Raw genomic sequence first — 144,179 nt, forward strand, 5'->3', positions numbered from 1 at the left:
AGAAATTACTTCACTCAAAGGATTGTGAATCTGTGGAATTCTCTACTCTAGAGGGTTGTGGATGCTCCATCGTTGAGTACATTTAAGGCTGGGAAGGCCAGATATTTGGTGTCTCAGGGAATCGAGGGGTATGGTGAGCAGGCGGGAAAGTGGAGTGGAGTCTTAAAATCAGCCATGATCGTTTTGAATGACGGAGCAGACTCGATGGGCCAGATGGTCTACTTCTGCTCCTGTTTCTTATGTTCTTGTATGTAAACCCATTCTACTCAACTGCTCATTCCTGAAACTAAACTAGTGAATCTTCATTGCTTCCTTTCTGAGGCAATATATCCTTCCTTTAGGTAAGAAGACCAAAATGCACTCAGTTTTCCAGGTGTGGTCGCAGCAAAGCCCTACACAAATGCAGCAAGACTTGCTTATTCTAATACTCCAACCCCTTTGTAATAAGAGCTAACATACCACTTGCCTTCCTAATTGCTTGCTGTACCTTTTCTGTGATTCATGTACAAGGATACCCAAACCCCTCTGCAGAGCAACATTTACTAGTCTCTCACCTTTTAAAAAAAATTCTGCTTTCTATTCTTCCTATCAAAGTAGATAATAACCAAGCTGGAAAGACTGAAGCCATTGTCTTTGGTCCCCACCACAAACTTCATTACTAGACACTGCCTCTGTCCCTCTCCCTGGCAACCGTCTGAGGCTGAACCAGACTGTTCACAACTTTGGTGTCATATTTGACCTGAAGATGGGCTTCTGACCACATATTCACTCCATCACCAAGCCCACCTCCTTCTACCTCTGTAACATCATTCAACTTCACCCCTGCCTCAGCTGTTCCACTGAAACCCTCATCCATGCCTTTGTAACCTCTAGACTTGACCATTTCAATGCACTCCTGGCTGGCCTCCCATGTCCTACCCTCCATAAACTTAAAGTCATCGAAAACTCTATGCCTGTGTCCTAATTCACGCCAATTTACGTTCACCGATCACCCCTGTATTCACTGACCTACATTAGCTCCCAGTTGAGCAATGTCTTGATTTTAAATGCTCATCCGTAATTTCAAATCCCTCCATGGCTCACTCCTCCCTATCTCTGAAATTACCTACAGCCCTTCAAGATATTTGCCCTCCTCCAAGTCTTGAACATCCCTGATTTTTCATCACTCCACCATTGGCAGTCATGCCTTCAGTTGCCAAGGCCCCAAGCTCTCGAATTCCAACCTTAAACCTCTCCACTTCCCTCCCTTAACCTCTCTACTTCTCTCTCCACCTTTAAGTTGCTCCTCTTATATTAAAAAAAAATGACTTTGATGTCCAAGCTTTTGGTCACCTGTCCTAATATTTCCTACATGGCTCAGTGTCAAATTTTGTTTGATTTATGCTCCTGTGAAGCACCTTGGGACATTTTACTATGTCAAAGGCACTATATAAATGCAAGTAGTTAGAGTCATAGTTATACAGCACAGAAACAGGCCCTTCGGCCCATTGTGTCTGTGCTGGCCATCAAGCACCTATCTATTCTAATCCATTTTTCAGCACTTGTATGCTATGGCGTTTCAAATGCTCATCTAAATTCTTCTTCAATATTGTGAGGGTTCCTGCCTCTACCCTCCCCCTTCAGGCAGTGTGTTCCAGATTCCAACCATCCTCTGGGTGAAAAAACCTTTCCTCAAATCCCCTCTAAACCTCCTGTCCCTTACCTTAAATCTATGCCCCCTGGTTATTGATCTCTCCGCTAAGGGAAAAAGTTTCTTCCTATCTATCCTATCAATGCCCCTCATAATTTTGTATACCTCAATCAGGTCCCCCCCTCAGCCTTCTCTGCTCTAAGGATAACAACCCGAGCCTATCCAGTCTCTCTCTTCATAGCTGAAATGCTCGAGCCCAGGCAACATCCTGTTGAATCTCTTCTGCACCCTCTCCAGTGCAGTAACAGCCTTCCTATAGTGTGGTGCCCAGAACTGTATGCAGTACTCCAGCTGTGGCTTAACTTGCATTTTATACAGCTCCATCATAACCTCCCTGCTCTTATATTTTATGCCTCGGCTAATAACGGCAAGTATCCCATATGCCTTCCTAACCACCTTATCTACCTGTGCTGCTGCATTCAGTGATCTATGGAGAAGTACACCAAGGTCCCTCTGTACTTCCTAGGGTCCTACCATCCATTGTATATTCCCTTGCCTTGATAGTCCTCCCATAATGCATCACCTCACATTTCTCAGGATTGAATTCCATTTGCCACTGCTCTGCCCATCTTACCAGCCCATCTATATTGTCCTGTAATCTAAGGCTTTCCTCCTCACTATTTATGACGCCACCAATTTTCATGTCATCTGCAAACTTCCTGATCATACCTCCTATATTCATGTCTAAATCATTAATGTACACTACCAACAGCAAGGGCCCCAACACCAGTCCCTGCCGTACACCACTGGTTACAGGCTCCCAATCGCAAAAACAACCCTCGACTATCACCCTCTGCCTCCTGCCACTAAGCCAATTTTGGATCCAATTTGCCAAATTGCCCTGGATCGCATGGGCCCTTACTCTCGACCAATCTCCCATGCGGGACCTTATCAAAAGCCTTACCGAAGTCCATGTAGACGACATTTACACACCGTGTCACTCCTCGAAAAATTCAATCAAGTTTGTTAGACATGATCTCCCCCTGACAAAACCATGCTGACTATCCTTGATTAATACCTGCCTCTCTAAGTGGAGATTAATCCTGTCCCTCAGAATTTTTTCCAATAGTTTCCCTACCACTAATGTTAGACTCACTGGCCTGTAATTACCTGGTTTATCCCTGCTACCCTTCTTGAATAATGGTACCACATTCGCTGTCCTCCATTCCTCTGGTACCTCTCCTGTGGCCAGAGAGGATTTGAAAATTTGTGTCAGACCCCCTGCAATCTCCTCCCTTGCCTCCCCTAACAGCCTGGGATACATCTCATCGGAGCCTGGGGATTTATCCACTTTTAAGCCCACTAATACTTCCTCCCTTTCAGTGCTGATTTGTTCAAGTATATCACAATCCCCCTCCCTGATCTCTACACCTACATCATCCTTCTCCATAGTGAACACAGATGAAAAGTAATCATTTAAAACCTCACCTATGTCCTCCGGCTCCACACACACATTGCCACTTTGGTCGCTAATGGGCCCTACTCTTTCCCTGGTTATCCTCTTGCCCTTAATATACTTATAAATTTTCTTTTATCTTGCCCGCCAGTGTTTTTTTATGTCCTCTCTTCGCTCTACTAATTTTTTTTTTAAGTACCACCCTACACTTTCTATACTCCTCTAGGGCCTCCGCTGTTTTCAGCGCTCTGAATCTGCCATAAGCCTCCTTTTTTTTCACATTCAATCCTCTATATCCTTTGACATCCAGGATTCCCTGGACTTGATGGTCCTACCCTTCACCTTTATGGGACCATGTTGGCCTTGAACTCTCACTATTTTGTTTTTGAATGACTCCCACTGGTCTGATGTAGACTTTCCTATAAGCAGCTGCTGCCAGTCCACTTTGGCCAGATCCTGTTTTATCATATTGAACTTGGCCTTCTCCCAATTCAGTACCTTTATTTCTGGTCCATCTTTCTCCTTTTCCATAACTACCTTAAATCTTACAGCGTTATGGTCACTATCCCCGAAATGCTCCCCTACTGACACTTCTACCACATGTCTGGCTTCATTCCCTAGGATTAGGTCCAGTACTGCCCCTTCTCTTGTCGGACTTTCTACATGCTGGCTCAAAAAACTCTCCTGTATGCACTTGAAGAATTCTGCCCCCTTTAAGACTTTTGCACTGACTATCCCAGTTGATATTGGGGAAGTTGAAATCCCTTACTATTATTACCCTATTATTTTTACACCTCTCTGAGATTTGCCTACATATCTGTTCCTCCATCTCTCCCTGACTATCTGGAGGCCTGTAGTACACTCCCAGCTAAGTGATTGTCCCTTTTTTGTTTTTACGTTCTACCCATATGGCCTCATTTGAGGAACCTTCTAAGATATCATCCCTCCTTACTGCAGTAATTGACTCCTTGATCAACAGTGCAATGCCACCTCCTCTTTTAACCCCTCCCCTGTCACGCCTGAAGATTCTGTACACTGGAATATTGAGCTGTCAGTCCTGCCCTTCCCTCAACCATGTCTCTGTGATAGCAATAATATCATATTCCCATGTGTTAATCAATGCCCTCAACTCATCTGCCTTACTAGTAAGACTCCTTGCATTTAAATAGATGCAATCCAGCCTTGCATTATTCACTTGTGCCTTAACTGGCCTATATTTGCTCTGCCTTCCAGACTGACTCAGTTTCTCTTCTATATTTGACTGTGCATCACCCCCTACTGTACCTCCACTCCGTATCTCATTCCCCTGTCAAATTAGTTTAAACCACCCCCCACCCCCACCAACAGCACTAGCAAACCTCCCAGCAAGGATGTTGGTCCCATTCTGGTTCAGGTGCAACCCGTCCAACTTGTATAGGTCCCACCTTCGCCAGAAACAGACCCAGTGATCCAGGAAACTAAAGCCCTCCCTCCTGCACCATCTCCTCAATCACGCATTCATCTGCTGTATTCTCCTATTCCTCTACTCACAAGCACGTGGCACCGGGAGTAATCCAGAGATTACAACCTTTGAGGTCCTGGTTTTTAATCTGCCACTTAGCTCCCTAAATTATTCTTGTTGCTGTATTACTATTCCTTACATGAAGTGGGGTCAGGAAGGGTTGAAACTATCACTCAGAATGTAGGTTGAGGATGGAGGGATGGGGTGGGCTGGGCTGTGGTGGTGAAGCTGTATCTGACGCTCCAATATCCTGCTTTAGATCGGGATATGCCTCCCACTGCAGAGGTGCACATCTGGCTAAAGGAAGCACGGAATCTCATTCCAATCCGATCCAAGGGCATCAACCCCTTTGTTAAATGGTAATGTAGTCTTTCATTTCATGGAATTGTGGAACTGATGGCCATCTTGATAAGGAGCAGGGAAAATGAAGGAAAGGAATTAGAATCTGGTGCACCTGTTCCCACCTGGGCTGGATTCCTGAGGCACCAGGGGAGATGAGGCTATGCATTCCACTGGAATCACAGTCTGAGCGATGGACAAGCTGTGGCAGCCTGTCCCACAACATTCCAGCTCCCCAGACTGTCCCACGGCCTTCTGAGGATATCCATGGGCTTTCCCTAAATCATGACAAATATTCTGCTGAAAGGTCCAGAAGTACAAATACCTGGAGGAAGCAGATTTTGATACTGTCCCAATGCACGGCACCCCAACATGCACTGCCCCTGGGTTGGTACCCCAATATGCGGTGCAGCTGGGTCATGTGGCAACACGCAGTATGACTGGACCAGTGTGCAACGGACAGCATGCCAATATGCAGTGTGACTGGGCCAGTGCTACCAGTACCATTTTTTGGATGTGACTGACTCCTGTATCATTATATTGTTATCAGTTATATTCTCCCAGATGTCACCAAGTCCAGCCGACAGAAGACCAGAGTGATAAAGAAGGATTTGAACCCTGTTTATAACCACACGATGGTATATGATGGCTTTCAGACAGAAGATATGAGTGAGACCTGTGCCGAGATCACCATCTGGGATCATGATACCTTTTCCAGCCAGCTCCTGGGAGGACTGAGGCTCAGTCTGGGAACAGGTAACAAAGTCACTCCTCTTGGCCCTACATAATAAAAGTTAAAAATGCCTTGGTATATTTGGGACCTGTCTCCAAGGACCACCGTCTCAGAGGCTGAATTACAAATATGTAAGTTTTGGTCGCTTGCTGTTGGGATCCTACGTAGATCATAAGACTCTGACTTACACATTAAGAGTGGCCTTGCAGTTAGAATAGGCGGGTGTACCATCCAAGGTGGCGGCAACTGGAGTGTCACGTAAACAGGATGGTAAGTGACCTGACAGCATACAGATGACCTACAGCTTCATCAAAGAATTATGCTTTAAGGAGTGTCTTAAGGGAGAGAAGAGGAATAGAGAGACAAAGAGGGTTAGGGAGGGAATTCCAAAGCATAGGGCCTTGGTAGCTGAAAGCATGGCTACCAACAGTGGGGTGATCAAAAATGGGGATGAGATTTTAAAATGGAGGCGTTGCTTATTCAAGAGACAATGTAAGTAAGTTAGCAAGCGCAGGGATGATGGGTGAACAGAACTTGGTGCAAGTTAGGATATGGGCAGTCGGGTTTTTGATGATCTCAATTTTACAGAGGGTGGAAGATGGGAGGCCGGCCAGGAGTGTGTTGGAATAGTTAAATCTAGAGTTGGGTGTTGATGCGGAGGAGAAAATAGGCAGTCTTACTGATGGGGCAGACTGCAATCAGGTGCACTAATGGTGGAGGGAGTGCATGTTTAAGTTGGATGGGCTGCCAATTAAGCGAGTTGGTTTGTTCTGGATGATGTCAAGCTTTATGAATGTTCTTGAAGTTGCACCCATCCAGGCAAGTGGAGAATATTGCATTACACTGCTGACTTGTGCCTTGTAGAAGGTGGAGAGAATTCAGAGATTCAGAAGGCAAGCCACTCGCCACAAAATACTCAACCTCTGACCTGCTATAGTAGCCACAACAATTACGTGGCTGTTGCAATTGAGTTTCTGGTCAATGGTGACCCCCCAGGGTATTGACGATGGGGAAATTGTTGGTAGTAATACTACTGAATATCAAGTGGAGGTGGTTGGACTGTTTTGTTGGAGATTGGCATTGACTGGCACTTATATAGAATGAATGTTAATTGTCGAACTGAGCATCAGGAAATGGGTTATTGGTGAGTAAGTGTCGCTTGATAGCAATGTTGACAACTCCTTCCATTACTTTGCAGATGATTGAGAGTAGGCTGATCAGGCAGTGCTGGGTGGGTTCTACTTTTTGTGGACCAAACAGGTCTGGGTAATTTTCCACATTGTCAATTAGATGCATGTGTTGCAGCTGTGCTGGAACAGCTTGACTAAGGTGCGGCTAGTTCTGCAGCACAATCTTCAGCACTACAGCCGGGATATGATTGACAATAATGTTAGTACAATAGGCAGTGAAGCAAAATGCCATGACCATGCTCTCCCATTTCCCCAAGTCCAGCACCCTCTATGATCTCCCTCCCCAGGATCTGAAAGGCTTCCTCATAGTGGATGAGAAAATTTGGCTTTTTGGGCTAGCTTTTTGTCTAATCCCTTGCTGTTATGGCCCATAAAATGCAAGAATTGCTTTTTGTCCCTATGACATAAAGTAAAGTCCAGGTGTCAACATGCAGCTTACAATAGGTGTGGTGACATGTACATAGGAAGACAGAAACAGGAAGATAGAATAGGAGGAGACCATTTAGCCCCTCGAGTCAGTCCCACCATTCAGTTTGATCATGGCTGATCTGTACTTCAGTTCCATATAAATGTAAGAAACAGTTACATTCCATGAGAGACTTCTGCAGCATGAAGTTGTGTAAATCTATGAGGAGAGGAACATTTCCAGGTGAAGGCTAAGGGTGTCATGAACTCATGTCCTTCACGGTTAGCAATTTAGCACAGTGTAAAGGTGTGATCATTTAGACATGACTGACTCTTCTCACTCTGTCTGACTGAAAGTCGTTTTCCGGCACTGAGTGGCCATGAGGGAGTGGTTATGTTTGCACTCACTGCCCTGACCACCTCCTTCCACTGGTGCTGACCAGGTCTGCTTGGAGTCCACTGTCTGTCCATTACAGAGATGGCCTTACTCCTGTAGCAGGTCTGCAACACCAAAAATCAAGGAATTTGGTGGTGGTGGTGGAGTGGAGGGAGGGCCTTGTGCCATACAATAGGCCTTGCCAGCATTTCAGCAACAATTAATTGACCAACACAATGATGATGATGCCTGGCCCTTTAAATGCTGCAGCAGTTCGGGCCAAGCATCATCATCAAAGGTTGCAGTTCCAAACAGAGGCTGTTCCAATGCCAAAAACTTAAATGAGCATAACTCCAGAAATGATGGTGAGCTTGAAGCTTGTAAGACTGGACAAGCAGTTTCCTGCCCTGGGAATCGCACTTCACTGGAAAATCCCCACTGTTAACACCAGGCGTGGCAGCCTGCTCCGGGGGTTCTGAGGCACATTAAAGATCCTGACATATAAGCTAAAGCTATCAATACATTTCAAAGCCATTGATTGTATGTCAGATGTTTTGACACAATTCTAAAAGATATAGTTACAATATCAATGTACTTGTCTACATTTTCTATGTTAAAAGTGCTTTATAAATGCAAATTGTTTTGTGTTGTAGATCAGGTGCTGATAAGGAAGCAATTCTAGATTTTATGTAATTTTTATACAAGTTCCTCTCTGCGGTGAGTCTTAATGTAGACAAAGGTTGAGTCCAGCTGCTCACACACAATCTCTGCCCCTATTCTAGGTCTCAGCTATGGCCAACCTGCCAGCTGGATGGATTCAAATGAGGAAGAGATTTCTGCATGGCGGAGAATGCTTTCTGGACCCGGGCAATGGGTGGACTCTGTAATACCACTCAGACCCAACATAAATCCGATGGAATAATCACAGAACAAAGCACTATTTCTGAAAAATAATCAGTAGTCTGTGTGACCTAGCCTGTCCTTCAGAGATATTCCGCATGGGTCATCGGCCCCAAGATAGGGAGCCAAATTTATTTGTAAGGATATGGGGCTGCATAGGGGAGATGAATGTCTGAGAATTGGGGTTTTGGGTGTAGGAGTTAGGCCCTGTCGCAGAGACCCTACTAATATAGCAGTATCAATATGTTACTAGATGGATACAGTCCAAATTTCTACCTTTCCAGCTTTAATCCTGAAACTTGTGTTCTTCACAAAAACCCCAATTGATAGGTCCCTGTTTATTGGGGTTTTTGTGAAGAACATGAGTTTCAGGGTTAAAGCTGGAAAGGTAGAAATTTGGACTGTATCCATCTAGTAACATATTGATACTGCTATATTAGTAGGGTCTCTGTGACAGGGCCTAGGTTAGATGGAGCTTTGTGGTAGGGCCAAGGTTAGGGTGTTGGGGGTAGGCCCATGCAGGCTCCGCCGATCTTGTTTCCGCCCAGCCCTGTAATCCATCAGCAATTGCTATGTGAAAGCTTGTCCAATCAGGCAAAATCTTTCTCTCTCTCACCGTCTCCCCATCAGCATCTCCCCAAAGGAAACTTTTACTGGAAATTATTTCTTTAGTTATGTTTGGTAAATTAGCAACAACCTGTCCCATGTTTATTAATCAGATATCTTCATGTTGCAAGTTTTTTTTTAAAAATGATCATCTTTTTAACATTGAATATGTAATAATTTCTATAAAATCCATCCTTTCCTGGACCCATCCAGTTAGGATAGGGAAGCCTACAGTTTTCAAACAAGCTGAATGTTAGAAGCTAGTTGATTCTGAGGAGATCTTGGAAATTATCCCATTAAAATCAGTGTCAATTCACCAAATGCAACATCAAAGCTTCTCCTGGTTACTGTCACTTTTAACGTTTTATTTATATATATATATATATATATATATACCTTCTCCAGCTCAGCAACCCTCCAAGATCTCTATGTTCCTCCAATTCTCCCCTTTTGAGCATCCCTGAATTTCCTTGCCTCACCATTGGCGGCCCTATCTTCAGTTGTCCTGGCCCTAAGTTCTGGAATTCCATCCCTAAACCTTTCCTCCTTTAAGTCGCTTCTTAAAAGATAACTATTTGACCAAGATTTTGTCCTAATATCTCTTCCTTTGGCTCGATGCTAATTTATGTTTGATCTACACTCCTGTGAAGCACCTTGGGAGGTTTTGCTATGTTTTTGTACTATACATCCTCCCGTTCACACAGCTGCAGAACAGATTCCTGCAGTTTGTTGTCATCATTGGTTGGGATCTTCATTGATTTTGTATAACCACAGACCCCTGTTCAAGTGCCTTGATCCTATTTTGTGTGATTTGATAAGACAGTGCGCATCTCACTTTAGACACTTCTCTGGAAAGTTACAGATCTCCCAGACTCAGTACAATGCCTCCCTCCCAGAGAGAACCACATCTTCAGCCTGGAGAAACCTGGAGACCCCCAACCCCACCTTGCTCCCAGCCTGTTTGCTGTTGCGGTGACTCCGTCCTTATATTCAATGTTGCAATATTTATCTGTGGAATTAATGGTTTATTATTAGTTTAACCCCTTTAACTTTCTGGTTTGGCATTTGCCACAAGCATTTTTGAATGAGAAATAAATGAAGTATTAGCGATCTGGGTGAAGTTATTTGTTGATGCTGTAAGAATTGATCCTATTTCTCTTTCCCTGTCTCCCCAATCATCCTCCAGAAAATTCATCCTTTTCCAACAGATCTGACCTGTTTTCAATCACTTAACCACTGAGAATTGATTATCATTTTTACAGTGAGGTCCATCTATCATGTGGCCTTTTGACTGAACATCCCAAATCAATCCAAAATATTCAGTTAGTCACCTTTACTCTGTTATTATAATGCATTAGTGAACGTATAGTGACCATCCACAGTACATCATAGAGTTATACAGCACAGAAACAGGCCCTTCAAGCCTATCTATTCTAATCCCATTTTCCAGCACTTGGCCCCTAGCTTTGTATGCTATGGCATTTCAAGTGCTCATCTAAATACTTCTTAAATGTTGAGAGGGTTCCTGTCTCTACCTCCCCTTCAGGCAGTGTGTTCCAGAGGGTGGTTGGAATCTGGGTGAAAAAACTTTTCCTCAAATCCCCTCTAAACCTCCTGCCCCTTATATTAAATCTATGCCCCCTGGTTATTGACACCTCCGCTGAGGGAAAATGTTTCTTCCTATCTATGCCCCTCATAATTTTGTATACCTCAATCAGGTTCCTCCTCAGCCTTCTCTGCTCTAGGGAAAACAACCCTAACCTATCCAGTCTTTCTTCATAGCTGAAATGCACCAGCCCAGGCAACATCCTGGTGAATCTCCAGTACAATCATATCCTTCCTATCGTGTGGTGACCAGAACTGTACACAGTACTCCAGCTGTGGCCTAACTTGCGTTCTATTCAGCTCCATCATAAACACCCTGCTCTTGCCTTTATTAGCCGAGAATTAGAAGGTAAGTATCCCATATGCTTTCTTAACCACCTTATCTACCTGTGCTGCTGCCTTCAGTGATCTATGGACAATTACAACAAGGTCCCTCTGACCCTCTGTACTTCCTATGGTCCGACACTCATTGTATATTTCCTTGCCTTAATAGTCCTCCCAAAATGCATCACCTCACTTCTCAGGATTAAATTCCATTTGCCACTGCTCTGCCCATCTTACCAGCCCATCTATATCGTCCTGTAATTTAAGGCTTTCCTCCTTACTATTTACGACGCCACCAATTTTCGTGTCATCTGCCAAGTTACTGATCATACCTCCTATATTCACATCTAAATCATTAATGTACATTACAAACAGCAGGGGTCCTAGCACCAATCCCTACGATACACCACTAGTCACAGGCTTCCAGCTGCAAAAATAACCCTCGAACATCACCCTCTGCCGCCTGCCACTGAGCCAATTTTGGATCCAATTTGCCAAATTGCCCTGGATCCCATGGGCTCTTACTCTCAACTAATCTCCCATGCGGGACCTTATCAAAAGCCTAACTGAAGTCCATGTAGACTACATCAACTGCCTTACCCTCATCTACACACCCAGTCACCTCCATGAAAAATTCAATCATATTTGTTCGACATGATCTCCCCTGACAAAGCCATGCTGACTATCCTTGATTAATCCCTGCCTCTCCAAGTGGAGATTAATCCTGTCCCTCAGAAATGTTTCCAATAGTTTCCCTACCACTGATGATAAACTCACTGGCCTGTAATTACCTGGTTTATCCCTACTACCCTTCTTGAATAATGGTACCACATTCGCTGTCCTCCAGTCTTCTGGTACTTCTGTGGCCAGAGAGGATTTGAAAATATGTGTTCGAGCCCCTGCAATCTCCTCCCTTGCCTCACATAGCAGCCTGGGATACATCTCATCTGGGCCTGGGGATTTATCCACTTCTAAGCTCACTAAAACAGCTAATACTTCCTCCCTTTCAATGCTAATTTGTTCAAGTATATCACAATCCCCCTGCCTGATCTCTGTACCTACATCGTCCTTCTCCATCGTGAAGTTCCACAAAGACTTTAATTCATTCTTGCCTCTTTTGAACTCTATGCTCATTTCATTTATTTGATGCTCGCTGATCACAGCTAAAGGTTTATTAATTGAACTGTTGCTGAGTTGAGCTAATGTGCTACTCCCTATCAACAGCAACCTTCCCCTAGGGTAAGCATCCAACTCCCATTACCCGCCTGCCTATTTTTCCAAGGGGGTGGATTGGAATCATGCTGCCAGGGTCTGATCCCTGTGAATAAATTTTATTTACTACTGAGTCTCTTGTCGCCTTGCGCACGGAGAACATGACCAAGTTTAGTTCTCAGAAGGCATTGAGTTAGAGAACATTGCAGCATCTCCTCTAGCAGGAGTTGTTGTTACAATGTGGCAAGTTTACATAGGCAGTTGCCATTACAAATGGGAATTTAGGAATTTACATAGAATTTACAGCACAAGCCATTCATCCAGCAGGTCTATGCCAGTGTTTATGCTCCACACAAGCTTCCTTTCACCCTAACTCATTCAACCCTATCAGCATATTGCTGGTGGAAGCAAGTAGGACATTCACAAGCAACCTGGACCTACTAGAATGCTACTCTGGACCTGGCGCCTCCGACCCAATCCACAGAAGACAGTTGTGTCAGCATTCCATCTGAACAATAATGGCACCAGGAAAGAACCCATTTCCTTCTGCGGAAGGTGACTTGCCCTTGCCCATGACCACCACCCAAAATACCTGGGTGTCACCCTGGACAGGACTGTCACCTATCAGCCTCAATTCATCAACACCAGCCAAAAATTAAAAACCAGGATGAATCTAGTCTGGAAACTTGCTGGAATGTCGTGGAGGAGCCACAGCCAGAACACTTTGCAATGCAACTGTGGCCCTAGTCTACTCTGCTGCAGAATACTGCTCTGCCTCATGGTCCTGCAACCACCACACAAAGATCGTGGTTGTGCAGCTAAACACCACCATGAAGACAGTGTCAAGGTTGTTTAAGTCTACTCCAACTGAGTTTCTCCCAATGTCATCCCACATTGCCCCACCTGCTATTCACTACAACACCATTGTGCTCCATGAGATGGAAAAAGTCATGAGCAACACCAACCTTCCCATTTACAAAGATTTGAAAAACCACCAAGAAAGCACTTAAAATAGCACCAGCCATTCTGGGAAACAGCAGCTAATATTTATGCAACTAGTGTCAACACACTATCTAAAAGGACAGAATCGTGGAACGCATGCAGGATAAAGAATCAACAGCTCATCACTGGCCCAAAAGTAGAGGTGCCTGGCTTTGACTTCTCTCGAAGAATACACAGAACTCAACCGAATCCGCACAGCACATGGACGATGCAGCCACCTGCTCCAGAAGTGAAAGATGAGGGATGACACAAAGTCCGACTGTGGCCATGTGTCCCAAACCATGGAACACATCACATCAACCTGCCCACCAAAATCTGTTGGAGGAAGCACTTCATTTCTCTACTTGCCATCTCGGGAGGCCATCAAATGAATAACTAAATGAGATATCTCATTACAAGCTTTTCCCGGCCTACAAAAGTAGTTGTAGCATATCCTTATATTCCTTTCTCCCTCATGTTTATCTAGCTTCCCCTTAAATACATCTATTCTATTCACCTCTATTTTGATTCTTTCTATATTTTCTGGTTCTCTTTCTAGAATTTCCTTTTTATTTCTTTCTTTGATCCAATAGTTCCTCAATAACAATAATTAGAGTCTAATTTAGCTCAGAAATATATGAACATAGGAACAGGAAAAAACCATTCAGCACCTCGAGACAGTTTTGCCATTCAATTAGATCATGGATGGTCTATATCTTAACTCCATCTACCCATCTTGGTTCCATGTTCCTTAATTACCTTGTCTAACAAAAATCTACCAATCTGAACTTGGAAATTTTCAGTTGATCCCAAGCCTCAACAGCTATTTAGGGAGAGAGTTTCAGATTTCCACCACCCTTTATGTAAAGCAGTGCTTCCCAACATTACCCCTGAACAGTCTAGCTCTAATTTTTAGGTTGTGCCTGTTTGGAAATAGTTTCTCTCTCTATCTACCCTAACTCCTTTAATCATCTTTAACATCTCAATTAGATTATCCCTTAATACAAGGGAATAAAGGCAGTACCCAGGACTGAGCACAGTTTTCCAGATGCAGTCTAACCAAAACTTTATACAACTGTCGCATAACTTCCACCCCTTTGTATTTGTATTAAAAAGTCTGCAGATGATTTGAAAATTGGCCGTGTGGTTGACAGTGAGGAAGAAAGCTGTAGACTGCAGGAAGATATCAATGGACTGGACAGGTGGGCAGAAAAATGGCAAATGGAATTCAATCCAGAGACGTCTGAGGTAAAGTATTTGGGGAGGGCAAACAAGACAACTGAATACACAATAAATGGTGAATACCAATGTGTAGAGGAACAGAGGGACCTTGAACTGCTTGTCATCAGATCCCTGGAGGTAGCAGGACATATAGATAAGATGGTCAAGAAGGCATACTGGATACTTTCCTTTATTGATTCAGGCCTAGAGTATTTCAGCAGGAAGGCTATGCTAGAACTGTATAAAACACAACTCAGGCTGCAGCTAGAGGACTGATTAGATTAGAGATACAGCACTGAAACAGGCCCTTCGGCCCACCGAGTCTGTGCCGAACATCAACCACCCATTTATACTAATCCTACACTAATCCCATATTCCTACCAAACATCCCCACCTGTCCCTATATTTCCCTACCACCTACCTATACTAGTGACAATTTATAATTTACCAATTTACCTATCAACCTGCAAGTCTTTTGGCTTGTGGGAGGAAACTGGAGCACCCGGAGAAAACCCACGCAGACACAGGGAGAACTTGCAAACTCCACACAGGCAGTACCCGGAATCGAACCCGGGTCCCTGGAGCTGTGAGGCTGCGGTGCTAACCACTGCGCCACTGTGCCGCCCTGACTGTGTACAGTTCTCGTCACTGCATTACTGTAGGGTGATTGGTTGGTGAGTAACTGCTGTGAGGGAATATCTGTAAATAGCTGGGTTAGTACACGACTGTAAAGGTGTGTGTGTAAGTAGCTACAAATGAGAAAAACAAATTAAAATTTATGTAACTATCTTATAATTAATTAAGGCAGAAGGGAAAAGCTGGTGAGTCTACTGTTCTTTTTATTTTAAAGCAGTAAGGTTTATTACTGAGGTTATTAATACTGTTGGTGACATTTTAGTATTGGTAGGGTATATTAATAGTGGTAAGGTAGATTAGTTTTGGTAAGTGGACATCACAGGGAAGCAGGTAGGTGACTGGCTGGGTGAGACTTCGGAGCTACAAACAGAGCGAGAGGAGAGAGAGAGAGTGGCAAGGCACAGGGAGCAAGTCGGTGAGTATCTGGTGGGTATTTTCTTACTTATTTTCTTTTTTCTGCTGCTTTTTATTTTTTCTCGAACATTTAAGTCTATCTACTAAGTAGAAGCCAAAATACCAGTAGTCCGTAGGTGGTTACCCGTTTGCTCATTTTATTTATAACCATTTTATTGTGTTCATTTAACTTCCAGTTTTAATGCAGTAAATAAATAATTTGAGGCATGGCAGGCTGCTCGCACCCGTTGACTGCACATCCTGTGCTCTGTAGGGACTCCAGGACCCTGCCCATGTCTTGGACAACTATATGTGCAAAAGTGCCACCAAATGCAAAATTCAATCGCCGAATCTTGGAACTCGAGGAGCAGCTGGAGTCACTGAGGGCATTCGTGAGGATGAGAGATGCGTGGATAACATGTTTCAGGAGGTGGTCACCCTGCAGTTTGAGAGCACAGGCAGAGAGGGAATGGATGGCTGCCAGGCAGACAAGTAGGTAGTGCAGGAGGCCCTGGAGGACATCCCACTTTCTAACCGCTATTCAGTTCTGAGTACCAATGTGACAGAGGGTTCCTCTGAGAGTGCAGCAAGGGTCATGACCAGAGCTCCTTGGGTCGCTCAGCTGTACAGGGAGGAACATAGGAGCAGCAAGAGGCCATTCAGCCCATTGTGCCTACCACACCATTCAATACGATCATGGCTGATCATCCACTTCAATGCCTTTTTCCCACACTATTCCCATATCCCTTTATGTCATTGGTATTTAGAAATCAGTCAATCTCTGCTTTAAACACACTCAGTGACTGGGGTAGAGAATTCCAAGGATTCACAACCCTCTCAGTAAAGAAATTTCTCCTCATCTCTGTCCTAAGTGGTTTCCCACTTATTTTGAAATTGTGTCCCCTGGTTCTAGACTCCCCAACCAGAGGGAGGAGAAAAGACAGGAGAGCAATAGTGGTAGAGGATTCTATAGTTCGGGGAACAGACAAGCATTTCCCTGGTTCCAGGATAGTATGCTGCCTCCCTAATGCAAGGATCATGGATATCGCCGATCGGCTACAGAGCATTCTGGAGGGGACACAGCCAGAGGTCGCGGTCCACATTGGTACCAACAAAATAGGTAGAAAAAGGGATAAGGTCCTGCGGGCTGAGTTTAGGGATTTAGAAGAGATTAGCAAACAGGATCGCAAAGGTAGTAATCTCCAGTTTACTCCCAAGGCCATGTGCTGGTGAGTATAGAAATAGGAGAATACACCAGATGAATGCTTGGCCAGAGAGATAGTGCAGGAGGGAGGGGCTTCAGATTTCTGGGGCGTTGGGACCGGTTCTGGGGATGGTGGGACCTGCACAAGCTGGACGGTCTACATCTGAACAGGTCTGGGATGAATATCCTTTCAGGAAAATTTGCTAGCGCTGTTGGGGATGGTTTAAACCAGATTGGCATGATATCATTGCTATATCAGAAACGAGGCTTAAAGAGGAGCAAAAATGGCAGCTCAACATCCCTGGATACGGAGTTTTCAGGCAGGATAGAGAGGGGGATAAAAAAAGAGGGGGTGTAGCATTATTGGTTAAAGAATCAATTCCACTGTGAAGAGGGATGATATGCTAAATGAATCATCAAATGAGGCCATATGGGCTGAGCTCAGAAGTAAGACAAGGGCCAGCCACACTGCTAGGAGTGTAGTATAGACCCCCAAATAGTGAGAGGGAGATAGAAGAACAAATATGTAGGAAACTTTCTGTGCAAAAACAAGAGGGCAATAATAGGTGGGGATTTCAACTACCCTAATACCCCTCAAATCTAAATCAGGGGACACAATCACTGACCAACGCAAGCAAATGGACCGCTGGGTGGAGCACTACCTAGAACTGTACTCCAGGGAAAATGTTGTCACTGAGACCGCCCTCAATGCAACCCTGTCTCTGCCAGTCATGGATGAGCTGGACGCACAGCCAACAAAATCGGAACTCAGTGATGCCATTGATTCTCTAGCCAGCGGAAAAGCCCCTGGGAAGGACGGCATTACCCCTGAAATCATCAAGAGTGCCAAGCCTGCTATACTTTCAGCTCTGCACGAACTGCTTTGCCTGTGCTGGGACATGGGAGCAGTACCACAGGACATGCGCGATGCCAATATCATCACCCTCTAAAAGAACAAGGGTGACCGCGGTGACTGCAACAACTACCGTGGAATCTCCCTGCTCAGCATAGTGGGGAAAGTCTTCGCTCGTGCCGCTTTAAACAGGCTCCAGAAGCTGGCTGAGCGGGTCTATCCTGAGGCACAGTATGGCTTTCGAGCAGAGAGATCCACCATTGACATGCTGTTCTCCCTTCGCCAGCTACAGGAGAAATGCCATGAACAACAGATGCCCCTCTATGTTGCTTTCATTGATCTCACCAAAGCCTTTGACCTCGTCAGCAGACGTGGTCTCTTCAGACTACTAGAAAAGATTGGATGCCCACCAAAGCTACTAAGTATCATCACCTCATTCCATGACAATTCGAAAGGCACAATTCAGCATAGCGGCGCCTCAACAGACCCCTTTCCAATCCTGAGCGGCGTGAAACAGGGCTCTGTTCTTGCACCTACACTGTTTGGGATCATCTTCTCCTTGCTGCTCTCGCATGCATTTAAGTCCTCAGAAGAAGGAATTTTCCTCCACACAAGATCAGGTGGCAGGTTGTTTAACTTTGCCCGTCTAAAAGCGAAGAACCACTCTGGAAGTGGTTCAAGAGTTCACCTACCTAGGCTCAACTATCACCAGTAACCTGTCTCTCGATGCAGAATTAAACAAGCGCATGGGAAAGGCTTCCTCTGCTATGTCCAGACTGGCCAAGAGAATGTGGGAAAATGGCGCACTGACACAGAACACAAAAGTCCAAGTGTATCAAGCCTGTGTCCTCAGTACCTTGCTCTACGGCAGCAAGGCCTGGACAACGTATGTCAGCCAAGAGCGACATCTCAATTCATTCCATCTTAGCTGCCTCCGGAGAATCCTTGGCATCAGGTGGCAGGACCGTACTACCAACACAGAAGTTCTCGAGGTGGCCAACATCTCCTGCATATACACCCTACTAAGCCAGCGGCGCCTGAGATGGCTTGGCCATGTGAGCCGCATGGAAGATGGCAGGATCCCCAAGGACACATTGTACAGCAAGCTCGTCACTGGTACCAGACCCACCGGCCGTCCATGGCTCCACTTTAAAGACGTCTGCAAACGCGTCCTGTGACATTGATCACAAGTCGTGGGAGTCATTTGTCAGCGATCGCCAGAGCAACCATAAAGGCGGGGCTAAAGCATAGCGAGTTGAAGAGACTTAGCAGTTGGCAGGAAAAAAGACAGAACAGCAAGGAGAGAGCCAACTGTGTAACAGCCCCGACAACCAATTTTATCTGCAGTACCTGTGGAAGAGTCTGTCACTCTAGAATTGGCCTTTACAGCCACTCCAGGCGCTGCTTCACAAACCACTGACCATCTCCAGGCGCTTACCCATTGTCTCTCGAGACAAGGAGGCCAAAGACTCTAATACTAGCTGGGAAACAAACTGTGTGAAGAGCACAGAGGGCAGAAAATTTTTGAACTGCATTCAAGGGGCGGCAGTAGTTAGCACCGCAGCCTCACAGCTCCAGTGACCCGGGTTCAATTCCGGGTACTGCCTGTGTGGAGTTTGCAAGTTCTCCCTGTGTCTGCGTGGGTTTCCTCCGGGTTCTCCAGTTTCCTCCCAGATGCCAAAGATTTGCAGGTTGATAGGTAAATTGGCCATTAGCAATTGCCCCTAGTATAGGTAGGTGGTAGGGAAACATAGGGACAGGTGGGGATGTGGTAGGAATATGGGATTAGTGTAGGATTAGTATAAATGGGTGGTTGATGGTCGGCACAGACTCGGTGGGCCGAAGGGCCTGTTTCAGTGCTGTATCTCTAAACTAAACTAAGCTAAACTAAACAAGAGAACTTCTTTATCCAGTACATAACAAGCCCAACGAGAGAGGTCACAATACTAGATTCAAACTTGGGAAATGAAGTTGGACAAGTGGACGAAATAGCATTGGGTGACCATTTTGGAGATAGTGACCATAATACAGTTAAATTTAGCATTATTATGGAAAAGAGCAAGGATAAAACAGGAGTAAAAGTTCTAAATTGGTGCAAGGCAAATTTTACAAAGCTGAGTGGTGAACTGGCGAAAGTGGACTAGTAGGAAAATCAGTGGCAAAACAGTGGGAGGCATTCACAAGCGAAATTCTACGGGCACTGTGTAGACATGTCCCCACAAAGAAAAAGGGTGGTACTGCCAAATCTAAAGGCCCCTGGTTATCCAGCAGCTTACAGGGCAAGATAAAGCAGAAAAAGAAAGCTTATGACAGTCACAAAAAACTCAATACATTAGAAAGCTTAGAGAAGTATAGAAAGTGCAGGGGTGAAGTAAAAAAGGAAAGTAGGAAAGCAAAGAGAGGACATGAAAAAATATTGGCAGGTAAAATCAAGGAAAACCCAAGGATAGGGTTATACAGCACAGAAACAGGCCCATTGTATCTGTGCTGGGATGTTTTATCAGTACATTGAGAGCAAGAGGATAACTAGGGAAAGGGTAGAGCTTATCAGAGATGTACAAGGTAACTTATGCGTGGATGCAGAAGATGTGTGCAGGATTCTTAATGAGTACTTTGTCGCTGTCTTCACAAAGGAGAGGGATGATGGAGACATTGTAGTTAAAGGGGAGGAGTGTGAAATATTACATTTGATAAGCATAATGAGAGAGGAAATACTGGAGGGTCTGACATCCTTGAAAGTGTATAAATCACCAGGGCTGGATGGTTTCCCAGGCTGTTAAAGGAAACCAGGGAGGAAATAGTGGATGCTCTGAGGGTCATCTTCAAATCCTCACTTGATACAGGTGAGGTACCAGAGGATTGGAGGTCTACAAACATTGTACCATTGTTTAAAAAGGGTGCAAAGGTTAGACTAAATAATTATAAGCCAGTCAGTCTGACCTCGGTGGTGGGCAAATTATTAGAATCAATTCTGAGAGATAGGATAAACTGTCATTAAGTAAGGCATGGATTAATCAGGGATATTCAGCATGGATTTGTTAAGGGAAGGCAGTGTCTTACTAACTTAATCTTTTGAGGAAGTAACAAGGAGGATTGATGAGGGTAGTGGATGTTGTCTACATGGATTTTAGTAAGGCATTTGACACGGTCCCACATGGCAGACTGGTCAGAAAAGTAAAAGCCCATGGGATACAGTGGAATGTGGTGAATTGGATCCAAAATTGGCTCAGTGACAGGAAACAAAGGGTAATGATAGATGGATGTTTTTGTGAATGGAAGGTGGTTTCCAGTGGTGTTCCACAGGGCTCAGTGTTGGGTCCCTTGCTGTTTGTGGTATATATTAATGATTTGGACTTAAATGTGGGAGGCATAATTGGGAAATTTGTAGAAGACAGAAAAATTGGCCGTGTAGTTGATTGTGAAGAGGATAGCCGTAGACTCCAGAATGATATCATTGGTTTGGTTGAGTGGGTGGAAAAGTGGCAAATGGAATTCAATGCAGAGAAGTGTGCGGTAATGCATTTTGGGGGGGCAAACAAAGCGAGGGAATACACAATAAACGGGAAGATATTGAGAGGGATAGAGGAAATGAGAGACCTTGGAGTGCATGTCCACAGGTCCTGAAGGTGGCCGGACAGGAAGGACATAATTGCTCTGGAGAGAATACAGAGGAGATTTACAAGAATGTTGCCATGGCTTGAAAATTGCAGCTATGAGGAAAGATTGGATAGGCTAGGGTTGTTTTCCTTAGAACAGAGGAAGCTGACGGGTGACATAATAGAGGTATACAAAATTATGAGGGGCCTAGATAGACAGGAAGAACCTGTTTCCCCTAGTGGAGAGGTCAATTACCAAGGACACAGATTTAAGGTGATTGATAGAAGGATTAGAGGGGACATGAGGAAAAATCTTTTCACCCAGAGGGTGGTGGGTGTCTGAAATTCACTGCCTGGATCAGTGGTGGAGACAGAAACCCTCAACTCATTTAAAAGGTGCCTGGACCTGCACCTGAAAGTGCTGTAACCTGCAAGGCTACAGACCAGGTGCTGGAAGGTGGGATTCAATTAGGCGGCTAGTTTTTTCAGCCGGCGCAGACACGATGGACTGAGTGGCCTCCTTCTGTGCAGTAATTTTTCTATGATTCTATTACACAAAAGGTGTGATGGCACTAGGGAGGGTACAGAAGATATTAATGGGGATGTTGCCAGGAATGAAGAATTTTTTGCTATGAGGAATGAGTGGAGATTTAATTGAGGTGTATAACATTGAAGGGCCTAGCTGAGTGGATAAAAAGGACCAATTTCCTTAAGTAGATAGATTAATAACCAGGGAACACTTATTTAAAGTTATTGGTAGAAGGATTGGAAGGGAGTTGAGTTTTTTTTCCACTGAGGGTGGTGGGGGTCTGGAACTCACTGTCTGAAAGGGTGAGTAGAGGCAGAAGCCCACATTGCCTGTTATTGAGCGGCAAATCTTTCTATGTTTCTAGCTTTTGTTTCTTTACTTATCCCAATACTACTCCCTTTTGTCTTGCACCATCAACCCTTTTATCATTTAATTTTTCCTGCCTTCCAACCTAACACAAAACTTTCTTTTTGTTATTTTTCCCACCCTGTCTCTGTACTTACTTTAAACCTATTACATGTCTAAACTTTCCCCTTTCTGGTGAAGTTAACTGTTTCTCTTGCCACAGATGCTGAGGATTTCCAGCAATTTCTGTTTTTATTTCAGATTTCCTGCATCTGCAGTATTTTGCATTTGCAAAGCATCTAAGTTCTGTGCAAAGCATCTAAATTCTGGTTTTACGGTCTTCCGGGGCCAATATTGACGGGAACTCCCGAGCTGTTGGTGGCGCAAGAGCCGGTGCTTGCTGGTCCTCAGAGGCAGTAGGCGGTGCTGTGGCCGGCGTTGCTCGGTTCTCCCTGCGGCAGGTGGCGCTGTGACCGGGGTTGCCCGGTCCTCCCGGCTGCAGGTGGCGCTGTGGCCGGGGTTGTTCGGTCCTCCCGGCTGCAGGTGCCGCTGTGGCCGGAGTTGTTCGGTCCTCCCGGCTGCAGGTGGCGCTGTGGCCGGGGTTGCCCGGTCCTCCCGGCTGCAGGTGGCGCTGTGGCCGGGGTTGCCCGGTCCTCCCGGCTGCAGGTGGCGCTGGGGGCGGGGTTTGGTGCACAGCCGCTTGCCTCAGTTGCCGGTTCTGGTACCCGGTGCAAGTTGCTCCTTGTGGTGATGCCGGACCAGGTTCCGATGTATCCCTGCTCCTGGCTTCCGCGCCTGTTGCTCGGATCCCTGGTGCTGCTGAGCCTGAGCTCAGGAGCCGCCTACTCGGTCATGGGAAATAAAGAGCAGGATAAAGAGTCTTCCGTCCTGGGCGGCGCACACAGCCCCACAAACTTTACCAAGGCCTTCCCGGTGGTGACCGTCGACTACGCTCACGTCCAGCCCAAGTTCATAGTAGCGCTCTGGATCCTGTTGGCTTCCATTCTGAAACTGGGTGAGTGACTGCTGGGGATCCCCGGGGGAGGGGGAGGCGGCATGCCCCAGGGGGGGGGGAAGGGGAAGGGGAGGGGGCGTTCCCCAAGGGGAGGGGGAGGTGGCATGCCCCGGGGGGGAGGTGGTAGGGGGAGGTGGCGGTGGCGTGCTCCGGGGGGAAGGGGAGGGGGACTGGTGGTGCCCAAGGGATGGAGGGGTGGGTGTGACTTCTGAGGGCAGGTCCCAGAGCAGGTGTGGCAGAAGAGTGGATGTGAGAGATGTAGGAGTTAGGGGTGATGTTTTCCTGTCTCCTCCATCCTGATGCCTTTCCCCTTGCCCCCTGTAGAAGCACAGAAGCTTACAGCACAGATGGCGGCTATTCGGCCCATTGTCTGTGCCGGCACTTTGAAATAGATATCCAATTAGTCCCATGTCTTGCTCTTTCCCCATTACTTTGCAAGCCCTTCCCCTTCTATATGTGCAGTTCCTTTTAATAGTTCTTATGGAATGTGGTTCCACCAGACACACTCAGTGCGTTCGAGATCATAAACCTCTGTGTGAAAGAAAAATCTTATTTCCTTTTAGTTCTTTCAACCATTCTATACGTCTACTGAACTCCTTCCATTAACCCTCTCTGTTACGTCCTCAAAAAACTCAATTAGTTTAGCCTGATGTGATTTGCCTTTCTCAAATCCATACTGGTTGTCCCTTATTAGCCCATGCTTCTCCAAGTAAAAATTAATTTTGTTTTTGACGGTGGGGTCTCATAGTTTTCCCCATCACTGCTCTCCTTCGACCATCCCGCAACCTCCGCCCTGCCCTGCCCTTATATTTCTGCATCTGCTTCGGTTGTGTCGGCATCACAGGCTAGCATCTGTACTCCACCAACATTATGAATGTGGTTAGTGCTAGTTAGACCAGACGTGACCTGTTGGTCATGTGCTTGTCCTGCCCTCTGGAATTTGGGTGGGGACACATTTACTTGGGTCTTCAAACTGTTAGAACACGCCCAGACTCAGGATGCTAGAGTGGACTTTACAGTAAATGCTGAATTGCTTGGCTGTATGGATGAGATGGGTCATATTCCCCACATCCAGCTTCTCCTGTCGAATGATATTTTACCACAAATGGAGACTGTCTCCAAACAGTGACTAGGAACATAAGTGGAAACCCATATTGTCTCTAATATTTGTACATCAACTACCCACTGATCGACTCTGCTCTGCCTTCTACCTCACTAAATAGCACTCACATCAGTCAGTACTGCTTGTGTTCATTTTGAACAGTGTCCAGTTCCAGCAGACCACCCCTGACAGTCAGGTTATTCAGTTTGAGTGTGGCTCTTGAGTTAATATCGGGGCATGTTATAACCTGCTGTTAATGAGTTTGAGCAGCCATATAAGAAGTTAACTTATGCATGCCAACAACATAATAGTACTAATTGCAAAAACATGTATGAAGTGGAACATGGGCCTGTCAAAACAAATGATTATACTCAGTGCAGAATATGAGTATGTTATACTCTGTGCTTTATCCCATCATGTACAGTGGTTATTAATGATTCCATTGTGTACACGTCTGTCCCATATCTCATGCGTTGATGCTACAGCCCCCGTCTAACACTCTGACCAGTCCCAAAGGAATGTCAGGTCTCAAACTTAGTTCTTCAGTGGGGGTTAGCAGAGCAGGAATGTTGGGAGTTACTGTGAGGCCAAAATCCATGACTGGGACCCTTAGTGAGACTTGTTCCATTAAAGTAAGTGTGAGCAGCACCCAGTGCCAGTTAGCAAAATGCTTTAGTGACTGCCAAATGTACTAAACTTCAGATTAAAGTGCATCTGTGAGAGAGTATTTGGCAATAATATCTTTCATCTAAAGGGGCCTGAGGTTAGGTTGGAGGGACCACTGAACAGGATTTGAAACAGCTGATATAGCAAATTACTGTGAATGCTGGAAATCTGACATAAAAACAAGAAGTGCTGGAAAAATTCAGGTCTGATAGCATCAGTGGAGAGAAAAACAGTTAACCTTTCAGTTCGATGATCTTTCAGTTCTGATGAAAGGTCATCAATCTAAAATGTCAACTCTGGAAACAGTTGTTGCTGGCAGCAACTGGCCAAACAATGTATTTGAGACTCCTTGGGGTGCAACTGTCCCCTGAACCTGCCTCCGCTGAGTGTGTCGTGTATTTCTGTATGCAACGGCACTGAGTTTCAGTCTCTGTCTTCGCCCTTTGTGAGTAGGAGTAATGAGTGGAAAGTGGGTCGGGAGGAGCTGTTATGTTTTGAGTTGGCCGCATCTTGTACTGTCTTGTCCTGATTAAGCTGTTCAGAACCAGACATTGCTCCTTAGATGTTTTTCTCAATAATATACTTTATTCATAAAATTTTGCAAAAGCACATAAGATAATTGTTCAAGTTTGACATTGCATAAAGTGCAATGCAGTTCAATTTATCTCAATACAGTACATGGCAATCAGAGGTGCCTCACTACGCTTAAAAATACAGGTTATGTTTACAATATACATTTCATGTCAGACATTCTGTGGAACATACAATCCAAAGGGTTTTACATGGATTCCAGCCCCTCAGTGTACTATGGCCTTGGACTGTGGCTTTCTCCATTGAGCCTTTGTGGCAGCTGCCCCCAAGCTTTAGTGCATCCCTCAGTAGTCTTAGACCTTTTAAAATTCCAGTCTACAACGCATGGTCTTGGTCAGCTCTTTGCAGTGGAAGACCAACAAGTTTCAGGCAGACCAAAGTACGTCTTTCAACGAGTTGATGGTCCTCCAGCAGCAGTTGATGATTATCTCCGTGTGCGTCCCTGGGAACAGTCCATAGAGCACAGAGTCCTGTGTTGTGGAGCTGCTCAGGATGAAGTTTGACAAAAACCACTGCATCTCTTTCCAGACCTCCTTTGCAAAGTCACATTCCAGAAGGAGGTGGGCGACAGTCTCTTCCCCACTGCAGCCGCCTCGAGGGCAGAGTGCGGAGGTGGTAAGACTCGGGTGTGCATGAAGGATATTACAGGGAGGGCCCTTCTCACCGCCAGCTAAATCTTGCTTGTTTGAAACTTCTGACGATGAGGCATTCTGCTAAATGACTTTGACAGTCTGCTCAGGGATCCATCTTTTTCCGCAGGACCTTGATGTTCCGTGCAGACCACTGCCTGATGGACTTGTGGTCAAAAGTGCTTTTCTGCGCAAACCTTCCATGAGGACAGGTGGTAGGGCATTCCTTGGCAACATGGCCAGACCCATCCTTCACAACACCAGGGACAGATAGAACATCACATAGTGTCACTTGGTGTTTGTGTACTAAGGGTCTACACACAGCGTGATGCAGCTGCGCACAAAGGTAGCCATCAGGATGAGGGTGACATTGGATATATTTTTCTCCCCTTTAGAGGTTTGTCCATGGTGTCCCTGCAGACACGTCCCATTTTCAATCTCCAGATAAAGTGGAAGATGGCTTGGGTGACTGTTGCAGCGCAGGAGCAGGGTATGGGCAGTGGTGCTCCATTTCTCCTTTTCCTTTGTACTCTTAACTGTATTCGGTTCCTGCTTCGGTGCAGTGCAAGGAGCTGTTTGGTGAGTAGCTGGTAAGCTGTGACATGACAGGCAAACAGGTAGGTGATTGGGAAGAAGCTACCTGTTTGGTGAGTATCTGGTAAGTGATTAAGTTCCATTCTAATCCTAACGTTTAAGATAGTAAAGGAACTAGTGGTAAGTCTCATAAAATATATTTTAAAAAAAAGGAAAATAAAATAAATAATTGAATAAAATAATTCAGTAGTTAATTGAAACACATTAAGGATGGCAGGATAGGTGATGTGTCATGGCTGCAGCATGTGGGAGCTCCTGGATGCCAGTGTGATCCAGGGCAAACGCGTCTGAAGTAAGGTTTTGCGGCTCGAAGAACTTCGGCTCAGAGTCACTGAACTGGAATCTGAGCTGCAGACGCTGCGACAGATCAGGGAGGGGGAATGTTGCCTGGACACTTTGTACCTGGAGGCGGTCACACACTTGGGATAGGGTCTTCTGATTTGTTCATGGACAGGAGAGTGCGGCTGCAGCTGAGGCAGGTAAGGGACCCAGAGGGCAGGAGTGCAGGAGCCTCAACCTTTGCGATTGCTAACGGTTTTGAGGTTCTTTCAGCTTGTTTGCATGAGATTGGGGGCTACAGGGTGGATGAGCAACCTGACCATGGTACCATGATACAGGAAGGCATTCAAGTGGAGGGAGACACAAGGAATGTAGTGGTATTTGGGGACAGTTATAGTTAGGGGGATTGACATTGTTGTCTGCAGCAAAGAGCGAGAGTCCAGACGGCTGTGTTGCCTGCCCGGTGCCGGAGTTCGGGACATCTGCTCAGGGCTGGAGAGGAACTTATAGTGGGAGGGGGAGGATCCAGTCATCGTGGTCCATGTAGGTACCAACGACGTAGGCAGGACAAGGAAGGAGGTTCTGCACAGTCAGTATAAGGAACTAGATGCCAAATTAAGAAGCAGAACCTCAAAGCATCTGGATTATTACCTGAGCTATGTGCAAATTGGCATAGGGCAAATAAGATTATAGAAATTGATGCGTGGCTCAAAGACAGGTGTGGTAGAAGTGGGTTCTGGTTCATGGGGCACTGGCACCAGTACTGGGGAAAGTGGTGGCTGTACCACTGGGACAGTCTACACATGAACCATGCTGGGGCCGGTGTTCCAGTGAGCCACATAACTAGGGAGGCAGAGTGGGATTTAAACTGAATAGTGAGGGCAAGGGATCAAATTTGGGAAGATATGGTAAATCAAGGAGTAGAGACGAGGTAAGAGAGAAAAGTATTAATATCGGAAATGATAAACAGACCGTGACAGGAAGGGACAAAGCGTGCAAATCTAAAATTAAACCAACAGATAAGGCTAGAGGTTACAAAAATAATAAAAGGACAAAACTAAAGGCTCTGTATCTGAATGCACATAGCATTCAAAACAAAACAGACGAATTGAGTGCGCAAATAGAAATAAATAAGTATGATCTGATAGCCATTACACAGACATGGCTGCAGGATGACATAGATTGGGCCCTGAATATTGAAGGGTACATGGCATTTAGGAAGGACAGGAAGCTAGGAAAAGTTGGAGGGGTAGCTCTGTTAATTAATGATGGTATTAGCGCAATAGAGAAGGATGACCTAAGTTGAGGAGACCAGGATGTAGAAGCAGTTTGGGTAGAGATGAGAAATCATAAAGGCAAGAAGTCACTTGTGGGAGTGTTGTACAGGCCGCCTAATAACCACACTGTAGGATGAGGTATAAAGAAAGAAATAATGTCAGCTTGTCAGAAAGGTACAGCAACAATTATGAGCGATTGTAATCTAGACTGGAAAAATCAGATGGGTAGAGGTAACCTAGATGAGGAGTACATAGAATTAGATTAGATTAGAGATACAGCACTGAAACAGGCCCTTCGGCCCACCGAGTCTGTGCCGAACATCAACCACCCATTTATACTAATCCTACATTAATCCCATATTCCTACCAAACATCCCCACCTGTCCCTATATTTCCCTACCACCTACCTATACTAGTGACAATTTATAATGGCCAATTTACCTATCAACCTGCAAGTCTTTTGGCTTGTGGGAGGAAACCGGAGCACCCGGAGAAAACCCACGCAGACACAGGGAGAACTTGCAAACTCCACGCAGGCAGTACCCGGAATCGAACCCGGGTCCCTGGAGCTGTGAGGCTGCGGTGCTAACCACTGCGCCACTGTGCCGCGAATGTTTTCGGAATAATTTCTTAGAACAATGTGTTCTGGAGCCAACCGGAGAGCAGGCTATACCAGACTTGGAATTGTACGACGAGATAGGATTAATTAATGACCTCATCATTAAGGCAGCCCGAGATAGTGGGTGGATGTCAAGGCTAATTCTAGAGTGACAGACTCTTCCACAGGTGCTGCAGATAAAATTGGTTGTTGGGGCTGTTACACAGTTGGCTCTCTCCTTGCACTTCTGTCTTTTTTCCTGCTAACTCTCTTCGACTCGCCACTCTTTAGCCCCGCCTTTATGGCTGTCTGCCAGCTCTGACGATCACTGGCAACTGACTCCCATGACTTGTGGTCAATGTCACAGGACTTCATGTCGCATAGTATCAAACTTAAAGCAAAAGCCTATAATTGCGCAAAGATGGGAGGCAGGTCAGAAGATTGGACAGAATATAAAAAACAGCAAAGAATGACTAAAATATTGATAAGGAAGGTCAAATTAGAGTACGAGAGAAAGCTGGCTCGAAATATGAAGACAGATAGTAAGAGTTTCTATAGATATTTTGAAAAGAAAAGAGTTAACAAAGTGAGCGTTGGTCCTATAGAAAGTGAGACTGGGGAATCAATAATGGATAATAAGGAATAAAAACAAGAAATGCTGGAAATACTCAGGTCTGGCAGCATCTGTGGAGAGAGAAGCAGCGTTAACATTTCAGGTCAGTGACCCTTCTTCAGAACTGGCAAATCTTAAAAATGTCAAAGGTTATAAGCAAGTAAAGCGGGGGTGGGGCAAGAGATAACTAAGGAGAAGGTGTAGATAGGACAAGGTCACAGAATAGCTGACCAGAAGGTCATGGAGCAAAGGCAAACAATATGTTAATGGTGTGTTGAAAGACAAAGTGTTAGTACAGATAGGGTGTTAACGAACTGAAAATTGAACAGCAGCAAGTACAAACATGAAAAAAAAACAATGGGTAAGCAAACTGAACAAACTAAGATGAAATAAGGTTCCCCTTGTCCTCACTTTCCTTCCCATCAGCCTCCATATCCAAAGGATCATCCTCCGCCATTTCTGCCACCTCCAGCATGATGCCACTACCAAACGCATCTTCCCCTCCCTTCCCCTGTCAGCATTCCGAAGGGATCGTTCCCTCTGCAACACCCTGGTCTACGCCTCCATTACCCCCACCACCTCGTCCCCTTCCCATGTCACCTACTCCTGTAATTGCAGGAGGTGTAATACCTGCCCAATTACCTCCTCTCTCTTCACTATCCCAGGCCCCAAACACTCCTTTCAGGTAAGGTAGCGATTTACTTGTACTTCTTTCAATGTAGTATACTGTATTCGCTGCTCACAATGTGGTCTCCTCTACATTTCACATCTCTGGCCTGGGCTTGCTGCAGTGTTCCAGTGAACATCAGCGCAAGTTCAAGGAACAGCATCTCATTTACCGATTAGGCACACTACAGCCTGCTGGACTGAACATTGAGTTCAATAATTTCAGAGCATGACGGCCCCCCCCCCCCCCCCCCCATTTTACTTTTATTTTTAGTTATTCTTTTTTTTTGTGTTTATTTTATTTCATCTTAGTTTGTTCAGTTTGCTTACCCATTGTTTTTTTTCATGTTTGTACTTGCTGCTGTGCAATTTTCAGTCCGTTAGCACCCAATCTGTACTAATGCTTTGTCTTTCAACACACCATTAACACATTGTTTGCCTTTGCTCCATGACCTTCTGGTCAGCTATTCTGTGACCTTGTCCTATCTACACCTCCTTTGTTATCTCTTGCCCCACCCCCGCTTTACTTGCTCATAACCTTTGGCATTTCTATTATTTGCCAGTTCTGAAGAAGGGTCACTGACCTGAAACGTTAACTCTGCTTCTCTCTCCACAGATGCTGCCAGACCTGCTGAGTATTTCCAGCATCTGCAGTATTTTGCTTTTATTTTAATTGATAATAAGGAGATGGCAGATGAATTGAACAGATACTTTGCATCGGTCTTCACTATTGAGGATACAAATAACATCCCAGTATTAGCTGTAAGTCGGGAAATGGAACGGAGGGAGGTACGCAACAAATTGTTGGAGCTGCGGGTTGACAACTCCCGCGGTCCTGATTAACGTCATCCTTGGGTGTTAATAGAAGTGGCGAGTGAGGTAGTTGATGCGTTAGTTTCCAATTTACCAAAATTCCCTAGATTTGGGGAATGTTCCGTTACATTGGAAAATAGCAAATGTAACTCCTTTATTCAAAAAGGGAGGGAGACAGAAAGCAGGAAACTACAGGCAAGTTAGCTTAACACCTGTCTTAGGGAAAATGTTAGCTATTATTAAAGATGTTATAGCAGGGCATATAGAAAATTCAAGGTAATCAGGCAGCGTCAACATGGTTTTGTGAAAAGGAAATCTTGTTTAACCAATTGATTGGAGTTCTTTGAGGGAGATACATGTGTTGTGGATGAAGGGTAACTGGTGGATGTATTGTACCTAGATTTCCAGAAGGCATTTGATAAGGTGCCACATCAAAGGTTATTGCAAAAAAATAGAAGCTCATGGTGTAGGGGGTAACATTTTGGCATGGATAGAAGATTGGCTAGCTTACAGGGAACGGAGAGTAGGCATAAATGGGTAATTTTCTGGTTGGCAAGATGTACTGAGTGGTGTGCCACAGGGATCAGTGCTGAAGCTTCAACTTTTTACAATTTATCTAAATGACTTAGGTGAAGGAATCGAAGGTATGGTTGCTAAATTTGCTGATGACACGAAGGAAAGTAACTTGTGAAGAGGACATAAGGCAGCTACAAAGGGATGTGGATAGGTTAAGTAAGTGGGCAAAGACCTGGCAAATGGAGTATAATGTGGGAAAGTGGGAAATTGTCCACTTTAGCAGGAAGTATAAAAAGAAGCATATTATCTAAATGATGAGAGATTGCAGAGCTCTGAGATGCAGGGGGATCTGGGTATCCTAGTGCATGAATTGCAAAGGGTTAGTATGCGGGTACAGCATGTAATTAGGAAAGCTAATAGAACGTTATTGTTTATCGCAAGGGGAATTGAATGCAAAAGTAGGGAGGTTGTGCTTCAGCTATACAGGGCATTGGTGAGACCACATCTGGAGTACTGTGTACAGTACTGGTCTCATTTAAGGAAGGGTATAAATGCATTGGAGGCAGTACAGAGAAGGTTTACTAGACTAATACCTGAATGGGCAGGCTGTCTCACGAGGAAAGATTGGACAGGCTAGGCTTGTATCTGTTGGAATTTAGAAGAGTAAGAGGTGACTTGATTGAAACATACAAGATCCTGAGGGATCTTGACAGGGTGGATGTGGAAAGCATGTTTTCCCCTTTTGGGAGAATCTAGAACTAGGGGTCACTGTTTAAAAATAAGGGGTCGCCCATTTAAGACAGAAATGAGAAATATTTTATCTGAGGGTCGTGAGTCTTTGGAATTCTCTTCCTCAAAAGGCAGTGGAAGGAGAGTCTTTGAATATTTTTAAGGCAGAGGTAGATAGATTCTTGATAAGCAAGGGGGTGAAAGGTTATCGGAGGTAGGTATAAATGTGGAGTAATCACATGAACTTATTGAATGGCGGAGCAGGCTCGAAGGGCCGAGTGACCTACTGCTCCTAATTCGTATGTTTGTATGGGCCAGACCTGTGCCACTTACAGTAACACTGGGAGTGCCTTTGACTTGCTGATAAGGCCCGAAGGTACGAATGTTACTGCTGGTTATGGAGTTTGTGCTGCTGACTCATGCAGCTTTTTTTATTTTCTGTATCTGTTGGGCCAGAAGTTAGTAGGTTTGTTCAAGTGTAGAGTAACTGCGTTACAGAAGGATAAGAGCTTTTGTGTCTTTTTGGGGAAACAACAGTCTGCTCTTTTGCAGCCAGATTTAATCTGGTTTCTGTTTACTGTACTCTGCTGGCTTTGTCTGGGAAACCATAACTACCACTCTGCTCCTTATCAGCAGCATACAAAACTTACCCTCTCTTTCAGTATCTGGGGAATTGTGTGACTGTTTTTCCATTTATTGCACAGATAGCACTGAAGAAAGATTTCCCACCCCCACAGGAACCAACCAGGACTGATTTACTTTGAGATACCAGAAAATGCAGAAGAAATACGTGGGCCCGAGCAAGTGAAGAAAGGTTCAAGTCTCAGCTCGAGATGATTTGTTGGAACTGGTCTATATTTTCTTTTACAGACATTACTCACAAATTTCATGTTTTCTCTAATATTGCACAACCCTCAGTCTTATTGCTGCCCCCATAACTGCCAGGGACTGTTGCTTACAACAACTTTCATTTATTCTTAGTGAGGTGTGGATTATAGAAGAAATACAATAGGAGAAGTCACTGGCACTCTGACTTTGTCAGAAGATCTGCCTGTGTGTGTGTGTGTGTCTGATTTCTTCTCTGCTTCAACCCCCGTGTCTCAGTCCTCCAGGCTCAGTCTTAGAGCAAGCAGTCCTCGCTAGTTCTGTGGGGTCCAGTCCCCCAGATCAGGCAGTACCCTTTCTCACTGACTTAATGCCTCACGAGTTTTCAGGCATTTTTCTGCCTAAACTTTGATCTTGGACGCGGTTAATGAACGACGTTTATTTTTAGTGATTTGAAATGAAGTATGTGTGGAGCAACTGGTTGCATTTTTGTAATCTGTGTCCAATGCTGAGCTTTGGTATAATTGGTAACTAAGAGCTAAAGACAGGCTTAAGATTGTATGTTTTGTGAGAGAGTTGGTTGTGGGGTGGGACTGCAACGAACCAGTAATTTCTCTCATTACATGTTTGCAATGTTTGAAGCAACCCCAAGTATATCTTATTTTCAGTTTAGGAATGAAAACGTTCACTGGCAGGGTTTGAAGTTTGTGCTGATTTTACATATCAGTAATCATTATTTACAAGGTTTCCAATGAATGTTAGTTGTACACATGCGTTAATGGAACAGGCTCACATTTTGGCAGCCATGGCAGAGGGGACATGAGTGAAAGGGTTTTGGATGGTATCACTGATGACTCTTGCATGCATAGTCTGCAGAAAGCACAGTGCTGGTTGAATGTTGTCCCACATTCTTCCCATTGACAGACTGTGCTGATAACGGTGTCCCCTTGGTCTATCCATTGACAGACTGCTGAGAATGGTGTACCCTCAATAAACCCTTGACAGACTGTACTGTGAGTGTTGTCTCCTTGGTCTATCCATTGACAGTTGCACAGATTGGGAGTGTTGGGAGCTTTAGTTTAATTTCTGCTCCTTCGCGCCTTCAGTTGGTAAGGAATTTTCAACTGGTTTGGTTAAAGATGTGAATATTTTGCTGTGTTTTGAGATTTCACTCAAGGGATTTTGCTTAAAAGTCTCTGAAGAGGATTGTGAACTTGGTACCTAGATCAGAGGGTATTGTATTAACATATTGTCCTGAGCAGGATGGATAGGTCTGAATTGCTACAGGGGCTAACGGAACATTGGGGTTGTCTGACTGAATCTACGGCTACTGATTTAGACTCTGCAGTCCTAAAGGCAACAAATAGGAATCTCTCGCACCACTGTCGTATCTCAATGCAATCCTGGTACCACCACTGGTGGTAAAGGTGGGAATGGAAAAGGAAAGAACTTGCATTTATATAGCACCTTTCATGACCTCTTGATATTGCAAATTGCTTTACAGTCAATACTTTTAAAGTGTAGTCACTTGTAATCGAGGAAAATGTGACAATTTGCTTACAGTTCCCACAGCAGCAATGAGATCATGTATTTTAGATCTTAGTTGAGGGATAACTGTTGGCCAGGACATCAAGAGCACAGCTCTTTATCAGCTACCTGAGAGGCCAGACTGGGTCCCAGTTTAATCTCTCCTCCAAAAGGCAGCACCTCCGACCTTCTTCCTGTTCAGAGGGATTCAGTGTGAGACTGAAGCAGTCCTTTGGAATGTATGCATCTGACCCGGGGGTTGGGGGTGTGCGGGGGGGGGGGTGCTGGTGGGGTGGTGGTGGTGGAGTTTGTACAGGAACGCAATGAACAGCTCCCCGCTCCTTCAATAACACTAGAATGGGATAGTTCCTGAAGTGTTCAGAAAGCAAGACTTGCGTGGCGACACTGAAGTGAAATTCTGGACTCAGACCAAGGATGAAGCTGAATAATTTAATTACATGGGGATAAGAGGGGTTCAAAGCACTGCCAAAGTGAGATAAAGTTATGCTTATTAAAGGCAATGAATGTGGTGACAGTGCCGAAATTGGATTTCTCCTGAGTCTTAATTAACTGTGTCACAGCCGCTGTAAGTGCAGCCTCGGAAATAAACAATTCTGTCTTATATATAGTATATATAGAGATACAGCACTGAAACAGGCCCTTCGGCCCACCGAGTCTGTGCCGACCATCAACCACCCATTTATACTAATCCGATACTAATTCCATATTCCTACCACATCCCCACCAGTCCCGATATTTCCCTAACACCTACCTATCCTAGGGGTAATTTATAATAGCCAATTTACCTATCAACCTGCAAGTCTTTTGGCATGTGGGAGGAAACCGGAGCACCTGGAGGAAACCCACGCAGACACAGGGAGAACTTGCAAACTCCACACAGGCAGTACCCAGAATTGAACCCGGGTCGCTGGAGCTGTGAGGCTGCGGTGCTAACCACTGCGCCACTGTGCCGCCCCCTATCCTGTAATACATCGTAATTGCTCCACGTTCCCCACTTGTTTACACTGCCTGTGTTTCGGATGGCGCCCATTTTCCACAGGAGCCTTGCCTGTAAAAGGCATTTGTTGTTGTCTTGATCATTGCATCTTTAAAAATGTATTTTTAGGATGTGAGCATTGCTGGGAAGGCTGGCATGTATTGCCCATCTCTAATTTCCTTTGAGAAAGTGGTAGTGAGCTGCCTTGAACCACTGCAGTCCATGTGCTGTTAGTTTAGTTCCAGGATTTTGACCCAGTGACGATGAAGGAACAGCCTCTATATGTTCAAGTGGTGATGGTGATCCCATGCACCTCCTGCCATTTTCATTCTGGATGGTGGAGGTCAGGGGTTTACATGTGAACTTATGAATTAGGAGCAAGAGTAGGCCATTCGGCCCCTTTGAGCCTGCTCTGCCATTTAATAAAATCATGGCTGATTTGATTATGGCCTCAACTCCACTTTCCCGCCTACCCCTGACACCCTTTGACTCCCTTGTTAGTCAAGTATTTATTTACCACTGCCAGTTATGAAAGTGCCTCTTTGTTTGAAATATATTTTTTGAGGATTCCTTTTTGAAAGATTGAAGAAATGTTAAACGTTGGCGTTTTCAAAGGGGGTCATGTAAAGGCTACTTGACTTTGAAATGTTTTTAAAAAAGGACACCGTGAGGTCTTGTCAGGAAAACAAGCCAGTCTGGGAGTTCCAGCTCAATAAACAACAGAGAACTTTGGACATCTGGAGAAGTGACAGGTCAAGATTCATGGAGGTCAAAAGGTTCACTTCCTATTGTCAGTTTTGTTTTTGAATTGTTTTGAGTTGGTGTTGAACTGTATAAAAAGTAAGAGAACTTCCAAGGAGAGAAGAGAAGGCCACAACCCAGCTTGGCTTTCCAGCCCCTCTCTAAAAGACCCTGAGAAGTCCACTATGTCAACTCATCTTGTCTCCTGAAGAAGAACTTGCTAAATTAATTCTCAACGCAATCTGAAAAGAACTGTTCTAAAAGATCCCAGTGACCCATCTACATGTACTCGGAGGCTATACTGTATGACCGTTTTGGAACACAGCATATCTCATCTATTTCTTCCAGAATGAGCAAGTATTCAGCCCATGTATTTTTTTTGTCTGTTTTAGAACTCAAGACAAAAATCCCTTTTTTTCCAGTTAATGTGTGTGAGGGGCTAAAAAGGGAACTTTAATATTTCAATCTCCGTTTATATTATTTATATACAGATAAAGCACTGAAACAGGCCCTTCGGCCCACCGAGTCTGTGCCGACCAAGACCCTCCCATTTATACTAACCCTACAGTAATCCCATATTCCCGACCACCTACCTACACTAGGGACAATTTACAATGGCCAATTTTACCTATCACCTGCAAGTCTTTGGCGGTGGGAGGAAACCGGAGCACCCGGCGAAAACCCACGCGGTCACAGGGAGAATTTGCAAACTCCGCACGGGCAGTACCCATAATTGAACCCGGGTCCCTGGAGCTGTGAGGCTGCGGTGCTACTTTACTTTATTACTAGTTAAGACTTGTTTTATAATCTGATAATTTTGTTGTTCATTAAAGAAACCTGGTTGGTGTGTTTTATTCTGGGATAAAAGTAGAGTCTGTGATTGACCGTATCGGTAAGTGGGAAAAAATTTAAGTATATGTTGTGACCCCCCACCCATGGCGAAGTGGAACTAGAATAAACAGTCCTCCCGCCTCATTTGTAACAGACTTAAAAATATTCAATGACCCTGCCTCCTCCACTCTGGGGATTAGAGTTCCAAAGACACTCAACCCTCAGAGAAAAAAACTTCTCATCTCTCTCTAAATGGGCGACCCATTATTTTTAACCTGTGTCCCCTAGTTCTAGTCTCTCCTAGAAGGGGAAACATCCTTTCAGCATCCACCCTGTCAAGTCCCCTTGGGATCTTGTATGTTTCAATAAGATCACCCCTCATTCTTCTAAACTCCAATGGATACAGACCCAACCTGTACAACTTTTCTTCATAAGATAACCTCCCCCACACGATCCCAGCTATCAGTCGAGTGAACTTTCTCTGAACTGTCTCTAACGCATTTATATCCTTTTCTTAAATATGGAGACTAGAACTGTACACAGTGCTGCAGATGTGGTCCCACCAGTACCCTATACAACTGTAGCAAAGCATCCCTGCTTTTATATTCCATTCCCCTTGCAATAAGCTACAACATTCCATTCAGTTTGATTTGGGAGATGCTACTGAAGAAGCCTTGGCAAATTGCTACAATCTATCTTCAGATGATGCACACTGCAGCCACAGTACACTTGTGGTGGCAGGAGTGGATGTTTAAAGTTGTAAATAGGGTGCCAAGCAAGTGCAGTGATTTATCCAGTATGCTCTTGAGCTTCTTGAGTGTTATTGCCACTGCATCCATCCAGGCAAGTGGGAAGTATTCCATCACACTCCTGACTTGTGCCTTGTGGGTCATGGAACTTTGTTAGGGGGGCGTTCAGGAAGCAGCACAGTGGCGCAGTGGTTAGCACTGCAGCCTCACAGCTCCAGGGACCCGGGTTCGATTCCGGGTACTGCCTGTGTGGAGTTTGCAAGTTCTCCCTGTGTCTGCGTGGGTTTTCTCCGGGTGCTCCGGTTTCCTCCCACAAGCCAAAAGACTTGCAGGTTGATAGGTAAATTGGCCATTATAAATTGCCCCTAGTATAGGTAGGTGGTAGGGAAATACAGGGACGGGTGGGGATGTTTGGTAGGAATATAGGATTAGTATAAATGGGTGGTTGATGTTCGGCACAGACTCGGTGGGCCGAAGGGCCTGTTTCAGTGCTGTATCTCTAATCTAATCTAAGTCACTTGCTGCCAACTGCCCAGCCTCTGACCTGCTGTAGTAGCCATGGCAATGATGTGGTTGGTTCACTGGAACTACTGGTTGATGCTGATCCTCAGGATTTTCTTTCTAGGGCATTTGGCAATGGTAATGCCATTGAATGTCAAGGTGAGGTGATACCGCTCTCTTGTTGGAGATTTGGATTGGCTGGCACGAATGTTACTTGCCGCTTATCTGCCCAAGCCTGTACAATGGAGGGAAATCATTGAAGTAGCTCAATCGTTGGGCCAAGGACACTGGCTAGTTCTCAATGAACTCGCACACATAGGAAAACCATGTGTAAGTTGTTGCCCACCATTTAAGCACTTAAAATCTCACAAACCAATCGGTGAAACAGCAGCTAACATTTATGCAGCTGGTATCCACCTACTATCCAGATGGATGGAACCATAGGATGCATGCAGCATAAAGAACTAACACCACCTCAGTGACCCAGCAGTACAACCATACGAAGGTTACGGCACAGAAGAGGCCATTCAGCCCATCATGTCTGCACCGGCTGAAAAAACTAGCCGCTCAATCTAATCCCACCTTCCAGCACCTGGTCCATAGCGTTGCAGATTACAGCACTTCAGGTGCATGTCTAGGTACCTTTTAAATGAGTTGAGGGTTTCTGCCTCCACCACCAATCCAGGCAATGAATTCCAGACACCCATCACCCTCGGTGAAAAAGTTTTTCCTCACGTCCCCTCTAATCCTACCAGTCGCCTTAAATCTGTGCTTCCTGGTAACTGACCTTTCCACTAGGGAAAGCAGATCCTTCCTGTCTACTGTATCTAGGCCTTTCATAATTTTATACACCTCAATTAAGTCACCCCTTAGCTTCCTCTGTTCTAAGGAAAACAGCCCTAGCCAATCCAATCTTTCCTCATAACTGCAACATTCTTGCAAACCTGCTCTGTACTGTCTCCAGAGCAATTATGTCATTCCTGTAATGTTGCCAGAACTGTACGCAATACTCCAGCTGTGGCCTAACCAGCGTTTTATACAGTTCCAACATTACTTCCCTGCTTTTGTATTCTATACCTGGGCCAATAAAGGAAAGCATTCCATATGCTGTCTTCACTTTATCTATCTGTCCTGCAACCTTCAGGGGCCTGTGGACATGCACTGCAAAGTCTGTTAGTTCTCTACCTCTCTCAAAATCCTCCCATTTATTGTGTATTCCCTTGCTTTGTTTGCCCTCCCCAAATGCATTACTTCACACTTTTCTGGATTGAATTCCATTTTGCCACTTTTCTGCCCACTCAACCAAACCATTGATATCATTCTGGAGTCAGCTATCCTCATCGCTGTCAACTACACAGCCAATCTTTTGTCATCTGCAAGTTTCCCAATCATGCCTCCCACATTTAAGTCCAAATCATTAATATATACCACAAACAGCAAGGCACCCAACACTGAGCCCTGTGGAACACCACTGGAAACTGCCTTCCATTCACAAAAGCATCCGTCGAACACTACCCTTTGTTTTTTGTCGCTGAGCCAATTCTGGATCCAATTCGCCACATTCCTCTGTATCCCATTGGCTTTTACTTTTCTGACCAGTCTGCCATGTAGCACCTTGTCAAATGCCTTACTAAAATCCATGTAGACAACATCCACTACCCTCATCAATCCTCCTTGTTACTTCCTCAAAAAAATTCATTTAGTAAGACACAACCTTCCCTTAACAAATCCATGCTGACTATCCCTGATTAATCTGTGCTTTTCTAAGTGGCAGTTTATTCTATCTCTCAGAATTGATTCTAATAATTTACCCACTACCGAGGTCAGACTGACTGGCCTATAATTATTTGGCCTATCCCTCACACCCTTTTTAAACAATAGTACAGTGTTCACAGACCTCCAATCCTTTGGTACCTCACCTGTATCCAGTGAAGATTTGAAGATGATCTGCTATTTTCTCCCTGGCTTCCTTTATCAACCTGGGATGTAATCCATCCAGCCCTGGTGATTTATACACTTTCAAGGATGTCAGACTCTCTAGTACTACCTCTCTCATTACGCTGGTCGTATCTAATATTTCACACTCCTCTTTTACTACAATGTCTACATTAAAGGCCGGCTTGGGTCTGCAAATGAAACCCGACCTGAGCCTGACAGAACCACATCCGAGCCTTACCCGGCCTGAGTCCTTTATTTTTTTCCCGTGCCCGACCTGACCATCAGTTAACCTACCTTCCATTTTTCACTTTGTTGCTTATCTGCACAAGCTTAAAATAACTGTAACAAAACCACCTTTCAAGTCCACAAAGTACATTAACATTGGAGCCACTTACTGGAGGTGGTGATGGAGGTGTCCGACCCAACCCGAGCCCGAATGCCGGATCCGGACGTGCGACCCGACCCGAACCCGACGCATGTCGTCGGGTCCTTTCGGGTTGGGTAGCCGCCCGTCAGTCTACGTCAACCCTCCTTTGTGAAGACAGAGACAAAAAACTCATTATGTATCCGCACCCATCTGCATCCACACATAAGTTCCCTTGTACATCTCTGATAGTCCCTACCCTTTCCTTAGTTATCCTCTTGCTCTTAATATATATACTGATAAAACATCTTTGGGTTTTCCTTGATTTTACCTGCCAATAATTTTTCATGTCCTCTCTTTGCTTTCCTAATTTCCTTTTTTACTTCACCCCTGCACTTTCTATACTCCTCTCGGCTTTCTAAAGTATTAAGTTTTTTGTGACTGTCATAAGCTTTCTTTTTCTGCTTTATAAGCGGTAGTAGCATAGCTTCGAACTCCCTCGACGACACTGGACATTGCTTAACCGAATCTGCTCAGGGCATGGACAATGCAGCCACCTGCTCCACAGGTGCAAGATGAGGGACAGCCCAAAGAGCGATTGTGGCTCTGAGTCCCAGATCATGGGAGACATCACATCAACCTACACACTAGGATCTGTTGAGGGGGACACCTCATTTTTCCACTCAGGAGGCCATCCAGTGGATAACCAAACTAGACATCCCATTATAAACTTTTCCAATTATATGGAAATAGTTGTACTGGGACTCTTTGGAGCGACTCTCAGTCGAATGGGTGTCATTTCTCACTGAAGTGTCTCCTATTACAGACCCTGTAGATTTGGTGCACCAGTACAATCAGCATCTTCTGCACTTGATTTTTCCTTGCCTGAATGATTAGTAATGTGGCAAACAATAATGTACAGTTTTGCACAATTAATCTAGTTTGCACAATTATGTAAGTCTTGTGGGTGCTTACTCAATGTTGATGGTGAAATACCAGAATGCGGATAAGCCTCAATATCCAGTTTCAGAAAGAGACACATGCTCTTCAAGAGGCTGAGTGTTGAAACTTAATAAAAGAAAAACACTGCAGATGCTGGAAGTCTGAAATAAAAACAAAGTGCTGGAAATATTCAGCAGGTCTGGCAGCATCTATGGAGAGAGAAACAGATGACTTTTCATTCTGATGAAGAGTGATTGACCTAAAACGTTAACTCTGTTTCTGTCTTTATGATACTGCCAGACGTGCTGAGTATTTACAGCACTTTGTTTTTATTATTGAAACTTCATACTTAGTCTAATAAAGTTAGCATCAATCGTGAGCAATGGCCCACCTTAGAATTGTTTGAAACTACAACACTGAAACAGGTCATTTGTTCCAGCCAGTCTGTGTTGGTGCTTATCCTCTACAGAAGCAGTACCCTAATCCATGTGTCTGCCCTGTTCCTACATCCCTTCATTCCCATTACCTTATACCACTAATCTAAGCTAACCTTTGCATGCTCTCTTATATCTAGGTTTACTCATTCTAGACCATTAATTACTGGAAGCAGTTTCTGTTTCTAACTACCCTGTTCTACCAGTTCATAATTTTAAATAACTTTATCAAATCACCCTGTAGTGCCAATGATAAAAGCCCCACCTCAAGTGGCTCTGTCTGTTTGTATTTTCTCATACACAACAGCTTCCGTTTGAATTTGTATTGCCTCAGCATCCTTCCTATATTGTGGAGCCCAAAATTGTACAGAGTCTTTCAACTCTGGTCTGTGTGAGGTTTTATATAGATTCACCATTATATCTCAACTTTTCTATCCCATACCGTTTGCTGTAAAGCCCAATACCCCTTTAGCTTATTTTAGGGCCTTTTCTGTTTGAGGTGTTGATTTTAATATCCTGTAAACCTGAACTCCAAATCCTCTTCTCTTCATCAGCCAGCGTTTTGTCATAAAAAATTACACTTTTAAACTAAAATATACCACCTCATATTTACTAACATAGGAGCAGTAAACCGTTCAACCCCTTGAGTCTGTTCCATCATTCAGTTAGATCATGGCTGATCTGTATCTTAACTCCATTTATCCACCTTAGGTCAATAGCTCTTAATACCCTTACCTAACTAAAATCTATCAATCTCAGTTTTCACATTTTCAGTTGACCCCCAGCCTCAGCAGCTTTTGAGGAGATAAATTTCCAGATTTCCTCTACCCTTTCTGACATCATCCCTGAACAGCCAAACTCTAATGTTAAGGTTATGCCCTCTTGTTCTGGAATCCCCCACCAGAGGAAACCGTTTCTCTCCGTCTTACAAATTCCTTTGATCCTCTTAAACATCTCAATTAAATCACCCCTTAATCGCCTATACGCAAGGGAAGACAAACCTACTTAATGCAATCTGACCTCTTAATTAACTCTCTCAACCCCAGTATCATTCTGGTGAATCTGCGCTGTACCTTTTTTACTTGTTCAAGGGATGTGGGCATCGCTGGCTAGGCCAGCATTTATTGCCCATCCCTAATTGCCCTTGAGAAGGTGGTGGTGAGCTGCCTTCTTGAACCGTTGCAGTCCATGTGGGGTAGGTACACAGTGCTGTAAGAAAGAGAGCTCCAGGATTTTGACCCAGTGACAGTGAAGGAACGGTGATATAGTTCCAAGTCAAGATGGTGTGTGGCTTGGAGGGGAACTTGCAGGTGGTGGTGATCCCATGTATCTGCTGCCCTTGTCCTTCTAGGTGGTAGAGGGTCGCGGGTTTGGAGGGTGCTGCCTAAGGAGCCTTGGTGCGTTGCTGCAGTGCATCTTATAGATGGTACACACTGCTGCCACTGCGTCAGTGAGAAGGGAGTGAATATTTATGGATGGGGTGCCAATCAAATGGGCTGCTTTGTACTGGATGGTGTCAAGCGTCTTGCGTGTTGTTGGAGCTGCACCCATCCAGGCAAGTGGAGAGTATTCCATCACACTCCCGACTTGTGCCTTGTAGATAGGTGAACAGGCTTTGGGGAGTCAGGAGGTGAGTTACCCATCGCAGGATTCCTAGCCTCTGACCTATTCTTGTAGCCATGGTGTTTATATGGCTACTCCAGTTCAGTTTCTCGTCAATGCTAACCTCTACGATGTTGATAGTGGGGGGATTCAGCGATCATAATGCCATTGAATGTCAAGCGGAGATTGGAGATGGTCATTGCCTGGAACTTGTGTGGCGCGAATGTTACTTGCCACTTATTAGCTCGAGCCTGGATGTTGTCCAGGTCATGTTGCATTTATACACAGACTGCTTCAGTATTTGAGGAGTCACGAATGGTGCTGAGCATTTTTGCAATCATCAGCGAAATCCTCACTTCTGACCTTCTGATAGAGGGAAGGTCATTGATGAAGCAGCTGAAGATGGTTGGGTCGAGAACACTACCCTGAGGAACTCCTGCAATGATGTCCTGGAGCTGAGATGATTGACCTCCAACAACCACAACCATCTTCCTTTGCGCAATGTACAAGTCCAACCAGTGGAGAGTTTTCCCCCTGATTCCCATTGACTCCAGTTTTGCTACGGCTCCTTGATGTCAAGGACAGTCACTCTCACCTCACCTCTGGAGTTCAGCTTTTTTGTCCATGTTTGAACCAAGGCTGTAATGAGGTCAGGAGCTGAGTGGCCCTGGCGGAACCCAAACTGAGCATCACTGAGCAGGTTATTGCTAAGTAAGTGCAGCTTGATAGCACTGTTGACAACACTTTCCATCACTGATGATCGATAGCAGACTGATAGGGCAATAATTGGCTGGATTGGACTTGTCCTGCTTTTTGTGTACAGGGCATAGCTGGGCAATTTTCCACATTGCCGGGTAGATGCCAGTGTCGTAGCTGTACTGGAACAGCTTGGCTAGAGGCGTGTCTAGTTCTGGAGCACAGGTCTGCAGTACTATTGCCGGAATGTTGTCAGAGCCTGTAGCCTTTGCAGTATCCAGTGTCTTCAGTTGTTTCTTGATATCTCAGAGTGAAACAAATTGGCTGAAGGCTGGCATCTGTGATGTTGGGGACTTCAGGAAGAGGCCGAGATGGATCATCCACTCGGCACTTCTGGCTGAAGATTGTTGCAAATGCTTCAGCTTTATCTTTCGCACTGATGGGCATATTTGTGGAGCCACCTCCTCCAGTTAGTTGTTTAATTGTCCACCACCATTCTCAACTGGATGTGGCAGGACTTCAGAGCCTAGTTCTGATCCGTTGGTTGTGGGATCGCTTCGCTCTGTCGATCGCATGCTGTTTGGCATGCAAGAAGTCTTAGGTTGCAGCTTCACCAGGTTGACACCTCATTTTGAGGTATGCCAGGTGCTGCTCCTGGCATGCCCTCCTGCGCTCTTCATTGAACCAGGGTTGATCCCCAGGCTTGATGGTAATGGTAGAGTTGGGTATATGCTGGCCATGAGATTACAGATTATGGTTGAGCACATTTCTGCTGTTGCTGATGGCCCACAGTGCCTCATGGATGCCCAGTTTTGAGTTGCTAGATCTGTTTAAAATATATCCCATTTAGCACAGTGGTAGTACCACACAAAACGAAGAAGGGTATCCTCAATGTGAAGACGGGACTTTGTCTCCACAAGGACTGTGCGGTGGTCACTCCTATCATTATTGTCATGGACAGATGCATTTGTGGCAGGCAGATTGGTGAGGGTGAGGTCAGGTATGTTTTTCCCTCTTGTTGGTTCCCTTACCTGTAGACCCAGTCTAGCAGCTATGTCCTTTAGGGCTCGGCCAGCTCGGTCAGTCATGGTGCTACTGAGCCACTCTTGGTGATGGACATTGAAGACCCCCACCCAGAGTACATCTGCAGCATTGCCACCCTCAGTGCTTCCTCCAAGTGGTGTTCAACATGGAGTACTGATTCATCAGCTGAGGGGGGCGGTAGGTGGTAATCAGCAGGAGGTTTCCTTGCCCATGTTTTACCTGATTTCATGGGGTCCAGAGTCGATGTTGAGGACACACGGGGGACTCCCTTCCTACTGTAAAGCATTCTGCCACCATCTCTGCTGCGTCTGTCCTCCTGTTGGGACAGGACATACCCGGGGATGGTGATTGCGGTGTCTGGGATATTGTAAGGTATGATTCGGTGAGTATGTCTATGTCAAACTGTTGCTTGACTGGTCTGTGGAACAGCTCTCCCAACTTTGGCACAAGCCCCCAGATGTTAGTAAGGAGGACTTTACAGGGTCGACAGGGCTGGGTTTGCCGTTGTCGTTTCCGGCGCTTAGGTCGTTGCCGGGTGGTCCGACTGGTTTCATTCCTTTCATAGAATTGATTGACTTGGTATTTGCTGTGGGTATGGAGTCACATGTAGGCCAGACTAGGTAAGGACAGCAGATTTCCTTCCCCAAAGGACATCAGTGAACTAGATGGGTTTTTACAACAATCAACAATGTTTTCATGGCCATCACTAGCTTTTAATTCCAGATTTATTAATTGAATTCAAATTCCACCTTTTGCCGTGGTGGGAATCAAACCCAGAGCTATACCCTGGGTCTCTGGTTTACTAGTCCAGTGACAATACCACTACGCTACTGCCTCCTGAGATATGGTGTCCAGAACTGAATGCAGTATACTAAATATCGTGGACTCCTAATTGTGCAGTATTCGATAATGCTTGTACTTAAACAGTATGTGAGACTGTTACGGCTGTGGCGGGAGCAATGCACTGTCAACTCAGTCCCGTCACTCCACAGGTCGCAGCATATTATTAACCTTTCACACCCAATCAGAAAACAGCCAAATTAAACACTCTAGTAACCCCATAATGAAACAGACCAAACCAAGTATCTTTAGACAACAACAAATTAACTATTTATTTAAAAAACTAAATCTTAAACACTATTAAGATAAACCTATGTCTAAAGACCTTAAAACTATTTTAATCTAACACCCCCATTCTCACACACACTCAAAACTAACAGTTAACCAGTTTTAAGAGTGGAGCTTTTTAAGAAATTGGCTGTTTCTTAAGAATAAATAAAATAAGGAAGTCTTTGCAGGTTACGTTCCTGATGAATGAGGTCTTCTAATATGGAAATGGTCAAAGGTCACTCGATGTCTTCATCCAGATTTGATGAAAATAGTCCTTCAGAAGATAGGCATTCAACTCTTTGGCTGCAGTAGGCATTAAATAGCAGTACAAATAATTTCTTGAAGAAAAGCTTTTCTTCTTTACTTAGGGAATTAATTTGGCTTGTAGCACCTTGTAGAATTTTTCTGAAAGAATAAGACAGCTCCTTTCTTTAGTTTGCCTTGTTGGATAGTGTCTCGGAACAAACTGGTTTCAGCCTGTTTCTGCCAGTTCCACACAGTCCAGTGGACAATTTACACCATGTGACCTCTCTCTCTCTCCTGCTGTTGCCCATGATAACAAAAAATGCAGCTGTGACACACTGTGTCTCCAGAACGTTCTTCTCCCTTAAAGGTGCACTGTTTTTAACAGAGTTTTAAAGGCACACACTCTTTTTTAATCCAAGGAGAAAAATAATTACAGGTCTGTGACAAGACAGATTAAAATGTTACCTTGATTCTCTAAGTAGTGAGGATTGATGCAAAGTTAAGGAATATAAAAGTGCTACTTGCTCTACATTTGGCAATGACAATAGCTTGAGATCACTAAAGAGAGTTGTAATTCCATAGAAAATAGGTGGAATACACCATTTTAAGTACAAATGTAGTCTGTAGTTAGATAGCTATGCTGTTGATTAAATCTTCTATGAAAAAGGCACAAATGAAACTTGCCATGGAGTATGAAAAGGCAATTATTTTTGGAACATCAGTTGATCTGCAATTTATCCAGTTAGGACATTATTGTATCCCCTTAACAAAACCTGATGTTACTTATCGTAGTGTTCAACAAGTATTAATGGCATCAGATGATGAGAATAAGAGAAAAACGCAAATTGTCTTAAAGTTACATAGAAAATTTGCTCACCATGTCTGTCAACAGTTAAGAATCATACTAAAAGATACAAGTGTAGTTGATGAGTATGCGAGGTTAATGGTGTTTAGTGAGAATTGTGACATTTGTAACAAGTATCGGATGCCATCATGTCCTATTGTAAGCCTTCCATTGGCATGTGATTTTAACGAGGTAATTGCGATCGATCTAAAGCTATGGGACAAAGTCAGAAATATGTTCATGCTATATTTTATTGATCTGGCTACCTGACTTATATTTTTACATTGCATAGTAAGGGCAAGAGAATCATTATAGACAAAATTATGGAGAAATGGATAGGGACTGGACTTGGGACACCAGCAAAGTTTCTGACTGATAATGGAGTTGAATTTGCTAATGATGAGTTCAGAGATGTTTGTGAAAACATGAATGTCATGGTCATGAATACAGCAGCTGAGTGTCCTTTGAACAATGGTCTTTGTGCAAGGAATCATGCTGTAATTGATGAAATGATGTATAAAATTTTAGCTAACGAACCAGACTAAATTGACAACTGCCCGGGCATGGGCAGCTCATGCAAAAAATTCTCTCCAAATGGTTGGAGTATATAGTCCCTATTAATTAGTCTATGGGCAAAATCCCAAATTACCTTTTTATTCTGTGAGGTAGTACTCCTGCTCTAGAAGGTACTACAATTTGTTCCAATTTTTCTGCACATTTGAATGCTTTGTATGCGGGGAGACAGGCTTTTCTCAAGGCTAAGGTCTCAAAATTCCTAGAGTGCTGAGGCATTGTATTCAACCATCTGAGACAGAGTTCAATTCAGGAGATTTGGTATACTGTAAAAGAGAGGGTCATAGGGAATGGAAAGATCCTGGTAAGGAAATAGGTCGTGATAGTAAGACAGTACTTTTATATGGCAGTTAAACTGTTAAGTTTCATTTCCCGTGATTAATCAGAATTAATTACAAAATCTCAGACTGCGCAAATGAAAGTAGTAAATGCGACAGATTGTACCTCAAATGCTCAAGTGTTTTGTGATGAGGGTTCTGAGGAACTGAATGTGGTAGATCAAGGACTAGATGGTGGTAATATGAGTGATTATGACATGCAATGATAGAGCTATCACATCCACAGAACAATTACCCAGAGTGGTTCTCGGGTGAGATATGTTCCAGAAGGATCTAATGAATTCAGGGGTGTGATGTACAGGAAAAGCTACTGGTAAGTTTAAATATTGGTTGAATGTTCAGGATGATGGCCAAGAAATGAGGTTCATGGGCTAGCAGAATGGGGTGAAATAATGGAAAAGTAATCTTGAAAATCCTTTTAGCTTTTTTGACCACATATTCATGGGAGTGTAGGTTAAACGTATTTCTGCAGGGCAATACTTTCATGGACATGCGCGATGCCAATATCATCACCCTCTATAAGAACAAGGGTGACCGTGGTGACTGGAACAACTACCGTGGAATCTTCCTGCTCAGCCTAGTGGGGAAAGTCTTCGCTCGAGTTGCTTTAAACAGGCTCCAGAAGCTGGCTGAGCGTGTCTACCCTGAGGCACAGTGCGGCTTTCGAGCAGAGAGATCCACCACTGACATGCTGTTCTCCTTTCGCCAGCTACAGGAGAAATGTCGTGAACAACAGATGGCCCTCTACGTTGCTTTCATTGATCTCACCAAAGCCTTTGACTTAGTCAGCAGACGCGGTCTCTTCAGACTACTAGAAAAGATTGGATGCCCACCAAAGCTACTAAGTATCATCACCTCATTCCATGACAATATAAAAGGCACAATTCAGCATAGTAGCGCCTCATCAGACCGCCTTTACTATCCTGAGTGGCGTGAAACGGCTGTGTTCTCGCACCTACACTGTTTTGGATCATCTTCTCCCTGCTGCTCTCACATGCATTCAAGTCTTCAGAAGAAGGAATTTTCCTCCACACAAGATCAGGTGGCAGGTTGTTCAAGCTTGCCCGTCTAAGAGCGATGACCAAAGTACGGAAAGTCCTCATCAGGGAACTTCTCTTTGCTGACGATGCTACATTAACATCTCACACTGAAGAGTGTCTGCAGAGACTCATCGACAGGATTGCGGCTGCTTGCAACGAATTTGGCCTAACCATCAGCCTCAAGAAAACGAACATCATGGGACAAGACGTCAGAAATGCTCCATCCATCAATATCAGCGACCACGCTCTGGAAGTGGTTCAAGAGTTCACCTACCTAGGCTCAACTATCACCAGTAACCTGTCTCTCGATGCAGAATTAAACAAGCGCATGGGAAAGGCTTCCTCTGCTATGTCCAGACTGGCCAAGAGAGTGTGGGAAAATGGCTCACTGACACAGAACACAAAAGTCCAAGTGTATCAAGCCTGTGTCCTCAGTACCTTGCTCTACGGCAGCAAGGCCTGGACAACGTATGCCAGCCAAGAGCGACATCTCAATTCATTCCATCTTCGCTGCCTCCGGAGAATCCTTGGCATCAGTTGGCAGGACCGTATCTCCAACACAGAAGTCCTCGAGGCGGCCAACATCCCCAGCATATACACCCTGCTGAGCCAGCGGCGCCTGAGATGGCTTGGCCATGTGAGCCGCATGGAAGATGGCAGGATCCCCAAGGACACATTGTACAGCGAGCTCATCACTGGTATCAGACCCATCGGCCGTCCATGTCTCCGCTTTAAAGACGTCTGCAAAGGCGACATGAAGTCCTATAACATCGATCACAAGTCGTGAGAGTCAGTTGCCAGCGATCGCCAGAGCTGGCGGGCAGTCATAAAGGCGGGGCTAAAGTGTGGCGAGTCGAAGAGACTTAGCAGTTGGCAGGAAAAAAGACAGAAGCGCAAGGGGAGAGCCAACTGTGCAACACCCCCATCAACCAATCTTATCTGTAGCACCTGTGGAAGAGTCTGTCACTCTAGAATTGGCCTTTATAGGCACTCCAGGTGCTGCTTCACAAACCACTGACCACCTCCAGGCACTTACCCATTGTCTCCCGAGACAAGGAGGCCAAAGAGAGATTCATAGAAGTGTAGGTTAATCGTATTTCTGTAGGGCAATACTTTCCAGATGGAAGTGTTTCTGAAACCACCTAAAGAGGCAGCAGATGCAGAAGGAAAACGATGGAAACCAAACAAATGTGTTTATGGCTTGAATGATGCTTCCAGGGTATTTTTTGATTGAAATACATTTTGCTGAAAATAGCTTGTGTTCAACTAAAAGCAGATCCCGCAATGTTTTATTGGTATCATAAGAATTATGAGCAGGAGTAGGCCATTCGAAAAGGAAAACTTTCATACATCTTCGTGATGCATGTTGATTTCATATGGGTTGGTATTCCAGAATTTGTGATGTATTAAGATTAGAGTAGAATTTTAAATTGGTAGTCGGGCTTGTGGGGCTTTTAAATATATTGTTTTAGATATTAAGCAAAGTAGATCTGGTATAACTTTTATATCAACAATCCTATTTAGAGAGAGTTGCTCTCATCATACTAGGTCATCCCAGAAAGATGTTTGGAACCCTAAAATCTTCTACCAGCATGTAAGCAGGTAGTTAAAAGTGGGGTGGGGCCTATTAGGGACAAAGCTTAGAGGCACAGGACAACGCTTGAATACTTAGTGTACTTCATATCTGTGTTTACCATGGAAGAGGTGCTTACAAAATATCGGTAGATGCGGAGACAGTAGAGGTAATGGATGGGGTGAAAATTGATAGGCAGGATGTACTGGAAAGGCTGGCTATGCTTAGTGTGGATAAGTCGCCTGGTTTGGATGGCTTGCATCCCAGGTTGCTAAACAAAGTGAGAGTGGATAGTGGTTCCCTAGATACGGGGGAGGTGCCAGAGTATTGGAGACCGGCCAATGTGACACTTTTATTCAAGAAACAGTGTAAGGACGTCCCTAGTAACTACAGTCAGTTTAACGTCAGTGGTGGGTAAGGTTTTAGAAACAATTATCGGGGAAAAAATCAACCGATCCTTGAGGTTTGATTTAATTAGGGAGGGCCAGCAGGGATTTGTAAAAGGCAGATCGTGCTTGACTAATCTAATTGATTTTTTTGATGAAGTAACAGAATGTTGAAGGGAAAGCAATGGATGTTGTCCAAATGGATATTAAGAAAGCATTTGGCAAAGTACCACATAAAAGGCTGGTTATCAAAATTGAGGCTCATGGGATAGGAGGGTCATTGTCAGCTTGGATTAAAAAAAATTGGCTTAAGGACAGAAAACAGTGAGTCATGGTAAATGGTTGCTTTTCAGATTGGAGGATAGTAGACAGCAATGTTCCCGAGGGTCAGTGCTTTTTTTGATGTGCATAAATGACTTGAATATTGAAATACAGAGTAAAATTTCAAAATTTGCCAGTGATACTAAAGTTGGAGATGTGGCAGGCTGAGAGGATGATACCAATCAACTGCAAAAGGACAGAGAAAGGCTAGCAGAATGGGCAGACATGTGGCAGATGGAACTTAATACAGAGAAATGTGAGGTTGGAAAAAGGGATTTGAAGAGGCAATATAGACTAAATGGTACAGTTCTAAAGAAGCTGGTGCAGGAATAGAGGGACCTGGGGGTTCATGTGCATAGATCTTTAAATGTGGCAGGACATATTGAGAGAGTTAAAAGTAAAATACTGCGGATGCTGGAAATCTAAAATAAAAACAAGAAATGCTGGAAACACTCCAGGTCTGGCAGCATCTGTGGAGAGAGAAGCAGAGTTAACGTTTCAGGTCAGTGACCCTTCTTCAGAACTGGCAAATATTAGAAATGTCAAAGGTTATAAGCAAGTAAAACGGGGGTGGGGCAAGAGATAACAAAGGAAAAGGGGATGTTTCAAGATGGCTCCTGGGCTGGAAGCTCCCTAGGAAGCTCCCTTGCTGTTCAACTCTATCCATGGCCATCTGCTCCCATCCCTAACGTTTTCTCCCCCAATCTGCCCTCTTAAACTGTTTAAATTCCCCTGGCTCTTTAAATCAGTTCATTTTAGCCCTATCTAAAAGTTAACAGTTAGTTTAGTGTATGTTACCTGGGCCCACTGCCCTCCCCCAGCCACACCTGCTCTTTGTTTTCTCAATGAAATTGATCCGGATGAAACTGACGAGAACAGCTGCCGATACTTTAATCTCCGATCCTGCTGTCTTCACAGTCCAGAGTGTCTGCAGCCACGGCATGCGGTAAGTCCATTGAGGTGAAGAAGGAGCTGCGGGACCCGAGAGAAGTCCTGTGAAAAGGTGCCCCGAACACCCAAAACATCCACGAACGGCCCCCCCGGCCGCAACTTCAAAGCGCCCGCGGGAGATGGCTCGGAGAGCATCTGCAGCGCACTGTCGGCAATGCTGCATGCCTTTATTTAAACCACTGCAAAAAAAAAACCCTTAGCAAATGTAATCACCTCTAAGTCTGCCAAATGATGCTTCACCTCCCGAAGGACGTAGATGAGCTTTCCGGACGTAGATGGTGGGCACTGAGGAAATGGCTTATTACCTGCACCAGATTCCACCCCCCCTCCCCCCCCCTTTACCCCCCTTCCACCCCCCCCCACCCCCGTCCCCTTCCCTGCTCCACCCTCTCAGCTCACCCCCTCACAACCCCGTCCCAGCCCGCCCCCCCCCCGCACCATCTTCACCCCGCACCCCCTTCCCCTGCACCCCACCCCCCACCCCCTTCCTCTACCCCTCCCCCTTGCATCCCCTCCTCCCACCGGCACCACCCTACACCTGTGTAGGGGCCCCAACAACCCCACTGCCTTGTGGGCGTCTCGGGAGAGACCAAGGCTAAGGGAGTAAACCCTAACAGAAAATCCGGAGCGGAACCCCGTAGGCGGTCATGTGTCACCTTTGGCATGTTTCCGGCAGTTCCTGCAGCCATACTGGTGCCAAACGTCGTGTCCTGCACTCCTTTGGACCCCACCAGAAAGGCCGAGAGGGGGGTTTTGACGACTGGGCAACTCTCAACCTCCATAAATTTGCCCAGGCATGCGCCATGGAGAGGTCACTCCATAGTTGCCTCACAGCGACTGAAACAACACGGAAGGCAGCAGTTACGGGTTATAAGTCCAGATAAATTGGCGTAGAAACTGGGCGCCACGGGTTGCCTATGTCGGTGGGAGAGGTCATTGCACCTCACTGGACAGCTACCGCCCGCCTCAAACCGGGCAGCCCCCGGTCAATAAGGTTCTGTCCCGCCACAGTCTGCCTGCTTCAATGGGTGCTTGGAGCTCAGGGTCATTGCCCGAAAGGTGGACTGATACACCGCACCAAACAACATGAAAAAAGGAAAGAAGGTACCAGCCCTTCGCTTTGCAAGCTGGAACGTCAGAACTATGTGTCCTGGCCTGTCGGAAGACCTTACACAAATCAACGATTCTCGGAAGACCGCCATCATTAACAACGAGCTCAGTAGACTCAATGTGGACATTGCAGCACTTCAGGAGACTCGCCTCCCCGCGAGTGGCTCTCTAGCAGAGCAAGACTACACCTTCTTCTGGCAGGGCAGGGATCCTGAAGAACCAAGACAGCATGGAGTGGGCTTCGCCATCAGAAACTCCTTGCTCAGCATGATAGAGCCTCCCTCAAATGGCTCGGAACGCATACTGTCCATCCGACTGCTCACCACCTCTGGTCCAGTACACCTACTCAGCATCTATGCTCCAACACTCTGTTCCGCACCTGAAGCTAAAGACCAGTTCTATGAACAACTCCATAACATCATTAGCAGCATCCCCAACACCGAACACCTATTCCTGCTGGGGGACTTTAATGCCAGGGTTGGGGCCGACCATGACTCATGGCCCTCCTGCCTTGGGCGCTATGGCGTTGGAAGGATGAATGAGAACGGGCAGAGACTGCTTGAGTTGTGTACCTATCATAACCTCTGCATCACCAACTCGTTCTTTCACACTAAACCCTGTCACCAGGTTTCATGGAGGCACCCAAGATCACGTCGTTGGCACCAGCTAGACCTCATTGTCACAAGGCGAGCCGCCTTAAACAGTGTTCAAATCACACGCAGCTTCCACAGTGCGGACTGCGACACCGACCACTCCCTGGTGTGCAGCAAGGTTAGACTCAGACCAAAGAAGTTGCATCATTCCAAGCAGAAGGGCCACCTGCGCATCAACACGAGCAGAATTTCTCACCCACAGCTGTTACAAAAATTTCTAAATTCACTTGTAACAGCCCTTCAAAACACTCCCACAGGGGATGCTGAGACCAAGTGGGCCCACATCAGAGACGCCATCTATGAGTCAGCTTTGACCACCTACGGCAAAAGTGCGAAGAGAAATGCAGACTGGTTTCAATCTCATAATGAAGAGCTGGAACCTGTCATAGCCGCTAAGCGCATTGCACTTTTGAACTACAAGAAAGCCCCCAGCGATTTAACATCCGCAGCACTTAAAGCAGCCAGAAGTACTGCACAAAGAACAGCTAGGCGTTGCGCAAACGACTACTGGCAACACCTATGCAGTCATATTCAGCTGGCCTCAGACACCGGAAACATCAGAGGAATGTATGATGGCATGAAGAGAGCTCTTGGGCCAACCATCAAGAAGATCACCCCCCTCAAATCTAAATCGGGGGACATAATCACTGACCAACGCAAACAGATGGACCGCTGGGTTGAGCACTACCTAGAACTGTACTCCAGGGAGAATGCTGTCACTGAGACTGCCCTCAATGCAGCCCAGCCTCTACCAGTCATGGATGAGCTGGACATACAGCCAACCAAATCGGAACTCAGTGATGCCATTGATTCCCTAGCCAGCGGAAAAGCCCCTGGGAAGGACAGCATTACCCCTGAAATCATCAAGAGTGCCAAGCCTGCTATACTCTCAGCACTACATGAACTGCTATGCCTGTGCTGGGACGAGGGAGCAGTACCCCAGGACATGCGCGATGCCAACATCATCACCCTCTATAAAAACAAAGGTGACCGCGGTGACTGCAACAACTACCGTGGAATCTCCCTGCTCAGCATAGTGGGGAAAGTCTTTGCTCGAGTCGCTCTGAACAGGCTCCAGAAGCTGGCCGAGCGCGTCTACCCTGAGGCACAGTGTGGCTTTCGTGCAGAGAGATCGACTATTGACATGCTGTTCTCCCTTCGTCAGATACAGGAGAAATGCCGTGAACAACAGATGCCCCTCTACATTGCTTTCATTGATCTCACCAAAGCCTTTGACCTCGTCAGCAGACGTGGTCTCTTCAGACTACTAGAAAAGATCGGATGTCCACCAAAGCTACTAAGTATCATCACCTCATTCCATGACAATATGAAAGGCACAATTCAACATGGTGGCTCCTCATCAGAGCCCTTTCCTATCCTGAGTGGTGTGAAACAGGGCTGTGTTCTCGCACCCACACTTTTTGGGATTTTCTTCTCCCTGCTGCTTTCACATGCGTTCAAATCCTCTGAAGAAGGAATTTTCCTCCACACAAGATCAGGGGGCAGGTTGTTCAACCTTGCCCGTCTAAGAGCGAAGTCCAAAGTACGGAAAGTCCTCATCAGAGAACTCCTCTTTGCTGACGATGCTGCTTTAACATCTCACACTGAAGAATGCCTGCATAGTCTCATCGACAGGTTTGCGTCTGCCTGCAATGAATTTGGCCTAACCATCAGCCTCAAGAAAACGAACATCATGGGGCAGGATGTCAGAAATGCTCCATCCATCAATATTGGCGACCACGCTCTGGAAGTGGTTCAAGAGTTCACCTACCTAGGCTCAACTATCACCAGTAACCTGTCTCTAGATGCAGAAATCAACAAGCGCATGGGTAAGGCTTCCACTGCTATGTTCAGACTGGCCAAGAGAGTGTGGGAAAATGGCGCACTGACACGGAACACAAAAGTCCGAGTGTATCAGGCCTGTGTCCTCAGTACCTTGCTCTACGGCAGCGAGGCCTGGACAACGTATGCCAGCCAAGAGCGACGTCTCAATTCATTCCATCTTCGCTGCCTTCGGAGAATACTTGGCATCAGGTGGCAGGACTATATCTCCAACACAGAAGTCCTTGAAGCGGCCAACATCCCCAGCTTATACACACTACTGAGTCAGCGGCGCTTGAGATGGCTTGGCCATGTGAGCCGCATGGAAGATGGCAGGATCCCCAAAGACACATTGTACAGCGAGCTCGCCACTGGTATCAGACCCACCGGCCGTCCATGTCTCCGTTATAAAGACGTCTGCAAACGCGACATGAAATCGTGTGACATTGATCACAAGTCGTGGGAGTCAGTTGCCAGCATTCGCCAGAGCTGGCGGGCAGCCATAAAGACAGGGCTAAATTGTGGCGAGTCGAAGAGACTTAGTAGTTGGCAGGAAAAAGGACAGAGGCGCAAGGGGAGAGCCAACTGTGCAACAGCCCCAACAAACAAATTTCTCTGCAGCACCTGTGGAAGAGCCTGTCACTCCAGAATTGGCCTTTATAGCCACTCCAGGCGCTGCTTCACAAACCACTGACCACCTCCAGGTGCGTATCCATTGTCTCTCGAGATAAGGAGGCCCAAAAGAAGAGTAAAGAGTATTTCCAGGGTATTTCTCTGGGGACATGGGTTCAAATCCCACCACAGCAGAAGGTGGAATTTGAATTGAATTAATAAATCTGGAATTAAAAACTAGTCTAATGATGGCCATGAAACCATTGTCGATTGTTGTGAAAACCCATCTGGTTCACTAATGTCCTTTAGGGAAGGAAATCTGCTGTCCTTACCTGGTCTGGCCTACATATGACTCCAGACCCACAGCAATGTGGTTAACTCTTACATGCCCTCTGAAATGGCCTCGTAAGCCACTCAGTTGTACCTAACCGCTACGAAGTCAATAAAAAGGAATGAAACCGGACGGACCACCCGGCATCGACCTAGGCACCGGTAACGACAATGGCAAACCCAGCCCTGTCGACCCTGCAAAGTCCTCCTTACTAACATCTGGGGGCTTGTGCCAAAGTTGAGAGAGCTGTCCCACAGACTAGTCAGGCAATAGCCTGACATAGTCATACTCACACTCACGGAATCATACCTTACAGACAATGTCCCAGACACTGCCATCACCATCCCCGGGTATGTCCTGTCCCACCGGCAAGACAGACCCACCAGAGGTGGTGGCACAGTGGTATACAGTAGGGAGGGAGTTGCCCTAGGAGTCCTCAGCATCGACTCCGGACCCCATGAAGTCTCATGGCATCAAGTCAAACATGGGCAAGGTAACCTCCTACTGATTACCACCTACCGCCCTCCCTCAGCTGATGACTCAGTACTCTTCCATGTTGAACACCACTTGGAGGAAGCACTGAGGGTGGCAAGGGCACAAAATGTACTCTGGGTGGGGGTCTTCAATGTCCATCACCACAAGTGGCTCGGTAGCAACACTACTGACCGTGCTGGCCGAGTCCTAAAGGACATAGCTGCTAGATAGTAGATAGTCCAACGAGGGAGGGGCCGTACTGGACCTGGTATTGGGGAATGAGCCCAGCCAGGTGGTCGAAGTTTCAGTAGGGGAGCATTTCGGGAACAGTGACCATAATTCCATAAGTTTTAAGGTACTTGTGGATAAGGATAAGAGTAGTCCTCGGGTGAAGGTGCTAAATTGGGGGAAGGCTAATTATAACAATATTAGGCAGGAACTGAAGAATTTAGATTGGGGGCGGCTGTATGAGGGTAGATCAACATCTGACATGTGGGAGTCTTTCAAACGTCAGTTGATTAGAATCCAGGACCAGCATGTTCATGTGAGGAAGAAGGATAGGTTTGGCAAGTTTCAAGAACCTTGGATAACGCGGGATATTGTGAGCCTAGTCAAAAAGAAAAAGGAAGCATTCGTAAGGGCTGGAAGGCTAGGAACAAACGAATCCCTTGAGGAATATAAAGACAGTAGAAAGGAACTTAAGCAAGGAGTCAGGAGGGCTAAAAGGGGTCATGAAAAGTCATTGGCAAACAGGATTAAGGATAATCCCAAGGCTTTTTATACATATATAAAGAGCAAGAGGGTAACCAGGGAAAGGGTTGGCCTGCTCAAGGACAGAGAAGGGAATCTATGTGTGGAGCCAGAGGAAATGGGCGAGGTACTAAATGAGTACTTTGCATCAGTATTCACCAAAGAGGAGGAGTTGGTGGATGATGAGCCGAGGGAAGGGAGTGTAGATAGTCTCAGTCATCTCAAAAAGGAGGAAGTGTTGGGTGTCTTGCAAAGCATTAAGGTAGATAAGTCCCCAGGGCCTGATGGGATCTACCCCAGAATACTAAGGGGGGCAAGGGAAGAAATTGCTGGGGCCTTGACAGAAATCTTTGCATCCTCATTGGCTACAGGTGAGTTCCCAGAGGACTGGAGAATAGCCAATGTTGTTCCTTTGTTTAAGAAGGGTAGCAAGGATAATTCAGGAAATTATAGGCTGGTGAGCCTTACGTCAGTGGAAGGGAAATTATTAGAGAGGATTCTTTGGGGCAGGATTTACTCCCATTTGGAAACAAATGGACTTATTAGCGAGAGGCAGCATGGTTTTGTGAAGGGGAGGTCGTGTCTCACTAATTTGATTGAGTTTTTTGAGGAAGTGACAAAGATAATTGATGAAGGAAGGGCAGTGGATGTTATCTATATGGACTTCAGTAAAGCCTTTGACAAGGTCCCTCATGGCAGACTGGTACAAAAGGTGAAGTCACACGGGATCAGAGGTGAGCTGGCAAGATGGATACAGAACTGGCTCTGTCATAGAAGACAGAGGGTAGCAGTGGAAGGGTGCTTTTCTGAATGGAGGGATATGACTAGTGGTGTTCCACAGGGATAAGTGCTGGGACCTTTGCTCTTTGTAGTATATATAAATGATTTGGAGGAAAATGTAGCTGGTCTGATTAGTAAGTTTGCGGACGGCACAAAGGTTGGTGGAGTTGCGGACAGTGATGAGGATTGTCAGAGGATACAGCAGGATATAGATCGGTTGGAGACTTGGGCGGAGAAATGGCAGATGGAGTTTAATCTGGACAAATGTGAGGTAATGCATTTTGGAAGATCTAATGCAGGTGAGAAGTATACAGTAAATGGCAGAACCCTTAGGAGTATTGACAGGCAGAGAGATCTGGGCGTACAGGTCCACAGGTCACTGAAAGTGGCAACGCAGGTGGATAAGGTAGTCAAGAAGGCATACGGCATACTTGCCTTCATCGGTCGGGGCATAGAGTATAAAAATAGGCAAGTCATGTTGCAGCTGTACAGAACTTTAGTTAGGCCACACTTAGAATATTGCGTGCAATTCTGGTCGCCACACTACCAGAAGGACGTGGAGGCTTTGGAGAGGGTACAGAAGAAGTTTACCAGGATGTTGTCTGGTCTGGAGGGCATTAGCTATGAGGAGAGGTTGGATAAACTGGGATTGTTTTCACTGGAACGGCGGAGGTGGAGGGGTGACATGATAGAGGTTTACAAAGTTATGAGCGCCATGGACAGAGTGGATAGTCAGAAGCTTTTTCCCAGGGTGGAAGAGTCAGTTACTAGGGGACATACGTTTAAGGTGAGAGGGGCAAAGTTTAGAGGGTATGTGCGAGGCAAGTTCTTTACACAGAGGGTGGTGAGTGCCTGGAACTTGCTGCCGGGGGAGGTGGTGGAAGCAGGTACGATAATGACATTTAAGAGGCATCTTGACAAATACATGAATAGGATGGGAATAGAGGGATACGGTCCCCGGAAGTGCAGAAGGTTTTAGTTTAGGCAGGCATCAAGATCGGCGCAGGCTTAGAGGGCCGAATGGCCTGTTCCTGTGCTGTACTGTTCTTTGTTCTTTGTAGACTGGGTCTGCGGCAGGTGGTGGGGGAACCGACACGAGGGAAAAACATACTTGACCTCGTCCTCACCAATCTGCCTGCCGCAGATGCTTCTGCCCATGACAGTATTGGTAGGACTGACCACCGCACAGTCCTTGTGGAGACGGAGTCCCGCCTTCATGTTGAGGATACCGTCCATCATGTTGTGTGGCACTATCACCGTGGTAAATGGGATAGATTTCGAACAGATCTAGCAATGCAAAACTGGGCATCCATGAGGCACTGTGGGCCATCAGCAGCAACAGAATTGTACTCAACCACAATCTGTAACCTCATGGCCCGGCATATCCCCCACTCTACCATTACCATCAAGCCAGGAGACCAACCCTGGTTCAATAAAGAGTGCAGGAGGGCATGCCAGGAGCAGCACCAGGCATACCTCAAAATGAGGTGTCAACCTGGTGAAGCTACAACACAGGACTATCTGCATGCCAAACTGCGTAAGCAGCATGCGATAGACAGAGCTAAGCGATCCCATAACCAATGGATCAGATCCAAGCTCTGCAGTCCTGCCACATCCAGCCGTGAATGGTGTTGGACAATTAAACAGCTAACTGGAGGAGGTGGTTCCACAAATAACCCCATCCTCGATGATGGGGGAGCCCAGCACGTCAGTGCGAAAGATAAGGCTGAAGCATTCACAACAATCTTCAGCCAGAAGTGCCGAGTTGATGATCCATCTCGGCCTCCTCCTGAAGTCCCCAGCATCACAGATACCAGACATAAGCCAATTTGATTCACTCCACGTGATATCAAGAAACGACTGAAGGCACTGGATACTGCAAAAGCTATGGTCCCTGACAATATTCCGGCAATACTGAAGACCTGTGCTCCAGAACTTGCCGCACCCCTAGCCAAGCTGTTCCAATACAGCTACAACACTGACATCTACCCTGCAATGTGGAAAATTGGCCAGGTATGTCCTGTACACAAAAAGCAGGACAAGTCCAACCCGGCCAATTACCGCCCCATCAGCCTACTCTCAATCATCAGTAAAGTGATGGAAGGTGTCGTCAACAGTGCCATCAGGCGGCACTTGCTTAGCAATAACCTGCTCAGTGATGTTCAGTTTGGGTTCTGCCAGGGCCACTCAGCTCCTGACCTCATTACAGTCTTGGTTCAAATATGGACAAAAGAGCTGAACTCAAGAGGTGAGGTAAGAGTGACTGCCCTTGACATCAAGGCTGCATTTGACCGAGTATGGCATCAAAGAGCCCTAGCAAAACTGAGGTCAATAGGAATCAGGGGGAAAACCCTCTGCTGGCTGGAGTCATACCTAGCACAAAGGAAGATGGTTGTGGTTGTTGTTGGTCAATCATCTGAGCTCCAGGACATCACTGCCAGAGTTCCCCAGGGTAGTGTCCTAGGCCCAACCATCTTCAGCTGCTTCATCGATGACCTTCTTTCAATCATAAGGTCAGAAGTGGGGATGTTCGCTGATGATCAGCACCATTCGTGACTCCTCAGATACTGAAATAGTCCGTGTGGAAATGCAGCAAGACCTGGACAATATCCAGGCTTGAGCTGATAAGTGGCAAGTAACATTTGCACCACACAAGTGCCAGGCAATGACCATCTCCAACAAGAGAGAATCTAACCATCTCCCCTTGACATTCAATGGCATTACCATCGCTGAATCCCCCCCTATCAACATTCTAGGGGCTACCATTGACCAGAAACTGAACTGGAGTAGCCATATAAATACCGTGGCTACAAGAGCAGGTCAGAGGCTAGGATTCCTGAGGCGAGTAATTCACCTCCTGACTCCCCAAAGCCGGTCCACCATCTACAAGGCACAAGTCAGGAGTGTGATGGAATACTCTCCACTTGCCTGGATGGCCCAACCATCTGCAAGTTGCCCTCCAAGTCACACACCATCCTGACTTGGAACTATATCGCCGTTCCTTCACGGTCTCTGGGTGAAAATCCTGGAACTCCCTTCCTAACAGCACTGTGGGTATACCTACCCCAAATGGACTGCAGCGGTTCAAGAAGGCAGCTCACCACCACCTTCTCAAGGGCAATTAGGGATGGGCAATAAATGCTGGCCTGGCAAGTGACGCCCACATCCCATGAATGAATTTAAAAAAAGGTGTAGATAGGGCAAGGTCACAGAATAGCTGACCAGAAGGTCATGGAGCAAAGGCAAACAATATGTTAATGGTGTGTTGAAAGACAAAGCATTAGTACAGAAAGGGTGTTAAAGGACTGAAAATTGAATAGCCGCAAGTACAAACATGAAAAAAACAGTGGGTATGCAAACTGAACAAACTAAGATGAAATAAAATAAACACAAAAAAATATTTTAAAAAGGAAAAAGCAAAAAATAACTAAAAATAAAAGTAAAATGGGAGGCCCGTCATGCTCTGAAATTATTGAACTCAAAGTTCAGTCCAGCAGGCTGTAGTGTGCCTAATCGGTAAATGAGATGCTGTTCCTTGAGCTTGCGCTGATCGCTGGAACACTGCAGCAAGCCCAGGACAGAGATGTGAGCATGAGAGCAGGGAGGAGTGTTGAAATGGCAAGTAACCGAAAGCTTGGGGTCCTACTTGCGAACTGAGCGAAGGTGTTCTGCAAAGCGGTCACCCAGTCTGCGTTTGGTCTCCCCAGTGTAGAGGAGACCACATTGTGAGCAGCAAATACAGTATACTACATTGAAAGAAGTACAAGTAAATCGCTGCCTCACCTGAAAGGAGTGTTTGGGGCCTGGGGTAGTGAAGAGAGAGGAGATAAATGGGCAGGTATTACACCTCCTGCGATTGCAGGGGAAGGTGCCATGGGAAGGGGATGAGGTGGTGGGGGTAATGGAGGAGTGGACCAGGGTGACACGGAGGGAACGATCCCTTCGGAATGCTGACCAGGGAAGGGAGGGGAAGATGTGTTTGGTAGTGGCATCACGCTGGAGGTGGCAGAAATGGCGGAGGATGATCCTTTGGATATGGAGGCTGATGGGGTGGTAAGTGAGGACAAGGGGAATCCTGTGACGGTTCTGGGAGGGAGGGGAAGGGGTGAGGCTAGAGGTGCGGGAAATGGGCCGGACACGGTTGAGGGCCCTGTCAACCACAGTGGGGGGGGGGGAAGCCTCGGTTGAAAAAAGGAAGACATATCAGAAGCGCTGTCATGGAAGGTAGCATCATCAGAGCAGATGCGTCTGAGACGGAGAAACTGGGAGAATGGAATGGAGTCCTTACAGGAGGCAGGGTGTGAAGAAGTGTAGTCGAGGTAACTTTGGGAGTCGGTGGGTTTATAATGGATATTAGTAGACAGCCTATCCTCAGAGATGGAGACAGAGAAGTCGAGGAAGGGAAGGGCAGTGTCGGAGATGGACCATGTAAAGGTGAGAGAAGGGTGGAAATTAGAAGCAAAGTTGATAAAGTTTTCCAGTTCAGGGCGGGAGCAGGAAATGGCACCGATACAGTCATCAATGTACCAGAAAAAGAGTTGGGGGAGGGGGCCTAAGTAGGACTGGAACAAGGAATGTTCGACATATCCCACAAAAAGGCAGACATAACTAGGACCCATGCGGGTACCCATAGCAACACCTTTTACTTGAAGGAAGTGAGTGGAGTTGAAGGGGAAGTTGTTCAATGTGAGAACAAGTTCAGCCAGGCGGAGGAGGGTGGTGGTGGATGGGGCCTCTGTTCAAGGAAGAAGCGGAGAGCCCTCATATTGAGAGAGTAATTCGCAATGCATATGGGATCGTGGGCTTCATAAATAAAGATACAAAGGAAGTTATGCTGAACCTTTGTAAAACACTGGTTCGGCCCCAACTAGAGTATTGCATCCAGTTCTGGTCACCACACTTTAGGATGTGAGGGCCCTTGAGAGAGGGCAGAGGAGATTTACACAGAATGGTTCCAGGGATGAGGAATTTTAGCTACAAGGTTAGGTTGGAGAAGCTGGGGTTGTTCTTGCAGCAAAGGAAATTGAGAGGAGATTTGATAGAGGGGTACGTGGATAGAGCTGGGGAGTGGGAATGATTGGATTGCTCTGCAGAGAGCCTGCATGAATTTGATGGGCTGAATGGCAGCCTCGTGCACTGTTAGAACTCCCTGACTATATCCAAAGGAGAGAGAGAAAGCTATTGCAAAGTTCGATTGGTTAGTTGAGCTGGTTATGCACTCAGACTAGACCAGGTGCTAGTTTTGATGTGTTGGAGTTAAGTACTACAATTAAATACCCTAAAGTAGAAAATGTTTTGGGGCAAATAAAACACGAAGAAAAGTAAATCTGAATAAATGTGTACTTATGTTCTCATCTTTAGCTGACCCAAAGAACATAAAGGGTCACTGACCTGAAACGTTAACTCTGCTTCTCTCTCCACAGATGCTGCCAGACCTGCTGAGTATTTCCAGCATTTCTTGTTTGTGTTTTAGATTTCCAGCATCTGCAGTATTTTGCTTTTATGAAGTTAGTCACGTTTAGTGATGCTTCACATGATAATCTTCCTGATGGGTTTTCTAGTGCAGCTGGTTTAATAATATTTCTTATGGGTGAGAAAGATAAATTTTGTCCTTTAGCTTGTGAAGATTAGAAAATAAAAAGTTATTGTAAGTACTTTAGCTGCTGAAACACTGAATCTTGTGGAGGCAAAGATATAGGATTGTATTTATCAAATATTTTAAGTGAGTTTTTGTATAATGGACGTACTGAAGGAAGTATACGCATTGAATATTATGTAGATAATTGTTCATTGTGGCGTAATGTACAGTCTGCGAAAAGTGTGAGTGAGTAAAGGTTACAGAATGGGCTGGATTTTAAAGCCCCTTTGCTGTTGGGAACGTTGGCAGGGGGGCAATGAAGATCGGTCCGGCGGAGGATCGCCATCGATCCTGCCAGCGACAGGCCCCATGCCAATATCAGCAGCGGCGGCGAGGCCCCGTGGCAGCCGCCCCCTCGTCTCTTGATCGCCGCACCGATCTTCGTTTGGGCCAGTACCATGCCTTCGAATCCCCATTTGGGAAAACGTGTGGGGAAGAGGGGAGGAGGATTTTTTCTGTGCGGGAGGTGGGGAATGGGGTGATCTCGCTGCAGATTGGTGGGGGGGCGGGTGATGGGAAGGGGTAATGGGCAAAGGTGCAGAACTTTGTTGGGGGGAAAGGTCAAATGCTTAATAAACGAATTTCGGGGGGAATAGGGCAGGAATGTTTTGAAATGTCATTGGGGCATGGGGGTGGGAAAATTAATTTAACAATAATTTAATTCCATTTTTTGGTAATTGAACTGACCTGGCCTTTTAATTTTTAAATCTCGATTGAGTGCTGTAAGCCCTTTAAAAATGCGCCGGAGATGGAAATAGGCAGTCTTAGTGATGGTGGGAATATGAGGTCAGAGGCTCATCATGGGGTTAAATGTACCACCAAGGTTGCAAACAGACTGGCTTAATCTCAGATTGTTGCCAGGGAGAGGATTGGAGCCCATTGCTAGGGAACGGAGTTTGGAGCATGGACCAAAAACAATGGCTTCAGTCTTCCCAATATTTAATTTGAGGAAATTTCTGCACATCTAGTACTGGATGTCGGATAAGCAGTCTGATAACTTAGTAACACTGGAAGAGTCATGAAAAGTGATAGTGAGGTAGAGCTGGGTGTCGTCAGCGTACACATGAAAACGAACACTTTCGAATGATGTCACTGAGGGGCCTCTGAATCTAATATCCTTAACTTCCCTGGTAAGCCAGGGATGAATCTTTCTTGATGAGTTTTTGTTTTTTAATGGAATATATTTTTGTTGAACATTTTGAATTATTTCTTGAAATGTTTCCCACTGTTTGCTTGCTACCAAACCTTTCAGTCTGTTTACCCAATCAACCTTTGTCAGCTCTCCTTCATAACTGCAATTGGTTTTGTTTAAGATTCTTGTTTGGGACTGAAGTATGTCGCTCTCAAACTTAATATGGAATTCAGTTGTATCATCAATTTTTCTGAAAGGATCTTCTACTTTGAGTTCTGATGAAAGGTCACTGACCTGCAGCGTTAACTCTGCTTCTCTCCACAGATGCTGCCAGACCTGCTGAGTATTTCCAGCACTTTCTGTTTTTATTTCAGATTTCCAGCAACCGTGGTATTTTTCTTTTATTCTACGTTGAGATACTAATTAACCTTGCCTCGTGACACAATATTAGATCCAAAATAGCTTTATCCCAAGTTGGTTCCACAGCGTATTATTCCAGGATACTGTCGGATAAGCATTTTTACAAACTCATCTTCCAGACTACCTTTGTCAATTTGATTTGTGAAGTCTATATGAAAATTAAAGTTCCCCACGATTATTAAATTGCCTTTGTTACAAGCTCTAATTATTTCTTGCCAATGTTCTGTCCAACAGTATAATTACTGTTAGCGGGCCTACTCCCACCAGTGTTTTCTGACCCTTGCTTTTCCTAATCTCAACCCATACTGATTCTACTTCCTGATCTACTGAGCCAAGATCCTTTCTTACTACTGTCCTTATGTCATTCTTGACTATCAGGGCTACACGTTTTCTGTTCTGCCAGTCTTTTCACAATGTTGTGTACGCTGGAATATTTGTTTCCCAAACTTGATCGCCTTGTCACAATGTCTCTAATGGCAATTAAATCTAAACCATTGACGTCTATTTGTGCTGCTCATTCAACACATTACAAACGCTTTGGGCATTCAGATAAAAGGCCTTTTTTTTGCCACGAATAGTTGTACGGACCTTATTCGCTGATGCACCATTGCCGTTAAACTCTCTGTCCCTTCCTGTTCCACTCTGCTTGTCTTTACATCTCATTGGAGGTGTTTATTGCACTATATAAATGCAAATTGCTGAGTTTAAAGGAGGTACAAATTTAGATGACATTTCAACATGAATCTCTGGTCCTCTAAAGGTGACTATCTGCTCCGAATTGCTTTCACACTAGTCAAGTTATGACCATCAGGGAGGTTTCTGTGAGCGTGTGGGTGTGCAGTCTCTCTCCCTCTTTCTCTCTTTCTCTCTCTCTTTCTATCTGTTGCCAATGCTTTATGTTATTAACTGGAATGTTTCACCAGTTCACTGATAGTTGTTTTGGTATTTTTAGGTTTTCACTTCCTGCCAAAGCTGTCTTCGATTGTCCCAGAGAGCTGCCTGCTGGTGTGTGTGGGTCTGATAGTGGGAGGTCTGATAAAGGCTGTGGGAGAAGACCCTCCTGGCTTGAAGGCAGATGTATTCTTTTTTTATCTCCTTCCACCCATCATTCTGGATGCCGGCTACTTCTTGCCTATCCGTCCTTTTACTGAGAATTTGGGAACAATCCTGAGCTTTGCTGTGGTTGGGACACTGTGGAATGCATTCTTCGTTGGGGTACTGATGTTCGCCGTTTGCCAGATCAGTGGATCCGGACTGGAACACATCACCCTGCTGCCTAATCTGCTGTTTGGTAGCATCATTTCTGCTGTGGATCCTGTAGCTGTGCTGGCCGTCTTTGAAGAAATTCACATCAATGAATTGTTGCACATCCTGGTGTTTGGAGAGTCTCTGCTCAATGATGCAGTTACTGTGGTGAGTGCAACAGCTTTCGTCCATTTCGTCCAGCACTTAACTTCAGCATCCCCCCCGTGCCTGTGCCCCCCCCCCCCCCGCCCTGTCCCCGTGCCTGTGCCCCCCCCCCCGCCCTGTCCCCGTGCCTGTGCCCCCCCCCCCCGCCCTGTCCCCGTGCCTGTGCCTCCCCCGCGTCCCCGTGCCTGTGCCTCCCCCGCGTCCCCGTGCCTGTGCCCTCCGTCCCCGTGCCTGTGCCCTCTCCGCGGTCCCCGTGCGTGCCAGCCCCCCCCCCCCCATCACCGTGCCGGTGCCTCCACCGTCCCTGTGCCCCCCCCCCCCCCCCCGTGCCTGTGCCCCCCCCCCCCCCGTGCCTGTGCCCCCCCCCCCCGTGCCTGTGCCCCCCCCCGTGCCTGTGCCCCCCCCCCGTGCCTGTGCCCCCCCCCCGTGCCTGTGCCCCCCCCCCGTGCCTGTGCCCCCCCCCGTGCCTGTGCCCCCCCCCCCGTGCCTGTGCCCCCCCCGTGCCTGTGCCCCCCCCGTGCCTGTGCCCCCCCCCGTGCCTGTGCCCCCCCCGTGCCTGTGCCCCCCCCCCGTGCCTGTGCCCCCCCCCGTGCCTGTGCCCCCCCCCCGTGCCTGTGCCCCCCCCCGTGCCTGTGCCCCCCCCCCGTGCCTGTGCCCCCCCCCGTGCCTGTGCCCCCCCCCGTGCCTGTGCCCCCCCCGTGCCTGTGCCCCCCCCGTGCCTGTGCCCCCCCCGTGCCTGTGCCCCCGTGCCCTGTCCCCCGTGCCTGTGCCCCCCCCGTGCCTGTGCCCCCCCCGTGCCTGTGCCCCCCCGTGCCTGTGCCCCCCCCGTGCCTGTGCCCCCCCGTGCCTGTGCCCCCCCCCGTGCCTGTGCCCCCCCCCGTGCCTGTGCCCCCCCCCCGTGCCTGTGCCCCCCCCCGTGCCTGTGCCCCCCCCCGTGCCTGTGCCCCCCCCCGTGCCTGTGCCCCCCCCCCGTGCCTGTGCCCCCCCCCCGTGCCTGTGCCCCCCCCGTGCCTGTGCCCCCCCCCGTGCCTGTGCCCCCCCGTGCCTGTGCCCCCCCCGTGCCTGTGCCCCCCCCCGTGCCTGTGCCCCCCCCCGTGCCTGTGCCCTACCCCGTGCCTGTGCCCCCCCCCGTGCCTGTGCCCCCCCCCGTGCCTGTGCCCCCCCCCGTGCCTGTGCCCCCCCCCCCGTGCCTGTGCCCCCCCCCCCGTGCCTGTGCCCCCCCCCGTGCCTGTGCCCCCCCCCGTGCCTGTGCCCCCCCCCGTGCCTGTGCCCCCCCCGTGCCTGTGCCCCCCCCGTGCCTGTGCCCCCCCCGTGCCTGTGCCCCCCCCCGTGCCTGTGCCCCCCCGTGCCTGTGCCCCCCCCCGTGCCTGTGCCCCCCCGTGCCTGTGCCCCCCCGTGCCTGTGCCCCCCCCGTGCCTGTGCCCCCCCCGTGCCTGTGCCCCCCCCGTGCCTGTGCCCCCCCCGTGCCTGTGCCCCCCCCGTGCCTGTGCCCCCCCGTGCCTGTGCCCCCCCGTGCCTGTGCCCCCCCGTGCCTGTGCCCCCCCCGTGCCTGTGCCCCCCCCGTGCCTGTGCCCCCCCCGTGCCTGTGCCCCCCCGTGCCTGTGCCCCCCCCGTGCCTGTGCCCCCCCGTGCCTGTGCCCCCCCCGTGCCTGTGCCCCCCCCGTGCCTGTGCCCCCCCGTGCCTGTGCCCCCCCCGTGCCTGTGCCCCCCCGTGCCTGTGCCCCCCCGTGCCTGTGCCCCCCCGTGCCTGTGCCCCCCCGTGCCTGTGCCCCCCCGTGCTGTGCCCGCCCCCGTGCCTGTGCCCCCCCCGTGCCTGTGCCCCCCCCGTGCCTGTGCCCCCCGTGCCTGTGCCCCCCGTGCCTGTGCCCCCCGTGCCTGTGCCCCCCCGTGCCTGTGCCCCCCCGTGCCTGTGCCCCCCCCCGTGCCTGTGCCCCCCCCCGTGCCTGTGCCCCCCCCGTGCCTGTGCCCCCCCCCCGTGCCTGTGCCCCCCCCGTGCCTGTGCCCCCCCCCCGTGCCTGTGCCCCCCCCCCGTGCCTGTGCCCCCCCCGTCCTGTGCCCCCCCTCCCCGGCCCGTGCCTGTGGGCCCCCCGTCCCCGTGCACCCCCGGTCCCCGTGCCCCCTCATCCCCGTGCCCGTGCTCCCCCTGTGCCTGTGCCCCACTCATGAGCCACGCTGCCCCAGCCCACCCCCAAGCCCTTCCGCCCCCCCCCAACCCCCTTGCTTGAGCCCGCCCTTGATTCCCCTTTCCCCACACCCGTGACCCGCTCCCCAAACCTCCCTCCCCCTTTGCATCCGGGTGATAGTCTTACCCTCTCTTACCCGTCCCCCCCCCCCCCCCCCCCTCCGCCGTGCCTGGTCCTGCTACCCTTCCTCCGCACCCGAGCCCCACCCCCCCAATCAATCTCCCATGCCCAACACCCTCCCCAACATATGCACTCCCTTTCTTATGACCATCCTCCCTGAACGGAACTCTGTGATCTCCTGGTCCAAACTCTGAGGGAGCTACATAAACTGTCTCTGTTGTAGAACTCCTTCTCCTAAGGTGGCTGTTGTTTCTTACCATGCGATTGTACAATTATCCTGAGCCATGTAACTTGCTCTGTGTGTGTTTGTGTGTTAATTATGCAGGTGCTCTATCACCTCTTGGATGAATATGTTTCTGCTCCAGAAATCGGCATCAAGGAGGTGGTGTTGGGAATCCTGTCCTTCTTCGTAGTGGCTTTCGGAGGCATCTTGTCGGGGTTTTGTTTGGAATTATCGCTGCCTTCACCTCCCGCTTTACATCGCATATTCGTGTTATCGAGCCTCTGTTTGTTTTTCTCTACAGCTACAATGGCATACTTGTGTTCAGAGACCTTCCATCTCTCAGGAATCATGGCGTAAGTGTCCCCAAAGCTGCTGAGCAGATAATACTTTTTTTTATTCATTTGTGGGATGTGGACATCCCTGGCTAGGCCAGCATTTATTGCCCATTCCTAATTGCCCTAGAGAAGGTGGTGGTGAGCTGCCTTCTTGAACCACTGCAGTCCTTGGGGGTGTCAGTACTCCAACAGTGCTGTTAGGGAGGGAGTGCCAGGATCCTGACCCAGCAACAGTGAAGGAACGGCAATATAGTTCCAAGACAGGCTGGTGTGTGGCTTGGAGAGGAACGTGCAGGTGGTGGTGTTCACATGCTCTTGTCCTTCTAGGTGTTGGAGGTCACAGGTTTGGAAGGTGCTGTTGAAGGAGCCTTGGTGAGTTGCTGCAATGCATCTTGTAGATGGTACACACTGCTGCCACTGTGCATCTGTGGTGGAGGGAGTGAATGTTGAAGTTGGTGGATGGGGTGGCTGCTTTGTCCTGGATGGTGTCAAGCTTCGTGAGTGTTGTTGGAGCTGCACCCATCCAGGCAAGTGGAGAGTATTCCATCACACTCCTGACTTGTGCCTTGTAGATGGTGGACAGGCATTGGGGAAACAAGAGGTGAGTTACCTGCTGCAGAGTTCCCAGCCTCTGACCTGCTCTTGTAGCCACAGTATTTATGTGCAGATCTTGCTGCGTATGGACACGGGCTGCTTCAGTCTCTGAGGAGTCACGAATGGTGCTGAGCATTGTGCAATCATCAGCAAACATCCCCACTTCTGACCTTATGATTGAGGGAAAGTCATTGATGAAGTAGCTGAAGATGGTTGGGCCTAGGACACTACCCTGAGGAACTCCTGCAGTGATGTCCTGGGACTGAGATGATTGACCTCCAACAATCACAACCATCTTCTTTTGTGCTAGGTATGGCTCCAACCAGCAGAGCATGTTCCCCTGATTCCCATTGACTCCAGTTTTGCTAGGGCTCCTTGATGCCATACTCGGTCAAATGCTGCCTTAATGACAAGAGCACTCACTCTCACCTCACTTCTGGAGTTCAGCTCTTTTGTCCATGTTTGGACCAAGGCTGTAATGAGGTCAGGAGCTGAGTGGCCCTGGCGGAACGCAAACTGAGCGTCTCTGAGCAGGTTGTTGCTGAGCAAGTGCTGCTTGATAGCACTGTCAATGACCCCTTCCATTACTTTCCTGATGATCAAGAGTAGACTGATAGGGTGGTAATTGGTCGGGTTAGATTTGTCCTGTTTTTTGTGCACAGGACATACCTGGGCAATTTTCCATATTGCTGGCTAGATGCCAGTGTTGTAGCTGTACTGGAGCAGCTTTGCTAAGGATGCAGCTAGTTCTGGAGCATCAGTCTTCAGTACTATTGCTGGAATGTTTTCGGAGCCTATAGCCTTTACAGTATCCAGTATCTTCAGCAGTTTCTTGATATCATGTGGAGTGAATCAGATTGCCTGAAGACTGGCATCTGTGATGCTGGAGAACTCAGGAGGAGGCGAAGGTAGATCATCCACTTGGCACTTCTGGCTGAAGATGGATGAAAATACTTCAGCCTTGTCTTTTGCATTGATGTGCTGGGCTCCCCCATTGTAGAGGATGAGGATATTTGTGGAGCCTCCTCCTCCTGTCAGTTGTTTAATTGTCCACCACCATTCGCAACTGGATGTGGCAGGACTGCAGAACTGATCCGTTGATTGTTCGCAATAATACTGTGGAGGAGAATTTCCTGGAGTGTGTACATGACAGTTTTATAGACCAATACGTTGAGGAACCAACTAGAGAACAGGCTATCCTAGACTGGGTATTGTGCAATGAGAAAGGATTAATTAACAATCTTGTGCGCGGCCCCTTGGGGAGGAGCGACCATAACATGATAGAATTCTTCATTAAGATGGAGAGTGAAGTAGCGGAATCCAAAACCAGGGTCCTGAATCTAAATAAAGGAAACTACGAAGGCATGAGGAGCGAGCTGGCTATGGTAGATTGGAAAACTTTATAAAAGGGTTGACGGTGGATAGGCAATGGATAATATTTAAAGAACGTGTACATGAATTACAATAATTATTCATTCCTGTCTGGTGCAAAAATAAATCCGGAAAGGTGGCTCAAATGTGGCTTACAAAAGAAATTAGGGATAGTATTAGATCCAAAGAGGAGGCATATAAAATTGCCAGAAAAAGCAGCAAGTCTGAGGATTGAGAGCAATTTAGAATTCAGCAAAGGAAGACAAAAAGGTCGATTAAGCAGGGGAAAATAGAGTATGAGAGTAAACCTGTGGGGAACATAAAAACTGACTGTAAAAGCTTCTATAAATATGTGAAGAGAAAAAGATTAGTGAAGGCAAATTTCCCTTAAGGTCAGAAACTGGGGAAATTATAATGGGGAATAAAGAAATGGCAGAACAATTAAACACATACTTTGGTTCTGTCTTCACAAAGCAGGACACAAATACCTTCCCAGAAATGTTAGGGAACCAAGGGTCTAATGAGAGGGAGGAACTGAAGGAAATCAGTATTAGCAAAAAAAAAATGCTAGGGAAATTAATGGTGTTAAAAGCTGACAAATCCCCAGGGCCTGATAATCTACATCTCAGAGTACTGAAGGAAGTGGCCCTGGAAATAGTGGATGTATTGGTGGTCATCTTCCAAAATTCTATAGACTCTGGAGCAGTTCCTACAGATTGGAGGGTGGCAAATGTAACCCCGCTATTAAAAAAGGGAGGGAGAGAAAAAACAGGGAATTACAGACCATTTAGCCTTACATCAGTAGTGGGGAAAATGCTAGACTCTGTTATAAAAGATGTGATAGCAGAACACCTTGGAAAGCATAAATGGGATTGGACAAAGTCAGCATGGATTTACGAAAGGGAAATCATGCTTAACAAATCTACTAGAGTTTTTTGAGAATGTAACTAGTAGAATAGATAAGGGAGAACCTGTGGATGTAGTGTATTTGGATTTTCAGAAGGCTTTTGATAAGGTCCCACATAAGAGGTTATTATGCAAAATTAAAGCACATGGGATTGGGGGTAATATACTGGCATAGATTGAGAATTGGTTGACAGGAAACAGAGTAGGAATAAACACGTCTATTTCCAGGTGGCAGGCAGTCACTAGCAGGGTACCACAGGGATCAGTGCTTGGGCCCCAGCTATTCACAATATAGATTAATGACTTGGGTGAGGGAACTAAATGTAACATTTCCAAGTTTGCAGACGACACAAAGCTAAAGGGGACTGTGAGCTGTGAGGAAGATGCAAAGAGGCTCCAATATAATTTGGACAAGTTGGGTGAGTGGGCAAATGCATGGCAGATGCAGTCTAACATGGATAAATGAGATTATTCACTTTGGTTGTAAAAACAGAAAGGCAGATTATTATCTGAATGTTGATAGATTGGGAAAGGGGGAGGTGCAACGAGACCTGGGCGTCCTTGTTCACCAGTTGCTGAAAGCAAGCATTCAGGTGCAGCAAGCAGTTAGGAAGGCGAATGGTATGTTGGCCTTCTTTGCAAGAGGATATGAGTACAGGAGCAAGGATGTCTTACTGCAGTTATGCAGGGCCTTGGTGAGACCACATCTGGAGTATTGTGTGTAGTTTTGATTTGATTTTTTTTTGATTTAGAGATACAGCACTGAAACAGGCCCTTCGGTCCACCGAGTCTGTGCTGACCATTAACCACCCATTTATACTAATCCTACACTAATCCCATATCCCTACCACATCCTCACCTGTCCCTATATTCCCCTACCACTTACCTCTACTAGGGGCAATTTATAATGGCCAATTTACCTATCAACCTGCAAGTCTTTTGGCTGTGGGAGGAAACCGGAGCACCCGGAGGAAACCCACGCAGACACAGGGAGAACTTGCAAACTCCAGACAGGCAGTACCCAGAATTGAACCCGGGTCACAGGAGCTGTGAGGCTGCGGTGCTAACCACTGCGCCACTGTGCCGCCCTTATGTTCTTACATTCCTTTGTTGTTATGATTAACTGAAGTTTCACATGGTGCAACTATCAGTTACTAGTCTGTCTTTAATTATATCTCGCTCAACACTAATTTGATTCTAGACTCTAATTAAAAATTTTGGTCTCCTTATCTGAGGTAGGAGTTCTTGCCATGGAGGGAGTGCAAAGAAAATTTACTAGGCTGATTCCTGGGGTGGCAGAATTGACGTATGAGGAGAGATTGGATCAACTAGGCCTATATTCACTAGAGTTTAGAAGAATGAGAGGGGATCTCATAGAAACCCATAAAATTCTAACAAGACTAGACAGGCTAGATTCAGGGAGGATGTTCCCGATGGCTGGGGAGTCCAGAACCAGGGATAACAGTCTCAGGACATGGGGTATGCCATTTAGAACCGAGATGAGGAGAAATTTCTTCTCTCAGAGGGTGGTGAACCTATGGAATTCTCTACCGCAGAAGGCAGTGGAAACCAAGTTACTAAATATATTCAAGAAGGAGATCAATATACTTCTTAATGCCAAAGGGATCAAGGGATATGGGGAGAAATTGGGAATCGGGTACTGAATTAGGCGATCAGCCATGATCTTGTTTGAATGGCGGAGCAGGGCCAAATGGCCTACTTCTCCTATTTTATATGTTTCTATGAATCGCTTAGTCCTCTCTATTGCATGCTGCTTCTGCTGTTTGGCATGCAAGTAGTCCTGTGTTGTAGCTTCACTAGACTGCTACCTCATTTTTAGTTGTGCCTGATGCTGCTCCTGGCATGCCCTCCTGCACTCTTCATCGAACCAGGGTTTGTCCCCTGGCTTGATGGGATTTATTTTAGGATTCTCTGGGAAGCCAGGGAGGAGATTGCAGAGCCTTTGTCCTTGATCTTTATGTCGTCATTGTCGACAGGAATAGTGCCGGAAGACTGGTGGATAGCAAATGTTGTCCCCTTGTTCAAGAAGGGGAGTAGAGACAGCCCTGGTAATTATAGACCTGTGAGCCTTACTTCGGTTGTGGGTAAAATGTTGGAAAAGGTTATGAGAGACAGGATTTATAATCATCTTGAAAAGAATAAGTTCATTAGCGATAGTCAGCACGGTTTTTGAAGGGTAGGTCGTGCCTCACAAACCTTATTAAGTTTTTCGAGAAGGTGACTAAACAGGTGGATGAGGGTAAAGCAGTGGATGTGGTGTATATGGATTTCAGTAAGGCGTTTGATAAGGTTCCCCACGGTAGGCTATTGTAGAAAATACAGAAGTATGGGGTTGAAGGTGATATAGAGCTTTGGATCAGAAATTGGCTAGCTGAAAGAAGACAGAGGGTGGTGGTTGATGGCAAATGTTCATCCTGGAGTTTAGTTACTAGTGGTGTACTGCAAGGATCTGTTTTGGGGCCACTGCTGTTTGTCATTTTTATAAATGACCTGGAAGAGGGTGTAGAAGGGTGGGTTAGTAAATTTGCGGATGACACGAAGGTCGGTGGAGTTGTGGATAGTGCCGAAGGATGTTGTAGGGTACAGAGGGACATAGATAGGCTGCAGAGCTGGGCTGAGAGATGGCAAATGGAGTTTAATGCGGAAAAGTGTGAGGTGATTCACTTTGGAAGGAGTAACAGGAATGCAGAGTACTGGGCTAATGGGAAGATTCTTGGTAGTGTAGATGAACAGAGAGATCTTGGTGTCCAGGTACATAAATCCCTGAAAGTTGCTACCCAGGTTAATAGGGCTGTTAAGAAGGCATATGGTGTGTTAGCTTTTATTAGTAGGGGGATCAAGTTTCGGAGCCATGAGGTCATGCTGCAGCTGTACAAAACTCTGGTGAGGCCGCACCTGGAGTATTGCGTGCAGTTCTGGTCACCGCATTATAGGAAGGATGTGGAAGCTTTGGAAAGGGTGCAGAGGAGATTTACTAGGATGTTGCCTGGTATGGAGGGAAGGTCTTACGAGGAAAGGCTGAGGGACTTGAGGTTGTTTTCGTTGGAGAGAAGGAGGAGGAGAGGTGACTTAATAGAGACATATAAGATAATCAGAGGGTTGGACAGGGTGGATAGTGAGAGTCTTTTTCCTCGGATGGTGATGGCAAACATGAGGGGACATAGCTTTAAGTTGAGGGGAGATAGATATAGGACAGATATTAGAGGTAGTTTCTTTACTCAGAGAGTAGTAGGGGCGTGGAACGCCCTGCCTGCAACAGTAGTAGACTCGCCAACTTTAAGGGCATTTAAGTGGTCATTGGATAGACATATGGATGAAAATGGAATAGTGTAGGTCAGATGGTTTCACAGGTCGGCGCAACATCGAGGGCCGAAGGGCCTGTACTGCGCTGTAATGTTCTAATTCTAATTGATGGAAATGGTAAAGAGGGGGATATGCTGGGCCATGAGGTTACAGATTGTGGTTGAATACAATTCTGCATCCCATAAAATAATCAAGGTATTTGCATTTCCTACAATGGTTAATGAATGTTGTTGATGTGTTGGCTACTGTAATTGCTGGTACTTGGTGGGGGTGTGCATTTACTGCTGGTGGTGGGGAAGGACAGACTGTTCCGGGGGGTGGGGGTCGGTGTTGGAGTTGGTAGGGCAGACTGTTCCTGATGAAGTTGGGGAAAGGGTAGACTTTTTATTCATTCATGGGGTGTGAGTGTCGCTGACAAAGCCAGCATCTGTTGCCCATCCCTAATTGCCCTTGAGAAGGTGGTGGTAAGCTGCTTTCTTGAACTGCTGCAGTCCTTGTGGTGTAGGTGCACGCACAGTGCTTTTTTTCTGTAGTGTTTTGATACAATTGAGTGGCTTGCAGCACCATTTCAGAGGGCAGTTAAGAGTCAGCCACATTACTGTGGATCTGGAGTTGTGAGGGGGTGGGTTTGGAGGAAAGGGCAGACTGTTCCTGTGGAGGGAGGTCGGAATGGGGAACAGGCAGACTTTTCTGAGGGGGTGAGTTTGGGGAAGGGGAAGGGGCAGGCTGTTCCTAGCAGCGTTGGTGGGATCGTGGAGATAAAGACAGATTATTCTGGGAGGAGTATTGAGGGAGGAAGGACATGGCGGGGGATGTGCATGTTTAGAGGCAGAAGGGCAGACAGTTCCCAGGGTGATGGGTGGGTTTGAGGGAGAGGAATGGCAGAATGTTGCTGACGGTGCGTGAGATGGACTCTTCTTTCTCTTGCACTGTACATTTCTTTCTGTGTCCTGGTGCCTGGTTTGGAAAGACTGTCGGGGGCAGCATGTGTGTGGGCAGAGTTTCCTGCTAGTTGCATTGTATGTTCTGTGTGTGTTTTGCAGCCTCATTGCCTGTGGAGTGGTCATGCGTCCTTATGTGGAAGCAAACATCTCTCATAAGTCTCACACCACCATCAAATACTTCCTGAAGATGTGGAGCAGTGTGAGTGAGACTCTCATTTTCATCTTCCTGGGCGTGTCCACGCTTGCTGGTGAGCACGAATGGAACTGGATCTTCATCAGCTGCACGCTGATATTCTGTTTGATTGCTCGAGTCCTAGGTAAGACCCCATAGGTACTGCGCACTTGGTTGGCAATGACTGAGTATCCAGTTGCACAGCTTGATGCAGCCTCACCCTTGGCCCCAATGTCAGCACCTCCCCACTCCACCACCCCCCCCCCCCCCCCTCCCCCAACATCCCAGTGCTGCTTGTCAAGGCTGGAGGGCTATCAGGGAAAGGGAAGATCCTCAATCAAAAACACATTGTTGATCCTATACAGACTGACTGTCAGCAATAGAAGAATTCACAATTAAATTGGTAGCGGGTGCTTTTGGTTTAGTTTGTTTTGGATCAGCATGGAGGGAACTTAACTCTGTATCTCACCTGTGGTGTACTTGCCCTGGGAGTTTTATGATGAGACATTGTCGGGGGAACTTTATTCTGTACCTAACACTTGCTAAACCTTGGAGTGTTTGATGGAATAGTATAGACGGAGCATCACTGTTCCCATGTATGCCCCCATTCTACCACTTGGTGCTGCTGAGCAGCCAGTTGGAGTACACTGGTTACCCAGCCTCTAAACCCTGATGCTATGGGCAAAGAGAAACTGAACTGGTGAAAGGAAGCAAATCAATCAAAGAAATGATTATTATAACTTCAAGCCTACATGGCAAGAAAATAGAACTTGACAGGAGTATCTGATCTGAGAAAATCAATGCTGAAAGAGAACTCAGAGAGGCAAAGAATGGTGCAGGAAGTGAGCTTCTGCATGACACTGCTCCAAGGATTTGCAAATGCCTTCACACCTAGGACTTGTACCAGCTGTTGATAATGAGCCCAATCTTGTTACTGTCAACTTGTAATCACTGTATTAGCAAACAAGTAATTCAGCGGCAAATTATTTTTGTGAAACAAAATGTCAGGAGCCACAGCATCTGTTGCACGAAAGGAGCATACGCTTTCCCATCGCTGCTCCACAGTCCCCACTGCATGCATTCATGTGCCGCTCCCCCTGCCCCCACCCCTCCAGACCCCCTCCAGATTGTGACGTCGTCTTTGGGGTGGGGTTCAAATCCACGAAATTCTGCCTCGGAGGCAAAAGTGCTACCATTGAGCAAAATTTCACACCTGTGACTTTTACATTCTCAGGTGATCCCAAAGAGGGAAGACTATGGTAGGGACTGTGCAGTAAGATACTGTGCCCATAACTCTGCAATTTTCTTTCAGGCGTCCTGGGTCTCACTTTAATACTTAACAGATTTCGCATTGTGAAACTCACCCCCAAAGACCAGTTTATAATCTCGTATGGGGGGCTGCGAGGAGCCATTGCCTTCTCACTTGGCTATCTGCTGAGTAAGTCGTTCCCTCGAGCCTTGTTCCTCACCGCCATTATCACAGTCATATTCTTCACTGTCTTCGTTCAGGTTTGTTTACTTTCTAGTTTATGTCTCCATGTGTGCACTGGGGCTTATATATTGCCTCTGTGCTTGGGCTTGTATGTTGTCTCCATGTGTATGCTGGGGCTTGTATGTTGCATGTGTGTGTGTGCTGGGTGTGTACGTTGTTTCCTTGTGTTTGCTGGGGCATGTCTGTTTCTTCGCGTGAGTGCTGGGGCTTGGCAGGCTAGAGTGATTCAGCGCCCCTTGCTATTTCTCTGCTGTGAGGATTCCAGCTGATCAACTAAACTTGCAATTTTATAGTGGCCTTTAATGTAATAAAACATCTCAAGGCACTTCACAGGAGCAATTATCAAACAAAATTTGACACTGAGCCACACAAGAAGATATTAGTACAGTGACCGAAAGCTTGGCCAAAGTTTGAAGTAACACCTTAAGCGAATTAGAGGTAGAGAGGCGGAGAAATTTAGGGAGGAAATTTCATAGCTGGGACTGAGGCAGTGGTGGAGCAATGAAAATCAGGGATGTGTAGGTGGTCAGAATTAGAGTAGTGCAGCGATCTCAGAGTTGTAGTGCTGGAGAAGGTTACAGAGATGGAAGGGGCCAGGCCATAGAGGGAGTTGAGCACAAGGTTGCAAATTTTAAAATTGAGATGTTGCCAAACCAGGAACTCAGCAAGCACAGAGGTGATGGGTGAACGGGACTTGAGTTAAGATACAGGTAGCATTGCTTTGGATGAGCTCCAGTTTATGGAGGGTGCAAAGTGGGCCTAGACAATCCTTCAGTGTAAATCTTCCTGCCCCGACCAAACTGACAGGTGTAGCTGGTCAGCGAGAGTTTAGAATCTCATGGTTCTTCATTCACTGGTCACATCACTGTTGGTAATTGGTCGGGGCGCTGCAGCAGCCGTAGGTTGGGGCGCCGCAGGAAGAGATAGTGAGCCTGAATAGTTGTGATTTATTCTTGTCTAATTGCAGTGGTAATTCCCCTTTTTATGAGTATGAGTAACAGTCTCTGTGTTCCATAAACTGCAAATTGGAGATCTGCCGCTGATCTGATCTTGGAGCCTTGAGGGGTTGAATTCTGACCTCTTAAGTATCTCCAGTTTTAATCGTTCCCCTATTGCTGGCTGTGTCTTCAGAGCCCTAAGTTCTGGAATTCCCTCCCAAAACCTCTCAGCCTCCCTACCTTGCTTTCCTTCTTAAAGATGCTCCTGAAAACCTATCTCTTCAACCACGCTTTTGGTTGACATTTTGTTTGCTATCGGTCCTGTGAATCGCCTTGGGACATTTTCGATGTTAAAGGTACTATATAAATGCAAGTTGTTGTAAATGAAACCACTAGTGGTGACTCCAAGACTCAGACAGAAAATCAGCCAAAATCCTTTTAACTATTGATTCCTGTGGCGCTTTGGTTGACTCCACATGCAAGGTATTTGTGCGTGGTGCTGATTGCTTCTCTCTGCCTGGCAGGGGATGACTATTCGGCCTTTGGTGGAATTGCTCGCTGTGAAGAAAAAGCAAGATTCCAAACGTTCCATTAATGAGGAAATCCACACACAGGTATGGAATGTGCCAGTGCTCTCTGTGTTCAGTTATCTGTCACCTTAAATGCCTGGTCTCTGTGCCCCCCTGTCTCACTGTTTAGAGGTGGGTATTGCAGTCAGTATATTGTGGGGGATCCCTGGTGTAGAGGTGGGTATTGCAGTGAAGAGTGTGGGGGGGAATCCATGGTTTGTATTGCAATACACATAGAGCGTATTGCAAAGGGACATTGATAGGGTTAGGCGGAGCAGGCCTGAAAGAGGAGTTGAGGCCTGGGACAGATCAGCCATGATCTTATTGAATGGTGGGGCAGGCTTGAGGGGCTGAATGGCCTACTCCTGCTCCTATTTCTTATGTTCTTATAGATTGTTAGTGGGCAAGACTGTGGCAGATGGAGTTCAGTGTGGGGAAGTGAGAGGTTTTCCACTTTTGGACTTTAAAAAATTCTAAATGCTGGGAAGCTAGGAACAGTGGAGGAGGAGAAAGATTTAGGAGTCCCAAGTACAGAAATCAGTAAAAGGGTAACAAAGAAACTAATAAAGAGAGAGAATATGTCATGTAAGTGAAGTAGCTAGAAGCATAAAACCAAATTATTAAAGCTTTGATTGGTTTGTAAAAAGGAAGAGATTAGCGCGAGTAAATGTTGGGTTCCTTAGAGGCAGAGAAGGGAGAAATTCTAATGGGGAATAAGGAAATGGCAGAGACCTTAAACAAATACTTTAACCTGTCTTCACAGTAGAAGTTCAGATGTAATGGGAAACCAAGAGTCAAGTGAAAGTGAGGGATTTAAGGATATTACTATTAGAATTAAAGAAAGTACTGAAGAAATCAACAGGACTAAAAGCCGACAAATCCCCTTGATCTGGTGGTCTACACCCTTGGGTTTTAAAAGATGGCTAAAGAGGCAGTGGATGCATTGGTTTTGATTTTTGAGTTTCCCAGATTCTAGAACAGTCCTCATGGATTGGAACATTGTAAACGTAACAATGCTATTGAAGAAAGGATGGAGAGAGAAAACAGGAAACTATAGACCAGTTAGCCTGACATCAGAAGTAAGGAAAATGCTAGAATCTAATATTAAGGATGAAATAACAGGAAACTTAGAAAATTATTATATGGCTGGGCAGAGTCAACACAGATTTGTGAAAGGGAAATCATGTTTAACAAATCTGTTAGAGTTTTTTGAGGATGTAACTAGTCGGGTGAATAAGGGGAACCAGAGGTTGCAGTGTATTTGGATTTTCTAAAAGCATTCAAAAAGGTGCCATACAAGAGGTTATTACACAAAATTAGGGTTCATAGGATTGGGGGTAATATATTAGCATGGATTAAGGATTGGTTGATGGATGGAAAACAGAGAGCAGGAATAAATGGATCGTTTTCAAGTTGGCAGGCTGTAACAAGTGGGCTCCCGCAAAGATCAGTGCTGGGGCCTCAGCTATTTACAAACTATATCAATGACTTAGATGAGAGGACTGAGTCTCATGTATCCAAGTTTGCTGACAATATGAAGTGGGAAAGTTATCTGTGAGGAGGATGCAAAGAGGCTGCAAAACAGTTTAGAAAGGTTAAGCGAGTGGGCAAGAACATGGCAGATTGAACATAATGTAGCGAAATATGAAGTTATACACTGGTGTGAAAAGTAGAATGTTTTTTAAATGGTGAAAGAATGGGAAATGTTGGCATTCAGAGGCATCTGCGTATCCTTGTACACACATTGCAGCAAGTTCACATGCAGTTACAGCAAGTAATTAGGAAGGCAAATGATATGTTTGTCTTTATTACAAAGTGATTGGAGTAGAAGAAAAAAGAAGTCTTTGTCTAGTTGTATAGGAGCTTGCTGAGATCACAACTTGAATATTGTGTAAAGTATTGGTGTCCTTCTCTAAGGAAGGATAAGTTTGCCTTGGAGAGAGTGCAACAAAGGTTCAGATGTAATGGGAAACCAAGAGTCAAGTGACTGATTCCTGGAATGAGGGGATTGTGCTTTGAGCAGAGATTGAGTAGACTAGCCCAATATTCCCCAGAATTTAGATGAATAAGAGGTGAACTCCTGGAAACATAAAATTATGAAGGGAATTGGCAAGGTGGATGCTGGGAGGATGCTTCCCCTTGGTTGGGGAATCTCGAACTAGGGGGCTATCCCAGGGATAGGTGCTCCAGGATGTGATGAGTGGGTTGTCGGAGATGTGCTGAGTGGAGTGTCCAGGGATTTGTGCTGCGGCGATGTCCTAAGTGAAGCGCCACAGGGATTATTGCTGGAAAGATTTACTGAGTATAGTGTCCTAGAGTTCGGTGTTGGGGAGTTGTACTGAGTGCAGTGTCCAGGAATCAGTGCAGAATCTTTGGGATTCTCTTCCACAGAGAGCTGTGGATGTTCAGTGAGAATAGTCAAGTTAGAGATGGACAGATCTTTAGATACTCAGGAAATCAAGGGATATGGGGATAGTGTGGAAAAGTGTAGCTGAGATAGAAGATCAACTATGATGATCTTGAATGGTAGAGCAAGCTCAGGAGGCTGAATTGCCTACTCCTGCTCTTATTTCCTGTATTCTTAGGTTCTTAAAAGCTAGTGGGCAAGTACAAAAAATAATTTAAAAGGCTAATGGAAAGTTGTCCTTTGTCTCAAAGGGGTGGAGCGAATGCTGCTGTTGTATAAAACTGGTTAAACCCATCTGGAGCAGTATGTTCAATAGCACTGCACTACCAGAATGGCACATTAGAACAGTCATGATCTAATTGAATGGCAGTACAGGCTGGAGGGGCTGAATGGTCTCCTCCTGTTCCTAGGTGTGTGGGGCACCACTTGTTCGAGGGCAGTTTAGTCTGGGGAGTGGCTTGGGATTGAGGCAGTTATGGGACTTGTGCAATGTGCATTAGACATGTGACACTCTTTTGGGTCCAAGGAACTTTGCTTAACCAGCCAATGCTTTAGAGAGGGAAATGATACTGACAACAACCAGCAGATGGCAGTATCTGCCCTTTTGGCTTTTCTATGTCATGAGTTTTGAACATAGTCTGTGTTGGACTGGCTCAAGCACTGTAGCCATGGAGCTTCAGTGTTATGTACAGTGTTCAGCTTGCATTGAAACAGCACCTTAGGGAACTGAAGCATTTAGTGCTATCTGCACGCTTAACTTTTTGATTCTGTGCAGTGGCTCAGTGATAACATGCTCAACCCTGAGTCAAGGCCATGGGTTCAAACCCCACTCCAGAAACTTGAGCACAAAAATATAGGTTAACACTTCCAGTGCCAGTGCTGATGGAATGGCGCAACGTCAGAGCTGCCGTCTTTTGGATGAGGCGTTAAACTGAGACCCCCATCTGCCCTCACGAATGAACATAAAAGATTCCAGGACACTATTGCGTAGAAGAGTGGGGAGTTTTCCCATGTCCTGGCCAATATTTATCCCTCAACTGACATCACTGAAACAGATTGTCTGGCCATTTATCTCACTGCTATTTGTGGGAGCTTGCTGTGTGCAAAATTTGTGCTTAATTTCCTACATTACAACAGTTCCTACACTTCAAAAAAACTTCATTGGCTGAAAAGCACTTTGGGACATCCTGAGGTGATGAAAGGTGTTGGACATAGGCAAGTGTTTATTCCGCTTTATGGGAAAGGGGAAGTCACAAACCCTTATTTCAAGGCTGTGACCCTCTGATATATGGTTGTCGAGAATCCCAGCTGAGCCGTGTGGAGGGTGATTTAATTTGGCAAACGGGGTTGACATTGTGACGCAGAGGGGAGAACTAATGAAATCTGCAAACCATTCAAAGGCAAGTCTGTGAAGCTCCTTGCTGCAGTTTGGTTCAAAGCCTCCGCACTGACCAAATCTATTCCTGTGTGCAGAGAAGCCACATAGTTATCAACATAGTGCCATTCTGTTGTATATATTCAGGTTCACTGTGAACATAGGAACAGAAGTAGACAACTCAGCCCCTCAAGTCAGTTCCGCCATTCAATTCGATCGGGGCTGATCTGTATCTTAATTCTGTTTATCTGCCTTGAGCCATTGCACTTAATAAAAAATTTATTAATCTCCATTTTCCAATTTTCAATTAACCCCAAGCCTCAACAGCTTTTGGGGAAGAGAGTTCCAGATTTCCACTACCCTTTATGTGCAGATATGTTTTCTAACATCACCCCTGTACAGTCTAGCTGTACTCTCGCAACAGAGGAAATAGTTTCTATCTACCTTATCAACTCTTTTTATCATCATAAATACCCCCCTCAATTAGATCGCTCCTTAATCGTCTATATACAAGGAAGACCAGCCTCATCGATGCAACTTGTCCTCATAGTTGAACTCTCTTAACCCCAGTATAATTCTGGTGAATGTGTCCTGCACTCTTCCAAGGCAAATATATTCAAGTTGGGGTATAACCAGAACTTTATATAAGTGTAGCATAAGAACATAATATAAGGAATAGGAACAGGAATAGGCCACATGGCTCCTCGAGCCTGCTCTGCCATTTAAAAGTTCATGGCTGATTTTCTACCTTAGCTACACCTTTCCGCGCTATCTCCATATCCCTTGTTTCACTTAGTATCCAAACATCTGTTGATCTGTCGACCTCAGCTCCACTTTCCTGCCTGAATCCCATTTCTCTTGATTTCTTCAGAGTCCAAAAATATATCGATCTGAGCTTTGACTATGCTCAACAGCTGAGCATCCACAGCCCTCTGGGATAGAGATTTCAGAAGATTCAAAACCCTCTGAGTGAAGACATCTCTCATCTCTGTCCTAAATGGTCAACTCCTTATCCTGAAATTATGTCCCCTAATTCTAGGCACTGCAGCCACAGGAAACAGCCTGTCAGCATCTACCTCTTTATTCTAGCTCCTTTGAGATAATGGCCAACATTCCATTCACCTTTCTAATTATTTTTTGTACTTTTAGTGATTGAAGCTTTTTGTGGTACCTGTACTTGGACCCTAAATATCTCAGCTTCCCCACAGTTCTGAACTTCTCCCCATTTAGAAAATATTCTGATGCATCTTTCTTGGGTCCAAATGGATGACCTCACACTTGCCCATGTTGAACTCCATCTGCTGAGGTTTTGCTCACTTACTTTCTCTATCAATGACCCTTTGTAACTTTTTGCTCCCATCTATGCTATTTACATTCCGTACATAGAATTATATAAAATATACTGCTTGAGTTGTGTACCTATCATAACCTCTGCATCACCAACTCGTTCTTTCACACTAAACCCTGTCACCAGGTTTCATGGAGGCACCCAAGATCACGTCGTTGGCACCAGCTAGACCTCATTGTCACAAGGCGAGCCGCCTTAAACAGTGTTCAAATCACACGCAGCTTCCACAGTGCGGACTGCGACACCGACCACTCCCTGGTGTGCAGCAAGGTTAGACTCAGACCAAAGAAGTTGCATCATTCCAAGCAGAAGGGCCACCCGCGCATCAACACGAGCAGAATTTCTCACCCACAGCTGTTACAAAAATTTCTAAATTCACTTGTAACAGCCCTTCAAAACACTCCCACAGGGGATGCTGAGACCAAGTGGGCCCACATCAGAGACGCCATCTATGAGTCAGCTTTGACCACCTACGGCAAAAGTGCGTAGAGAAATGCAGACTGGTTTCAATCTCATAATGAAGAGCTGGAACCTGTCATAGCCGCTAAGCGCATTGCACTTTTGAACTACAAGAAAGCCCCCAGCGATTTAACATCCGCAGCACTTAAAGCAGCCAGAAGTACTGCACAAAGAACAGCTAGGCGTTGCGCAAACGACTACTGGCAACACCTATGCAGTCATATTCAGCTGGCCTCAGACACCGGAAACATCAGAGGAATGTATGATGGCATGAAGAGAGCTCTTGGGCCAACCATCAAGAAGATCGCCCCCCTCAAATCTAAATCGGGGGACATAATCACTGACCAACGCAAACAGATGGACCGCTGGGTTGAGCACTACCTAGAACTGTACTCCAGGGAGAATGCTGTCACTGAGACTGCCCTCAATGCAGCCCAGCCTCTACCAGTCATGGATGAGCTGGACATACAGCCAACCAAATCGGAACTCAGTGATGCCATTGATTCCCTAGCCAGCGGAAAAGCCCCTGGGAAGGACAGCATTACCCCTGAAATAATCAAGAGTGCCAAGCCTGCTATACTCTCAGCACTACATGAACTGCTATGCCTGTGCTGGGACGAGGGAGCAGTACCCCAGGACATGCTCGATGCCAACATCATCACCCTCTATAAAAACAAAGGTGACCGCGGTGACTGCAACAACTACCGTGGAATCTCCCTGCTCAGCATAGTGGGGAAAGTCTTTGCTCGAGTCGCTCTGAACAGGCTCCAGAAGCTGGCCGAGCGCGTCTACCCTGAGGCACAGTGTGGCTTTCGTGCAGAGAGATCGACTATTGACATGCTGTTCTCCCTTCGTCAGATACAGGAGAAATGCCGTGAACAACAGATGCCCCTCTACATTGCTTTCATTGATCTCACCAAAGCCTTTGACCTCGTCAGCAGACGTGGTCTCTTCAGACTACTAGAAAAGATCGGATGTCCACCAAAGCTACTAAGTATCATCACCTCATTCCATGACAATATGAAAGGCACAATTCAACATGGTGGCTCCTCATCAGAGCCCTTTCCTATCCTGAGTGGTGTGAAACAGGGCTGTGTTCTCGCACCCACACTTTTTGGGATTTTCTTCTCCCTGCTGCTTTCACATGCGTTCAAATCCTCTGAAGAAGGAATTTTCCTCCACACAAGATCAGGGGGCAGGTTGTTCAACCTTGCCCGTCTAAGAGCGAAGTCCAAAGTACGGAAAGTCCTCATCAGAGAACTCCTCTTTGCTGACGATGCTGCTTTAACATCTCACGCTGAAGAATGCCTGCAGAGTCTCATCGACAGGTTTGCGTCTGCCTGCAATGAATTTGGCCTAACCATCAGCCTCAAGAAAACGAACATCATGGGGCAGGATGTCAGAAATGCTCCATCCATCAATATTGGCGACCACGCTCTGGAAGTGGTTCAAGAGTTCACCTACCTAGGCTCAACTATCACCAGTAACCTGTCTCTAGATGCAGAAATCAACAAGCGCATGGGTAAGGCTTCCACTGCTATGTTCAGACTGGCCAAGAGAGTGTGGGAAAATGGCGCACTGACACGGAACACAAAAGTCCGAGTGTATCAGGCCTGTGTCCTCAGTACCTTGCTCTACGGTAGCGAGGCCTGGACAACGTATGCCAGCCAAGAGCGACGTCTCAATTCATTCCATCTTCGCTGCCTTCGGAGAATACTTGGCATCAGGTGGCAGGACTATATCTCCAACACAGAAGTCCTTGAAGCGGCCAACATCCCCAGCTTATACACACTACTGAGTCAGCGGCGCTTGAGATGGCTTGGCCATGTGAGCCGCATGGAAGATGGCAGGATCCCCAAAGACACATTGTACAGCGAGCTCGCCACTGGTATCAGACCCACCGGCCGTCCATGTCTCCGTTATAAAGACGTCTGCAAACGCGACATGAAATCGTGTGACATTGATCACAAGTCGTGGGAGTCAGTTGCCAGCATTCGCCAGAGCTGGCGGGCAGCCATAAAGACAGGGCTAAATTGTGGCGAGTCGAAGAGACTTAGTAGTTGGCAGGAAAAAAGACAGAGGCGCAAGGGGAGAGCCAACTGTGCAACAGCCCCAACAAACAAATTTCTCTGCAGCACCTGTGGAAGAGCCTGTCACTCCAGAATTGGCCTTTATAGCCACTCCAGGCGCTGCTTCACAAACCACTGACCACCTCCAGGCGCGTATCCATTGTCTCTCGAGATAAGGAGGCCCAAAAGAAAGAATACTGCACAGAAACAAGCCACTTGGCCCACCTTATTTGTACTGGTGTTATAGTCCACACGAGTTTCCACCCATTCCATCTACCTCATTTCAGCCTTTCAGCATCTCTTCCTATTCCTTTTTCACGCATGTACGTGTCTAGTTTCCTTTTGAAAGCATCTAAGTCATTTACTTCACACTTCCAGGGTAGTGGTTTCCACATTCTAACCATTCTGAGTAATGAAATTTCTCCTTAATTCCCTGATGGATTTATTAGTGACTCCTGTATTTAGGCCCCTAATTTTGGACTCTCCCACAAGTGGAAACATTCCACATCTATCCTGTCCAAACCATTCATAACTTTAAAGACCTTTTCCAGATCTCCTCTAAGTCTTTTCTAAATAAAAAAGCTGCAACCTATTCCATCTTTGTCGATAGCTTTACGAACGTACATACGAACATCCAAATTAGGAGCAGGAGTAGGCCATTCGGCCCCTCGGGCCTGCTGTGCCATTTGATAAGATCATGGCTGATCTGATTGTGGCCTCAACTCTACTTTCCTGTCTACTTGCTATAACCTTTGACTCCCTTGTCAGTCAAGAATCTATCAAACTCAGCCTTAAAATATTCAGTGACCCTGCCTCCACTGCTCTCTGGGGAAGAGAATTCCACATACTAACCACCCTCAGAAAAAACATCTCTTCTTCTTCTTAAATGGGAGACCCCTAATTTTTAAACTCTGCCCCCTAGTACTAGTCTCTCCCATAAGGGGAAACATACTCTCAGCATCACCCTGTCAAGTTCCCTCAGGATCTTATATGTTTCAATAAGATCACCTCTCAGTCTTCTAAACTCCAATGGATACAGGTCTGCCATTTTAATTTTTCTCCTAATTGCTGATACTCCCTTAGCAGGATCTCTTCCCTAATCTTACTTATGTACTTTGTTCTGACATGGAGCACAACAAGTGGTTCTTCCCTTCTCTTTCCAAATTCTTTTCCAGCCATTTCGAGATATCCCTTACCCACTGGGTAGACAACACGTCCTTTAGGACTCACAATCCTGACTTCAAGGAATACTATCTATCCCCCTAATTATGAAATCTCCTATAACTGCAAACTTTCTGCTCTGTACCTCCTTCCTTTGGACAGTCTCGGCTTGCATTCTGTCTGTGCTTTCTCCTTATCCTCACAGGTAGATTACTTTGTACCTGTTGGACAGAAACAGTGTCTGCTGGACCTCCTTCACAACCATTCCTACGTTCCCCTTACCTGGCTGATTGACAGTCACACTCTCCCCTTCCTGCACTAGAGTGCATGACTGTACCCTGGAGTAAATTATCCAGTAATTTTGCCTCTTCCTTTGTGTGTCGGAGTGTCTGTAGCTTGAACGACAGCTCAATGACTCTGAGCCAGAGTGCCTCAAGGCAGCGACATTTCTTGCCAATGTGGTAGTCTGGGACCGTCTCACTATCCGTACGTTCCCACATAATACAATCCCAACACACTGCCTTCACAAAAGTGTCTTTATTAATTTGTTGGTTATCTGTAGTTTATTTCTTGAACTAATTGGTCACTTGAGGCTTGGATTTATGAAATAGGTGGAGAGATTAGTAATTAGCTACTGTGGTTAATTATTTAGTTATTTCAGTTATTAGCATCTTTAATTGCTATTAGAATGTAATCACTTAGCTTGTTTTCCTTTGATTTACATTTGCTTGGATTATTAAATCCTTACCAAGTTAAGCTTAACACTAACCACTGAAGATACTAAACGCACAAAGGAATATTTAGATACTTACCTGTATACTTACCTTAATTTCCTTGGGTTCTGCTGCTCCTTTGTGTCTTGAGTATGATATCACTTTCTCTGTTTCCTCCAGTGTGATTGTTTAATGATTTACTGTTGCTCCTTGGTTTAAGTTACTTAGTACCTCCTTCCCTCCACACTAAATTCTCATTCTCACCAAATTGACGCTGTTCTGTTTAGCAGGCCACACCATTCAGTAGATTCACAAACCTCTGTGTTAATGGATAACCCTCCAATATATGCCTTTTTCGAAACACCCAAGTTGCCACTGGTCAGTCAATAGCCAGTCCCAATTACCACCTAGTCATCTATAGACATACAACTGATTGTTAACTGCTACTGACTAGCAGTTGTAAAGTAAGATAAGTATGTTAAATTTCAGATTGATAATGTACTATCTGAACTATTTATCCACTGCTTACCAGTGAATTCCCACTCTCACCAAATTTTCTTTGTTACGCCATTTACTGTGTCTCCTAACTTAGTGTCAGTAGCATACTTGGATACACGGTTTCCTGTTCCTTCACCTAAGTTATTTATAAATACTGTGAAAAGCTGAGACCCAGTACAGATCCCTGGGGAACACCACTAATCACATCCTGCCAATTTGACAACATGTCTATTATCTACTCTTCGCCTCCTAACCATTTCTCTGCCCTTGTCAGTTCCTTATGCTCTCATTTTTGTTAACAGTCTCTTAGGATGGAACCTTGTGTATATTCAGGCTCATTTTCTGTTCAGTTTATGCATTTCAATATTGTGTCTCCAGTTACTGAGATAACATGTAGTCTTTCTGATGTGTGTGCTGCTCACACTCATCAATATTATACTGATTAGCAAATGGCTTATTTATTGCTTACTGCCAAATGCTTGAAAAATGATTTAATTTTTATTGTGTTTTCAGGACCAATTTAAAAGATTAGGCAAATATAAGGCTGGGGAGTAAGTGGAGAGGTGTTTCAGAGCCAGCACAGGCTCGATGGGTCTCTTGTGCTGTGCTATGGAATTCTGATTCAGTAAATCTAATGTCAGCACCATACAGTTTGTTGACCCACGACAGTATTTCTAGCTGGCTATTAAAGGTGTTTCTCTCCTCAGTTCCTGGATCATTTACTGACTGGTATCGAAGATGTATGTGGACACTATGGACATCACCACTGGAAAGAGAAGTGAGTCGGGCTGCATTGGTTGTGTGTCAATAATCCTGTAGGGCCTTGGTCCCTCTCTACATCACTTAAATATAGTTAACGTCATGGGGTTATCTGGCTAGGTATGTGAGAGGTTTATTCGGTTCAATTAATTCAGTGAGTGATCAAGCCCTGGTTTAAGATTCCTCACAACAGCAATTCTGTATATTGTCTTCAGTAACGGAAACACTCATCAATCAGAGACAAATAGTACCTGATAACTGAGCTGAGCGGGAGAGTGGCATCTAATGCAGCACTTAACCATTTACTCGCAATGCCAGTCTCCCCATACCTCCTTTCTAAGTGTAGGGGTGCATGGACCGTCCGTTCCTTGGCTCCACATCATATCGCCAAGGGCTGCATGGATTTGCTCCAGTATAGTTGCATTTAAAGCTGGTTGCTAGCACTCGGAGAAGTGATACACTCATGTTGCACATGCTCTAGGGAGCAAATATGATATGTTGTAGGTTTAAGTCATTGTTCTGTTATATCCTCACTAGATGTAGATGTTCCAGCCTCTAGAGAATAGTGTATCATGTGTAGCTGGAAAGAACTCTGCTCTTGCACACACACTCGCTATACAACCCTTTGGAAATAATTATTTTTTCCTTTCAGGCTGAACCAGATCAATAAGAAATACATTAGGAAATGTTTAATTACTGGCGAAAGATCAAAAGAGCCACAGCTCATTGCATTTTACCATAAAATGGAGATGAAAAATGCGATTGAGATGGTAGAAAGCGGTGGCCTACCCAAGTTTCCATCATCAGTGTCTATTCAGTAAGTGACTAATATAGAGCGATGGAGGGGGAGAGGGATTTCGAAGTGGGGGCAAGCAGATTCGGAGGTGTTGGTGGAAGAGAGGAGGGGACAGAGGAGTGCTCGAGAGAAGAGAGGTGGACTTGGAGAGAATGGCTGTGAAGGGGAGCAAGGGCAATGGAAGAGGAGGAGGGCTGCGGGAAGTGGGGGGGCTAGAGGGAAGAGGAGTCGGCTCACTGGCAAAGGAAGGAGAGAGGGGGCAGCAGGAGGAGAGAAAACTTTTAAGAAGTGGAGATTTTATGAAAGGCTTTATTTAGTCAGGCTGTGGAGAAGTTGTATTCACAAAATTCAAAGAACTAAAACACCTTAATTTAAAACGCTGAATTCTTATTGAAACGGGTAATTTCAGCCAGTGCTGCAGCCTGTAGCTCTGATTGACCACAAGTTTAGTGTACAGGATATAACAGCTGCTTCTTTAGATTATGTAAATATAAATGGCCCATTTGGGTTCTGAAATACCTTCTTGCTGGAATAGATAGTTATATGGTTTGAATAACGTTTATTTAATAGGAATATCCAGACGAAGGGTACACTTGGCGAACGTTTACTGCCCACACTTTCAAAAGAGAGAGAGGAGGAAGTTCGGAAAATACTTCGAGAGAATCTCCAGAAAACAAGACAACGGGTATGAATCTGTTCAGGGTAAAGGTTGTTCACTAACTACAGTTATTATTTGGGATAAAGGTTACTAACTACAGTTATTATTCAATGTATACATTGCTCACTATTACTCAGTAACTACAGTTCTTGTTCAGGGTAAAGGTTACTCATTAATTGTGCAGAGTTACATTGTTCAGCTAGGTAATGGTTATTCCCTGTACAGTCAGCTTTCTCGTACTGCATTGGCCTGCACTGTGAGCAGACTTTGAGGAACTCAGTCTGCAAATTGTCTCCCTTGATGCTGCATTTCCCAGTGAGTTTTCTCTCATCTCCCTTTCAGCTTCGATCCTACAATAGACATACATTGATTGCTGATCCATACGAGGACCAATGGAAGCAAATGTTACTGAAACGCGAGAGGATACGCAGTTTGGATCAACGGGTAGGTGGGACTTGCTATTGGAATAAAACTTGTCAGGTTTCTTGGAGCTCTTCAAATATCTACAGTACTCAGTGTCATTTCCCACCGGTGTTGTTAATCGTGTCTTGGAGCAATATTGCTGGGTTAGTGCTGTGTAGCATAACAAGTCTCCATATCTGCCTTTCCTCTACCCTGGAGTTTGGAGATTCCATGATTCCCAGACTTTCCACAGGGAGATTTTATCAGTGACTGAAGAGAATGTAAGAATGTCTGGATTGAGAATTTTGTAGCTGTTTGCTACCTCAATCCAGGACTCCACCAATCACAAGCTAGAACCTCTCTACCTCTGCTTGGGTGACAAAAACAGATCAATTCGTGAAACTCAGTTCCCTTCTCTAATGTTACACATTACCCCTCACAGCCTCCAGCTGCTTTCTGCTTTGCATAAGCATGGGATGGAGTGTATTCAGTGTTGTACCCAGGAGGAGAGTGGGTGGTGCTGGAGCTGATGGAGAGTGGGCGATGCCAGAGCCAGTGGAAAGTGTGCACTGCGGGAGCCGGGTGGAGAGTGGGTGATCCTGGGAGCTGGGTGGAGAGTGGGTGGTGCGGGCGTCGGGGCATCTAGGTTGAATGTCATGCACCCCATAGTGTGGATTCCCAACCTACCAGAGACCAGCAGGCATTTCTGACTCAGCAAGCAGTTCGGTGTCTTCAGCAATTTGGGGTTAGGGAGTTGGGGATCCGGACACCAAGATCTGCATTCCAAATCTGTGATTTATGGGACTCGTATTCACTCCACGTGTTTACCTAACAGAGCAAATGAAAACAGTCTCTGGAACGTAGGAACCAATTTCAGCTGGCACAACAGTCTGAGTCCTGATGGTCAGTCTGTCTGATGCAGCTGTCACCCAGGGGAGCAATGTGACAGTTTGCATGATGTGTGTACCAGGTATACAGGATCAGGATTGGATTCTTTTGACATCTTTTGTTAACATGGTTTGGCTGTGACATTTATTCTTATGCTCACGCTTATTTTTTTCTTGGATGATCTTTACAGAAGTCTGTTCACCTGACAGTTCCAGCTAGTGGCCGGGACTCGCCACCAGGGCATTATAGAGCACATGTTCGGTCAGGTAATGAAACAGGTCCTGCCTGCGTCGTGCTACATTTTTCTATTCACTTTTAAAGTTGAAGGTAGGTTACCGACCCCTGACCTCTCAGCGTAGGTTACCGGCCCCTGACCTCTCAGCGTAGGTTACCGGCCCCTGACCTCTCAGCGTAGCTTACCAACCCCTTACCTCTCAGCGTAGCTTACCAACCCCTTACCTCTCAGCGTAGGTTACCGGCCCCTGACCTCACAGCGTAGGTTACCGGCCCCTGACCAAGAATAAAAGAGGTAGTAGAAATGGATTTAAAATGTACACATTCCACTCTCCATTCGCTGTATCCTCCCATTTCAGCATCAGGTTCCAAAGGGAAGCAGCTGTTTAGAAAACTCCTCTGACCTGTGATAAAAACAGAAAGTGCTGGAAACTCTCAGCAGTCAGGAAGCATCTGTGTAATGTCATGCTAGGCCCCATCTGCCAAGAACGAGCACATTAATTTTGTCATGAATATTGATTTTAAACTGTTACTAGAATTAAGAAAGGACTTGTTAAACAGATCAGCCGTGGTCCATTTACAATGGACTTTTGATCAGGCTTTGAAGGTGGGGGAGCTCACATTCCAGGTTGACTGCTAAGGTGGCTGAATACACAAGCGGACATGGTCAAACCAGCTAGTCACATGACTAACCTGCTGGGCAACTTGAGTTTTTTGAATTTGTACAAACAGTTTGGGAAGTGTCTGTTTGCTCCTGGACTGAGAAGATCTCTCTCCTGTCTGCTCCCATCTCTTTCTCACAAGCCTCTGAATCCACTGAAGACACATGAACCCCAAGTCAGAAAAGTCTCCTACAGCCAACAAGGTTTAAGAAGAATACTGGGCCCCAACGAAAAGCAAGATCTACCTACAATCAAGGATTCTGCAGTGAGCTCGAAGAACTGTAACAACTCTTCAGATATTGCCTCAAACTTTTCCACTTTATTTTGCTTCTCTTTTCTGACCCTATCTGCATGTGTGCTATATATGCATGGGGTGCGTCGTGTATCCGTAGGCGTTAACCAAATTAGAGTTTAAGTTTAATAACTTTCAGCTTTTCTTCTTTAAACCTAAGAAAGCCTGTTTGTGCTGGTTTCTTTGCCTTATAATTGGAAAGTGGTGAACAAGAATTCACCAAGGGGGAGCTAAAAACACTGTGTGTTTAAAATTAAACCCTGTTACAGTAAGACATGGTGAAAGCTGAAAGGGACCCCTAGACTTCTTTCTCACCATGTCATAACAGAAATTTGGGGCTCGTCTGGGATTGACCCACAAACAAACGAGAGAAATTGGAAGTGGGAAGCCAAATTGTTCCCAATCGAAAAAGAGCAAGATTTCAATACAGGTTTTCTTGTGGTTGTGTGTGATTGAATACTAACATGTCTGCAACTGAAGCCAGTATAGCTCTCCAAGCCAGGGTGAAGTAACTTGTGATAAGTTAAAAGCACTGTCTATGGAGGAGTTGAGGACAATGGCTGAGCAGTGTGGGATCACTGTACGTGGTTTGGCTAGGAAGTCTGAACTCTGAAGGCCAGTGGCCAACCATTTTTCCCTTGAATCTGAAGAAGCATAAGCAGGGTTAGAAGCAGACCCAGACAGGGTACTGCTAACAAAGATACAATTGGAACAAAGGAAACTTGAATTAGAAGACAGGGCAAGAGAGAGACAGGAGAGGGAGAAAGAGAGAGCCTTCCAGAAGTAACATGAAAAAAAAGGACAGGAGAAGGAACGAGAGAGAGAAAGAATATTCCAGAAAGTATGCGAAGAAAGGGAGACAAGGCGGCTTGAGTTAACTAGGGGGCTACAGAGTAACCCCAGTGAAAGCATGGCCAATATGGAGGATCGTAATTCGGGGCTGGGTACAGAATTGTTAAAACTAGCTCAACTAATTCCAAAATTCACTGAGGAGGATGTAGAAGTATTTTGTGTCCTTTGAGAAACTGGCAAGGCAGCTACAATAGCCAGCTGAGATCTAGCCTCTTTTACTACAAAGCAAGCTAACTAGAAAAGCCCATGAGGTTTATTCCCTGTTACCAGATGAGAGTTCATCAAATTATGAACTGACCAAAAATGCTATCCTCGGGACAGATGAATTAGTACCCGAAGCCTATTGCCAAAAGTTTAGAACCCTCAAGAAGCAAGCTAATCAAACTTATCTGGAGTTTGAAAGAAGTGAGCAGCTGGCTTTTGACCAGTGGCTGAGGGCTCTTAAAGTACAGCTCAGCTATGAGAATCTCAATGAAGTAATTCTGTTAGAGGAATTTCAACACACTCTCCCACTCTCCATAAACACTCATGTAGAGGAGCAGAGTGTTAAGAGAGCCTGGCAAGCAGCCGTTGTAGCTGATGAGTTTGCTTTAATTTATAAGTTGGTTTCCCAGGGGTGAACCTTTCCTAATCACCCTCACAAATCCGAAAGGGACAAAGGGCGGTAAGGTGATAGGAACCCAGGCAGTTCTGGGAGAGCTAGGAAGGCAGGAGACACAGGGGGCCCTTCTCTAGCCAAAAAGGAAGGTGCTGTGAGCAAGAGTGAGACCCAGCGACCTGTGTGCTTCCATTGTAATAAAACCAGGCATTTAAAAGCTGACTGTTGGAAACTAAAGGGAAAGCCAGTAGGGTTAATCAGGGCACACCCGCTCAGTGAAGAAGGGAACCTGTTGGAAAGCACAGAAGAACAAGCTGTGGCTTTAATTGCAGTAAGAGTGAGACCCAGGAAGCTTACTGCTGCAAGTGCAGGAAAATTTAATAGGATTCCTGAAAGTTATCAGGATTTTGTGTCTGAAGGGAAAGTAACCTACTCATCAAGTGGGGCAAGCAAGACCATAGTAATTCTCAGGGACCCAGGAGCCACGAGATCCCTTTTTCTGGGAAAAGGCTTGACCTTTCCCCCAGAGAGTACGGTGAACGGTATTGGAGGGCAGTATTTTGGGGCGGCGCAGTGATTAGCACCGCAGCCTCACAGCTCCAGGGACCCGGGTTCGATTCTGGGTACTGCCTGTGCGGAGTTTGCAAGTTCTCCCTGTGTCTGCGTGAATTTTCGTCGGGTGCTCCGGTTTCCTCCCACATCCAAAGACTTGCAGTTGATAGGTAAATTGGCAGTTATAAATTGCCCCTAGTGTAGGGAGGTGATAGGGAATATGGGATTACTGTAGGGTTAGTATGAATGGGTGGTTGTTGGTTGGCACAGACTCGGGCCGAAGGGCCTGTTTCAGTGCTGTATCTCTAAATATAAAAAATATAAAATATATGCCTGTATCTGTGCACCTAGAGTGCGACCTAGTTTTGGGACCAGTGACCGTAGGGATTGTCCCTAGTTTGCCTGTGGACAGGGTTGACCTGCTCCTAGGTAATGATCTGGCAGGGGTGAAGGTGGTAGCACCCCCCCCCCCCACCCCCCCACCCCCAGTAGTGAAAGAAAGACTGGAGGAGGTCAGTGAGATAGGGCAGTGATGGGAGATGAACCCCTGTAGTTTCCCTGAATGTGTAATGGATCAGGCTGTGGTCAAAGCAGCTCCCCCAGAGGAGACTGCATTGGCACTGCAGGCAGATGACCATGAGGTCTGCCTGTCCGAGACTTTCTTTGGAAAGTTAGGCGACCCAGGGAATGAATTAAATGGATTTTCCCTAGCTGAGGCTCAGCGAGTTGACCCAGTATTGCAAGAGTTAGCACAGGCTGCCCAGTCTGAAAGTGAAGAGGAGGGAGTCCCTGATTGCTACTATTTAAAGAATGAGGTACTGATGAGGAAATGGAATCCTCCTCACAGACCTGAGAGCAAGGAGTGGACAGTAGTTCACCAGTTAGTGATGCCACAGAGGTACTGGAAAGAATTATTAAGAGCCCACGAGACTACAGTGACTGTACATGCTGGTATACGAAAGACCAAAGCCCGCATAAGACAGCAGTTTGACGGGCCAAAACTCCACAAAGATGTGGTGGAATACTGCAGGAACATGCATCCCTAAGTTCTGTACTGGTGTTAGGAGAACCCTCCAACAGAGGGCTGTTGAACTGTAAGGGACCCCTGCCGAGAACAAAAAGGGACAGACAGGCCAAGGCGGGCAAAAGGTTAGACAGAGAAGGGGAAAAAGTGACCAAGAGGGCAGGTTAAAGGAAGTCCAGGAGGAATCCCGGATGAAAGCCCCTACCGTCCGGTCAGCCCATCCTGAAAAATGTGAACAATTAGACCCACATCCTCCTACATAAGTGCAGACACTAGAGGCATGCCACCAGAGTTGCTAACAGCATTTACAGGAACCTGCAGAGACAAAGAAAGACCTCTAGGGGTCAGAGAATCAGTGAGGGTGATGCCTCACCTAGTTGAAGTGCCACAGGAGAGATAGTAGAGTCTGCACAAATACCTGCAGGCAGGAGTGTCCTCTGGGACAAAGGGGAGATTAGCAAAGAATCCTCCCCCACAGTCAGGAAAAAAAAGAACCACCCATCCCCTGAAGTCAAAAGCCTTTGCATAACTCAGCAAAGCAGTGAAAGAGTGTACAGGATAGACCCACCCACTACTGACTCTTTTTTTAAAAAAAAATTACCTCAGCAGGAACAAACACCGAGGCAGCCGTGGAAATGGGCTAACGGAAGAGAAACTTCCCCCCCCCCCCCAAAAAAACAAATGTTTATTGAGTTACCAAAAGGGGGCAATTAAAGCTGCAATGGCACCAAGAGAAGACAGTTTTAATAAGTTTTAGGATTAATGAATGAATGGAAATTAAAGAGAGCAATGCATGTTTTTTTTCTGTATCATATTTTTCTCTCAACCCTTTTAATGAAATGCATTTTTCTCAAATCGCATTTCATTCCGCTGGGTGTAGAGGTGTCATGCTAGGCCCCACCTGCCAAAAACGAGGCACATTAATTTTGTCATGAACGTTGATTGTAAACTGTTACTGGAGTAAAGAAGACTTGTTAAACAGATTGGCCATGGCTAGAAAAGACATTGATTATAAACAGACAGTGTTTGGAAGGACAAAGCAGCCATTCCCTGACATTCAACCCACTATGGACTTTTGATTACCAGGCTTTGAAGGTGGGGGAGCTCACATTCCAGGTTGACTGCTAAGATGGCTGAATACACAAGCGGACAAGGTCAAACCAGCTAGTCACGTGACTAACCTGCTGGGCAACTTGAGTTTTTTGAATTTGTACAAGCAGTTTGGGGTGTGTCTGTTTGCTCCTGGACTGAGAAGATCTCTCTCCTGTCTGCTCCCATCTCTTTCTCACAAGCCTCTGAATCCACTGAAGACACATGAACCCCAAGAGAGAAAAGACTCCTACAGCCAACAAGGTTTAAGAAGAATACTGGGCCCCAACGAAAAGCAAGATCTACCTACAGTCAAGGATTCTGCAGTGAGCTCGAAGAACTGTAACAACTCTTCAGATATTGCCTCAAACTTTTCGCGTGGGGCGCATTGTGTATCCGTAGGCATTAACCGAATTAGAGTTTAAGTTTAATAACTTTCAACTTTTCTTCTTTAAACCTAAGAAAACCTGTGTGTGTGTGCTGGTTTCTTTGGAAAGCATTGAACAAGGATTCACCAAGGGGGAGCTAAAAACACTGTGTGTTTAAAATTAAACCCTGTTACAGTAAGACCAGTTGAAAGCGGGAAGGGAACCCTAGACCTCTTTCTCACCTGGTAGCGAGAAGCAGAGTTAACGTTTCAGGTCAGTGACCTTTCATCTGCTAACTCTGCTTGTCTCTCCTCAGATGCTGCCTGACCTGCTGAGTATTTCCAGCACTTGCTGTTTTTATTTCAGATTTCCAGCTTCTGCAGTACTTTGCTTTTATTCCTCTGACCTGTGAATTGGTGACCTGCAGCTTCCTCATTAGGCTGGAACATACGAATTAGGAGCAGGAGTAGGCCACTCGACCCCTTGAGCCTGCTCCGCCATTCAGTAAGTTCATGGCTGAACTGATTACTCCACATTTCCACCTACCCCTGATAACCTTCCACCCCCTTGCTTATCAAGAATCTATCTACCTCTACCTTAAAATTTTTAAAGACTCTGCTTCCGCTGCCTTTTGAGGAAGACAATTCCAAAGATTCACGACCCTCTGAGAGAAAATACTTCTGCTCATCTCTGTCTTAAATGGGCGACCCCATATTTTTAAACAGTGACCCCTAGGTCTAGATTCTCCCACAAGGGGAAATATCCTTTCCACATCCACCCTGTCAAGACCCCTCAGGATCTTATATGTTTCAATCAAGTCGCCTTTTACTGTTCTAAATTCCAGCCGATACAAGCCTAGCTTGTCCAATCTTTCTTCATAAGACAGCCCACCCATTCCAGGTATTAGTCTATTGAACCTTCTCTGTACACAGTACACAGTACTCCATATGTGGTCTCACCAATGCCCTGTATAGCTGAAGCATAACCTCCCTACTTTTGTATTCAATTCCCCTCGCGATAAACGATAACATTCTATTAGCTTTCCTAATTATGTGCTGTACCTGCATACTAACCTTTTGCAATTCATGCACTAGGAGACCCAGATTCCTCTGCATCTCCGAGTTCTGTAATCTCTCACCATTTAGATAATATGCTTTTTTATTCTCCCTACCAAAGTGGACACTTTCCCACATTGTACTCCATTTGCCAGGTCCTTGCCCACTCACTTAACCTATCTATATCCCTTTGTAGCCTCCTTATGTCCTCTTCATAACTTACTTTCCTACCTATCTTTGTGTCATCAGCAAATTTAGCAACCATACCTTCGGTCCTTTCACCTAAGTCGTTTAGATAAATTATAAAAAGTTGAGGCCCCAGCACAGATCCCTGTGGCACACCATTCGTTACATTGTGCCAACCAGAAAATGACCCACTTATGCCTACTCTCTGTTTCCTGTTAGCTAGCCAATCTTCTATCCATGCCAAAATGCTACCCCCTACATTATGAGCTTTTATTTTCTGGAATAACCTTTGATGTGGCACCTTATCAAATGCCTTCTGGAAAACTAAGTACAATATATCCACCAGTTCCCTTTTATCCACAGCACATGTATCTCCCTCAAAGAACTTCAATAAATTGGTTAAACATGATTTCCTTTTCACAAAACCATGTTGACGCTGCCTGATTACCTTGAATTTTTCTACATGCCCTGCTATAACGTCTTTAATAATAGCTTCTAACATTTTCCCTAAGACAGGTGTTAAGCTAACTGGCCTGTAGTTTCCTGCTTTCTATCTCCCGCCCTTTTTGAATAAAGGAGTTACATTCGCTATTTTCCAATCTAAAGGAACCTTCCCCGAATCTAGGGAATTTTGGAAAATTAAAACTAACTCATCAACTATCTCACCAGCCACTTCTTTTATACCCGAGAATGAAGTCCATCAGGACCCGGGGATTTGGCAGCCCGCAGCTCCAACGATTTGCTGAGTACCACTTCCCTGGTGATTCTAATTTTCTTGTAAAATATCTGTTCAATTCATCTGCCATCTCCTTATGATTCATTATTAATTCCCCAGACTCACTTTCTATAGGACCAACGCTCACTTTGCTAACTCTTTTCTTTTTTAAATATCTGTAGAAACTCTTACTATCTGTCTTTATATTTCTAGCTCTCTCTTGTACTCTAATTTGACCTTCATTATCAATCTTTTAGTCCTTCTTTGCTGTTTTTTACATTCTGTCCAATCTTCTGACCTGCCTCCCATCTTTGCGCAATTGTGGGTCCCACCCTTGGAATTTTTCTTTCTCGTTGAAATGTATCTATTCTGTGTATTCTGAAATATCCCCTTAAATGTCTGCCACTGACTCTCTATTGACCTATCCCTTAACCTGATTTGCCAGTTCACTTTAACTAGCTCCGCTTTCATGCCCTCATAATTGCCCTTATTTAAGTTTAAAATACTAGTCTTGGAGCCACTCTTCTCTCCCTCAAACTGAATGTAAAATTCAATCATGTGATCGCTGCTACCTAGGGGTGCCTTAACTATGAGGTCATTAATTAACCCTGTCTCGTTGCACAATACCAGGTCTAGTATAGCCTGCTCTCTGATTGGCTCCAGAACACATTGTTCCAAGAAATTATCCCAAAAACATTCTATGTACCCCTCATCTAGGCTACCTCTGCCCATCTGATTTTTCCAGTCTATATGTAGATTAAAATCACCCATAATTATTGCTGTACGTTTCTGACAAGCTGCCATTATTTCTTCCTTTATACCCCGTCCCACAATGTGGTTAATGTTAGGTGGCCTGTACACCACTCCCACAAGTGACTTCTTGGCTTTATGATTTCTCATCTCTAGCCAAACAACTTCTACATTCTGGTCTCCTCAACTTAGGTCATCCCTCTCTATTGCATTAATACCATCATTAATTAACAGAGCGACCCCTCCACCTTTTCCTAGCTTCCTGTCCTCCTTATCCTTCCTAAATGCCATGTATCTTTCAATATTCAGGTCCCAATCTATGTAGCCATGTTGCTGCAATGGCAATCAGATTGTACTTATTTTATTTCTATTTGCGCTCTCAATTCATCTGTTTTGTTTCGAATGCTATGTGCATTCAGATACAGCGCCTTTAGTTGTGTCCTTTTATTATTTTTGTAATCTCTAGCCTTACCTGTTGATTTAATCTTAGATTTGTACGCTCTGTCCCTTCCTGTCACAGTCTGTTTATCATTTCCCATATTAATACCTTTCTCTTTTGCCTTGTCTCTACTCCTTGATTTACCATATCTTCCCAAATTTGATCCCTTGCCCCCACTATTCAATTTAAAACCCTGTCTACTTTCCTAGTTATGCGGCTCTCTAGAACACCGGCCCCAGCACGGTTCAGGTGTAGACTGTCCCAATGGTACAGCCACCACTTTCCCCAGTACTGGTGCCGGTGCCCCATGAACCGGAACCCACTTCTACCACACCTGTCTTTGAGCCACGCATTAATTTCTATAATCTTATTTGCCCTATACCAATTTGCACGTGACTCAGGTAATAATCCAGAGATTGTTACCTTTGAGGTTCTGCTTCTTAATTTGGCGCCTAGTTCCTAATACTGACTGTGCAGAACCTCTTTCCTTGTTCTGCCAATGTCGTTGCTATCTACATGGTCCGCGACGACTGAATCCTCCCCCTCCCACTATAAGTTCCTCTCCAGCCCTGAGCAGATGTCCCAAACCCTGGCACCGGGCAGGCAACACAGCCGTCTGGACTCTCGCTCTTGCTGCAGAGAACAGTGTCAATCCCCCTAACAATACTGTCCCCAACTATCACTACGTTCCTTTTTTTCTCCCTCCACTTGAATGGCTTCCTGTACCACGGTGCCATTGTCAGGTTGCCCATCCCCACCCTGCAGCCCCCACTCTCCATCCAAACAAGCTGAAAGAACCTCAAAGCTGTTGGACAATCACAAAGGCTGAGGCTCCTGCACTCTTGCCCTCTGGGTCCCCTTACCTGCCTCAGCTGCAGCCGCACTCTCCTGTCCCCGACCACTGACCAAATCAGAGGACCCTATCCTAAGTGGTGTGACCGCCTCCTGGTACAAAATGTCTCGGTAACTTTCCCCCCTCCCTGATGTGTCGCAGTGTCTGCAGCTCGGACTCCAGTTCAATGACTCTGAGCCGAAGCTCTTCGAGCTGCAAACACTCACTGCAGACGTGCTTGTCCTGGATCACACTGGCATCCAGGAGCTCCTACATGCTGCAGCTGTGACCCATCATCTGTCCTGCCATCCTTAATGTGGTTTAATTGATTACTTCATTATTCTGTTCAATTATTTATTATATTTTCCTTTTTTTGATATATTTTATTAAGCTTACCACTAGTTCCTTTAACATTTTAAACATTAGGATTAGAATGGACCTTAATCACTTACCAGATACTCACCAAATAGGTAGCTTCTTCCCTGCTCTCTCTGTTGATTGTGACGTCACTCTCAACAGCTTCAGATGCCAGAAACTCAGCTGGCTCCTCGATAAAACTATGCAAGTGACTTATAGTAATGAGTTTGAGTTGTCCCTATAGAAGACCTTAGAATTGCAGACATTTGCCTCGAGCTCAGTAACGACCAAGCCAATAGACTGTAGTTGGCATCTCCCAGACCGACTCAAATTCATCTCCACTGTCCGTACCCTGTGCGCTGCCTGTTGCTGCATGTTTCGTTAACTTTCCTGTGTGGGCAGGGGACACCTATGAGACTAAAGAAAGAACTTAAATTTATGTAGTGCCTTTTATGTCCTCAGGATGTCCCAAATCACTTTACAGCCAATTAAGTATTTACAAAATATTGTTACTGGGCAAATACAGCAGCCAGTTTACTCTTACAAGAACCCACAACAGGAGAGAGAGAAATGACTTATTAAATGGTTTCATTGATACTGTTTGAGGGGCAAATATAGACCAGGACATCAGATAGAACTGCCCTGGTGCTCTTCAGTAGTGGCGTGGAATCTTTTATGTACACCTGAGAGGGCAGACATGGCACCACTTTAATGTCTCATCCAAAAGAAGGCACCTCCAACAGCGCGGCGCTCCCTCTGTGCCGCCCCTCCGGCAGCGCGGCGCTCCCTCTGTGCCGCCCCTCCGGCAGCGCGGCGCTCCCTCTGTGCCGCCCCTCCGGCAGCGCGGCGCTCCCTCTGTGCCGCCCCTCCGGCAGCGCGGCGCTCCCTCTGTGCCGCCCCTCCGGCAGCGCGGCGCTCCCTCTGTGCCGCCCCTCCGGCAGCGCGGCGTTCCCTCCGTGCCGCCCCTCCGGCAGCGTGGCGTTCCCTCCGTGCCGCCCCTCCGGCAGCGCGGCGTTCCCTCTGTATGTGCTGAACTGTCAGCCTGGATTTTATGCTCACGTCTCCGGAGTAGTGCTTGAACCCATGATCTCCTGAGTCCCCTAAGCCAAGACTGGAACCTAAGAAATTGAAATTTTGCCCAGAAGACACCTTGGTAACAACTGACTGGCATCTGAGTGAACTAGTTGTCTCTAAGCTGCATTATAGTCGACAATACAATTGTTTACAGACTGAGGTCTGTTGGCCATTCAGATATCCCCACAGTGCAGCAGAGCTTAAAAAGAAATTGAAATGTGTCTGAGTTTCCGAGCGGCAGAATACAAAATGTGAGGTGTGAAATCAAAGTACTAACTGTCCTCTTCTCTTCAATCAGATTCCATGTACTTTGAGCCTAAGGATCCTTTAAGCAGCATGCCAATCATCACCATCGACCTGGCCTCTCCTTACTCCAAGGACTCTCTTGAAAATCAGAACGTAGATGCGGTGCCGGGGGAGGACAGAGGAATTGAAGTGACCACAAAAACTCCCAGAAAAGAAGCATTTTCAAAGTCACCATCCGAAGATGGTTCACCCAGTCAGCGCATCCACCGCTTTCTGAGTGACCCTGGACCGGATAATGAGCCTGATGACCATTTCCAGTCATAGAGCCAACTGAGACAGAGGAAGCTGCAAAATCTCTAGCTTCTGCCAGCATTACTCATCACCCCGAGCTCTAGCTGCAGCCTGTTTCTCAAAGTGTGTTTGTGGGGATAAGACTTCCTTCCCCTTGATTGTTCCTGTTATGTTCTGATATCTCTCACAGCAGTATAGATCCAGAGATTACAGTGAAGAGTGAGGTACACAGAAAGAAGCACTGACAACAGTGAGGCAGCTGAAATTCTGTATGATTTTAATATTCTTTGGTTAATAGTACAAAGTACAACTGCTGTGTCTGGGCGGTGCTGTCTACAGTATCTCAGTGTCTGATCTGTGCTGTCTGCAGTATCTCAGTGTCTGGGCTGTGCTGTCTACAGTATCTCAGTGACTGGGCTGTGCTGTCTACAGTATCTCAGTGTCTGGGCTGTAGTGTTTGCTATGTATTAGCTCCAGACACAGCTCCCTACTAAATGCAACAATACCTTCACGTGCCTGAGCTAGGGACTGCACGAGAGCTATGGCACTTGGAGAAACAGGCTCTGATTGAGAATTCAGGGGCAGCTTAAGCACTCAATACGTTACTCAAAACCAAAGATGAAATTTATTTTTCTAGTTGTTATCAGGAGCTGTTTTTCATCAGGTTATGATAAGGTGGCTCCATTTTGTGTTTTATATTCTGACTGTAATTGAAAGAAAATCACTATGTCCAGAGACCCTGTACTATACAAAAACTGTCTGACCAGTGACAGCATTTCAGCCTGTGGATTGCACTAAAATTGAATGGTGACAGGGACCAAACACAACAGCTCCTCCAGCCTGAGTCCCAGTCAAATTGGCTCCTGTAGCTGAGTTCTGGTCATAACCGGCGCCTCCAGCCTGAGCACCAGTCAGACTGGCTCCTCCAGCTGAACAGAGCAACCACTGTTTCAGATATTGGAATTGAAAGAGCACGTAGAAGGGGGCAGTGTGCTGGAACATGAAGGAGGGGCAAGTGTGACAAAGTGTGGAGGAGGGGGCGCTGTGGCAGAGTGCAATGGAGGAGATGGTGTGCCTAGGGACAATGCAGCTGAATCAGTCATTCAGAAGACAAATTTGGACTTTTTGTAAATGCTATGAACTTGCAATACAGCAGCCGTATTAACACTAGTGCATCTTCGCCTTATTCGCACAGCTCGGAGCGAGGGTGGGACCCATTTATCCTTAGTGTCTGAATTTTTTTGTTGCCTTGGCACACTGTTATAAACCTGGAGCAGGATATGTATGGGCCAGAGGTCAGCAAGAAGAGGAAAGTCACAGGGATGATAGGTGTGTGCTGGTGTTGACAAATGGTTTGCTGCTATTACCGACTGCCTTTAAGAAAATTAACTAACTGATCAATTTCTGCATGTTCCTGTTCAAAAAAACTTGCTTACATAAGTCACAGCACTCAAAAGAAAATGTGATTGAATGTGTTCACACGCCTCGTGGAGTTTGGAGGATGTGGTGAGTCGCTACAATCCTGGGATATTGATTTGTTTTTATGTTTGTTTTTCAGATGTTTTTATATTTGTTGGAAGAGGTGGGGGGTTTTGATTAATTCTCATTATTGCTGTGTCTGCACAGTATCTCCAATCGAGAGCATGGAGCATTGTTCTCATGTAACGTCTGGTAGTGCAGCAAGTGCAGGCCAGAGCTGAGCTCCTGTGAGTGCTCAATTTGTCCAGATGGGTGTAGACTGTCAGGAGAGCCCTGTGATGGCTCAGTCAGTGCTTTCACCCCCATCTCAATTTGGACCAAGTTCTAAAGAAAGAAGCAAGGCAGGGTGAGATCACAGTTGATGCGGCGACCTGTTTATGTTGAATAAACAGTGGACTGACTGGCTGCTGTTATGTAGCAGTTTGGAACAGAACAGCTCCATCCTACTAGCTGCCTTCTTGAATGTGATTTAATTGACTTCAGCCAGCAACACAGAATCAAAAATTGTGTTTGAGTTCAGTTTGGGAAAGGTCGCTGTGCAGGGACTCACTACAAACATAACAGCTGGGGAATCACTACATACATGATGCAAAGCTGGCGGTCTCGCCACAAACACAGCTGGAAAATCACTACATACATGATGCACTCATGGGGCTCCGACATGCATGATGCATTCATGGGGACTCTCAGCCTTACCCTGCTGAATAACCAGTAGCTGTACACACTTAATCAGTGAGTAACCCTTACCCTGGCAGATAAGCAGTAAGTGTTGTAGTCTGATTTTGCACTATTGGTGATTTGAAGGCTGTGCTTGTGCTTTGGTGTTGTGCATTTATTGGAGATGCTAAAATCCAATTGCAAAAAAAAGGCTCATTCTGTTCCTCCACCTGCTTACAGCATTTCCGCAAAACCCTGATTGTGAATCTCCTATTCCTGACCTGTTCAGCACAGGTGGAATCCTTGTACCAAGCTAATGCAGATCTCATTATTTTTAATAATGTGTATATAACTGAGAAAGTACCAAAATATGATTAATAAAATTACATGAATTATTTCATACTATGGTTTCATTCATAGGTTTAAATCAACATTTTGTAATCAAGTGCTTAGCCATTGGCCAGTTACATGGCAGGTGAACACAGCTCATATGAAAATGAAAGAATATCTTGGATGATTTATGAGTGTGGCTGTAGAAGGAGTAAGCAGCTTGGTTTATAATTAGAATCCTGAGCAAGAAGTGGAGCTTTGGCTCAGCGATGCTGTTCCATTCAACTTTCTGTTTATTTCATCATGGATTTCTTTCTACTCCCTGCTCAACCTGGGTACCGCTGTATTATACAGTGAAATCCCTCATCTGAGGGGAGAATGCAGGAATTAGCAGCAAGAAAGGTTGTTGATTAATGAACAGCAGTGAATGTTCCAAGCTAAGAATAGCTTCCGAGGCGCAAAAATCCCGACAGCACCTGATACTCCCAATGGCTCCTGGTATTCTCAATGAATCCTGGTATTTCTAGGCAGTCGCCCATCCAAGTACTAAACAGGGTTGACTCTGCTTAGCTTCCGAGAATGCATGTTTAAAAAAATTATGATTCTGAGGGTCATGAGTCTTTGGAACACTCTTCCTCAAAAGGTGGTGGAAGCAGAGTCTGAATATTTTTAAGGCAGAGGTTGATAGATTCTTGATAAACAAGGGGGTGAAAGGTTATTGAGGGTAGGTGAAATGTAGAGTTGAGGTTACAATCAGATCAGCATGATCTTATTGAATGGCAGAGTAGGCTCTGGGTGGCCTACTCCTCCTAAATCCGGCCTCACAGCTCCAGCAACCCGGGTTCAATTCCGGGTACTGCCTGTGTGGAGTTTGCAAGTTCTCCCTGTGTCTGCGTGGGTTTCCTCTGGGTGCTCCGGTTTCCTCCCACATGCCAAAGACTTGCAGGTTGATAGGTAAGTTGACCATTATAAATTACCCTGTGTATAGGTAGATGGTAGGGAAATATAGGGACAGGTGGGGATGTGGTAGGAATATGGGATTAGTGTAGGATTAGTATATATGGGTGGTTGATGGTCGGCGCAGACTCGGTGGGCCGAAGGGCCTGTTTCAGTGCTGTATCTCTAAACTAAACTAAACCAATTCGTATGTTCGTTTTCCATGTAGAATATCCTCTTTTCTCCCATCCCACTCAGTTTATAAAAATGCTCAAACCAACTTGTATTTGATGTCTGAAGAAATCTCTCCACCCATTTGAGTCTAAAGAATTTTTCTTGAAATCAGTGTCTGGGAAATTTCGCTCTCCTTGATCCCTCTTTCCAATGATGGTATTGTAAGCAACCAAGGTTGGTGTCCCTTCCTGGAAAAACCTCACACAAGCCTCTTGGATGGACTTGTCTTGCCCATCCAAAGGTATCCTCCACCATCAATATGTACCATAGTTTGGAGAACTGACACCACTGCCACACATCTTTGGACTTTAAAATGTGTTTACTCCCATCTTCCCAAAATCTTCTTAATTATCCTAACCATCAGTTCCCAATTAAACTGTGTCCCTGTCTTCTTGCCCCTCCATATGAAGCCTCAGAAACTCCACCACCTTACAGGACTTTCCTCCAACCAGTCCCACCCCCTCTCCCCCCCAACCCTTCCCACAACAAGGCACGAGGATTTACTATAGTTCTCTCTGACTCCCGAAGCTCTACAGTACTCCTCCAATACTCAGCTTTCCTCATCAAGTCACCATCTCTCAAAGTTAAAGTTGTGTCATCCACATATTGGTATATCACTGAGACCAATGTGGAACTAGGAACACAATTCTAGTTACTCAATATTCGTGCATTACTCAGTCTAACCCAGAACTGGGAACACAATTCCGATTACTCCATTGTCTTTCTGCATCATATAGACCAATGATTCTTCTACCACTGTGTATAGCAATGGGGACAGGGGACCACACTGTCTAACTGACCCCTGTATCGTAAAATATTTTGATTGAAAAAAAAACATTGGATTTAACACTGCTAAAAATATTTGAATCAACTATCCTTATCCATGCAATTTTTTTCTAAAGCCCTAAATAAAAACTCATGAGAGATCCTATTGAAGGCTTTCTCTTGATCTATCCTCAACACACAGCTTCCCACCCACTATCATCAGCTCTAACATATCTCGGGTTGAGACCACTGAGTCTGCGATGTCCTAGCCTATAACTCAATAGCACTGAAGGGCAAAACAGTGCCATCACCTCCTTCATACGATTTGCCATAACCCTTCCCAAGATTCTACAGTCCACATTCAATAATTCCAATTCTTTAAATCCCATCTATTCCCTTTATTTTTAAAGCCAAGCTTATAATACCTCTAAGAGAAAGAGACTTAAAATCTGAAAATTCTTTATAAAATTCTACTGTTAGTCCATCAGATGCTGGGATCCCCCCCTTTCAATCCACTTATTGCTACTTTTGTTTTGGCTACTACTACATCTTTGTCACGAGCTTCCCTCATCCTCCTTCAAATCCTCAAATAAAACTTTCTCCATCTCCAACATGGAAATGCTTTTTGTTCGCTACAAGTCTTGATAAAAGTTGGTGGGGCAGGAGAGCCAGAATGTTGAGGCAGAGAGGAGAGATAATGTGCATAGAAAATCAGGAGGAACTGAAAGCACAGAATAAAGAATAGTGTAGAAAGCATAAATTAGATGGAGGAAGAAAAAAAAATTAATAGCATAGTGTTGTAATGCATGTATATTCATGTGAGGAGTGTCACAAATAAGGTTGATGAGCTTCAGTTCAAGTTGCCACATGGGGTTATGATATAAAAACAAAATGTTGGAAATACTCAGCAGGTCTGGTAGCATATGTGGAGAGAGAAACATAGTTAACATTTCAGGTTTGTGACCTTTCATCAAAAGTTAGTGATCTAACAGGTTTTAAGCAAGTACAGAACCGTGGGAAGGGAGGGGGAAAACAAAAGGGAAGATCTTATTGGGGTGGAGAGCAGGAGGGATTAAATGAAAAAAGGGATGATGGTGTAAGGCAAAGGGAGATGTTAATGGGACAAGTAAAGAAACATAAATGGGTCTAGAGGAAGTGTAAATGGGAGTGTTACAAATAAGGTTGAAGAACTGCAGGCACAAGTTGCCACATGGGGTTGTGATAAAGTGACTGCGATGCAGACTTGGCTTAAACATGAACAGAAATGGGAACTAAACATTTCTGACTTCAATGTATTCTGGGGAGGTGTTGGGGTAGTGGTAATGTCACTGGACTAGTATTCCAAAATGCTCTGGGGTAAAGGCCTGCTCAGGTCTGCAGATAAAAACCTGACCCGAGTCCTTTCTCCCACGCCCAACCCGACCATAAGTTAACTTATCTTCTGTTTTTCACTTTCTTGCTAATCTGCAGAAGTTTAAATTAACTGTAACAAAACCACCTTTCTAGTCCAAAAATTAAATTAACAGTGGAACCTGTGATAGAGAGTGCCCGACCCAAACCGAACTGAACCCGGAAATGCAACCCGACCTGAACCCGACACGTCATCAGGTCCCGTCGGGTTTGGGTCAGGTAGCAGGCCTTTACTCTGGGGCCATGGGTTCAAATCCCACCACAGCAGATGGTGAAATTTGAATTCAATTAACAAATCTGGAATTAAAAAGTTAGTCTAATAGTGTTGATTGTTGTAAAATGCCGTTACCTGGTCTGACTCCTGATCCACAGCAATGCGCTTTACTCTTAAAATGTCCTCTGAAATGGCCTAGCAAGCACTTAGAAGGGCAATAAATGCTGGCCTAGCCAGCGATGCCCACATTCCCACAAACGAATAAAATAATTGGAGGGGATAGGGAAGAAAAAAAGACAGGAGGGGAATGCCAGTATTGATCAAGGATAATATTGCAGCTCTATTGGTCATCTTCCAAGATTCTATAGACTCTGGAACAGTTCCTACAGATTGGAGGGTAGCTAATGTAAGGGAGGTGGAGCGAAAGCAGGGAATTATAGCCCAGTCAGCCTGACGTCAGTAGTGGAGAAAATTCTAGAGTCCAGTTTCAAAGATTTTATAGCAGAGCACTTGGAGAACAGTGGTAGAATCAGGCAGAGTCAGCATGGATTTACAAAATGGAAATCATGCTTGACAAATCTACTAGAATTCTTCGAAGATGTAGCTAGTAGAGTTGATGAGGGGGAGCCAGTGGATGTGGTTTATTTGGATTTTCAGAAGGCTTTCGACAAAGTCCCACATAAGAGATTAGCATGTAAAATTAAAGCCCATGGGATTGGGGGTAGTGTATTGCGATGGATAGAAGATTGGTTGGCGGACAGGAAACAAAGAGTAGGGATAAATGGGTCTTTTTCCGAATGGCAGGCAGTGACTAGTGGGGTACTGCAGGGATCGGTGCTAGTATCCCAGTTATTCACAATATATATTTATGGTTTAGATGAGGAAACTAAATGTAATATCTCCAAATTTGCAGATGAGACAAAACTGCGTGGGAGGGTGAGTTGTGGGGAGGATGTAGAGAGGCTTCAGGGTGATTTGGACAAGTTGAGTGAGTGGGCTAATGCATGGCAGATGCAGTATAATGTGGATAAATGTGAGGTTATCCACTTTGGTAGCAAAAACAGGAAGGCAGATTATTATCTGAACGGCTGTAAACTGAGAGAGGGGAATATGCAGCGAGACCTGGGTGTTCTCGTACCCCAGTCGCTGAAGGTAAGCATGCAGATGCAACAGGCAGTAAAAAAGCCAAATGGTATGTTGGCCTTCATAGCGAGAGGATTCAAGTACAGAAGCTGCAATTATATAGGGCCTTGGTGAGGCCACACCTGGAATATTGTGTGCAGTTTGGTCTCCTTATCTGAGGAAGGATGTTCTTGCTATAGAGGGAGTGCAGCGAATGTTTACCAGACTGATTCCTGGGATGACGGGATTGACATATAAGGAGAGATTGAGTCGGTTAGGATTATATTTGCTGGAGTTCAGGAGAGTGAGGGGGGATCTCTTAGAAACCTATAAAATTCTAACAGGACTTGACAGGGTAAGATGCAGGAAGCATGTTCCTGATGGTGGGGGAGTCCAGAACCAGGGGGTCATAGTCTAAGGATATGGGGTAGACCTTTCAGGACTGAGATGAGGAGAAATTTCTTCACCCAGAGAGTGGTGAGCCTGTGGAATTCGCTACCACAGAAAACAGTTGAGGCCAAAACATTGTATGTTTTCAAGAAAGAGTTAGATATAGCTCTTGGGTCTAAAGGGATCAAAGGGTATCAGGCGAAAGCCGGAACAGGCTACTGAGTTGGATGATCAGCCATGATCATAATGAATGGCGGAGCAGGCTCGAAGGGCCGAATGGCCTACTCCTGCTCCTATTTTCTATGTTTCTACAGAAGGACAGTATACTAGAGGGTTCAAAGACTTGAATCTATTCAGTTAAGAGAAAAGGAGTTTTTCCCATTTACAGCTTGTGTTGTTCATTCAATGCAATATATTAAATAAATCACAATTAAATGCTTCCATTTTTACCATTATCCAGAAAAATCTCCCCTCAGTCCTTGTCCACTAAGGCAATGTTCTATTTTAGGGACAGACGCACCAATATAGCCACTCCTTTATGGTTATTGTTTGCGCAGCTTGCAAACACCTCTCCTTTTCAAACCTCCCACACTCTTCCTAGGATATCCTCTTCCCAAAAGGTTTCTTACAGAGCAGGTCAGTGCCTTTAATACATAGCAACAACTGTTGCAATTTCTTCTCACCCCTCATTCTTTTAACATTTAATCAAGCCTAATGGGTTCATGGCCCCGACCAAAAGAAGTGTGGCTAATAATCCTTCCATCATTCAATCTCTGGCCCTTCCCTCCTCCTCAACAACAACCACTTTCTTTTATATAGCACCTTTAAAGTAGCACAATGTCCCAAGGTGCTTCCTTCTTGCACGCTCCTTCCTAACTCCTCAAGGAGCTGCTCCCCACAGTCCCACCGCTTTCTCTGGCTCCTTTTCACCACCTATCATAACATTTCTTGCTGTTTCAGCCCCTTCCTTACATTAGATTTGGGCTGAGGAACTGCCTCCTCGACCTTCCTTGTGCCCTCACTAACATCCTGTCGTTCCACACAATGGCACCTCACCTCCCCATTCCATGTCTCTGATTGCTTGAATTCTTCTAATAACTTACTCTCAGGCCTTAATGTAACCTCCTGTTCCTTCCCCACATCAAGTGAATCATCTCCCTTGGAGAGCCCTCCTGTTCACAGTTTATTCAACAATGCCGCTCTCTTCAGTCTCCGCCTCACTGCTAGCCGTTTTCTTTTTCTGGGCTAATGGCCCCTCTTCCCCTTTCTTACTCCGGTTCAGTGGTTTAGTCTGCTCTTTCCCCTCGCTGTATCTCTCCATTCCCAACACCCTCGGAGTGGCCAACTCTCCATCTGGCTGCTGTTTATGGACCACCTCCCTCCAGCCTCCCTGGGATTCATAAACAGAAAATGCTGGAAATACTTAGCAGGTCAGGCAGCATCTGTGGAGAGAGAAACAGAGTTAATGTTTCAGGTCTGTTACCTTTCATCAGAACTGCCAATAGTTAGAAATGTAATAGGTTTTGAGTAAGTGAAAGAGGGTTGGTTGGGAAGAACAAAAGGGAAGTTCTATGATAGGGTGGAGGACAGGAGAGAATAAATGACAAAAGGTTTCATGGTACAGAACCAAAGGGAATGATAGGTATAATTAAAGAAACAAAAGATGTGTCTGGATGAGGTAAAAGGAGAAAGAAACAAGAGGGAAAATCTTAGAAATGTAAGGTCACACAGAACTGAAATGTTAACTCTGTTTCTCTCTCCACAGATGCTGCCTGATCTGCTGAGTGTTTCCGGTATGTTCTGTTTTTCTTTCAGATTTCCAGCATCTGCAGTATTTTATTTTTTATTCCAGTTCTGGTTTCCGTGGAATCCGGTCCTGGTTTTACTGTGGGGGGGGGGGGGGGGCAGTTCCAGTCACCCTGGGATCCAGTCCCTGTTTTCATGGGATCGAGCTCCAGCCATCCTGGGATCCGGTCCTGTTTTCCGATGAAGGGTCACTGACCCGAAACTTTAACTCTGCTTCTCTTTTCACAGATGCTGCCAGACCTGCTGAGTGGTTCCAGCATTTATTGTTTTTATTTCTGTTTTCCCTGGGATTCGGTCCTGTTTTCCCCGGGATCCAGCTCCAGTCACTCTGGTATCCAGTCCTGTTTTCCCCGGGATCCAGCTCCAGTCACTCTGGGAGCCGGTCCTGTTTTCCCCGGGATCCAGCTCCAGTCACTCTGGTATCCAGTCCTGTTTTCCCCGGGATCCAGCTCCAGTCACTCTGGGATCCCGTCCCGGTTTCCATGGTTTCCACTGTTCCAAAACTTCATTTCCCAGGATGCCTCTGGCCACGCCCACTCATTATATAAGCGGTTCTCAGATCACAGTCGCCGTGATTGGTGGGAGATGGCAGTGTGGGGCGGAGTCCATTAGTGATTGGGCAGTACTGCTGTCAGTTAATGCATGGGGTGGGGCGGGCGTGGTGACGCAGTTTGTGTGCGCGGCGAGCGGCCTAGTGGAGCCGGGACCGGGGACCGGCCTGAGCGAGTGGACTGTGCACTCAGCGGCTAGATGGAGGCGTTGGTAGAAGTGGCAGGTAGGAATGGCGCCTCCGATCCGCAGCTCACTATTATCTCGCGACTTGTGGCAGGGCCTGAGGCCTTGGCCTTGGCCTGACATCGCAGTAGGGCCTTCGGACATTGCGAGCGGCGACAGCCCGGGCCCAACAGCGGTAGTAGGAATGCCAAGAGCTGAGTATCGTCTCAGCCCCCACCATCTCCCCCCCCACACCCGTCATCTCTTCTTCCCCCCCCCCCCCCCACACCCGTCATCTCTTCCCCCCCCCCCACACCCGTCATCTCTTCCCCCCCCCCCACACCCGTCATCTCTTCTTCCCCCCCCCCCACACCCGTCATCTCTTCTTCCCCCCCCCCCCCACACCCGTCATCTCTTCTTCCCCCCCCCCCCACACCCGTCATCTCTTCTTCCCCCCCCCCCCACACCCGTCATCTCTTCTTCCCCCCCCCCACACCCGTCATCTCTTCTTCCCCCCCCCCACACCCGTCATCTCTTCTCCCCCCCCCACACCCGTCATCTCTTCTCTTCTCCCCCCCCCCACACCGTCATCTCTTCTCCCCCCCCCACACCGTCATCTCTTCTCCCCCCCCCCCCACACCCGTCATCTCTTCTTCCCCCCCCCCCACACCCGTCATCTCTTCTTCCCCCCCCCCCACACCCGTCATCTCTTCTTCCCCCCCCCCACACCGTCATCTCTTCTCCCCCCCCACACCCGTCATCTCTTCCCCCCCCCCACACCCGTCATCTCTTCTTCCCCCCCCCCCACACCCGTCATCTCTTCTCCCCCCCCCACACCCGTCATCTCTTCTCCCCCCCCCACACCCGTCATCTCTTCTCCCCCCCCCACACCCGTCATCTCTTCTCCCCCCCCCACACCCGTCATCTCTTCTCCCCCCCCCACACCCGTCATCTCTTCTCCCCCCCCCCCACACCCGTCATCTCTTCTCCCCCCCCACACCCGTCATCTCTTCTCCCCCCCCACACCCGTCATCTCTTCTCCCCCCCCACACCCGTCATCGTCATCTCTTCTTCCCCCCCCCACACCCGTCATCTCTTCTCCCCCCCCACACCCGTCATCTCTTCTCCCCCCCCCCCCACACCCGTCATCTCTTCTCCCCCCCCACACCCGTCATCTCTTCTCCCCCCCCACACCCGTCATCTCTTCTCCCCCCCCCCCCCCACCCGCCGTCGTCTCTTCTCCCACCCCCCCCCCACCCGTCGTCTCTTCTCCCACCCCCCCCCACCCGTCGTCTCTTCTCCCACCCCCCCCCACCCGTCGTCTCTTCCTCCTCCTCCTCCCCTCCCACCCCCCCCCACCCGTCGTCTCTTCCTCCTCCTCCTCCCCTCTCCCCCCCCACCCGTCGTCTCTTCCTCCTCCTCCCCCTCTCCCCCCCCACCCGTCGTCTCTTCCTCCTCCTCCTCCTCTCCCCCCCCACCCGTCGTCTCTTCCTCCTCCTCCTCCTCCCCCCCCCCCCACCCGTCGTCTCTTCCTCCTCCTCCTCCCCCCCCCCCCCCACCCGTCGTCTCTTCCTCCTCCTCCTCCCCCCCCCCCCCCACCCGTCGTCTCTTCCTCCTCCTCCTCCTCCCCCCCCCACCCGTCGTCTCTTCCTCCTCCTCCTCCTCCTCTTCCCCCCCCCACCCGTCGTCTCTTCCTCCTCCTCCTCCTCCTCTTCCCCCCCCCCCACCCGTCGTCTCTTCCTCCTCCTCCTCCTCCCCCCCCCCCACCCGTCGTCTCTTCCTCCTCCTCCTCCTCCTCCCCCCCCCACCCGTCGTCTCTTCCTCCTCCTCCTCCTCCTCCCCCCCCCACCCGTCGTCTCTTCCTCCTCCTCCTCCTCCTCCCCCCCCCACCCGTCGTCTCTTCCTCCTCCTCCTCCTCCTCCCCCCCCACCCGTCGTCTCTTCCTCCTCCTCCTCCTCCTCCCCCCCCCACCCGTCGTCTCTTCCTCCTCCTCCTCCTCCTCCCCCCCCCACCCGTCGTCTCTTCCTCCTCCTCCCCCCCCACCCGTCGTCTCTTCCTCCTCCTCCTCCCCCCCTCCCCCCCTCCACCCGTCGTCTCTTCCTCCTCCTCCTCCTCCCCCCTCCACCCGTCGTCTCTTCCTCCTCCTCCCTCCACCCGTCGTCTCTTCCTCCTCCTCCTCCTCCTCCTCCCCCCCCACCCGTCGTCGCTTCCTCCTCCTCCTCCTCCCCCCCCACCCGTCGTCGCTTCCTCCTCCTCCCCCCCACCACCCGTCGTCTCTTCACTAGGGAAGAGGTACTGACCAAACTGATGGAGCTGTGGGCTGAAAATCCCCCAGGTCCTGATGGGCTTCATCGTAGGTTCTTAAAAGAGGTGGCTAATGAGGTGGTTGGTGTTAATTTTTCAAAATTCGCTAGGTTCTGGCAAGGTTCCATCAGACTGGAAAGTAGCAAATATAACCCCTCTATTCAAGAATTGGGGAAGGCAGAAAACGGGTAACTATAGGCCAGTTAGCTTGATGTCTGTCATGGGGAAGATGTTGGAATCAATCACTAAGGAGGCTGTAGCTGGGCACTGAGGAAAAACTCAAGGTAATCGGGAATAGTCAGCATGGCTTTGTGAAAGGGAGATCATGTTTAACTAATCCATTAGCGCTCTTTGAAGGAATAACATGTGCCGTGGATAAAGGGAGCCTGTTGACTTACTGTACTTGGATTTCCAGAAGGCGTTTGACAAGGTGTCACATAAAAGGTTATTGTACAAAGTAGGAGCTCATGGTGTAGTGGGTAACATATTAGCATGGATAGAAGATTGGTTGACTGACAGAAAACAGAGAGTATGCATAAATGGGTCCTTTTCTGATTGGCAGGATGTGACGAGTGGAGTCCCACAGGGGTTTGTGCTGGGGCTTCAACCTTTTACAATTTATATCAATGACTTAGATGAGGGGAGCAATGGCATGGTAGCTAAATTTACAGATGACACAAACATAGGTAGAAAATATATTGTGAAGAGGGCATAAGGAGCTTGCAGACCAATTTAGATAGATTGAGTGGGCAAAAATCTGGCACGTGGAGTATAACGTGGGAAAAATGTGAAGTTGTTCACTTTGGCAGGAAGAATAAAAAAGTAGAGCATTTCTTAAACGGAGAACAACTGCAGAACTCAGAGTTGCAGAGGGATCCAGATGTTCTGTTGCTGGAGTCACAAAGTTAGTATGCAGGTACAGCAGGTAATAGAGAAGGCGAATGGAATGCGATCCTTTATTACGAGAGGAATTGAAAATAAAAGTAAGGCTGTTATGCTTCAATTATACAGGGCATTGGTGAGACCACATCTCGAGTACTGCGTGTAGTTTTGGTCTCCTTATTTAAGGAAGGATGTAAATGCGCTGGAGGCAGTTCAGAGGAGGTTTACTAGATTAATACCTGGAATGAGCAGGTTTTCTTATGAGGAAAGGTTGGACAGACTGGGTTTTTTTTCACTGGAGTTTAGAAGAGTGAGGGGAGACTTGATTGAAGTTTATAAGATCCTGAACAGCCTTGACAAGGTGGATGTGGAAAGGATGGTTCCTCTTGTGGGTGATGCCAGAACTAGGGGGCACTGTTTTAAAATTAGGGGTCGAATATTTAGGAGAAATAAGGAAAAACATTTTCTCTGAGTGTTGTGCGACTTTGGAACTCTCTCCTTCAGAAAGTGGTGGTGTCAGGGTCATTAATAGATAGATTCATGTGAGGCAAGGAAATCAAAGGTTATCTGGTAGATGGGAATGTGGAATTTGAGGCACAAACAGGTCAACCATGATACTGAATGGCAGAGCAGGCTAGAGGGGCCAAATGGCCTACTTCTCCCAATTTGTATGTTTGTACTTTCCACCCCCCACATCTGTCATCACCTTCTGTTCGCCCCCCACATCTGTCATCACCTTCTCTTTTCCCCCCCCCCCCCCCGTCTGCCATCGCCTTCTCTTACCCCCCACCCCCCGTCTGCCCGCGCCTTCTCTTCTCTCCCACCCGCCCCCCCGTCCGGCCGTGCCTTCTCTTCCGCCCCCGTCCGCCCGCCCGCCCCTTCTCTTCCGCCCCCGTCCACCCGCCCTCCCTCCGTCATCTCCTCGCCTCCCCCACCCCGCCCTTCCTCTCCTCTTACCCACTCCCCTGCCTCTGCCCGTCATTTGTTAAAGTTGTTATATAAATGCAGATTATTGTTGCATCAGTGGTGGGTGCTGTTCTCCATTGATTCCAGACTTGTGCTATTTTGGATCCTCTGCTGTCTTTTATTTTTTAGATTCCTCTGTTGTGCGCTGTTCCTTGCCGGGCTATTTCTGCATTTCTGCTCTCTGTGTAAAGCCTGGTGGTGAACTACAGCAAGGTGAGAGGCAGCAGAGACCATTCATCCTGTGACCTTCTAAGTTGAAAGCAATGGAGCCTCTTAACATAACCAGAGACATCATCCAGCGGCAGATAAAGGTACAAAGTATCTCCCCAGCCTACTTCCTGACACGTGCCGGAAATGGGGTGCTGCCCCGGGGAAGGGAGGGGTTGGAGCTTCCCTGGAGACGGTTGAGGGTGGGAGAGAACTGGTGCTGGGAAAGGCAAGGGGAGCTGGTCTGATGGGGGTGGGGCAAGTCTGGTAATTGAATGAGGCGAGGAGGTGGTGATGAATCCCAGTCTGTGTGTCTCTCTCACTGCCTCCCTGTCTGTATAGGAGAGGAACACTCTGCAGTTTGAACGCCGATATCACGTCATTGATCCATTCATCAAGCGGCTGGGCCTGGAGTGCGAGCTGGAGGTGAGATGTCTGAACCCCTGATGCCCCCTCCGCCCCACTGAAATATGAATGATTGAGTGAGTGGTGTGTGAAGTTCATTGGCTGCCTGCTGTGCTGTAACATTCATTTGGTGCATCATGACTGTACCAGCTCTTTGGTAGAGCTATCCAATTAGTCCCATTCACCTGTTCTTTCCCCATAACCCAATAAATGTCCCCCCCCTTCAAGCATTTATCCGATACCCTTTTGAAAGTTACTATTGAATCTGCTTCCACTATCTTTTCAAGCAGTGCGTTCCAGATCACAGCTTGCTACATAAAATTGTTCTCCTCATCTCGCCTCTGGTTCTTTTGCCAATCATCTTAAATCTGTGTCCTCTGATTACCCACTCTCCTGCCATTTGAAACAGCTTATCCTTGTCTATTTTATCTAAACCATTCATAATTTTGAACACCCCTATTAAATCTTCCAATACCTTATGTGCTGTAAGCAGAACGATCCCAGCTCCTGCTGTTCATAGACTCCCAGTAAATAATTTGTGTTGTGAGGTGTGTTTATAAGCTGTGGATGTATTTTTAACATTTGAATCTTATTTTGTTCTTTCTTTCTGCTCCACAGGGTCACTCTGGGTGTGTGAACTGTTTGGAATGGAATGAGAAGGGCAAGTAAGTAATGGTCTCCACCCACCCGTTTTTCCCCCCCCCCCCCTCCACCCCTCATCCGCTCCAGCCCTTTGTGTCACAGAGCTCAAGCACTCACTTTGTCTCTCACTGTCTTCACTTGCAGTTTGCTGGCCTCAGGATCAGATGATCAGCATGCCATACTCTGGGATCCCTTTAGCTGCAAGAAACTGCTGACCATGCACACTGGACACACGGCCAACATATTTACAGTGAAGGTATCGGCTTCTTTCATGCTTACTGCACTCAATAGTAAACTTAATATTCATATTGGTTGTAGAGGGGATACAGTCAGTGAGAGTTTTGTGCTTTATATCGGTTGATCCTGAAGGTGGATTCCTGTTCAAACTGTGGGGCAGATTTATGTAAATCTTATATTTGATCTGATGTAAGTTTTATTTTTCCATTGTGCTGTTTCTGTCTCCATGACTGGCTCGCAATGGCTTGGGATCCTTCAACCCTGGGGCTGTTCCACCGACACTCTGAATATTTTAATTCTGTAATTCTATCCAAAGGTGACGAAGCTTGCCATGCTCACTGGTGACTGTAAGGAATGAAAAGGTGATTGTGCCCCTGCACTTTTGGGGAAATTGCATTGTGCCAGGCTGGAACACTGGTTGAATGGATCAAACACCAGTTGTAAATGGTTTGATTCACTGTTGTGTTAGGGATCAGCTGCAGTATTTCCCTGCCCTCTTGCCAGCATGATGCGCTGAATGGCCTGTGCTGTATGATTCTATAACCCTCAAGTATTAATGCTGAGTAAGCCTGGGAGGAGACTGAAGCCCATCGAGGAGACATAGCTTTCCAACAAAGAGCTCTCTGACTCTGAGGTGCTGTCTGTGGAACTTCATCCAGGGCTGCAACCTGGATCCTGAATCCAGCTGCTTGTCCAATCACTTTCCCTTCGCTCCACCATAAGCAGCCTTGTATCATCTCATGGGTCCCAAGCTCTGGATTTCCCCCTCTCAACTCCTTCACCTCCCTTTCCTCAAAACCTACTGACCATACTTTTAATCATTTCTCCCAATGTCTCCATTGAGTGGTGTCCGTTTTTTCCTTGCATCTCTGTAAATCACCTTGGGTCTTTTTTCTACGAGTTAAATACGGAGTAAAGCTCCCTCTACCCTTTCCCATCATCACTCCCATGGGTTTTGAAATGTAGTCACTTTTTGTAGGCAGTAGCTAATTTGTGGTAGTAAGGTTCCACAATTGAGGAGATAAATTATCAGATAGTCTAGTTAGGTGGCGTTGGTTGAGAGAAGAATAACAGTGCAAATTGTGCATGGCCCAGATTGTGACTGTGTCCCAAACTCCCATTTGGTGTAGGTCCTGAATAGCTAGCAGAGAGAGAATGAATAAGAGAAACACTTATCCCAGGAGTCAGTGCTTACTGCAAATCTGAATGGTGATTAATACTCTCCACCTTGATACCACTGAGCATAGGCAATGGTCACAGTGGTCATAGTTGATGATTGAGGTTAGGCCACTTTGTGTTAATTTGCACATATGGATTTCTACCCAGTGATTTGACGAAGGGTGCAGAGTCTGTTTATTCAGATTCACTGTTTGTTTAACCAGGATAATCATCTTTGTTTAATGCACCTCACCATACCTACAAAATAGCCGCACACAATTTGTATTGTCTGGCACGGGGGCTGCTTGCTGCATATTGGCATTGTGGAGTATTACCTCTTTATAATTCCCTATTTTTCAGTTCCTTCCTCACTCGAATGACCGTACGCTAATTACTGGAGCTGCTGATTCCAAGGTGCACGTCCATGACTTGACTGTAAAGGAAACTGTTCATATGTTTGGCGAACACACCAATCGTGTGAAGCGAATTGCAGCTGCTCCTATGTGGCCCAACACGTTCTGGAGTGCGGCAGAGGACGGGACAGTCAGGTATGTGTCCCAGGATAGGCTGCAGCTTGTAGCTGTGACTGTGAGCCCACTTATCACAATACTTTATAGTGTGGGAGAACCAGCCAGACTCCTCAACTCACAGATACTGTCCTTGTCATTCACGTCATTCTCTGTGCAGTTTTAAGGAAGTGTGTCTCAGGTTCGCTGTGTCTTCACACTCGCCTCTCATTTGTCTCCTATTCTTCCCCCAGGCCCAGAAATCTTCCCTGGCTCCCCCACGCCTTTCCCCCGCCTCCCCCACTCCCTGCCAAAATATTGCCCAGTGCAAGCTTGGGATTTTTTTGATGGGAGACCTGCCACTTTGGTACCACAAGTACCTCACATCATCTCTGCTCTTGGGCCGTTAACACTGAGCATTGCATCTGTTTTCATGCAGCATCTGTGACACCAAAGCCCTTCACCCAAATGCAATCATCTAAAACCTTCTGGAGTTCGGGGTTTTTATGACAGCTGATTTTAAAAACTCGAACGAAGAGGTAGGTTTTGAGGAGCATCTTAAAACAGGAAGTAGAGTCAGAGAGATTTAGGGAGGGAATTCCAGAACCTTAGGGCCTAGGCAGCTGAAGGCATGGACACCAATGGTGGAGCGAAGGAAGTGGGGGGACATGCAGGAGGCCAGAATTGGAGGAACACAGAGATCTTGCAAGTTTGTAGGGCTGGGAGTGATTATGGAGACAGGGAGGGGCAAGGGGAGGGCCAGCAATCGGGACATTGTCACAGAGGGGCTATTAGTAACTGAGCTTTCTTTCATCTCCATTAATGTGCAGTCTTTCCTTTTCTATTGCAGGCAGTATGACCTGAGAGAGAGCAGCAAGCGCTCGCAGGTACTGGTGGATCTCACGGAATACTGCGGGCAGCATGTGGAGGCGAAATGCCTAGCCATTAATCCTCAGAACAATAACTATCTTGCTGTTGGGGCGAGTGGGCCCTTTGTGCGAGTCTATGACATTCGCATGATTCACAATCACAGGTAGGGTAGAAGCTGCGGGCACAATGACAGCAACATGTACAAGTTGTGCAGAATATTCCCTTCCAACAGGTAGCGAGCTGGAGACCCCATTATTTCAGTTATTGTAGGTGCAGGGTCCAAGTGCCATCCTTCCAGCCAGTGCAAATTTAGGCCCTCTGGCTTGGGGAGATTGGGAGCCATTTGTGAATTACTACTGTTAAATTATGAGGTTCAGTAGAATGAGTGCCTGTTCCTTTTGAGGGTTGATCATTGTAAGAGTGGTTAGGGCAATGTCAGAAAAGCACTGTGTCCAGCATACATTCCTGTACCTTCCCATAATGGGTTAGTCATGTACAGAAATCTGCATTCTCCTCAAGGAATACGTAGACTCAGTCCTCAGATGTATGGACTGCCTTTGTCTCCTTTCCTTCAACTTGTAGCCAAGCGCTGTTTCTAGTGCCTTTGATTGCTGGACTTTTGCTTCTTGGGGCACTGGCTGCCCTTGCCTCACACTAGTGGTAATTCTTCATGTATAAGCCTAGAAAGTGAGTGTTGGCTTGGTACCTCATTGGCACATTATGTTTGAGCCCGATGCTTTCCTCACCAAATATTCACCTGTATGTAAAGCTGACTGGAATGTTTGCAAGAGCAGGACCTTTGATGGTTTTCTGTTCTTCCAGCCGCAGAACACTTAAATCAATTATCTGAGCCCAACTGAGGTGAGCTACCTGATCATAGACTGGGCAGTGAACCTTTGACATTCTGTTCCCTGCACATCTGCTACTCTGTCATCATGGATGTTGTTTGCTTTTTTTTGTGGTTGTGAAGCTACCCACTGAGGTCACAAAGCCATGTGAAGCTGGTGGTTTTTGGACGTTAATCAAAGTGACAAATTAATATTTGGATTGATGTGCTCTTCATCAGGTTTGACATGTGGATTCCAAGTGATTGAGAAAGGAACTCTAACCTCTGTCAGCTTCAGGCGTATAGGCGAGAGGGTGATTGGTGAGGGAGGGGTTTACTGTGGAAAAAATCCCCTTGTTCCCTCTTTCACATCTGACACCATTCCATTGCCACCTCCTGTGCTCTGGTTGGCAATGGCAATTGCACTGTGTTATCCTGGGCAGAGCTGCCCCTCCTGTTTATCATCACCGTACAAGCCCATGTCATGGTGCAGTATTCAAATCATGCAAAATATTTATACAACACCAATTAATGGAGTTTATGATCTGTGGATTCACTTATAAGTAAGATTTGGGGTTAAAGCAATTTCTGTCAACTAAGTGGAGGATCACTGCAGTTTCTTTTGTCTGATTTCTCTCATCACCATCTCCCACTGCCTCCTCTGGTCTCTGCCTCCTCCAGTCTTCACCTTGTGTTGTGTGTAATCTTATTATCTTTCCTTTTGGTAGAAAAGCAGCAAAGCAGAGCTCGACCCCTGGGGTGCACACATTCTGCGACAGGTACAAGTCAATGCCAGATGGAGCTGTTCAGTATTATGTAGCAGGTATGTAGTGTTCAGTGTTCCCTTTTGATGCATGCTGCCAGGTTTGTTTACAGACCCTGAAACAATAAGTTACTTCTGTTTCTCCAGATTCAAAATGATTTTTTTTTTCCTGTATGTCCCTTTGTCAGCACTAGTAGTCCTTGGTGTATAGCTGCTGGGCCCTGGTGGCATATATTGGGGAATCCTAACCCAGTCCACAACCAAGCCAAGGACTTATAACCTTGGGCTAATCGGGTAAAGGTTGCAGATGCAGAGGGATGGTATGTTCTTCATTACAGTAATCGAAGACCCAGCAATACTCAGATGGCGGTTTCTACACTGGGATGGGATGGGCTTCATAAAATCTAGTATGGAGCATCAGAGAATACTCTGTTTCCAGCCTGACAATCTGAAGACTTCATTCATTTGCCACAGTAACTGACTTCTGTTTGGGCTCGATGACGGACCTGTTCCTAAGTGCCTATGCTGCTATCAGAAACAAGTCCAGCTACCCAACAACATCCCCAATCCCTTCACTCTGCACAAATGCATCCAATTTATACTGTCCACTTCACTGTTCTTCCCTATAACTCATTCCTTCATTAGACTTTGGTTGAACTGAGTCTTGGATATAACAGCTCACCGCATATACAATGCCTTTAATGTAAAACTTCACATGGTGTTGACAGATTGTGTATGGAATATAGGCATGAGCCAGAAATTAAAGGTGGTCAAAAGCCATGGGTTTGAGACTTTTAAAGGAGGTGAGAGGGTTGAAGTAGTAGAGATTTAGTGGGACAGTTCTGCCTGTGACACTGGAGGAAACAGTTGTTGGTGCTGGATATCATGTGTAGGGCATGTTCACAAGATGCTAATCCTTTCCAGGAGCAGGCTATCATTGTGAAGGCGGTGTTGCTAATGGGTCTGTCTATGGTACCAGTAAGAGATGAATGAGAGGATGTGCAACATGTGACTGTTGTTACTGAAGGATAAAAACCTTAAACTAATCTGTTAATCCAGCATTAATTCTTCCTTGTCCCTGATAGCATTGCATGCATCAGCTGTGTCTCTTTAAATATTTTTGCATAGTTTATTTATATTAAAGTCACAATTAAAGCTTGAACCAGTTGGAGAATTGTGTAATTGTTGCCACTGTTCTGAACGGAGACCATCCATGACCCTAATTCTCCTTTCCTCCGATCACCTTCAGAATATTAGTGCTGTTAGTAATGACTCTCCGTATAGGCTGCTGGACAATTCTGTAAATTTAGTAATGGCCCCATTATACCCTACAGAGGGCTGAAGCAGCCACACTTCTTACTCCTGCTAGAAAGTGCATGATTGGATCTTGAATGAGGCTATGTAATGCCTCTTGTAGTTAAATAGCTTGCCAGTACTGTCACTGAATAGGTAAGACCTGACCGAGACACTCTGGCTGTACATCCAGTTTATTGTTGTTCTGTAATTTCTTACTAATTCTACCTTTCTCTTTCTTCCAGGTCATCTCCCAGTAAAACAGCCCGATTATAACAATCGCCTCCGTGTGCTCGTAGCCACTTATGTGGCCTTCAACCCTGATGGAACTGAGCTCTTAGTCAACATGGGAGGGGAGCAGGTAGGACAGGCGCAGTCAATTCATTATCTTTTTGTCAAAAGGCACCCTAGGGAAAAGTTTGAATCTTTTACATCAGAGTCCTGTACACCGGGGGTGTGGGGGGTGGTGGTGGTCGGGGGAGCATTGCTCCCTGGGCCCTGTAGATGGACAGACACTCTTTCTACGCACCCCCACCCCCCCAGCCAATCCCAGGCCCTGTACATGGGGTGGCACTCTATGCGCCCCAGCCCTGGACCCTGTGCGTTGCAAGGCACTGCCCTCCCTGCCCATCCCCACCCCACCAGGCCTTGACCAGCAGAGGAGGTCTGGAACAGAATGTTTTTCTCCCCACTCCATCTAAATCCGTGGCTTGAATATGTTGATGTAATTAATGAGGCGTAAGACAGGAGCTTTCTTACACAGTGCCCTGGAGGAGTGTCGATGAGCAGTTCCTCATTTATTCTGTGAGATGACACTGAGTATTTCTTTAGAAAGACAATAATTATGTGCAAAGCTCTAGGCAAACTGGACTGTTTGACAGGCCGGGGGCTGCTTATACCTTGGGTATAAATAGAAATAAATACACTTAATTAACAAGTCACATCTGAGCAAAAACTTGAAATGGAAATGTGCCAAATTTGCTGCGGGATTAGTGTGATATAGCACGTACTGACCACATGGGAGGGACAGGAACCCTCAACCAGTGAAGAAAAACTCCCTCCCACTCCCTGTTCTGCACTGTCCTTGCAGGCACGGTTTAACTTGTAATTATGTCCATTGTCGATCAGTAGCAGAGCAGTTGCTGTGGGAATGTTAAGCCTGGAACAAAAACAGAAATATTTAGCACAAGTGGAAGTCATTCAGGGCTTGCTGCATGTGGTTAAGTTGGACTCTGCTTGGCTTGATTTTACATTGTTCCATTCCGCTTTTAAGGGAACTATAGAAGAACCTAAATATCCCATCCGTGGATTCCTGATGGCGTTCATGAGGCAGAACACTATTTCTTCATATTTGCCAAGCTTTTTGTGGAGTTTTGTTGAAGGAGTCAGATTATTTAGTTGATTTGGTGCAAGACTGCACTAGATTTGTTTGGTTTTGAAGCTACATTGCATGGTTAACTCACAACAAGCAAATGAATGTCTCTCATTTACAGGTCTATTTGTTTGATCTGACGAATAAACAAAAGCCCTACACATTTCTCTTACCCAAGAAGTGCCACCCCTCTACTGGTGAGTTACTTAGCGTGTGTAATGTCTGTGGCAGATAAAGGGTCTGTGCGTGTCATGCACCACAGTATTGGCCCAGCCTCCTTCAACTTCTCTGTCCATGACTGAGATTCTCTTTCAGTATTTTCTGTACAAAATCTGAGCCTGAGGGGGGACAGTTCCTGGGATTCTCAAAGCCAGTGGCTGGCAGTGTGGGCGAGCTGTTTGTGATAGAGAGATGTGGGGCAGGATTGGAGCTGACTTCTTTCATTTGTCCTCCCCATTTGTAAGGAAGTTTGTGGCCGTACTTGTGTGAAACTGTAGCCCTACACTGTGGCCTGGATTATGGCTTGGATGTATTGCTGTAACTGATTGCAGCAACCAATTTCGAAGGAACTTTGGTTGAGTTGCTGCAGTGCATCTGTAGACGGTACACACTGTAGCCTCTATGCAGGAGGTTCTTAGTCCGACGGCAGGGGCGTCAATCTAGCCAATTGCTCTCTTGAGAAGGGATTGAGGTAGCGAGTGTTTAACAACTGCACCAGGCAACTGATGAGTATCCATCAGATTCCTGATTCGAGCCCCTTTGTAGGTGGTGCACGGTTTGAGTGGGCAGGCTATGTGGAAGGTAGACAGCATAGAAAGCAACAGTATTATTAAACTGCCTGTTGTAATCATGTTAACTTATGCTGATATTGGGGCTTTATGTAGATTTTATAAGACTTTCAAAAAAACTCGTTGAATATTCGTGTAAGCAAATTGGTGGAGCAAGAACACAAAGGCCATGGACATAAATGGTGAATGAAGTTTTAAGTGTGGATATCTATTAAAAATGCGTTTTCCCAGAATTGTGGATATGTAAAAGGAAAAACTCCGAGAAAAAGTGTTTCATGTGACAACAAATTCCTTAAAGCTGGACAAAAAAGCAGTTTAGGTTTGAAGATTACAGTGATGAATACAGATTCTGACCCCTGGTGGTTTTGGACCTCTGGGACCCCGTGTCTGTTACCCATGGAAGCAAGTGATTGTGATATGCATTCTTTACCTATTGGAAGGACATGGTTGTCTTCATCCTACATAACAATTGATACTCAGCAGGGTTTAGCCTTTACTGGGACCATGGCCTACATTTCCTCCATCGAATGATCCACTAAATAAGCATTCAAAGAATTGGACTGAAAGCTGAAAGTGTCATGGCTCTGCAGTTATATATATTTGTGTGTGACAGCCACATTCTCCTCACCATAGGCATCCATTAGAAAGGAGGGAGAAAGGAATAGAAGGATATGCTGTTCAGGTGAGATTAAATCAATAGACTGGGGGCAGGGTGCTTGTGCAGGGCCCATTACGGTGCTGTAAATTCTATTAAATATTTATTTACAGATGAGAACAAAATGTATGACTTTAAAAATAGGACTGACTCATATCTGCGCCCTGATTCAATTATCCCCCGCCCCAAACCCGCTTCACTTGAGCACCACATGATCTTTACAGCCATGGACAATGCCACAAGAGGTTGGGTAATTTATCATAAAATGTTTTCCTGTGTAGTTGACCTCAATGACTCTAATATTGAAGAATTTAGGTTTCTCCAGGATTAAGTGACGTGGGATTTTCATGTGTAACAGCCAATGAACCCGGGGACAAAGGATCACAAGGTTAGTTTGGATAAAGGCCCTCCATCAATCCATTTCATCTCATTATTTCAGAATAACAGCTTTGCTGTCTCCTGATTACAACACCGAAACAGCCAGGCACAGCCTTGTTTGGCAGCTCCAACAACCTAGCATTCTTGTAACATGGCACTGAGTGTCAGCCTAGAATATGTGTTCGAGCACAGGAGTGAGGCTTGAGTGCTCAATCTTGTGATCCGAGTGTTGAGAGTGTTGCCCACTCAGCCGAGCTGACACCCCCAGTTGACCAAAGTTCAATGCAGTGGACAACGATTTCGTCATAGGGTCAGCATATGCTGTGAGACAGCCGGTTACAAAGTACTTTACCCAAAAGTATTAATTCTGCTCAGGCCTTGGATAGGGTTCCAACAGTTGCTATATTAGTGATGGTCTATTCAAAAACCTGAGATTCCCAAACTTATGAAAATGAGTAGTTAGAGTTTTGACATGAGTCAACATCCAGAAGAGCCAGAAATATCTGCTAGCATGTAGATAAATTAAAACTTGTGTCAGAAAAGTGCCTCCTTTTTACCATCACAGCTCAGTGAGGCTCCTTGGCTGAAAGGTACAGCTTTACTTGTCAAAATGCTCTCTCTCCTCCCGAGAATCCTGACCGCACCCATGCATTTGCTCCGTTTCTGTAGAGATTTATTAAAATTGCAAATGCTTGAAATCTGAAATAAGAACAGAAAATGCGGGAAGCACTAAGGCAGTCTGCTTGCTTCTTTGGGGATGACAGACAAGTTTAATTTCAGTTATATACCCTTTGTCAGAAGGAGGTTATTCCCTCTTTCTTGGTCTGTCCTGGCTAATTGTAGTTGTTTATCTCTGTCTCCTCCATTGTGTTCACTATCTGATATCCTTACATTGGTCTCTGTGGAAATGGCCAATCTTTGTGATCACTGGGTGCACTCTGCTTTTGCTATTGTGCTGACATCAATCTCTGACCAACCCATCTGGGGATGTGAATGAGACTGAGCTACATGCCAACAGCTAGCACTATGGTTTATGATTCCTAGTGGCTGGGTCAAAAACCTGGGTGCTGCATCTCTTGCTGCTCCTTGGCATTTGGGCGGTGGATCTGCCTGTGGCAACAGCTGCAGAAATTGGCTTGGGCAGCTTGTTTTAGATACTTTGAATCTTGTGTTTCTCTAAATTTATTCTATTTGTATTCAGTTTCTCTGTGTCTTTTATTTTGTATTCAGCATGTGAACTTAAACATCATACTCAAAACTTATCAAAAGGATGGTCTATATCCAGGGCTGCCCAGTACTTGGTGGGTGAAGGCAATGAATGCCTGGTGTGCTTATGGAGCCATCATCCCAGAAAGTATACAGGCTTAATCGTCCATCGCCAGGGCAGCAATTGGTGCATGACAGTTGGTCACAGTACCACTGCATTACAGAAGAAGAATGAGCCAGTGTTCCTACTACTGAACTGAACAAAAAGCAAAATATTTACTGGAAATCTGAAATAAAAACAGAAAATAGCTGTAAATGCTCAAGACAGTCAGACAGTGTCTGGGGAGGAAAAAGTTAGTCAGTCTGTTCCTCCTCGGAGCTCGGAAATATTAGAAATTTTCAACATTTTTTTAAAAAGAACACAAGGGAAAGGAACATGCACACTGGGAAAGAAATAGAGCAACTGTTAAAATGCTGGGTGGAGAACAAGAGATGGTTAAATGGTACATGATATTAGTGGGGGAAAGGGGGCATAATGAGAGAAAAAAGAGATGTACGAGGCACAGAGTATAGGAAAAGAGTTTCCAAGGAAAGGGAAGCATGAAAAATCAACACGATGGAACAGTGGTGTAGGTTGGCACTGGGATTGGACAGGATAGGACTGTGCTGTGGTGTGCGTGGATTCTGGGTGAGGACAGGATTGGGATCAGATTCTGCTGGTATGCATCTGTTACCGTCCAGCTTCTTGAGGTGTGAAGTGAGGAAGTGAAGCTATTTGAATTACTGTGGGAATGAGTGTGCTCTGTCACATGGCTGCAACATTGCTAGTGATTGGGAGCAAGCAGTAGACATTACTTAGAATTTACAGAAAAAACAGGCCATTTGACCCAACTGGTATGTTGTGCTTGTATATATGCTCCACATCAGCCTCCTCCTGCTCTACTTCGTCTAGCCCTATCTACATATCTTACTATTCTGTTCACCCTCCTGCTTATCTAGCTTCACCTTAAATGCATTTGTGCTAATTGTCTCACTATTCCACGTGGCAGCAAATTCCACCTTCTAACCGCTCTCTGAGAAAAGAAGCTTCTCTTGGAGTCCTTATTGGTTTTATTAGTGGCTATCTTATATTTATGGCCTCTAGTTTTGGACTCCCCTACATCAGTTCTAAAATTGATGCTGCAGCTACCAGTCCTGTCTAGTCTTTCGGACTGTAATTACATCGAATTCCTTTCTGTCTCCCTGGGAGATAAAGGCCTGCTCAGGTCGTGAAAAAGAACCAGACCGATCCACAGCGGACCCGAGCCCAACCCCACTCGGTCCGACCCCACCATCCCTTTACTTACCTTCCGACTAGGAAGCTCCACGAAGCTGCAGCGCATGCGTGATGGCATCATAGTGACATCACTCGCTCACTGCACAGACTCCGTTTCGTCCCGGACTCCCAGCTCAGCTAAGTTTTTATTTTTAACACTTACCGGCAGAGCACTTACCGTGTGTGTCCAGCCTGACCTGACCCCACTCGACCTGGACTCGACCCGACCCAAGTCCGAAAGCCGGACCCGGAAGAGGGGCCTGACCCGACCTGTGCCCGAGACCTGTCGTCAGGTCCCGTCGGGCTCGGGTCGGGTAGCAGGCCTTTACTGGGAGAATGCTGTTATAGTCTCAAATTTGGAGGACTATCATTGTCACAGGGTATGTTTGACTTTTCAGAGATTCACCTTGTGACCATTTAGCAACATATTAGCATTGTGTGTTTAAAAACATTACATTTCTACCCAATGATTTGCATTACTATAATCACTCTGAATAGAAAAAAGTACTTCTCTCTTTATCAGGGAGTCAGTAAGCAGAACAGTGGGGGGTAGCTTTGGTTCACTAACAAAGTGCGGGTAAAGACACGATGGGTTGAATGGCATCTTGTGCTACAAATTAATGAGTTAACGGCGCAAATAGAGACGAATGGATATGATTTAGTGGTGATTACTGAGAAGTGGTTGCAGGGAAACCAGGTTTGGGAATTGAATATCCAAGGGTACTCCATATTTCGGAAGGATAGGCAGGAAGGAAAAGGAGATAGTGTAGCTTTGTTAGTAAAGGAAGAGATCGGTGCTATAGTGTGAAATGATATAGGCACTGGAGATCAAGATGTTGAATCAGTCTGGGTAGAAATAACTAACAAGGGAAAGAAGACCGTGGTGGGAGTAATCTATAGGTCCCCAAACATTAGTTCCGCAGTATAAACCAGGAAATACTGGGGGCTTGTAAGAAAGGTACGGCAATAATCCTGGGTGATTTTAATATGCATATAGACTGGATTAATCAAATTGGCAAGGGTAGCCTCGAGGGAGAGTTCATTGAATGTATTAGAGATTGTTTTTTGGAGCAATATGTTGTGGAACCAACCAGGGCGCAGACCATTCTAGATTTGGTATTGTGTAATGAGGTGGGATTAATTGGTGATCTCAAAGTTAGGGATCCTCTGGGGAAAAGTGATCATAGCATGCTAGAATTTCAAATTCAGTTTGAGGGTGAGAAACTGGAGTCCCACAGTAGCGTTCTGGAGTTAAACAAAGGTATTTACATAGGCTTGAGGGCACATTTGGCCCTAGTGGACTGGGCAGGTAGACTAAAGGGTAGGACAGTTGACGAGCAGTGGCAGATGTTTAAGGAGATATTCAATTCCTCCCAACTAAAATATATTCCAGAGAGGAAGAAAGGTTGTAAGAGGGGGAAAAAACATCCATGGCTAAGCAAGGAAGTTAAGGGTAACATAAAGACAAAAACTAAGGCATACCATATTGCAAAGGTCAGTGGCAGGCTGGAAGATTGGGAAACTTTTAAAGATCAACAAAGGGTTACTAAAAAAAAGTAATACAAAGAGCAAAGTTAAATTATGAAAGAAAACTAGCGCAAAATATAAAAACGGATAGCAAAAGCTCTGGAAGTATATAAAAGGGAAGAGAGTAGCTAAAGTGAATGTTGGTCCCTTGGAGGATGAGACTGGGGAGTTAATTGTGAGGAACACAAATGGAGACACTAAATCAGTATTTTGCCTCAGTTTTCACGGTGGAGGACACTAGTACCATCCCAATAGTAACAAGTCATGCAGAGGTTATAGAAAGGGAGGAACTTAGAACAATCATCATCACTAGGGAAAAAGTACTGAGCGAACTATTGGGATTGAAGGCAGACAAGTCCCCAGGGCCTGATGGCCTACATCCTAGGGTCTTGAAGGAAGTGGCAGCGGAGATAGTGGATCCATTGGTTATAATATTCCAAAATTCCCTGCATGCGGGAAAGGTTCCAGTGGATTGGAAAAATACTAATGTAACACTCTTATTCAAAAAAGGAGGGAGGCAGAAAGTAGGAAAATATTGACCAGTTAATTTAACATCTGTTGTTGGGAACTTGTTAGAATCCATTATTAAGGAAGTAACAGGACATTTAGAAAGTCAAAACGCAATCCATCAGAGTCAGCATGGTTTTATGAAGGGTAAATCGTGTTTGACTAATTTGCTAGAGTTCTTTGAAGATGTAGCAAGTAAAGTGGATAATGGGGATGTAGTATATCTGGACTTCCAGAAGGCATTTGATAAGGTGCTGCACAAAAGGTTAATACACAAGGTAAGATCACATGGGGCTAGGGGCAATTTATTAGCTTGGATAGAGGATTGGCTAACCAACAGAAAACAGTGTCGAGATAAATGGGTCCTTTACTGGTTGGCACGATGTAACTAGTGGGGTGCCACAGGGTTCAGTCCTCTGGCCCCAGCTATTTACAATCTATATTAATGACTTGGATGCAGGGATAGAAGATACTATAGCCAAATTTGCAGATGACGCTAAAATAGGTGGGTTAGTAAGTTGCAATAAAGAAAAAAGAAATTTACATATGGATAGGTTAGGTGAATAGGTCAAAATTTGGCAGATGGAGTTTAACGTGGATAAGTGTGAGGTTATCCATTTTGGTCGAAAGAATAGAAAAGCAAATTATTATCTAAATGGAGAGAAACTTCATAGTGCTTCAGTGCAGAGGGATCTGGGTGTCCTCCTGCATGAATTGCAGAAAACTAGTATGCAGGTGCAGCAGGTAATACGGAAGGCAAATGGAATTTTGGCATTTATTGCTCAAGGAATAGAATATAAAAGTAGGGAAGTGTTGCTGCAACTGTACAAGGCATTAGTGAGACCGCACCTGGAGTATTGCGTACAGTTTTGGTCCCCTTACTTGAGGAGGGATGTAGTTGCATTGGAGGCAGTTCAGAGGCGGTTCACTAGTTTGATTCCAGAGATGAGGGGTTTGTCTTATGAAGAGAGATTGAGCAGTTTAGGCCTTTACTCTCGAGTTTAGAAGAATGAGAGGAGATCGAATTGAGGTACATAAGATTAAGGGAATTGATAGAGAGGATGTTTCCTCTGGTGGGGCAATCTAGAACGAGAGGTCATAGTTTTAGGATAAGGGGTAGTAGATTTAAAACAGAGATGAGGAGAAATTACTTCTCTCACGGGTCATGAGTCTGTGAAATTCACTACCCCAGAGTGCGGTGGATGCCGGGACATTGAGTAAATTTAAGGAGAAGATAGACAGATCTTTAGTTAGTAAAGGGTCAAAGGATTATGGAGAACGGGCAGGAAAGTGGAGTTGAGGTCGAGATGAGATCAGCCATGATCGTATTGAATGACAGAGCAGGCTTAAGGGGCTGAATTGCCTACTCCTGCTCCTAGTTCTTATGTTCTTAAATCTCTATTTGGTCACAGTGCCAGGTTTGATACACACTCTGAACAGTGTAGCATGTTTGCCCCAAGGCCCAAGTTATGTGTGAGGTGCTTTTAAAATGTAAAATCTGATGAACGGCTGCTCCAGGAAGGCACTTTGCCAATTCATGGTCTCTAGTGAAAGCTTAGGATCCAAATTATCCTGTTATGCCCGAAAACCAAAATCACTCCAAACTCAGTCATCAAGCTTCAGCATGCAGATGATGCTTGCGTGTGTGCTGACTCTGAAACTGAGCTCCAGATCATTGTCGACTCCTTCTCCGAAGCATATGAGAAAATGGGTCTTTCACTAAGCACCCAGAAAATAAAGTTCCTATTCCAACCAGCTCCCACAGCACAACACCTCCCCCCATCAATCAAGATCAATGGCGAGATCCTGGAAAACGTGGACCATTTTCCGCATCTTGGGAACCTCCTCTCAGCGAAGGCAGACCTAGATGACGAAGTTCATCATCGCCTCCAATGTGCCAGGTCAGCCTTGGGCTGACTGAGGAAGAGAGTATTTGAGGATCAGGATCTCAAACTCAAGACTAAGATCATGGTTTACTGGGCAGCAGTGATCCCTGTGCTCCTATATGCTTTGGAGACTTGGATGACCTATAGCTGGCACCTCAAAGCACTGGAGAAATACTACCAGAGCTACCTCTGCAAGATCCTCCATATCCAGTGGCAAGAAAGGTGGTCCAACAGCAGTGTCCTCTCCCAGCCAACCTGCCCAGCATTGGAGCACTAATTGCCCAAAACCAGCTCCGCTGGGCGGGACATGTTGTTCGCATGTCTGACACCAGACTCCCAAAGCAGCTGTTCTACTTTGAAATTGGTCACAGCAGGAGATTCCCAGGAGGACAGCGGAAACGCGTTAGAGATATCCTCAAAGCAGCCCTGAAGCGATCAGACACCCCCGTCATCTTATGGGAGTCCCTGGCTCATGACCGTCCTAGTTGAAAAAGCTTATTCAGGAAGGCATCGTACACCTCCAGGGACTTCATCGGGAACATGCGAAGGTGAAGTCAAGGCATCGGAGGGAGCACACAAACCTCCAGACTACTCATCTACCTGACTACTTAAGCACCACCTGCCCTTCATGGCACAGCCTGCAGATCACACATTGGACTTACCAGTCATCTTAGAACCCATCGAACTGGAGTGGAAGAAAGTCATTCTCGATCCTGAGGGACTGCCTAAGAGAAGCCTGAATATTTCAATGAGCTAGTGCTAAGAGTTTCTACGGGCTTGTCTTGTAGACCTGATTGCGCTGAGTTTTGTTACTTCCTGGCCTTGTCCCTCCCAAGCTCTACAATCTTCAGCACTAAAACCCATTGAGAATTCTACATTCCTGCAACTGGGCCGTTGCACATTTCTACTCCCCTCGCTCTACCATTGGTGGCTGTGCCTTTACTCGCCAGGAATTACCTCCATGAAGCTCTCCCCCTACTTTGTTATTGATCTTATTCAGAAAGACACTATTAGGAATTCCATGAATCCATTCATTTTGTAGTATTCTGTGAAGAAATTTGCATTCCTCCTGCAGTCACCCAATGATCTTGTTTTGTTGTGTGCTGACATTAAGAATAGACCACATCCTAATTTGCTGAGGGAAGATAAGGTGGAGGTAGAATATCTTCAATCTTTCAATCCTCTTTGGATATGTGAGTGGTGCCAGAGGACTGGAGGACTGCAAATATTGCACCCCTGTACAAAAAAAGGGGAGAGAGATAAATCTGGTAACTGCAGGGCAATCAGTTCAACATCAGTGATGGGAAAACTACTAGAGACCATTGTCAAGAATAAAAATAATTCTCATTTGGAGAAGCATGCTTTATTAAAGGACAGCGAGCAACGATTTGTTAAAAGTAAATTGTGTCTGACTAATCTGAATTCTTTGGAGTAACAGAGGATTGATGAAGATAGTGCAGTAGGTGTTATACATTTGGAATTTCAAAAGGCATTTGATGAAGTATCTCATAACAGACTTGTTCGGAAACTAGAAACACGTGGAATTAAAGGGATGGTGGTAAGTTGGGTATGTAATTGCCTAAAAAATAGGAAGCAGAGAGTCATGGTGGTTTCTTTTTCCTGACTGGAGGGAAGTATACAGTGGGGTCCACAGGGGTCAGTATTTGGACCATTGCTTTTCTTGTTTTATATAAGTGACCTTTAGAAGTTTGAGGATAGTACAAAACTTGGCGACGTAGTATATAGTGAGCAGGATAGTTGCTGACTTCAAGAGGGCATAGACAGACTGTTGAAATGGGCAGACATATGGCAGATGCAACTTAATGCAGATGAGTGTGAAGTGATGCACTTTGGGAGGAACAACATGGAGAGAATAGTCTTAATGGTACTATTTTGAGGGTGCAAAAACAGAGGACCCAGAGGGTGCAAATTCACAAATCCTTGAAGGTGGCAAGATAATTTGAAATGGTGGTTAAGAAAGCATATGGAGTACTTGGCTTTGTAAATAGGCAATATTGAAAACCGAAACAAGGAAGTCATGTTAAACCTTTACAAATCATTGCTTAGGCCTCAGGTGGAATATTCTGTACAATTCTGGGCACCACACTTTAAGAAGGCCTTTCGAGAGGGTACAGAGGGGACTTATCTGGGTGATAGCAGGGATGAGGGAGTTCAGTTCTGTGGAGAGATTGGCGAAGCTGGGATTGTTCTCCTTGGAACAGAGAAGGCTAAGGGGGGACCTAATAATGGTATTCAAAATTATGAGGGGTTTCAATAGCACAAGCATGGGGAAACCATTACCTCTGGCAAGTGGGTCAGCAACCAGAGACCATAGATTTAAAATAATTGGCAAAGACTTAGAAGGAAAATGGGAAATTATTCCACACAAAGGATTGTTAAAATCTGGGGTGCAATATCTGAAAGTGTGGTGGAAATAGATGCTGTAGGAATTTTTAAAAGGCAATTGTTTGAAGAGGGCTAATTCGCAGGGGTATGGAGAAAGAGTTGGAGTATTGGACAGTAAAGCCTGGCTACCCGACTAGGCCCGACTACATGTGTATAGTTCGGGTCGGGTGGAAATTCCGAGTCCAGCATTCGGGTTTGGGTCCGGTTGGGCTGAATACTGCTTCTGGGAAGTCACGGGATCAGGTTTACCCATGATTCCTCACAACTCCAGCTGCAGGAATAGCTTGCGGCCGGAATGGAAGAAGGAGATTCGTGTCGGGTTGGGCGCGGAAACAATTAAAGGGCTTGGTTTGGGTTGGCTGTAGTCGAGTCGGGCCCGGGTTGTGTTTTACTTTTATACTTGAGTTAGGCTTCATTGGACAGCTCTTTCAAAGAGCCTGCATAGACGAAGCTGCTGATAATGGCCTCCTTCTGTGCTATAAGATTCTATATTTCCATGATCCAGGCAGATACTGTGACTGCAGCTGTTATGGTTGCAATAAGGAGTACTGATTGGGCAGCTCCAAACTATTGTGCCATGAATGAGTGGCTGTTAGGAACAGGAGGAGGCCATTCATCAGCTGCTCCACCATTCAATAGATCATGGCTAATCTGTGCCTCAACTCAATTTACCTGCCTTAGTTCTATATCCCTTAAGCGCTGAATCTATCATCCTCAGTCTGGAAAATTCTAATTGATCCTCAGCATCCACAGTATTTTGCAATGGGGGAGGGAGAAATTCCAGATTTCTACTCACCTTTGTGTGAAAAGTTACTTCCTGATTTCACTCCTGAATAGTCTAGCTCTTATTAAGATTGTGTCCTGTCGTTAATTGATTCCTCCACCAGAGGAAATAGAGCAGATACAGAGAGACTATCGAATTCTTTTAACATTTTAAACACCTCGATCTGATCACCCCTCGATCCTCTATAGTGCAGGGAAATTAAATCTAGTCTATGCAACCTGTCCTCAAAATTTAACCCTTTAAGCCCTAGTATGATTCTGTGCTGCACCCCCTCCAAGACCAGTATCTCCTTCCTTAGGTGCAGTGTCCATAGCACTCCAGATGCACTCTATAGCCAGAGCTTTTATACAACTAAGCATAACCTCCCAGCCTCCTTGAGATAAAGACCAACATTCCATTCATCATTTTAATTTCATTTTGTACCTGTCTACTAACTTTTAATGATTTCTGCACTTGGACTCCCAAATCTCTTTGCTGCTGTACAGTTCCTAGTTTCTTACTATTTTGAAAACGGTCAGATTTATCTTTCAGTCCAAAATGGATGGCCTCACATTTGCCCACATTGAACTCCATCTGCCATCGTTTTGCCCACTCACTTAATTTGTCTATAACAGATTGTAGCTCCCTGTCCCCATCTGTACTAATTACTAGCCCACCCAACTTAGTGTCATCTGCAAACTTGGATATACAACTTCTGTTCCTTCATCAAAGTCGTTCATCGATATGGTGAAAAGCTGAGGCCCCAGAACAAAACCCTGGGGAAAACCACTTATCACATCCTGATAATCTGAGCACATATCTTTTATCCCCATTGTCTTGACTTCTCCCTTTCAATCTATTTCCACCCCAAGTCAAATGGCTACTTGCACTTGGAGTATTGAGATTCTAGAGAGAGTACAGAATAGGACACTTAAACTTTACTCTAATGGTTACATGGTCGGGTTTACAGAATTCAGGTCATTTACTTAAAAGAAATGTTGGTCATGGAATGAGATTTGATGTTTTTAAAATTGTGAATTGTTTGGGTGTAGTATTTTTGGATTATTATTGAAATGTATGGTGATAGTTACTGTTAACATTGGCAAAGTGTTACGTTAGCTGCCAGAAACTCTTTTTTTCCCGTGGGTTTACTGGCCTCGACCAGGTTGCCAGCGGATCTAATAAATATTGAAAATACTGCAATCCTTTTCAGCTTAGACTTTAGGAGATCCTGAGGGAGGACAGACATTAGGACGTGGAAGGTAGTCGTAATCTGGATGACCATAATATTCAGTTTGCTTGCCTTATGCAATCTGCAGGGAAGTTCCATCAGATTTTCCTGAAACTGGTCACAATTCTTTTTCCTTTTTTTTTCCTCCTCCCTCCCTTTCCAGGAGTAACATTACAAACAATTGGTCTTCTCGTGTGGAATATGTTGCCATAAATGATTATTGAAGCCATATTAATTAAGTAGTAATGAAAAAAGAAAATGCTGGAAATACTCAGCTGGTCCGATTAAATGGTCACAGACCTGAAATATTAACTGTATTTCTCTCTCCACAGATGCTGCCAAACCTGCTGAGCATTTCCAGCACTTTCTGTTTTTATTTCAGATTTCCTGCATTCACAGTATTTTGCTTTTTTATTTAAGTAGCAATTGGATAAACACTGGAAGAAATATGTTAAGGGAATATGTATAGGGAAAGAACAGGGAAAATAAGATGGCTCCAATGTCAGGGATAGCAAGCGCATGATGGGCTGAGTGGTCTTCTAAACTAAAATTCCTATGATTCAATCATCAGTTCTACATGGGGAGAAATACTCATACTGAATTGCCACATCGATATACATGTGCTCATTCTGAAACTAAGATTCCAGCTTGTATTGGTGATCTTTCAACTTGCAGATTTACAGAATGGAAAATCAATGACAAATGGAGTTACAAATGGAATCCATCTCCACAGTAATGGCTTCAGGCTGTCGGAAGCATGGCCTCAAAGCAGGTAAGATCATTCAGCTCAGATGGTAGAGTTCGACTGGATTCACACTAGTTCTAGAGACACTACATGGTTCAGAAACACTGGAATGATTGCTATATCTGGGAGGTGTTGGGTCCAGGACCATTGGAGCAATCCAGGGATTAGACAGCACTGGCAATATAATCTAACAGTCTGTGAAAAGAGAGACTTGCATTTATGCAGTGCCTTTCACTACCTCAGGCTGTCTTAAAGCACTTTACAGTCAATGATGTACTTTTAAAGTGTATTCACTATTGTAAAATAGGAAATGCGGAAGTCAGTTTTGCACAGGCCAAGCTCCCACAAACAGTAATATGATGACCAGTTAATTTTTTTTTAAGTGATGTTGATTGACGGATAAATATTGACCAGGACACCAGGAATAACTCCTTTGCTGCTCTTCAAAATAATAGCATGGAATCTTTTATGTCCACCTGAGAGATCTGATTTCTTTACTTAGGTTCTGCCTAGGTTTAACATGTCATCCAAAAGGCGGGACCTCCAACATTGAAGCTCTCGCTCAATACTGCATTGGAGTGTCAGCCTCGATCTTTGTGCTCAAGTCTCTGGAATGGTACTTAAACCCACACCCTTCTGACTCAGAGACACAAGTGCTATCAACCGAACCACGGCTGACACAAGGGACCCCAAGATCGCCACCTCCATACCACCCCCAACAGTACCCCACTCCCTCCCGCCAACGCGCTTCTCTTCACCACTACCTGCTCAGCTCTCTCTCCCGCGCTCTCTCTCTCCCGCGCTCTCTCTCTCCCGCGCACTCTCTCTCCCGCGCTCTCTCTCTCCCGCGCTCTCTCTCTCCCGCGCTCTCTCTCTCCCGCGCTCTCTCTCTCCCGCGCTCTCTCTCTCCCGCGCTCTCTCTCTCCCGCGCTCTCTCTCTCCCGCGCTCTCTCTCTCCCGCGCTCTCTCTCTCCCGCGCTCTCTCTCTCCCGCGCTCTCTCTCTCCCCCGCTCTCTCTCTCCCGCGCTCTCTCTCTCCCCCGCTCTCTCTCTCCCCCGCTCGCTCTCTCCCCCGCTCGCTCTCTCCCCCGCTCGCTCTCTCCCCCGCTCGCTCTCTCCCCCGCTCGCTCTCTCCCCCGCTCGCTCTCTCCCCCGCTCGCTCTCTCCCCCGCTCGCTCTCTCCCCCGCTCGCTCTCTCCCCCGCTCGCTCTCTCCCCCGCTCGCTCTCTCCCCCGCTCGCTCTCTCCCCCGCTCGCTCTCTCCCCCGCTCGCTCTCTCCCCCGCTCGCTCTCTCCCCCGCTCGCTCTCTCCCCCGCTCGCTCTCTCCCCCGCTCGCTCTCTCCCCCGCTCGCTCTCTCCCCCGCTCGCTCTCTCCCCCGCTCGCTCTCTCCCCCGCTCGCTCTCTCCCCCGCTCGCTCTCTCCCCCGCTCGCTCTCTCCCCCGCTCGCTCTCTCCCCCGCTCGCTCTCTCCCCCGCTCGCTCTCTCCCCCGCTCGCTCTCTCCCCCGCTCGCTCTCTCCCCCGCTCGCTCTCTCCCCCGCTCGCTCTCTCCCCCGCTCGCTCTCTCCCCCGCTCGCTCTCTCCCCCGCTCGCTCTCTCCCCCGCTCGCTCTCTCCCCCGCTCGCTCTCTCCCCCGCTCGCTCTCTCCCCCGCTCGCTCTCTCCCCCGCTCGCTCTCTCCCCCGCTCGCTCTCTCCCCCGCTCGCTCTCTCCCCCGCTCGCTCTCTCCCCCGCTCGCTCTCTCCCCCGCTCGCTCTCTCCCCCGCTCGCTCTCTCCCCCGCTCGCTCTCTCCCCCGCTCGCTCTCTCCCCCGCTCGCTCTCTCCCCCGCTCGCTCTCTCCCCCGCTCGCTCTCTCCCCCGCTCGCTCTCTCCCCCGCTCGCTCTCTCCCCCGCTCGCTCTCTCCCCCGCTCGCTCTCTCCCCCGCTCGCTCTCTCCCCCGCTCGCTCTCTCCCCCGCTCGCTCTCTCCCCCGCTCGCTCTCTCCCCCGCTCGCTCTCTCCCCCGCTCGCTCTCTCCCCCGCTCGCTCTCTCCCCCGCTCGCTCTCTCCCCCGCTCGCTCTCTCCCCCGCTCGCTCTCTCCCCCGCTCGCTCTCTCCCCCGCTCGCTCTCTCCCCCGCTCGCTCTCTCCCCCGCTCGCTC

General features: G+C 46.3%; 3 protein-coding genes across 3 annotated transcripts in view; all 3 read left to right on the top strand.

Annotated features, from left to right (window-relative positions):
- LOC137347042 (synaptotagmin-like protein 1) overlaps positions 1 to 8,765 on the top strand; it is a 72,056-nt gene extending 63,291 nt beyond the window's left edge. The window contains exons 16-18 of the mRNA XM_068011047.1: positions 4,847 to 4,946; positions 5,477 to 5,682; positions 8,413 to 8,765. Of these exons, the coding sequence (XP_067867148.1) occupies positions 4,847 to 4,946; positions 5,477 to 5,682; positions 8,413 to 8,552 (446 nt within the window). The 3' untranslated portion in view covers positions 8,553 to 8,765. The remainder of the gene's footprint in view (positions 1 to 4,846; positions 4,947 to 5,476; positions 5,683 to 8,412) is intronic.
- Positions 8,766 to 22,718: 13,953 nt separating this feature from the next.
- LOC137347196 (sodium/hydrogen exchanger 1-like) lies at positions 22,719 to 108,683 on the top strand. The gene is given in 14 exon segments (XM_068011411.1): positions 22,719 to 23,050; positions 67,370 to 67,830; positions 70,456 to 70,570; positions 70,573 to 70,658; positions 70,660 to 70,706; positions 77,927 to 78,144; positions 79,312 to 79,508; positions 80,954 to 81,043; positions 91,736 to 91,806; positions 92,440 to 92,604; positions 93,154 to 93,268; positions 93,584 to 93,685; positions 94,722 to 94,797; positions 105,909 to 108,683. Coding segments are annotated over 14 exon segments (2,280 nt in total). The 5' UTR covers positions 22,719 to 22,785; the 3' UTR covers positions 106,181 to 108,683.
- Positions 108,684 to 116,137: 7,454 nt separating this feature from the next.
- wdtc1 (WD and tetratricopeptide repeats 1) overlaps positions 116,138 to 144,179 on the top strand; it is a 52,487-nt gene continuing 24,445 nt past the window's right edge. Inside the window, exons 1-11 of the mRNA XM_068011412.1 lie at positions 116,138 to 116,265; positions 120,486 to 120,667; positions 120,906 to 120,989; positions 121,587 to 121,633; positions 121,755 to 121,866; positions 123,366 to 123,553; positions 124,362 to 124,544; positions 125,936 to 126,030; positions 127,509 to 127,624; positions 128,757 to 128,832; positions 141,973 to 142,069. Coding sequence (XP_067867513.1) covers positions 120,620 to 120,667; positions 120,906 to 120,989; positions 121,587 to 121,633; positions 121,755 to 121,866; positions 123,366 to 123,553; positions 124,362 to 124,544; positions 125,936 to 126,030; positions 127,509 to 127,624; positions 128,757 to 128,832; positions 141,973 to 142,069 — 1,046 coding nt within the window. The 5' untranslated portion in view covers positions 116,138 to 116,265; positions 120,486 to 120,619. The remainder of the gene's footprint in view (positions 116,266 to 120,485; positions 120,668 to 120,905; positions 120,990 to 121,586; positions 121,634 to 121,754; positions 121,867 to 123,365; positions 123,554 to 124,361; positions 124,545 to 125,935; positions 126,031 to 127,508; positions 127,625 to 128,756; positions 128,833 to 141,972; positions 142,070 to 144,179) is intronic.

This window comes from Heterodontus francisci, chromosome 31 (genome assembly GCF_036365525.1).
Source record: "Heterodontus francisci isolate sHetFra1 chromosome 31, sHetFra1.hap1, whole genome shotgun sequence".
NCBI lineage: Eukaryota > Metazoa > Chordata > Chondrichthyes > Heterodontiformes > Heterodontidae > Heterodontus > Heterodontus francisci.